The sequence below is a fragment of the Antennarius striatus genome, chromosome 10 (genome assembly GCF_040054535.1).
Source record: "Antennarius striatus isolate MH-2024 chromosome 10, ASM4005453v1, whole genome shotgun sequence".
Taxonomy (NCBI): domain Eukaryota; kingdom Metazoa; phylum Chordata; class Actinopteri; order Lophiiformes; family Antennariidae; genus Antennarius; species Antennarius striatus.
The window spans coordinates 15,694,082-15,808,604 of record NC_090785.1 but is presented as its reverse complement, the minus strand read 5'-3'; the positions used below and the strand labels follow the sequence as shown (position 1 = coordinate 15,808,604).

The following is a 114,523-nucleotide window of genomic DNA, read 5'->3' as shown; positions in this document are numbered from 1 at the left end:
TCACTTTTCATGTCTACGTGTCAGAGATAAGCGGAGGAGTCACTGGTTGTTGTTTTTATCAGATACACATAAATTACCTTACAGATGATACTGACGTGGAACGGGCAGCAAAACAAATCTGTGGATCCGGAGGAATGGATGGATCCATTCATTTTATGCACTTCCTTTAACTTTTTTTTTTTCAGCATTACTATCATTTAGAGATTAATTGATCCACAGATTTTCATGAAACTTAGCAGATGATCAGGCCATGAGTTAGAAATGGAATGTTGGAGTAGACTCTTTTGCAGAAATGTCAGGACAGTTGTTTAATGTGTTGTTCATATTTAGATTAGGTTTTAATTTAATTAAAATGACTATTTGGCCTTGGTATAGGTTTTGGCTTCATTGATTGACCTTATAGTTAACATATTTGATTTGCAGAAATCAAATATGAAATTCAGCATGAGAGGAGGACTGTCCATATTAATATAATAAGGTTTTGAAAAGTCCCAGTGATCAGAGATCTGGACCAGTGATCACTTGATCTACCTGACTTAATGTGACTGATATTTGTATTATTATTATTATTATTATTATTATTATTATTATTAGTAGTAGTAGTAGTAGTAGTAGTAGTAGTAGTAGTAGTAGTAGTAGTAATAGTAGGGGTAGTGGTACTGTAGTAATAGTAATAGTAGTAGTAGTAGAAATTCTGGATACTTTCCGTTATTTGTAAAATGAGTTGTGGCCTGGCTAAAGGTCCTGTTCTGGAAGAAATGACACATATACTGTACTGTACACCTTTCAGACATAACATTTTGTTCACATTCACATTTTGCACAATGACGTGTGCTGTTGCTTGTGATATAGTGTAAATATCTAATTACTCCTTTTTTTATTGGCATTACTACTACCCAAAATTATCCAGTAGTAACAGCATTTAATGATTAATATCCATAAATAAAAAAAATCTTAATAGATGTCATTAAAATATGTGCAAATCTGACTTAAATTTTACCTTATTTTTCATGTGGTTGTACACTTTGTCCAAGTTAATGGCTTTGTCTGCTTCTCGCTTTGAACTTTCTCAAAAAGAAAAAAATCTGCAAAATGGTACAGAAAACAGTACTATCTAAGTCTAATTAATTAGCTAAGATTAGATCTAATATTAGATATTACTGTATTTAATACTGTGACACCCCTGATGTCGTGTAATGTTGGCAAGGATGACAACCACAGACTTCTTTTGACGTGCTTAATTTCAGTGTCCAGGATAAACAAGCAACAACAGTAACAAGACACAGGATATCACAATACGTTTATATCGAATTTTATTTTATTCGCAGCATAGAATTTCTTGTGCGCTGAGACTGCAAGCAGTGCACACTGCAGTTTAGAGGGCACACTGTTCAAGACGCATGTCGGGCAGTGTGTGAACAGCCCAACATGGAGAGGTGCCAGTTCACCTCCTGAGCACTACCTACATATTACTACTATGCACGTTATTAACAACATAGACTATCAATAGAGTGGGCAAATAATTTCCCTTCAGGGATTAATAAAATTGATTTAATCTTAATTTCATCTAATATTTCTCAAAAGTCAATATGCTGTAAATATAGGTGGTTGTAACTTTATGAATAAATATATATGTTCAGACTTTGATATACAGCATTTGTAAATTTAAGTGGTGACTGGCCGAGGATAAATTTAATGTTGCTGCAGTGCTTTCATCAGTCAGAGGATTTGTTTCATTAGTTATGATAATCTCATTTGCTTCAGTCAACAATTTTTCAGAACAAATCAACAGAGTGACCGATCAATCAAATAACCATGAAGTAATGATTGCGCTCACCAAGGAACAGGAAGAAGCAATAATGAGGAAATACATCTGACCACCTCCAGCATCAGAGCGATCATGACACCCTAAAAGCCCATTTTATAACTCTGGACCCATCTGAACCCATCAGCCCAAAATGAACCTTAGTTTCCTTTCAGCTGTAACCCATCTTAATCTATATGTAGATAGATAGATAGATAGATAGATAGATAGATAGATAGATAGATAGATAGATAGATAGATAGATAGATAGATAGATAGATAGATAGATAGATAGATAGATAGATAGATAGATAGATAGATGGATAGATAGATAGATAGATAGATAGATAGATAGATAGATAGATAGATAGATAGATAGATAGATAGATAGATAGATAGATAGATAGATAGATAGATAGATAGATAGATAGATAGATAGATAGATAGATAGATAGATAGATATCTGATCAACCATGTGCTGACCTCGCCACCTCCCCCCCGCTCCTCCTGAGAGAGCACGAAGGAGGACTTTAGCCTCTCTGTGGAGGCGCTGTGTGACAGCAGTCTGTTGCTGAAGGTGCTTCTCTGCTGGGAGAAGGTGGTGTGCAGGGGACGGCTGGTGTTGTTCATGATTGCCTTAACTTTAGACATGGTCCTGCTCTCCAGAAGCATCTCCACAGAGTCCAGGCTCAGCCCACCCACTGAGCCCGCTCTGCGGATGAGTCTGTTAAGACGGTCCATATTTCTTTTCCTGGCCCCACCACCCCAACACACAATGAGAACATGAGAAGGAGCTTAGGACAGATGTTGAAGGAGGCCACCCTCCTCAGGAAGTACATCCTGCTCTGCCCCTTCTTGTACACACAGTCCGAGTTGAGTGACCAGTCCAGCCTGTTGTCTAGCTGCAGTCCCAGGTACTTATAGTTTTCTACCACCTCCACCTCACTGCCTTCGATGATCACTGGCTGTGGAGAGGGAGGTGCCCACCAGAAATCCAGCACCATCTCCTTTGTCTTGGAGACGTTGAGCTGGAGCTGGTTCTGTTGGCACCACTCCACAAAGTCAGCCACCAATGCCCTGTACTCCCCCTCATCACCCTCCCGGATACATGCCACAATCGCAGCGTCATTGGAGTACTTCTGTATGTGGCATGTATCCGAGTTGTGCTTGAAGTCCGATGTGTAGAGGGTGAAGAGAATGGGGTAGAGAACGGTCCCTTGTGGCATCCCCGTGCTGCTGGTCACCATAGAAGACAAACAGTCCCCCATACGGACGTACCGGGGCCTGTCCATTAGGTAGTCCGTGATCCAGCTCACGAGGTAGGGGTCCACAGCCATGGAGGTCAGTTTATCCTGCAGGAGCCTCGGCTGGATGGTGTTGAAGGCGCTCGAAAAGTCAAAGAAGAGCACCCTGACGGCACAGCCCCCGGTGTCCAGGTAGGAGAGTATGCAGTGGAGGAGGTACAAGACAACGTCGTCAGCCCCAACCTTGGCCTGATAGGCAAACTGGAGAGAGTCCATAGCACCCTGCACCTGTGGACGCATGAGCTCCAGGACCAGTCGCTCTAGGGTCTTCATTACGTGGGAGATAAGAGCGACCGGTCGGTGGTCGTTGAGCTCAGTAGGGCGTCCTTTCTTGGGTACAGGGACAATGCAGGAGGTTTTCCACAGTGACGGGACTCTCCCCAGCCACAGACTGACGTTGACCCCGTGCAGGGGTCAACGTCAGTTGACGTGCACGGGGTCCCCCAGTTCCAAAGCACAGGCTCGGAGGAGTCTTGGGGAGACCTTATCCGGTCCAGCTGCCTTGTAGGGATGGAGCCTCCTCAGTGTTGTCACCAGGTCTGCAGTGATGACGGTCTCGGTCGTGGTGGGAGCAGGAGGTCGTAGCGAAGTTTGAAGTCCAGTGGTTGAGGTGGGGCTGTTGAGCTTCGCAGTTCTTGGAGTGGGCTCGGGAGAAGTGGCAGGGGTGGAAGGAGAGTAAACACATGTAACACAACATCCTGACATTGTCATCTTGAAATATGCCCGTGCCTTTGGAGAAGAAATAATCCATTGATGGAATAACGTGTTCATTCAGTATATTCAGGTAGTCAGCTGATCTCATTCTTTGAACACACACTGTTGCTGAACCTAGACCTGACCTGAACGGGCATATTCCAAGATGACAATGTCAGGATTCATTGGGCTAAAATTGTGAGAGAGGGGTTCAGGGAGCATGAGACATCATTTTCATACATGGATCGGCCACCACAGAGTCCAGACCTTAAACTCTTTGAGATTCTTTGAAAGACAAATCTAAATGAGTGCTGGAGATGGCTTTACATAGTGGTCGGACCCCATCATCATAAATGTTAGATCTTGATGAAAAATATGCAAAAAATATTTGCATCACTGTATGGAAATAACTCTTGTGATATTGTATTAACTCATTAAAACAATATCCCAGTTAATGCATGCTGTAATCAAAGCTAAATGCAGTCCAACAAAATACGAGAGGGTGTGACTTTTTTGGATGGCGACTTTTTTTTTTGGCCAGGCAGTGTATTTTGAGAAACCATTATCATAAAATCAGAATAAATGACATCTGAAGAAAAATGACAATTTTTACAGTCTTATATTTTATGTGCTTGTGATTTAAAGAAAAATAACTACCAAGAATTGATTATAGTGGACTTTTTTCTATCCTTACCTCTAGCATTGAACACCCACAGCCAAACATCCCACTCATTGTTATCCTTAAACTTCATTTACAGCCTACTGGGTTTATAGAATTAAGATGCTAGATGGCTATTTTTACTGAGCAGTGGATTGCTGCTGATTTTCATTCCAATTGGTCAATTCTGTGAATTGTCTATATCCCTTAAGAAAATTTAAGGAAACATTAGGCACCTTATTTTTATTGTTGTCATTGAAAATGATCTTGTATACACTCAGTTTCACAATGTATTTTCCATAGACAACAGGAAAATTAAGTACAATTAGATTGTTTTTTCAAGGATTTACAACTAGATGAATCTGAACAGATAGAGACCAATGAGAATCAGCATTAAAAAAATTCACGGTAAGCATACTAGAAGAAACTAGAGAGGAAGGGAAATGCACAAGTCGGCAGAATTTGCTGCAAAGAGGAAGCTGTCAAACTAGAAGTTCCAACTGTGAACCGTAAATACTTTAAATATAAATAAAACCTATAGCCAGACAACAATTTTTAAAATTAAGAGAGAACAAGTGTAAATCATTCAGGAACAACTGACTGAATATGTTTTAAAAATGCAGTGTGCCCTCGTTCCTTGCGGTTAATGTGTTCTGGAAACCACACGCAATGAACAAATTCCGCAGTAGAGCGACCAATTATTTATCTTATTATTTACGGTAATTTAAATGTTTATGAACCCTCCCCATAATGATATTAAACCACCTTCTATCTGTATTACATTTTCCAACACTCTGATAGACTGTTTAAAACACTTTTTTGTCTCACAGAAGTTCGGGACTCATGGAACGTGGCGCATTTCCTGATGCTGTCAGCCAATAGAATGTGCGTACGGTATCACCTGACTGGCTACCAAAAATCCGCGATGAAGTGAAGTCGTTGATGTGCAAATGCGTGAGGGCGCACTGTAGTTAGTTTACTTTTCCATAAACATGTTGGCTTATTTTATAACTGAAAAGCTTCAACCCATCATTTGTTCACATTAATAGTTCAGCTGAAAACATCTTCCTTTTGTCATCCATGCTCTTGACATACACACACACACACACACACACGCACGCGCACGCACGCACGCACACACATACATGTCTGCGCTCTGTGTGAACCCATCTGTAGGAAGCACACTGCACTGACAGTGAGGCCCCATAATTGATTTGTGTGTTTACAAGACCGTGACCTCACACTTTGTGATCCCTTTGCTTCTCATGGAGAACTAATGATGTTGAGTCGGGGAGTCGAGCCCCTGATGACACCGTAATGCTGTTGATTATAGAGAGCACACAGATCACAGAGCTCTGGACACTCTGGTCACCTCACAGGAGGCCTTTGCCTGCGTGGGCATCTGTGTATGACACATACAGTAGAGCAGGAGACAGAACACATAATTAACAATAATGCATTGGCTGTTTTGTGTGTGTGTGTGTGTGTGTGTGTGTGTGTGTGTGTGTGTGTGTGTGTGTGTGTGTGTGTGTGTGTGTGTGTGTGTTTTTCTTTAGCTTGAAGGACACGGAATCACACTCGGAATGGAATTAAACTATTTCCTCCTTCATTCTTTCACATCAGTTTTACATCCACTCGGGTTTGTTTTATTGCATCAATGGGTAGTTAGAGGCTGTGTCATGGGAGGCTAGAGCTGGTGTACTTCTCTCTACAGTATTTCCTAATGCCTTAGAGCCCTACAGGTATGAGCTTCAAACACACATAAGACGTGTCTGTCTCCAGCAACAGAGCAGAGACTGGAACTAATCACAGCGGGCGCCACACACCTCAGGAAGGTAGCAATTTTCCATCATTACCGTTAAATCCTGCTTTAAAGCACCGGATTCCACAGGCCAAATTACAAGGTGTTAATAATAACAATGTAATGACAGTCATTTTAAGGACCATAATCCATCCACCGACTCTCACATTCAAGTGTGTGGCTGCTGTACAGCTATATTTGAGGCTTAACAGCACCATGATTCTTATTGATTACCACTGGAATTGCAGCCGTGAGTGGTGTGTCAGGCTAAACAAGTCAGAGCCTGAATTAGGAGCTCTGTCAGCTTAGGAAGTACTGTACAACTACTCCCCTGTCCCTCCTGCTGCTTGCAGACACAGCCAGGACAATCCACAAGCCTAATTGCAGGATGGAGTAGATTTTACACAGGGCTGATTTAGTCATATTAACAGAATACCAGATGTCAGTCTCTAAAAATCCCCTTTCATTTATCCCCCTGCTGTCAATGTAAGGGTTTGTAGTCTTCTAAGGGAATAAACAGTCCGTTATTGTCAGTAATTACGGTAAAACACTACGCGCTCTGCTCCGGAGCGACCGACAGGAACTCGTCCAATCACAGCTCTCCTCTCGGCATCAGGACCCATCATTGGCTGCCAGCACCTCGCAAAGTTTCTCCAACTTCATCAACAGATCGCTCAGGAGTCCTCAGTGCTTTTTGGGTCGCATCCCCGAGTCAGAGCGTTATGTATGTTGCCGTCGGTCCCGGTACCCGATAGGAACCATGACGGCCCCCGGAGGCTGGACGGACGAGGATGTCCGACCGCCGCTCATGAAAAAGCGCACGACGCAGGTGGCGCGTCTGCCCTTCAGCGTGGAAGCGCTCATGTCTGACAGGAGGCCCAGGAATGTGTCGGATAGAAGAAAGAACGATAACTTTAGAATTAATGATCAAGAGCAGAGACCGAAAGAGTTCATCCAACAGCGGGTATCCATCAAATCTGAGCCGAAGGAACGAGGAGAGTCCCCGCCGAACAGCCCCGTCCAGGGGCCAACACCGCCGCCCCGTAAGTTGAACTGTTAGGTTTTGACAATATAAATGGATAACATTGATAGATAATACAGAAAGAAAGATAATATAGAGTAATTGGTCGAGTATTTTACAACCTTAATTCACACTAAGCCCAACATGTTGAGATGAGAAGATCGGCGCTCAAGTTTGATAACTTATATAAAAACGACATGCACCAAAAATAGAGCAGTTCTTCAACGAACACGCACTCTTTAAGGGTCTTACGAGTTTTGATAACGTTTTAACTTTCTAAATACTTACAAAAAATACTTTTTGCTCATGCTGGTACATCAGGATCATTGTTTTTTGATAATAATATATGTTTTTAATCTGATTTTATTGAAAAATAATTTATCGTATCAGAAAAATAGCAATGAAATCCCCCCCCAAAAAAAATCATTGAAAAAAAAGATACACAAGCAAACAAGAGGTGAGGTCAGACATGTTTTTCCAAGAAAGAAAAAAAAAAACCCCTGTTATTAACCTGTTACTATTATTTTGAATGTGTTTGTCTCTCTGTGTGGCTCCTCGGTGCACTGGTGTCACGCCCGGAGCTTCCCCTGCCTCATGCCCTCAGTCAGGTGGGGGAGGCTCCAGCTCCCCCCGACAGCGGATGAAGCAGTAGACGATGATGAATGAATGAACATTTTGACTGACTGTTTGACTGACTTCTGACTGTATCATTTCAGCCATGTTCAGGTATTTTGATGTTACACTAGAAGCATTTAGATCATTCTCCCTCACGTTTTTCTCCTGTCCTCCAGGGAACCGCAGTCCAGCAGTCTGTCCCTTAAGAAAGCACAAAAACAACCGTAAGCCTCGTACTCCCTTCACCAGCATGCAGCTGCTGGCCTTGGAGAAAAAGTTTGTCCAGAAGCAGTACCTGTCGGTCGCTGAGCGGGCTGCCTTCTCCTCGTCCTTGCTGTTATCTGAGACGCAGGTGAAGATCTGGTTCCAAAATCGTCGTGCTAAAGCCAAGAGACTTCAGGAGGCAGAGGTGGAGAAACTCAAAGTGGCAGCAGGCATCGGGCCTAAAGCCGTGTTCCACTCGGGGTTCTCCTCGCTGGGATTCCCCTTCAGTGCCAACCTGCAGGTTCGATCGGCAGCGTTTCACGGGCTGGGCTGCTCCTACAGTCACAGCCTAATTCTCCCTCCTGCACAACTGGCCATGTACACATCTCCGGTTGGGCGCCACCTGTTCCATCTCTCCTGAACGGAGACAAGGTGATATGGACGAAGTGCTGTGGAGCTAAAAGCACACAAAAACCAAGCTAGAGGAGAGTGAATCATTAAGTCATTTGCCTTAAAACAGACTTGATTCAGGAGCTGCAAGCTTTGTGATCCTCGCTGGTCTTGATTTATAACATCCAACTTCCACAAAAAAACCTCGACAGGAGCCTCTCAAAGGTCTGTCTCGGTTATCTGCTGACTCAGCAGAGGCTTCTGATATTAAATAACTGGTATATTGCTCAAACCACAAGTGTCAGATGAGTGACCCAAACAGACTGAAGGTATTGCAGTTTTTGTTTTTCAACTCTCTTTACATTTCTTGAAATATCACAGAACTCAAAATATTATTTTCTACTTGTTCTTGAATACGCTGGGATGTTTTTATACTTTTACTTCCATTAAGTATTAAGCTGCGATACGACACACTTATCAAGTCAAGTGCATGCTTTACTAAAACCTAAAGCATATGGTACATATTTATTTTTGATAGACTTCAAATATTTGTTTTCATCATGGCTCACATTAGTTGATATTTTTCACCTGAAATATTTCCAGGTTTCTCCAGGTCCCTGGAAATTATTTACTGCAGATCGTACATTCAGAACTTTTATTTACTTTTATTTCACTCTTTATTGAATCTTTTTTAAATGCTTGTCTTTGTATTTTATTTTGCTGTCATTTATTTGTAATTTTTTTCTGCACCCTGTCTTGTTTGTCCTTGTCTCTCATGCTCTTAATGTGTTATTTCTGAATGTTCAATAATGTCTTATTTTTAATTAATTCTATGCATCTGTAAACAACTTGTGTCTGAATGGCACTATATAAATAAAGCTGACTTGCCATGCATAAATATATACATACTGGTTGGTCTACTAATTTGTTTGGTGAACTCACCCAGGCTTTGCTTGAATACAGTTGTTTAGTGATGCACAAACTTGAATGATTGTGACTTCCATCTGCTTCCTGTTGTGTGCTCCACATCCCTCAAGTTAAACTCCGGCTCTCCCCTGTTTTAAAATGATTTTCAAAAGTTTTGAGCATTGAGAAATTGTCATGCTTTTGATTGGATTGCTGCAGACATACTTGACGTCTGTTTTGTCTGCTGTCCTACAGGGGCTGATATTTTTTAAGACTTTTCACAGCATCTGTTTTCACAGCAGGGATTTTGACTTGTAGAAAATGCAGAAATGATGGTAATAACCTTAAATGTGGCTCCACACTAGTGAAGTATCCCAGCAAGCTACTTCATTAATTAGAATAGAATACTATCCTTTATTTTCAATGCACAGTGCAACAACAATGGCACCAGTAGAATAAAAGTGAGTTTGCAAGTCGGACGCTCAATGCTAATGTTATAAGCAAAGCAAAGAACTGATAGCAGGATGAGAGTCAATGTGACATTGAGGTTATAATTTAGAAGTACTAATATAACCACTGACAGATGAAGTGAATAGCATTAAAAATGTCATCACGATGCAGCAAATGATCTTTTTGTCCTTAGAGTTGATGACCAGGAAGTAGGAAAGATGGACAAGTGTTATATAGGGATATAGGGAACTTTTGCAAGGATCATAGTGTGGTGGCTACATTTGTTCAGAACATCTCTAAAACTGCAGGTGCTTTTGGTTGTCCCCGGTCTGCAGAGTTTAGTAGCTACCAAATGTTTTCTGAGATTTTTTACACAAAATAAGATACCCAACAAGAAGTATTTGTCATCAAAACATGACAACATATTTTCAACTGTGACGCGTTGAACAAAGTGATAGAAAAGTGTCATGAGGAATCCTAAAAAAAAGTTCCAAAATTACTGAAAAATTAGGATTTCGAGATAAAAAAATTCCTAAAAAATAATGATATTGGAAATTTGTTCTTTGGTCCAGCCATTCCTGGGACATTTAAGCCTTCCCTGTTGAAGGTACAGTCTGTAGGAAAAAGTGGGTGTTTGGATGGGAAAACACACACACTTTCACAAACAAGTGCTGAAGCTACACATGACCCACGTAAAAACATTTGCTCGGGTGAAAAACACGGAAAGCCAGGCACATGTGTGTCCCTTACCTGAGGAAGGGATGTCATCAGGATGAGCACATGGAGGCACCATGATGTTTTGGGTGTAGTTCTGCCTCGTGTCATTCAGGAACCTACCCCACCCTTCATGGAAGCAAGTTCCTAACAGCAGTGGCCTCTGTCAGAAGACTGATGTGGAATTTAGAAATGCAGAAATTAATTCAGAAATGTTTGAGGAACACAACAGGCGGTTTGAAACTTGGCCTCTGTATTCCACAGATCTCCGGTGGGGAATCTGGGATGCTCTGATCTGATCTGATCCACGGAGACCCTGCTTCACAGCACACAGGACTGCTAATATCTGAGATACCACAGCACACCTCCAGATGTCCTCCAGAGCCCAGGCCTCTATGTTGGTGTGTTGTTTAGTAACATGAATAAGCTGATAAGATATCCACATTTAAAAATGCTTTATCATGCAATATTAAACTGTACACATCTTGTAAATGCTGAAGTTGATGCTGTATTCTTAAGGAAAGAGGCTCCACACAAGCCTTGAATCATAGATCATCATTCACCTTGAGGCAGACGATCAACACGCCGCAGCTCAAATGACATTTCCTAACTGTTACGTCCGTGGCGTCCTCTTGAAATTTATCCTGAGTCTAAGTAGTCATTAATCAGGAAACAGTTGAAGTAAGGAGGCTGAGAGTCGCAAACAACAACAAATCAATCAAAGGTCTGGACTAATCAACTCACTCATCTGCTTTACAGCTCTCCCCTGTGAGTACGGTTTCTAATTAAACTGTGTAACACTGTATGGCGGTCTGCACCTCACTAAAAGGAGTACGTGAAGACACACGTCGTGTACGGGTGAAGGTTCATCTGGGTGGCCCATGTGGGGTGGTGTTCCCTTTAATGAATATTTATCCAGCAAATTTCCTTTAAAGATATGAAATTATATTTGTTTTTGACAAATTGCACATGTCACAGTGTCTAAACTGCAAACATGTGTTTCCATATTGCTCTTGGACATCACAGATTGGGATTGATTTGTTTGATGTGAGCTGTATTTTTAAATTGTAGTCTTTAAATCAACTCTCTTAAATGACGTTCACAAAGACGAAGTATCTCTGTGTGAGCTTTGCAACACAGCATTTTCCTGCAGGCTGTCTCTTTGCAGTCCCTGCTTTAATTGTCCTTGTCCTCCAATTCTAACTCTAACATTTAAATTGTGTAGACTAAGTAATAACAGCGCAAGCCATTATATTCTCTCTCTCTCTCTCTCTAAACTTAGGTAAAGCTTGTTGCCATTAACACATATTTCTCAGTCCATTTACTTCCTCCATTTGAAACTGACAGGCTGATCGTGAAGGCATTTAATGTTTTTGATTGCTTTATAACTCCAGTTTCAGGGGTCAGTTGATTTCAATGTTGATGAAGAAAAAAGATCACAGATAAAGACGATGCAGCTGATGATTATTTTTGCATGAAAATTAAATGTGTGAATATAAAATATAAATAAATATGCTGGTCAAAATCAGTACAAAATAGATATATACAGTATTCAACAACTAATCAAGTATATGGAAATGTCCTCACTGAGCTAAAATATGTTTGCAGACATTAGTTAAAGTCAATGAGGTGTCTTCGTTCTGTGCAAAAATGCATTTGAAAGTTCAGATAATAATTCTGTGGTGCTTCAGCATTCTGTAGTAGTACTCATAGATGGGCAGGAGGACTGTTTGAAACATATGGGACACTTATTAAAATGTCAAAATTGAATCTGCATTAAACAGTTTTCTGTAAACAAGTTTTAAAGAGATAGTCAAAATTATAACCTCAAGGTCTTGCAGTTCTGTCATCGATCCACTGGGTGTAGCAGCCTCCTGTCTGCCCTTCGCTGACTGAGGCCACAGCTGACTCTCATATTAACACACCCACACTTTTTTGAAACACTGGGAGTAACTACAGATTAACACACATGGAGATTTACATGTGATCTTACTTGCAAGTAAAAAGCTTTTAGATCATGTCTGTTTAATTCATCATGAGTGTTGTAGTGAATAAATGATACATCTCTATTCATTGTGTCGTTGCACCAGTGGGTTTGGGAATTTCTAGAGTCCACAGCTGCAGACAGAAACATTTTGGTCCTTTAACATTAATAACTTAAAGACAGCGTCACATCAGTTCTGCTTAAAATAAAACATAAATCTGACTCACATTGAAAAACAAAGTGCAATACAGTATTGCTCTTCTATTTTAATTTTATTTATCATGATAATTGCAGCCATTTAGTCCAAACATTTAATGAATCCATTGAATATGGTAAAATGTGTTGATTACAAGACAAAGCAGCCACACTCACTGAGTCAAAAACAGAAGAGCTGCAGATTCCTCCCTTCACTTCTCCTGTCCCCAGCATTTTAGGCATAACTGAGATTCACAAGAACATTTCATCAACTAACTGCATGCAGGGGCAACACTGAGATGAGCACACGTCTCGGTACGCTGCAGAAAACCACGTGAACCTGAGGATCACTTCTCTCAAGGCTGGCAGTAATGTGAGATATGACAAATAAAAGAGGGGTGAGTGAAAGTAGTGGCTTTTTCCACTCTACGTTACACACACATCGTGGAAGGAGGCATTGTTGTTTTGTGTGTGTGTGTGTGTTTGTCAAGGTGCTGTAATTAGAGGACACACTTTCATCCCCCTTCAAAGCTGGGGAGCAGGTGCGCTTGTCGGACTCTGTGTTCCGGCCGTCTTTGCTGTGTATTTCAAGGATCTGTATCACTGAATAAACTTTGTGTTTTTGTTTCACTTCTTCTCTGTGGCAGATTAACAGTCACGACTTAATCAGGCTCCCGATCGGCCGTCGTCACTGTGTGTCAGTCAGTGTGTGTCAGTCAGTGTGTGTCAGTCAGTGTGTGTCAGTCAGTGTGTGTGCTGATTATATACTAATAGAAGCAGGAGCCTGCAGAAGGCCTCACACCGGTCATCTGGACAGATCTCACGTTTGGAGAACATGATCTCTCATGCAGGCGCGCGCGCACGCGCACACACACACACACACACACACACACACACACACACACACACACAGAGAAAGAGAGGGAGCCCTATCGTCCTCTGTGTTCAGAGGAATCCTACCTCAAGCGGTTTCTGTCTCTTGCTTTGTTCTTTGACTGTTTTCATGAGACATTCCCTTCAATCGGGTTAGCCAAACAACATGACCTATTTAAAACATAAAGAAACACCTAAAAGCTCTGGCTTTGACTGCATGGACTAAACCTTATCTCTGGGGTTATGGCTTTTCTCCCTTTCTTTTCTTTCGAGCGTCTCTGATGACATCAGGAAGTCTTCACAAAAATGAGAGGAACGACATCTTCTGTTACACCTCTAAAAAAATCTTTTCTATATTTATTCTACAAATAGACAAATTCTGTCCCTCTCTCTCCACTTGAGTGTTGTTTAATACCTTTGCCAAACCCCAGCCTCTGAGGATTTTTCTTTTTCCCAGGGTGTTATTGTAGGAAAACTGTTCTCACCCCCCACAAGGCAGCCGCCTGGTTTTGAGCCCTTAAACCCTGAAGTGATTGTTCTAAGAACTGAGATAAACACATCTGGGCTCCATGCTGCTGCTGACCTATGAGATTACAGCACAGCATGTATTTATTATTCCTGGTTATATTACTCTACATTCAATATATGTGCTTCTCTTTTCTCAAGGTTCGGTTCCACATAAGCCTGCACGGTATCCTACCTCCAAGATTTGATATTTCTATTTCAGCTGAATCAGGTCTTTACTCAGCCATTCATAAACTGCCCTTTCTCAGGTTTATACGACCCGTTTTAATCTTTCCTTAGTGCCATGTGCACCCCTCTCTGTCGTCCATGTCCATTCTCAGAACGGTGGATCCGCTGTGTGTCCTGAGATCCTCTGAGTCATCAATTTCCCCCATGGCCTGGATTGTACTGCTGGAGAACTGGCCGTATAAGACTTTTTGGTAACTTAATATCACACCCGTTGAAGTGAGATATGCACCCAGATGCACTCAAATTCTCCGAGTCACATGCAAAGGGGATAGAATCACACCGAGAACTGAAAAATCGCTGTAACTTTGTCAGATGTACTTTTAAGCTGAGGCTTCCTTTTTTTTCTCTGTTTGAGACTAAATCAGATTGCACATCTTTGTCGGATGGATCGAAACTGAAATCTGATTACATTTCCCTCCTTCCATGTCATTTAAGGTTATCTGTTGGTGGATATATAAAAATTACAATATTCTTGTAAGGTGAAGTTTTGCACACTGGGGAGTGTGCAAAACTTAATCACCTTAAAATGTCATAACAAACGAGACTTGTGTCCTTTTTTTAAATTTACATCAATAATGTAAAAATGTACAGTATTTCCTGCACTATAAGGCACACCTAAAAGCCTCTAATTTTCTCATAAACCTACAGTGCGCCTTCTAATCTGGTGCGCCCTTTATATAAAATAAATTATAAAATTAACAGTTCATTAAAGGTCCGCCTTATAATCCAGTGCGCCTTAAAGTGTGGAAAATACTGTAAGTGTTTTAATACTGGTAAATATGACCAAGTTCACACACTTGTTCAGTAAAGCAGATTGGTTCCTGTGTCTGGTCACATATTGAATTATTCATAAACAGAGGGTGAGCTAAGCAGAGGAGTGCACTTCCACATGGAACAATTAAAGAATAACATCGCCATCAGGAAACCTACTCATCTCCTCTTCCTCTCCTGTACACCGTCACCTCATTGCCCATATAAATGCATTGCACTTGAAGGTGTACACATCTTATCATCCTTGCTAGCTATGCTCATCAATGTAGGTTAGTCATTAGTCATGCCATCACCTCCAGCCAGATTCTTAATAATCCACTTATCTGATCTACCATCTCTTCCATGTATGATTTTGAGCAAATTTTCATCAAACTTGGTCCAGTCTGTCCTTTTCCCTCCAGGACTGATTGTTGAAACTTTGGTGATACCTTACATTTTCCTCCATGTGTAAACAGTAAATTTTGTAGGGTGAATCAGATGCAGCTGGACTTGTCTTTGGGGTTTAAAGCTTTAAATTCTCATGAAGGTTTCATCATGGGGAGTTTCAGATCATTTGCTTTCCTTTATGCACGGATCCCTGCGCTCCTCTCTGCATTAGACGTCATAAACAGCATTGCTGAGTTTGCTTGTGGTTGTTTTGTCCTGAGGGTGACACAGTTTTGGTCTAAGGGACTGCTGGGTTTCAAGTTCAGACGCTGTGTGACTAAACCCTTGTAGAAACCCAGTACTCCACTCTATTTCCTCCACATGGACACTGGCCACAACAGCAGACAATGGAAGACCGGTGACACGGCTAAATTTCTGTTTGTAGAAACCAGGGATGTATTTAAATTACATGGAAAAATAGGTAGAGATCGAGGACGGCACACATCTGACGCAGAATAAAGTCTTTTCTATTGTACAGAGAGCAGTTTCATAGTGAGAGGACCCTGAATGACACCATGACTCCGTCCGGTACCATTGGTAGCATTTTGTTCAAAAAATCCACCGGAGTTGGACATAATGTGTTACGTTCTCCACCAAATGTGCAAACATGGTGGTTTGTTAATGCTGTGGATGCCCAAGTTAATGCATTCGAGTGGTGTTGCCTCTTTGTGTATATCAAGTATCCCATATATTCAAGGTGTGGATTCTCCAGGGAGAAGCTAATAATAGACTGGATGGTCAAGCCTTCCCCTTTTCTAACTTGTACGCAGTGAATGACCGCTTTGTGTTATCTGTAACTTGTGTTTGTGGGGTCTCATCTCAACCCCTCTGATGCTTTGGCTCAAGTTTTCCTCTGGCGACATCATCAGCTCCTGTTTACCCCAGATGTAACCTGTATTTTGTATGACTTGGAAAACATTTTCATGCTTACATACTAATAATTAAAAAAGATTAATGCAATGCCATGATTGAATAATGAGTAGAAAGACATGGGTTCAAATCTTAACTGCGCAGTGGTGTCCATGCTATCCAGTCATAGCCCAGATCTATGACCTCTGTGTGAAGCAGCAGGAGGCTAAAGCCAGTTTTCCTAAGGGAGTCCATGCCTGGTCAGAACTACATTGGCGTACAGTAAGTTATCCTGTCGGAGAAAAGCATTGACCTGTTTCTCTCTCTCAGGAAGGAATGATTTTTCAGATAGATGGAGTGTGACACTCAATTAAACGTCAAACTAGTGGAAACAGAGGGGATAAAATGTCTTGTCTACACTACACTACCAACAAAAGAAAATCCGGAATCCCTGTTACAAAAGTCACCCAGCTGCCTCTCTCTCTCTCTCTGTGTGTGTGTATGTATATGTGTGTGTGTGTGTGTGCCACTGCTTTCGTGGTCCCATCTGAACTTTCCAGAGGGTAAAAGAGGCTCCTTCTCTGCTCCTGTTTGACAAGCCCCTTCCTAAAATAGACCAAATTGTGTCTGCTGTCTGCTCTCCTCCTATGGAAGTGAAAAACCAGCAGAAATTCACAGCAGCAGCAACAACATCCTGCTACAGTAATGAATGTTTGTAATGTGTCCAGTCATCTGAGCGAAGCTGCTTGTCCTGACACATCTTCAATCATGTCTTCTTCTTTTTTTGTGCATCGTGATGACTGATGTCGTGATGCATTCATCTTATCAAATGAAAAATCATCTCGCATCAAACTGGTGTATGATCTGAATCTGAATTACAAAAGCTGTCCTGTTACAGTGCATCCATTTGACATGGCTTTGGATCTGTTACTTTTAAAATCATAATACTGCATCAACTCATTATTTGCCTGCAAAGGGAAAGGTGCAAGTACTGCAATCACAATTGCAATCACACACATGGTGGAGAAAAGCAACCAGGAGGTTTTGTTTTTGTTCAAGCGTGTCACCATTTTGTCGGCTAAAAAAAAAAAAAGGTGATTTCAGGTAAGCAGCTGTGATCTGTCAACCCTTCATCGTTCAACCTCTTTAGAGCAGTTCAAACGGCACTCCACATTTTTTCACATCATTTCAAAGAATGATGATAGGAGCTTTGTGTTACTTTGATATGTCTGTTTTAAACTGCAGTATATCTCTGCTTCATTCCTATCAAACTGTAGAGGAGTTACTTGTATTAATCCAAACGATTGGAGTCTTGAGATAGAAATGTCATTTTCAGCCTCATTTCTTGTTGACGTTCCACTTGGGCTCTCTCTTCTATCTTCCATCCATCTCTCACAAATTTCAAAAATCTTGAAGAGGTTGAAGAGGTGCATTAGAAAGAAAGCAGGGCTGTAGGTTTGCTGCATTTTTAGATTTCATAATACACCCTCCCAGGAGGATTTGCTCCCATCCAGCTGGACTATAGCAAACCATTCAGAAACGGTTGCATTTCCCAGCTTGAGTTAACCAGAAAACATTAGAGTATGTCTTAGTTTTCATACTGTGTTGTTTAGTGATTTATTGGAATATGTGTCACTGTATAATTTATGTTTTGATATTACATGTACAGAAAATTGAGGACATTCTTCAAATGTCTGCTATTTGAAATACATATTTCTGTTAGTGTATGATTTATGATTTGCTTGTCAAAATAACAGTGATTTTTTTAAATGCTTTTTGGGTTAATGAGTGTGTTGGTGAGTTGTGAATTTCCAAGTTTGGGATCAATAAAGTATGTTTATCTATCTATCTATTAGAAAAAACACTTAACCCCTTCTACAACAACACATTTCCTACTCTGTGACACCTTTGGTTTGTTCACCTGCTTAAATGTCACAATGCCACACAAAGAAACAGGCATGATGTATGTCTGATGCAACAGTGAGCAGAAATGCTGATTGTTTTTATCATCTCCCTTATTTGGGGGTCATCTTCCACACTTGCCGTTTGAATAACTGACTTCCTGTTGCTACTGCATCATGAGATCCCTGGGGTAGGTCACACACCAGAACATATGACACCAACACCACACCCACCCCACAGCACAGGGTATTTCATTCATACACACTCAATCGTTCCTATGTAAACATTAGTAAGAGAGTGGGTGTTGGTGGACATTTTGACGTTTTTATTTTAGTTCATTTTAATGTGTGTCCACAACAGAAAGGTTTAACCAAGGCGCTCAAGAGTACGAACACAAACCTGATTTTTGATCGACATGTTTGGTTAGCTTCTGAAAAATAACACAAAACAATTAAAATAAAAATATTCCTGGATCCAGTTCCTAAAATGAATCATCACCAAAACCAGTTTGGGGGTTTGGTGTCTTGCTCAAGGGCACCTCACCAACCACCAGTTCACACTGTCCACACTGGTCTTGTACCAGCAACTCTCTGGTCCCCAAACCAAGTCCCTGCACGGAGCTACTGCCTCTAAGAAACAAAACAAACCAATCACATGACCTCCTTGGTGGAGGTGATGAGCAGCTACAGTAATTGGAGTAAGCATCAAACTCAGAGAAGAAGAAAACCAGACATGTTGTTCAGGAACTCATTACCCTCTACGTAGAGGATGAGATCCGCCCTCATGTAACTGTAGAGCCAATGCATTGTTTTTGCCATGCTATTCTGTTCTGTACAAAATACTATGCGACGTAGATGTGAAATATCGTGCTCGACACAGATACTGGTACTGTTATACCTCACACCACTTATGTTTGCAGAATGTCGACTCAGCCTTTAAAATCCAGCGCTGGAGAAAAGGTCATGCTGTCACTGTTCTGCTCGTCGTCACCAATCTATTTTACTGAAGACACAGTGGTCGGAATCTTTTCAAATTGAACTTTTCATTTCAAAATACTGCAGGTACTATATATATATATATATATATATATATATATATATATATATATATATTGTATAATAATAACAACCATACAAAAATCTGTTTGGCCGGCAACACAATCTGTCTTGAATTTTGGCCCCTCGTGTGATCGAGTTGGAAGAAACATTCTTTGTCGGGAAGGTTGTGCTACAAAAAAGGGACGTAATCCTCCTGAGAATTTCACTTCTTTTATTCATTCATTTTTCAAAACTCTGGAATCCTGAGTGAAGTCATTAAAAAAAAAAAATCCCAAAAATAACCCTTTTTTTTTTTTTTAACAAAACATGACCAAATTTGTCCACTGGTACATTCTGCTCACATGCACTGGTACATCTATAGTAACTCATAGTTACTTCAGTCTACATCACATGCATGGATAATTGTCTCACTGGCACAAATAAACAAGGGCAGTCTTCAGAATATCACTGAGATTTGTAGTTAATCCCCTCAAGAGGAAAGAGGAACTGGTGAAGTTATTTTTTATCTTGTCACCACTCTACTCCCAGTTTCTTCCAAAACTCTCCAGCAGTCTTATTCTATTCTGCCACTCTTATCTCCCTCCACTCTCCCTCATCCTGCTCTCTCTCGCTCTGTTTGTTCAGCATGTCACTGTGCCATCACTTAACTCACTGCTGTTGCTGTTAATCCCCTTTCAGATGTGCAGAGAGAAACTCAAAAAAAAAAAAAAATTCCCCGGCTTTTAGCTTCTCCTGGGAGTTGTCAGATATGTTTTCTCTATTCTATTTTTATATTCTTTCCATGCATACCCTTATCGGAGGCATTTCAGTCATACATTAAGGAGGACGGCCGGGCCTGCATTTAATATGCATATTGACATTGTAAAACTAAACCTCGTCAATTAAAAGTGTGAAAAATAAACATTGAGTCCAGTATGAGCCACAGCTGGAGTCTGGAGAAATTAGACAGCTGTCACGGGATTGTGGTCACATGAGTTTAAAGTCAGACCCACAATGGGCTAGAATTCAAAACCATTCAAAAACATTGCATCATTACTTCATGTGGGTGTTCCTTTGACATGGGAATCTCTCAGAGTAACATATTGTTGTAAGGGCCAGGTTATATCATCTTTCTGTCCCTGGTGATGCATTGTGTTTCCTAAACAGCCTCTGGCAATAAACAACAACAAATGTCACTTTCTTTCTTTTTACTCCGGTAAAATCTATTTTAAAAAACTACAACTTCAAATTTGTGTTTTTAAGAGTCTGATTGTTGTACTGATATGTTTTAAAAATAAATCATTGTATGGCATCACCTGCAGTCGTCACATGACCTGCTCTGTTTCTGATGCACTCCACCCATCTTCAGACAACCGCCTCACCATTTTCCTGCATAGTTCTCGGTGTCATTGCGTAGCTCTGTCAGCTCCTGCTGTTGATGTTGTGCTCTTAAAAAGATAAGACACATCTGCTCTCCCCCACAAGCTAGCTGATTAGCATTTGCATCGTCACAAGTCACCCATGAGGCATCCTACCAGCGTGTGCATCATTAATAGACCGATCTCCCCTCAGAGCCGTCTCTGCCAGACAGCACCTCTCTAGCTGTGGATTGAGTGGACATCACTCCAGTGGAAGACAGTATTTATCAGCCAGCCTCATTTGCACCCATATTATTATTCACCACATAATTTGATGTGCTTTCACTCACATGGATTAGTGTCCATTAAACATGCCTCACTGATTATTATTTTCCACCCTGTAGTCTGTGATAGGCTCAAGATTATGCTGATACTGGCAGCTTAGGAGCCAATAACTTCAACCCGTCTTTATTCACTACTAGACCTTAGTATAAGTGAAACATTTCTGGAAACACAGGCAGGACGGCGCTCTCCACTTCCATCATGAAAGCATCCTATGTATTTTGAATATTTAGGTTATATTATAACTTGCAGAGAGCAGAACTTTCAAGTTTGTACTAAATCTCTTCACATCTAATTCACAAGATCAGACACATTTTTGTTGGAGAGTATCTGATGGAACAGGAAGTTGTTATAACTTGAGTGGACGTTGTGCTAATTACATGTATTTTCATACAATTGGTAACAACCATGTCCCGAGGATATTTCTATGTTAACTAGGAGTCGTATCTCCACTTTCTGCAGACAGGAATTCAGCCGTGCTTGACCGGAGTAATTAGATGTACATTTTTATCAACACTGCCCGGCCAAAAAAAAAAAAGGCACCGTTTGGGTTTCAATAAGCAAATTGTAGTGTTATGATCAGGGGTTGCTTTGGTTTGGTCAAGTCTAGGATCAGCAATATTATTCAGCAAGAAAATTAAGTCAGCTGAGTATCTGAATGTACTGAAAGACCAGGCAATCCCATAAATGGATTTTTTCTCCCGGATGGCACGATCGATTGGCCCCCAAAGTCCTGAACTTAACCCCATTCAAAGTCTATGGGATGTGCTGGAGAAGACCTTGAAGAGTGGTTTGACTCCTATCGTCAATACAAGAACTCGGCCAAAAATTTACGCAATTCTGGACAGAGATAAATGCTGTGACGTTGTACGAGGCTGTCGAAACAATGCCGCGGCAAATGTGCACCGCAATCAAAGCTACAGGCAGTCCCACGAAATATTAGAGTGTGTGACTTTTTTTTTGGCCGGGCAGTGTACATTCATTTATATTCCCAACAGATGCTCTCCAGCACCACATCCTGGATAGATTAACGGACATCAACCCCTTCCCAGAATGAATATAGAGCTCTGTTGTTGCTGTTCAACACTATATTTAATCAAATTTATATTTTGACTTATAGGGAAGGATTCCCTGAATGATGACCCCCCCCCCCACACACACACACACACACATACACTCATATATTTTCTTTTCTCTCATCTCTCTGTCTCTGAACAGCCATCTGTGATTCTCCCTCTGCTCTTGTTCTCTTGCTCCTTTCCCAGTGGTGAGGTCAGAGGGCCTGTCCTCTCCGCTGGAGCTGGTTGGAGTGACGAATGCAAACACGGCACCGCCAGCGGCCCGTAGCACAAACAGTAAACAGAGTGAGGGTGAAGGAAGAGAGAGGAGGGGTGTGATAAGAAAAAGAAATGAAGAGCACCAATAAACTGACAAAAGCAATAAGGGGATTTCCACTCAAGACAAGCAGGTCAAAAACGTGGGGGTGTTCTCTGGCACAAGATTGGATATCTATTTTTGAAGCATTGGATTGAAGAGGACCTTTTGCAGATTAGATATGTGCTTGTAAATTTTTTAAAAATGTATTCAAGGTTCATAAATGTCTATTCTTCCAAACCTGAAATCAACACCTTTCCCTGTATGCTGCGGTATGGTCTGATCATATCCTTTTAACCCCTTCCTGCTCCATCAGTTGAAAGATAAACACAAAACAACTGTTTATCTCACTATGTACAGTACACAGACAAAGCAACAGAATTCCCATCATGCAAAGTGCAGTCAGTGTCATCGTTGTCGGCACCCAACTGATTCACCAACAAGTTCGTTCTCAATTACACATTTGTTGGTGTCAGTTTAGGTATTAAAAATGCATTAGACTCAAGCACAATTATGATACTTTTGTCAGTGGTGAATAATACATATTTAATGGAGAGCAATACACATTATTGCAAATGGCTTGATTGCATTTTAATTCCCTAAGATCCAGTGTGAGGAGAGAGGGTGGCGAGGAATCATTAACTACATGAAAAATCTTTTCTCACATGGCTAGGTGCTTCCTTCCTGTAAGAAAACATCATGTGACCACAGTGGAGATGTGACAGCAGCCTGTTTTTATGACAACTTGTAGGTTACGTGATATTTTCAGAGCAACCTTCACATTTCTTTTTTGAAGTTGCCACTACTTGATACTTATATAAGGCTCCGTCTCCTTGCCCATTTCTTTCTGTCTCCCTGTCTCAGTAAAACATTTCCCCAGGGCTGGTCATTAGCATCATCTGAAGTCCTCACATCCAACATCACTTCTCACAAAGACAATACCGCTTTGAGAATCCCAGAAATACTGGGAGTAAAAAAAAAATAAATTAAATTACCAAAATACTCATGCATGCATGTTGTGCAATCCAGCGCTACATCACACACACAGTCAAGTCAGTCACACCCAATTCATACTTTACCTCAATACCTCAAATACCACCACACCCTGACCTTAACCACAACACAGAAATGATGTCTCGTCTCATAAAGACTAGTCTTCACACCCCATGGGGACTACCGGTCCATACAAGGTTGATGTTTGTATCACATGAGGTCTTCAAAAAGGTAACAAAAACACACGCATAAACACAGTTGCCCTTTAAAGCTCGCTTTCTCAGGGCCCTGGACTGTCCTTGTCTCTGCGAAACCTCCTCAAGCGTGCCACAGAAAGGGAACAGCAATTAATTTGACTGACATCATTCAGAGTGAAGGCTGAGGTGGCAACCAGACAGTGTGTGTGTGTGTGTGTGTGTGTGTGTGTGTGTGTGTGTGTGTGTGTGTGTGTGTGTGTGTGAGAGAGAGAGACATAGGGAAGAGACAGAATTATCATCACAAAATTTACACTTTTTCATTTTTCTAATGAGCATAAGCTTGATTAAAAATCTGTCATCACAAACTTTTGGGACCAACAAGAGTCTCTCAGAACTCTTAAATCACGTTTAAGTGTTTGCCGTGATAACACACTGCCACTCCAAAACTCATCTCATTCACAGTTTTATGATTATTGAAGAGTAGGCATATTTACACATATAAGATATTCATTATAATAAACAAACCGTCATTCCAAATTCATTATGGATTCAATTACATTTTTTATGCGAGGAATAGCGCGCAGATCGGGAAGGGAATCTGGGTCTCGCAAAATATAATTCATCCATTTCCTTGTTGTCGCTCCGCTCTACCTCCACACATGAACTGCATTAATTTGCCTCTCACTCCCATTCACACATCTGAATAGATAAAGGGAGCGCAAGTTCTTCTGACAGCTGCATTCATTATATAGCAAGTTAGTGAACCAGGGCAGATTTGAATTTACAATCACATCTGCCTGCTTATTTCAGTAGCACGTCAGCTGAGTTGAAATTGATGTCTAGCTTTCAGTTATAGTTTGAGTCGTTCAGTCAGTCCATTTAAAAACTACTTAACAGTAAGCATTAAAAAAACAAAACAAAACGTCAATAGAAAGTCTAACAAGGTGCTGAAGTTGTGGCTTTCCTTCATTTCCAGCTTTTCAGAACTCCAGATTGAGTTTTTCTTTTTGCTAATGATGGCAAACTGAACAAATTTTGAATGAGACACGTTTGAATGGTCCTGTTCAAATTTTACCCTCTTCAAATCTGGTGTGAAAGGTGCTTCAGGAACTTGGACTCATCGCGGTCAAAGAATTACCACACATACAACCCAATTTTCTCCTGCATCCATGACAAACACAAACTGGTGTGATGTGTTCACACAAACAGCCAAAATGCTGACGCTGTGGTTGGATGAATCTGCTCAGAACAAGATCTGTGGGGTCGTTTGAGTGACCAGGTCACAATTTCTGGAGAGCAATGTTATATTTAAGAATAACCAGACATTTTTAAATTGTGTTTCCCCAAACATTTGATCACGTATGAAGAGCTAATCCATCCATCTTCAACCGCTTATCCGGGGCCGGGTCGTCCCATAACTCTTCCGGGGTGATGTGGAGGCGTTCCCAGGACTACTGGGTGTGTGAGGCTTCCGTTAAAGTGCATGAGTGAATGTTGGTGCATGATATAAAAGGTATAAGCATGACAATGTCTAAATAGCAATATACAGTAGAACTATTTACACAAACGCCACTCAGTGAATTCCACAGAAATACCCTTTTATTATTCTGATCAAGTCACAATTGTAGCAGACACATTTGTCATCAATGGAACTCAATGTTTACATTTTTCTGTCAACTAGATTGTATTTTGATTTGACCAAAGTGTTTAATGACATCGATGTAATCTACAACTCATCCTGTTCATGTTTAAACACGTGTTGCTCTGTAGGAATACTCCTGGGTCTTATTTTCAAATTAAATACATGTTCCCAAAGGAAATTGTGGTATGGAGCACTGCTTATGTCGCTGAGCTGATCAACTTAGTTTTCAGTAAAGATATTTTTCTCAACAAGTTAAGGATTAGTTTAGGATTTTCCAAAAATGTTCATTTGCTTTCTTAGAGGAAACTAGACGTGACGATTGATACCATCTCATCTTCACACACAAAATATTAAATTAACGGGAGTTTGTTAGTTAAACATCAAGACTGGAGGCAGAGGAAACCCCTAATTTAGCTATGTAAAAAAATTGATTAAAAAGAAGAACCAAGAAATGGACCAGCACCTGGAAATATAATTTTTTTCCTTGTCACATTTTATTTGGTCAAGGCATAAAAAACAACAAAGAAGAAATCTTACACAGGGTTGTGTTTGGGGACTACTGACTCAAAAAAGTCAGATTAAAAAAAAAAAAAAAAGGTGAAAGAATTTCCCCATTGTTGAACTTTTTCTTTACATGTGAGCTAAAAGGGCATCCGAGGTGACAACCGGATAGTCAGACGTCCGGTTTCAAAGGAAACTTTAGCTGAGCCATGTGTGCCGTAGATTAAAAGACAAAATGGGCAAAAATTAATAAAAACGACTTGAACAGTCTTCTGTAAACACCCATCAGTTCAGAGACTCATTCCCCCATACAACCTTGGGCTGTCACTTCAACACGCACAACAGTCAAAGAGACCACAAGTAAACCAAAACTTTTGTTCCACTTTGTCTCTTTTCCTTAAGAGGTCATCAGCTGTTGTTCATAAAAAATACAAGACACACAAAGCAATATGAGACACTCATCCATAAAACACTTTCTAGCAGTAAAACAAATAATTTATGAGGTGTCTATTGAGTACATTTGGTTTCAAGTTATAATAATTTGACATCAGGATGAGATATAAATAATGATTCTGCACCAGCGTCAGATGCAAGATGTGACCTTCAGTTTGACAAGCTGCATTTTTCACCTCGATTTCCAAAAAGAAACTCTGATCAGACAACTTCTGGAATTTTAAAAATCAGAATTGAGACTAAAACTGGATTCATCTCATCTTGTTTTCATTTTAAGTCAGACGTGGATGTACTCCACCTCCATGTTTGAGGAGGCGGAGACGGGATTCGGTCTGACGCTGCTGGAACACTTGCAGAAAACAGGATGTTAACGCACTCAGCAACAGTATTTCTGTGTGATGTCATGTGATTTGCTGCCGTGTGCTTGCAGAGTTCTGCACTGTATGTGGAGGAGCGTGTTTTGACAGTGTTTGTGTTTGTGTACGTGTGTGTGATGGTAGTGAAGAGAGCAGTGTCTGACAGCATTAGGAAGGGAGATGCCCAGTCATGGGAACATCTATCCCGTGGGTGTGTCAGCACCGCTGTGCTCCCAGCTCCCTGGCACAACAGCAAAGGGTCGGAATTTCAATTCCCCAAATCCCCCCCCCCTCCCAGAAGTTTCTTCCATTTGAAGACAGTATTGCAACAATGGTGAATACAGCAAGATCATTCCTACAGTCACACAGTCGGGCCCCTGGCCCGATGTAAACACAGGTACATATGGGGTCACAATCAATCTCAGTCAGCACACAGAGCAGCATTCTTACTTGAAGTCAATCAGACTGGCTTGTACAGGAACACTTGGACTCTTAGCATTAAGGATGAGTCAGTGTTGTGAGAGTCATGAGTCATTTCTTGTTTAGACTGACTTCCTCCATGTTGTGGCCCCCTGGATATAGTCTGTGGCAGCCCAGCAGGATGGCAAAGGCCTTACGAAAATCTGCATTGAAGGCATAGATGATGGGGTTGAGGGAGGAATTAGCCCAGCCGAACCACACGAACACGTCAAATATGGTGGGGCTAATGCAGGGGAAAGCCGTGCCTCCACTCGGCTGCTCGCAAAAGGGCACCATGCAGTTGAGGATAAAGAAGGGGAGCCAGCAGCACACAAACACCCCCATGATCACAGACAGCGTCTTCAGCACCTTGGTCTCCCTCTTGAACGTCGCTTTGAAAGAGCTCTCCGACTCGTTCATCCTGCAGCCGGTGCTCATGCTGTCATGTCTGTTCTTGGCACTTTCACCCGCTCGCGCCAGCGAAGACATCATCCTGATCTGTCGGTGGGCGATGCGGTAGATCCGGGTGTAGGTAACCACCATGATAGCCACAGGGATGTAAAAGCTTATCATAGAGGTGGAGATGGCATAAGTTCTGTTCAGGCTCGAGTCGCAGTTCTCTGAGCTGTGCAAAGACGTGGCATTGGAACTTAAAAAGTCAGAGGATCCTGGGAGAGAAGTGTAAGATGTAGTCTGGGCCTTGTGCCAGTTGAGCTGCACCGGGATGAAGGAAATGAGTATAGACAGCGTCCAGGCTACACTGATCATCACAAAAGCCACTCTGGGTGTCATCTTCCTCTCATAGCGAAAGGGGCTGGAGATGGCCCAGTAGCGGTCCAAGCTTATCACACATAGGTTCAAAATGGATGCAGTGGAACACATTATATCAAACGCCACCCAAGTGTCACAGAATGACCCAAAGGGCCAGAACCCCACAATCTCCGTCACCGCCTTCCATGGCATCACCAGGATGGCAACCAATAGGTCTGACACGGCCAGCGAGATGACAAAAAAGTTGGTCACTTTCGAGCGCAGGTGTCGAAATCTTATGATTGTAGCACAAACAAGCGTATTTCCCAGCAAGGTGGAGAGGATGAGCAACGCCAGGAAACAACCAATTAGGATGCGGCTGGATGGAGCCTCATCCAAAAACCCAGTGTCAACGACAGTTGTGGCATTCGTGGCATCCATCCCTGAACTGGGTTGAGAAAAGTCAATTTAAGCCATACTGAAGAATCATGCTACAGTAGACATAGTTTACAGTCTGGAACATTCATGTGGTCCAGCTTTGAAACAAATCTATCAATGTATTTTCTGATAAAAAAACGTTTCAACCCTCTGTGCCAGGTATTGGTCTCCTGAATTTGTGAATTAGACTTAACATTATGTGGTTTAGATTGCTGAAGCCGGAGGGGTAACTTAATTCCTCAGTGGACAGACTGAGCTCTTCTTTCCCGAACTGACACAATATTAGGAATTTCTCTGGCTGCTTATGAAACTTATCAGCAGCCCTTTAGACTGAAAACAATTGGGTAAGATTATTATTTAAGTAGAGATAATTTAAAAAAAATAAAAAAGAATGCATTACGCGCACTTCGAAACCCACTCCTTCAACTACAACCATCAGAGCAGGAAAATCCCAGTGAGTAAAACAATCCAGAGTAACACCTTCCCTCTGACCAAACTGCCCTTGTGCTATTTTAATCCCACTAGTGGTACTCACCTCGTACTCGCAGACAAACGATCAGCTGTGGCTTCAAAATGTCTCATCGCTTCCAAAACAACTTCTCAGCGTCCGTCCATAACCCTTCATGTCCAACCGGGTAAAAACAAAACAAATAGGAAAAAAAATGTATGAATATATCCTCAAAGGGATCCGAGCCACTGATTCATCTTGGTCAAAGACCCCCCACCCCACCCCCACACACACACACACACACACATCTCAAGTCTTCAGATGTCAACCATCCATCACCACTCTCACCGCGTCCACGTGCAGCTCCAGCGTTTGCGCCCGAATCCCGCGGATCGTGCGCTCTCCCGCCCCGGCGCTCTGACGTCGTCTCATTCAAGAGAAAGTGAAGTGGGACTACAAGCGTGTCGCGACTGTGGCTGTTTGACCGCCAATAGCGACACACGGTCTTCTATACAGAATGACACTGCAGACGAACACCTGACTTCATGAGCGACCCCTCACGCGGAGCTTGATAGGTTTCATCCAGGTGTCCTTCAAACTCACCGGGGCGTTATGAGCGCGTTCTGCCGATTGACATTACGCGACTCAGTGCTGAGTTAATTAAATGAAAATGAGGGCTTTAAAACTAAATCAGGACAAAAGCCAAGACGTGCAGCGGCAGCGTGTCGCTGAGGACACCTAACGGAGAACGAGAACAACTGTGTCTGTCAGGACACCTGGACACAAACCCAACGGAAGAGGATTTGACTCTTGTGGAAGATTTTAATGAATGGGACGAGATGACACGCGGATTTGTGGCCAATCAGAGGCTGAGATTAGAAACCCGCGTTCATCAACCACCTTCCACCTGTGCCGGTTTTCCTGTGCACACCAGGGTCACCTCCAATAGAAGTGCGTCTTGACGCAGGGTTCACGCCCTGCTTGTGAAACTCCCGGCGTGATCAGCGTGGCCAAAGTTGTGTCATTATTCAGCTGGAGCTGCTGTTCGCACGCAGAGCGTGCCGGCTGTCACTTTACGGTGATGACAAGACGAGAAAAAGCGCGTCAACCTTTTCCCCTGACGGACACCCACAATGTGAGACGTTTAATCTGTGGGTTAGAGCAATGAGACTGATGTAAGGGAATATACGAGTAAAAACGAAAAACAAGTTTTCCTTTTGCCATATTTTATTCACCATCTCTGCCCTGAAACCTTTATTGAACATTTAACTGCTACAGGAAACACGTGTAATTATTACTATAATTATTGTAATATAATTATGGGAAATAATCTATCCAAAATCGATGACAAATGCCTGAATATGTTTTATTTTTGTGGTTTAAGATGTAAATGTCAGGTTTCAGGTTAGTTCTCTGATGTTCGTTTTCCATTATCAGCTAATTAAAAATGAAGCAGTAAAAAACATAATTCTGTCAGAAACAAACTAATGTCACTGTAACACGTGTGCTTCATTCTTTCACAAATTTTTCATGTGTTACCTATTACCTAGTTTCTTCTGACAATCAAACTTTTGAGTGCTGCCTTGCTTCGAGGACATCAAAGGGGGGTTGGGAATTCAGGAGGTCAAAGTTGAGTCCAGGGTGTGAAGGCAGCAGAGGTATAGTGCAGCAAACTTTTCCACCTGCCTGAGCTGATCCTTTATCTTGTGTCTCATACACGTTTGGGAGGATGCATTTCAAAGAATCTTCACTTTTTAGAGCACTGCAATTAGAATCAATTTGTTCTCTTCAACATTTAAGATGTGACTACAATCTTGATGTAAAAATAAAGTTGGTATATTCTGTATAATGAATACAATGACATTTGATAACTCTCTAATATTTTTATCTTCAATTCTGTTAAAAAATGGTAAAGACAATGTGTGTAATGTTTCGCAATTGAATATATGCATATCGCAATTTAAATACTGGTAAAAACACCTTGAAAAGTTTGGAACAGAGGCAACAAACACACATGATTGGACCATTCCATGGAGGTTAACTGGCAGCGGGTGATAACATGACTGGGTTTGGTGAAGGAATCCTACTAAAGGCTTTGTAAAAATATAATTTATTTAACAATCTGGTATTATTTTGACAATGTTGACCTTGGAGAGCAGCTCCTTCTTTTCACTCTTCATTCTACTCTCGACTCAAAAATGTTACCATATTTTCAAAGGAGGCTAAGCAGATGCGCAGATGCTGGATCACTGCAGGGGAAACTTGTAACTGGATGCTGTTGAGGGACCAGTGTTGCGTTTTCTGACTCAGATTTAGAAGTAAAAAGAACACATGAACATGTGAAAGTCAGCTTAGAAATTAGATTTGTTTTTAAGATAAGTAAATGTTATCTGAACTATTTCTTCAGTTTGCCCAAAGGTCTGAGCCATAGATTTATCCACAGACCGACACATAATCAGACGAACACTTTGCTATTCTTGCTGCTATATTCCTGATTAGTTTTGGAAAGATATGAAGGTTCTACAACAGAGCCATTATTTATTGTAATGAGAAATTCTTTTGAAGAGGTGGTCCTGACTTGATTTGTAAATAATCACTGAGGCAAAAATGACAGAAATAGCACAATATTTCTGAAGTGCTTTGTGCAGTTTCATGTAAAAAATAAATTGAAATAAATAAATACATATAAATACTGCAAATAAATAAATGTATTTCTTTCTTAAATTCAATTTAAATACAAACTCACTTCAAATCAATACCTAACACATTCAGTGGTCATTTAAGTAGGAACAAAGTAAAGCTAGTAAACAATGGAAGGTCAATTGAATTGAAAACCAACAAATTGTTCACGTGTATACTGTGTTACTTGTCAAGCAAGAATATTTGTTTTCCTGTTGAGCTTTCTGAAGAAATTAATATATAACCTAAACGGCCTCTGACTGATTCTTATCCGTGGCATTTGGCATTCTTGATCTCTCTAGAGGAGAAAAACAGAAGGATTGGGTTTACGTTGCATCATGACAGACATAACTAACTAGTTATCAAAATGAACTCAGTATCTGTGAAGAAATCTGATCCTGATTTTGTGGCCTAACCTCTTTATATGGTCCCATATCCTCCAGGTTCATCTGAATTTCTTGGAGACTATCCTCATAGTCTGTATGCACTGTGATGTTGTTGAGAATGTCCTTCAGCTCCCTGACGACGACCCCCACACACAAGAACTGCAAAGAATAAATGACAAGTTTGACAAATGCAAATAAAAATGTGTTTTTGTGAAATGAGCTCGGTTCAGATTATATGGTTTAGTGTTTGAGGTGAAATACTTACGGGATGTCTGCTCATTGGTCTGGATGGCACGAGTATCTGATTAGGCTAGAGGGACGTAAACGGTATTCATTCAGCGGAATATCTGACAGAAGACTTGAAGGTGCTGAAGACGTGAATGAAAAAAAATGGAAGTGCTATCACACCATTGTATCATACTTACAGATATTACAGATGTGTTGACTTTCAGTCTGTCCAGTCTGTTTATGGTCTCCTCGTTCAACAGAATGTTGGACATGATGCTGTAACCAAGATGCAGCAGAACAATAAAAGCAAACATGGGCTTCATCATCTTGGAGTGGTGTGTCCTTCTGTCGGCCCTCACTGCTTGTCTTTGTAGTCTTACGTGTGACTCTTGATGTGATCAGCGTCTGCAGATGTTTTTTTATACAATGTCAAGAAAAAGGAAGTCAATGATGTCATCGTCAATGTACACCTACATGGAAATGAAACAAATGACCACTGAATTGAATTAATTCAAGGTAATGTACTGCAAAGTTATCTCATCTACTGTAATAAGTGTTCAGTGTATAATATATATATATATATATATTTATATATATAAAAGGTTAACTATGTACTTTCATTTGGCACCTCTCTTCATACGTTAAATTATGATTATTTTATTAAGTACAATCATTTGCTTATCTGGACATAAAGAGAGCACAGCGTTAAGGAGCTGTGCTTAAAAAATCAAAAACAAGAGGACAGAGATATTAAACTGTTCATTTAAAATGTATTACCATATTCAAAGTATATTCCCTAATTTGTGTTTTTATTATTAGAATGGCATGTGCTTAAAGCAAGAGGAAGAATTTTCTTGAAGAATAGAATGAACAGATTTTTTTATATTGCTATCTTTACATTTTCCCACATCATGTTCAATGGTCATAAAATGATGATGCCCTGTGCAGTGACGTATTCATATTCATTCTTCTGACAGGTTTTGTGAAGGAGGAAGGAAGCCTCTGTGGAGATTCCCCCACCACAGTGTCACTACATGATACTATCATTTATGTTAAGAGCTGACTCATTGTCCACATTAAGTCAGTTTTATTGAAACTGACATTTTTTAAAAACAGCATACTGTAAGCATGTGTGGTGCCTGAAAACACATCTACATAATAGCATAATTGATAATTGTTTCAAGTTTCAATTTTATTTATTTTTATATAGCCCAGATTCACAAACAATGTCTCAAAGGGCTTTACAATCTGCACATGGACGGTATCCCTCTGACCTTTGTGCACTGTGAGCAGTACGACCCTCACATCGTATAAGGAACAACTCCCCCCAAAACCCTTTTAACAGGGGAGAAAATGGATGGGAGAAACCTCAGGAAGACGGCAGAGGAGGGACCCCTCTTCCAGGAGTGGACAGATGAAGCAATAGATATCGCATGTACAGATTAACAACACAATAATAACAACAATGACAATAACAATAATAGATGTATGACAAAGGCACGCTGATCCATCCAGTAGAGCGAGTCACCACCAGCCGATGAAGCACACATAGGTCACCGATTGCCGAGGATCCACCACTCTGAGGACAGACCACAGTGCCTAAGTCATTGTTCTCAAAAAAGTTATAGTTTAAGATTACTCTGCCAAAACCCCAAAACCACAGCAGAACCAAATGAGGCAGAACCAGCACTCCCCTAGTGGATGGTGAAACAGGACCATTGTGCAAGCTTGTGATATCGCCAGCCACGGAAGCAGACAGAGGTAGCCGATTGCCGATGATCCACCACATAAAGGCCTGAGAGAGAGAACAGGAGAAGGAGGGAGAGAGACAGAGAGAGCAGGGGCGAGAGTGCTGCTAGAGGGACCAGAATAGCAGAGGATTAATGGGAGGCAGGGGCCCAACTAAGAAATCCTATGGCTCGTCGGCAGGACAAGGCAGATATGTTTTGAGTCTAGATTTAAAGACATCTACGGATTCAGACTGTCTAATACCTATTATTATTATTCCACAAGAAAGGGGCACGATAGGAGAAGGCCCTCTGGTCAGCTGACTTCTTTTTAACTCTAGGAACACACAAGAGACCTGTATTCTGAGAGCGGAGATCCCTAATGGGCGTGTAAGGTTTAACAATATCAGACAGATAAGTTGGAGCAAGCCCATTAATGCTTTTGTATGTCAATAAGAGTACCTTAAAATCGGATCTAACATGAATCGGGAGCCAATGTAATGCAGCTAAAACTGGGGTGATATGGTCACATTTCCTAGTTTTAGTTAATATTCTTGCTGCTGTGTTCTGAACCATCTGAAGGCCCCTAGTACTAGACCGAGGCAACCCTGATAACAGAACATTACAAAAATCAAGTCTAGAGGACACAAAGGCATGAATCAAAATTTCTGCATCAGCCATGGCTAGAGAGGACCTAATTTTGGAAATATTACGTAGATGAAAGAAGGCGATCTTTGTAACCGCTTTAATATGCATGAGAGTTGAATCTAACGTTACTCCAAGATTCTTGACTGTTGAACTTTGGGTTATAGAACAGTTATCTACAGATATTGATAGTTGTTGAAATTGGTTTCTATGTCGCGCAGGGCCAATGATTAACATCTCTGTTTTGTCTGCGTTTAGGAGCAAGGAATTACTGGACATCCAACTATTCACGGCAGAAAGACAGGCCTCTAGTTTAATTAATTCAGATCGATCATCTGCTTTTATGGGCATGTAAAGTTGTGTGTCATCAGCATAACAATGGAAACTTATTCCAAAGCTGCGTATAATTTGACCAAGTGGTGCAACATACAGGGAGAACAACAGAGGACCAAGTACAGACCCCTGAGGTACGCCATATTTGACGTCAGAGAAGGCAGAAGTTTTATTATTGTAGGAGACGCATTGAGTCCTATCAGATAGATAAGATTTTAACCAAGCAAGAGCTAACTCACAGACACCAAACTGCCTCTCCAGTCGGTCAAGGAGTATACAGTGATCTATAGTATCAAACGCTGCACTAAGATCCAAAAGTAGGAGAACAGAAGTGGTATCAGAATCCATATTTAATAGGAGATCATTTACAACTTTGGTAAGTGCTGTTTCAGTGGAATGGCAGGCCCGAAAAGCCGATTGGAATGGTTCGAAAAGACCGCTTAATGATAAATCATCTAAGAGCTGTTGAGATACTACCCTTTCTAGTACTTTAGATAAGAATGGAAGGTTAGAAACTGATCTATAATTATTTAAAGACTCTTGGTCAAGATGTGGCTTTTTAAGCAGAGGTTTAACTACGGCTGACTTAAAGCTAATGGGAACAACACCAGTTGCAAGAGAAAGATTAACTACATTTAACATAGTAGGGCCCAGCAATGGCCATAATTCTTTAACTAGTTTAGCTGGGAGAAGGTTTAAGAGGCATGTAGTAGGTTTAGAGATTGAGACCAACTTCGATAATTCTTCCAGAGAGACAGTCTCAAAGTGTGTTTGTTAAAGGGAGAAGTTGGGTTTTAACACCCAGAGAAGGAAGCACATCAAATTTAGATCCAGATGAAGCTGAAGAAGTAATTTTATGTCTAATGTTATCAATTTTACAGCAGAAAAAATCTTGAAAATCATTAGCCGCAAATAACAAGCTGCTTGCCGTTGGCTGTTTCTGGTCAATTTGGCTACGGTATTAAACAGAAATCGAGGATTGTGTTTATTTTTGCTTATTAATCTGGAGAAATAGGCAGCTTTAGCGGTCGACAGAGCACGCTTGTAGTTTAAGACACACTCGTGCCAAGAGATGTAGCATAATTTAGATTTTGATTTATGCCACCTGCGCTCTAAACTCGTACAGGCCCGTCTGAGAGCGCATATCTCCTCATTAAACCATGGTGTAGACCTGCGCACCCCTATGGTTTAGTTGTCTATTAATATGATTTTAAAAAATCAGATAATAAAACTCTAACATTTATAGCATGTATTGTATGTAAGTGGCTCAGCAGTAGAGCAGATGTCTCGTAGAAGGATCGCCCCAGCCATTGGCAGATCGAATCCTGCTCCCGCCATGATGTCACCTGGAGTGTGAGCTGACGATGGGAGGTGTCAGCTCACCTCCCAGCCACTGCTGAGACGCCCTTGAGCAAGGTGCCTTCCACCCTACAAGCTGCTCAATTTGGGGGGCGTTCCTAAACCGCTGCCCGTCATTCTGCCTCCCAGTGTGTGTGTAGTTTAATGTGAATATATTAACTGCATGCTTACAGGCCCCCTTGTGTGCTGTGTTCAGGGGGCCTTGTATACTGTAAACTAACCTGAGTGACTATGTAATTTCCCCTTGCGGGAATCAATGAAGTATATTTCTTCTTCTTCTTCTTCTTCTTTGATTTTACCTGGTGTTAGAGAGAACATTCTTTTATCTGCCTATGCTGATGATGTTGTTGTTCTTATCAAAAACCAAAGGGATGTTAATGTTCTGGTGGGTTTGACAAACTCATTCAATGTTTTAACTGCTGCAAAAGTAAACTGGAACAAAAGTGAAGCCCTTGCTGTTGGTGAGTGGCATGGCAACCTCCCAGTTCTTCCTCAAAACTTGTGTTGGAAGACTGATGGTCTCAAATATCTCGGTGTGTACCTGGGAGATGAGACAACAACCAGGAAGAACTGGGAGGGCGTCATTGACAAAATAGAAGGGAAACTTAAAAAATGGAAATGGTTGCTCCCCAGAATGTCGTACAGAGGTCGAGTTTTAGTGATAAACAATCTGGTAGCCTCGCAGCTGTGGCACCGCTTGACCTGTATGGAACCTCCATCAGGGTTTCTAGCCCAAATCCAGACCAAACTTGTTAACTTTTTCTGGGATGGGCTGCATTGGGTACCTCAAGGAGTGTTGTTTTTATCAAGAGAGGAGGGGGGACAGGGCCTCATCCACCTGGCTAGCAGAACAGCCACGTTCAGATTACAGTTCATCCAGCGGTTTCTGACCGGACCAGCGGATCTGACGTGGAGAGAGGTGGCCGGCTGCATATTCAGACGAGTGAGCCACTTGGACCTGGATGCTGCACTGTTTTTAATGGACTCTAAGCTTCTAAAGTTGGAAGGTTTGCCTCCGTTTTATCATGGTGTTTTTAAGTCGTGGGCCCTTTTTAAAAGCAGCCCAGGAAAAAACTCTGACTCTTTGTTCTGGTTACTGAGGGAACCACTAGTGCATGGGGCCAGGCTGGACGTCTGCAGTGGAGCCACACCTGGTCTGTCTACAGCACTTTGCAGAACCAGGACCGTGACCCTCCAGCAACTGGTAGACAACGTCGGGCCTGCGCTGGCGGATGCCCAGGCTGTGAGCTCCCTGCTGAACATCCAGTCCACCAGGGTGGCTCAGAGGGTGCTACAACTGTGGAGGCAAAGACTTTCCTGGAAGGAGAAAAGCCTCCTCCTGGACTATAGTACAGGGACTGTACCAGACAGCAAAGATCCTTTCCCAGAGGTCCACATCAGTCCCCTGTTTGGAGAACTGGAGGGTCCTCTCCTCGGAGATGAACGACAGATCAGCCTGCACACGGCCAACAAAAAAATACTGTACAAATACTGTGTAAAAGTAATCAACAAGAAAAACCTGTGTAACAGAGCACCTACTACCTGGGCCAACAAGATGACGGGAAATGGACCTGACCCGCAGTGGAGACTTCTATACAAACCTCCCCTCAAGAAAAAAACAGCCGACCTCCAGTGGAGGATTTTGCATGGTGCCGTCGGTTCCAATGCTTTTGTCTCTGTTTTTGCCCCTGCGGTGTCCAGCCAGTGTCCCTTCTGTCCTCTTCAGGAGACAGTCTTTCATACTTTCAGTGAGTGTGGGAGACTTGCAGTACTCTTCACTCTTCTAACAAATGTTTTTAACTTGTTCAATGAAAACTTTAGTATCAGGAAATTCATCTACGGTGCTGGGTACAATAGATCGAATCAGAGAAAGTGGCAGCTTTTAAATTTTATTTCTGGGGAGGCAAAACTTGCAATTCATGTGACCAGGAAGAGGAAAATTGAAAACGATACCACTCAAGAAGCAGCTACTGTTTTTTGCTGTAACATCAGATGTCGCTTAAAACTAGAATTTGGTTTCTATAAATTGACAAAAGACCTGAATAACTTTAGGAACATCTGGTGTTACAAAAATGTCCTATGCACTTTAGTTGATGACCACCTCACTTTTGCAAACTTCCTGTTATAATGCACTAATTCTTATATTGTATTTCCCTTTGTTTCTTGGTGGTTAATGTTTTTGAGTGTTTCATATTTTTGAAATTTCATCTGATGAAAATTTGTAAAATGTTCTAAATGTTCTAAATGTTCTACATGTTAAATGTGATTGAAGTTTGTTTGGAAAAGATGTTTTGAGGCACTTAAATGCTTTCATCTAATGTAAAACTGCAAAATGTTTGAATGAGATTAAAGTGTTTTTGCAAAAATCAAAAAAAAAAAATCTTCTTCTTCTTCTTCTTCTTTTTCTTCTTCTTCTTGTCCACCAAGGTGGCTCAGAGGGTGCTACAACTGTGGAGGCAAAGACTCTCCGGGATGGAGAGGGGACTATAGTATAGTCCTGGACTATAATACAGGGACTGTGCCGGACAGCAAAGATCCTTTCCCTGAGGTCCACATCAGTCCCCTGTTTGGAGAACTGGAGGGTCCTCTCCTCGGAGATGAACGACAAACCAGCCTGCACATGGCCAAAAAACAATAACTGTACAAACAATGTGTAAAAGTGATCAACAAGAAAAGCCTTTGTGAAAGAGCACCCACTACCCGGGCCAACAGGATGACGGGAAATGGACCTGACCCACAGTGGAGACTTCTGTACAAACCTCCCCTCAAGAAAAAAACAGCCGACCTCCAGTGGAGGATTTTTCGTGGTGTCATCAGTTCCAATGCTTTTATCTCTGTTTCTACCCCTGCGGTGTCCAGCCAGTGTCCCTTCTGTCCCCTTCATGAAACAGTCTTTCATGCTCTCAGTGAGTGTGGGAGACTTGCAGTGCTCTTCACTCTTCTAACAAATGTTTTTAATTTGTTCGGTGAAAATTTTAGTATCAGGAAATTCATCTACGGTGCTGGGTACAATAAATCGAATCAGAGAAAGTGGCAGCTTTTAAATTTTATCTCTGGAGAGGCAAAACTCGCAATTTATGTGACCAGGAAGAGGAAAATGGAAAACAATACTGTTCAAGAAGCAGCTACTGTTTTTTGCTGTAACATCAGATGTCGCTTAAAACTAGAATTTGGTTTCTATAAAATGACAAAAGACCTGAATAACTTTAGGAACATCTGGTGTCACAAAAATGTCCTATGTACTTTAGTTGATGACCACCTCACTTTTGCAAACTTCCTGTTATAATGTACTAATTTTTATATTGTATTTCCTTTTATCTATTGGTGTTTAGTGTTTCTGAAGTTTCATCTAATGAAAAATTGTAAAATGTTCTGAATGTGATTGAAGATTTTTTGCCCAAAATCAAAAATCTTCTTCTAATATATGTTATAAAGAAACTCTAGGAAGCAGTTGAAGTTCAGCATTGTTACACACACACACACACACACACACACACACACACACACACACACACACACACACACACACACACACACACACACACACACACACACACACACACACACACACAGGCGGATAGATAGATAGATATTTTAATGATACCAAAAGATATTTGAGATAAATATAAATACATTTGAGTGTGTTTTAGCACATGCTGTAATCTACTGTGTACTCTAAATAGAATGAGAAGCTTTTTTAAAGTTTAAAAAAAAAAAGTCCAACAATTAATTATTAATGCTGGACAATCTAATGCTTTTCACCTAAACATTGGTATATATTTTTAGATCTTAGTGCAGGTGCAGCTTGTTGACTCATGCTGAATCCACTGTGGGAATATGAAATTACGGCACTCATGGTGGAAGGTAGTGTGGCACGTTTGTCTAACACCATCAAGGACCAGTGAGTCAGATGAGTGTGCAGGTGTCAATCTGTGGGGGATTGAGCGTTACATCTGTGTTCCTCTGTGCATGATGGGGGAATTCTATAAAGGAGAATGGTTATGGCTAGTAATGCGTGTGGAAGAACTTGAGACTGCTGACTTTCAGTGTGGCGACACTCACGAAAGATCGTGTGCTGATAAAAATTATGAATCGATGTGATCGTGGAGCATTCACATGTAGATTTACCCTCATCACTACTGAATTTTAAGAAAGTGTGGGCAGTAAATGAGTTGAAGGGAAACAGGCTTCCTGTGAAGTCTACTTCACCCTGATTGTATGTGTGAAACAGTAAGTAAAGACCCAAAGTCAGCATTTGTTGATACCTGTACCTTTGTCTGAAGCCCATTACTAGTTAGCACCAGCATCAACAAAAAAACCTAACCTGCTATTTTATTAACCTAGATGTAAGAATAAGGCAAACAGTAAAACAGCCAACTTGAAACACAGTCAGAAACAATCTAAAATTCAAAATCTAAATAATAAATGTCCATTAATTAGAATGAATCAAATCAGATATCCACAGAATTTGTAGTCTTACAGGTGAAATGGTGGGCATGTCAGTGGGTAGATCATAGCAAGGCAAAAGATGATGTTGAATTTTATTATTTTCAAGTATTTAATCATTATGGATGGAATCCTTAGTCCTGTCGCTGTGGTACAACAGGTTCTATGTAGGTTTCAGCGTGAGATGGACGTGATTCCCTCATTTTCAGTGATGCCACGTAGGCTAGTTGCAATAATTGAATAACACCATTGTCAATTATTTTCAATATTGATATTAATGTTAGTTTAAATCTTCTTTTATAAACAACGTATTCAATAAAGATAACAGATGTTACTTTAAAACTATTTCACGTCAGACTGTTTAACCCACAATCATCTTTTTAGCATAATTACTCATTTTTGGGCAGCAAAATGTATGAGTCAAATGTATTTGTCATGTTGTTCTGGGGACTTTACCCACTCCAAATAGTTATCACCAGTCACCAGTAGGGTTGAGTAAATGTACACTGATACACCAAACTCCCAAACTGTCAGTTTCAACAACTGTGTGAAACACTGAATAAGGCACATGCAGACACTTTAGAATCCCAGCTGCACAGGTTGCTTCAATTTTACATTGAGCCTCAATCCAAAATAAATACTTTCAGCTTTTGTCCTTCAGTGCTTTTAGGATGACGGTCAGTCCTCCGACATTGTGAAGCTGAAACTCCTCCTGCTCCTCTTCCTCCTCCTCCCCCGCATCATCACATGGCTGCTGGTAGTTCTTCGTGTGACACAAGTCAGCTTCATCTTCACATTCTTCTTCTTCTTCTTCTTCTTCATCCTCAGCTTCCTCAAAGTCATCAGTGTACTCATCTTGTCCGGAGATATCAGGAGATTCTGGAAGTAATGCAAGAGAAGTAATGTTGATCAATTTGCCACTCAGTGAATAAAAATTATATAAGAACTGAAAGATTTTGTTTTGTTCTGTGTAAATACTGTACGTCACAGAAAAATTTATAAGCAAGCTAAAACTGATAATTTTTTTTAAAGGATAACCTCTAATTATTAAAAGAAGCTATAGCAAAACATTTAAATCTGTGCCTTATGTATGATAAAGCCCCCCCCCATACTACATAAATATATATAGTATATAGCATCATGGTACATGATTTTATAAATAAGACCAATCATTCTTCTTTATTTGACAGAATGCCTTAAATGCATGATGAACTACAAAGGTGACTTATCTTGCCTTGACTGTGACTGGAGAGAATGTTCTGGTTCTGAAGCTTGCTTCTCTCTTTTTTTTTTAATTTCTTTTTTTTCTTTTAGGAAGGGAAAAGGATTTCAAAATAAAAGTTCAGCTTTTTTGCCTGCATACCTCCCTGACGGTGTTGTGTATGTCATTATTGAGTTTGACAGTGCAACTCACCTTACCACGCTAGTCAAAAAGACTGTTTGATGCTCAAGCTATTCAATAAATCACACAAAAAGCAATTAATACAAGAAAAATGTCCTAAAATTGGCAGGACTTTGCTGTTCTTCTTTCTGCTCACATTATTTTGCTTGGTATTTCAAAGTTGGGACGGATTTTATATTTAAATAGGCTTTGTAATGAAGTACCACTCACTGTTTATGAGCTCTAACATTTTTGTCACTTATATAGTTTGCCGATAATGCCTGCATCAGTTTTTTGAAATGAGCATTTTTAGACTGAGGTTTGATTATTTTTTCTTTGGATGGTTCACTCTACGTCTCCACCTGTACATTACCAACAGACTCAGCAGAGCTGCTCTTCACTGAGGACCTGGATGACTCCCTGTGCTCCTCTGACGAAGTCAAGCTTTCATCCTCATCAAAATCATCGGCGTAGTCGCAGTCGATCTGCCCTACGCTACACAAAACATTACAGACTTCCTCCAGTTCAGTGGAGCCGGACTCCACACTGTATTCTTCCTCTTCCCACGAAGAGGACTGACAGACACCATCTGTCTGTAATGTGAGGTCTGTTATATCAGTGTCACCGCTCTGCTCTTTGGATTCAGTCACAGAAACACAGTCAGTCTGTTGGAGAAACTTTAAATGATCTTGCACAAAAGTTCCATTAAGTATGTGTTCAGCACTTGGCCTTTTTTCTGGGTCAAGGCAGAGCATTTTTTGGATCAAAGAAGAGATGTGTTCTGAGTAGAAGTTCCCCACAGGGTCGTACTCTCCCTTGGTGATCTTGTAGAACAGACTCAGGATGTTTGTGGCTGTAAACGGAGGTCTGAGGGCACACAGCTCATACACCAGACATCCAAGAGCCCAGATATCAGACTTGGAGCTGTATGGAACATCTTGACAAAGCTCTGGACTGAGGTAGCTGGGCGTCCCGACACACGTTGAGGCCATGTCAGCTGTGCTGTTCATCACTCTGGATATCCCAAAGTCCCCCAACTTCACCACGCCTTGCCTTGTCAACAGTACATTTGAGGGTTTGATGTCCCTGTGTAGTACTTTAGCATTATGTATATAATCCACAGCCAACACGACCTGCACAAACCACCTCATCACTGTGTCTTCTGTGAAAAAGTCCTTTGGTTTCCTTTCTTTAACTTTGTCGTCTAACGTCCCACCGTCACAGTAGTTCATCACAATATAAATCAGCCCATCGTCGTAGCTCACGAAGGCGTTGCTGCACTCCACTATGTGAGGGTGCTGCAACCTCCTGATGATGTCAGCCTCTTGGAGAATTGCCCTCTGTGTTTTTGCTGTCCTTGTGAAATCTGCTTTTATCCTCTTGACTGCATGCAGGCTCTTGTGCTCCAAGTGTCTCATCAGGAACACGTCTGCTGCTCCTCCTCTGCCCACACACAGGATCTGCTCGTACGCGTCCATGTTCTGTCTGGAAAGAGGCTTCTGTCGAGGAGAAAAAGCTCCGCAGCGTCAGACCGTTGCCAACGCGCTCCAAAGATCGTTTGTGTACAGCTCCGTTGCCATGGTTACCGCCTGGCACAGGACAGCCTTCTCGCGCGGCGACGCGTTCAAGTTCACGCACTGGACAGAATAGAATAGAATAGTGTATATATATATATATATATATATATATATATATATATATATATATATATATATATATATATATATATATATATATATATATATATATATATATATATATGAAGACGTGCTCATATTATGATCTGGACTTTTCCAGATTTCATGTGTTTCCTGTATTTTGCTTGTCTAATTAAAACTATGAATGAGAAGTTCTTCTCCCCACACATGACAGTCACCTGTCTCTGTGGACATTATTTACTTTTTTACTACTAATGCAACTTTGGCACTTGTATGAAAGTGAGAACTTCATCAGTTGAAAACTCACATACTTTATGTAAAATGGAGTCTGAAGTGTGTAAACAGAAAACCAGCAACGCTGAAAAAATACTGACGGTGTAAAAAATTATCAAAATAGAAGGAAAAATTGGAATTATAGATTGTAGTTAGTTAGTTTGGATCAGCAGTTTTTACTACTGAAATGATTATATAGAATTCAATCTGAGGCTTTGCGGTTTTGTTGTGGGCAGTGAAGTCATGCACCTCTGTCAGCACTTCAGGTAAGAAGGAAATAATTAGCATCCAAATATTGTGCAATTCTGCAGAGCCATAACAATTTACAGCCCACAATGAAATTAAATGTGTTGGCAAAGCAATAAAATCAAATCAAAAGGTAGTGCTTTTGCAGTGTGTTTGATATAACGAAGTAAAAGTTGTATGATATAATGCTCCCACTATCTTTACATCTTCAAACTGCAATAGCTATACGTGTATTGGAGCATTTATGTTAAAACAAAAATATCTTCTTTTTGCATGTTTAAGCGAATGATAATGTGGCATGAGTTTTGGGTACAAATATTTATCAATTGGTGTAAAAATCCAGAGAATGGAAAAACTAGGTGAGCATTTTATAGACAGAGCTGAACTTCATTGTGCCAAGATAGCATTAATTTATCCAATCAGAAATGGAACCAGTGCAATTAAACAAGGTTGAAATGAACAGTTTAATATAAAAAAAAAGGACATGTGGTGATGGAATAAGATATAGGTGAAGGATATCAGAAAAGTCATCTCGTATCAGATCCAGCAAGCAGATAACCCCGGAAGGAGTTTGGGTAAAAATAGAACAGAGTGAATGAGCAGAATGGACACACTGAAGTAGGTGAATCCCTACATCTCTTCGTGAAGCATCTGATTCCATCAATCAAATGGACAGTACATTACTCTCTGTCCTAAATATGTAAGCAAAACTCATTGTAGAATGTATTTCTAAAGTCAGTTTTAAATGTGCTTTCACCTTTCTACAAAACTGTAAATCTGGATCAAGAGGGATATGTAAGTTAAAGATCACAAACAATGGGAGTTGGAATATAATAAGTATGAGGCAACACCATTATTACAGTGCAGCAAGAAGCGGACACATGAGCACAAAAGAAGAAAATATATACTCTGCACTTAATAATCCAACATCCTTAAGAATTACGTGAACATTGACAAATAGGGGTAGTAGTGGATTATTGTCTGTCAAAAGCATTCTCAAGTATAATGAGGATTAAAGAAGGAATTAGGAAGTTTGGAAAGGAAGAACCCCTCCAATTCTAAAGAATATACACCTCATGAATTTAAACACACTCCACATTTTTGGATCCACAGACAACCCTTTCTCTATTTTAGAATTGATTTCACATATAAGCAGGCTCTCAAAAATTACTGCCGTAATCAATACTGATGGGGGACATACTACTGATTGTGAAAATGTTATTGCTTTGGCCTTTGGTGTTATTCTTTTACTGCTAATTTGTTTGCTATTAATTTATTGTAATATTTTAAAGTCAGTTAGATACACTGTACTGGTTGTTTTGATATGACATAAACACATAAAGTCAGTGATACATATCATAAAATTGAGTTAGGGAATCTATTACATTACTTAACTGTAAATGTGGCTATGTAAAAAAAATTTTAATTGAAATACAATGAGCAAAGGGAACATACTGCAGTATACAGTGACTCCACAAAAAATAAAAGAGAAAATACCCTTATTCCCTTGTCCATAAATCAATCTCCACTTCAAATTAAAAATCGTGGCTAGATAGAATAGAAACATTTTGTCTAACCAAAGACCAGGCAAAGTCACTTCATTATGAGAGATACAATATGAAGGAATTCACCTCCTTCAGTCAGACAGGAAGTACAGACACCAGACAATTCATTACTAGGGCTATTGAAGAAAACAGCAGAAAACATATTCATTCATTCATTCATTCATCATTCATTCATCGTCTTTTTTTTTTTTAAATGTTTTTAAAAGTGAACGGGTTTCCCTGAAAAAACTCTTCTGTCTTTATTCCAAGCAGAGTGGCGCTTCCACTCCGGTCCAGCTTGTGGCGCTAGACCTCAGATGCAAGTCTTGTTCCAACCACCAACAAACATGACGGAGCTGCGCTGTCTGCGCAGGTAACTGCGCGTGTTGTGGTTGGCGCGTGTTGTCCTGCTCAATTTCAGTGGTGTCTTTTATTTTATTACACTTCAGTGCAAAATGCCACCAAAGGGAAAAGGTGGTAAAGGCGGTAAAGGTTAGTCTCCCATTGTTTATCCGCTGTTAATGGCGTGTAATTAACTGTGAGCTTCAGTAGACGTGTGGGTTAACATTCTCTACGTCCACAGGAGCTGCTTCAGGAAGCGCAGACTCTGACAAGAAAGAGAAAGCAGCAAAGGGAGGAACGTCTGTGAAGGTAAATATTAGTCCTTCTCAGGCGTGAAGGAAGCGGTGTGTGGTGTTCTTTCAAGACTATTTTTATAAAGCTACAAACGCAAAATGGCTTCTTAATCATCAGTTCTGGCTCACATAAAACAAAAAAAAATCAACTGTGATAGCTTGCATTGGCTTGTTTGTTCACAATATCAATGAGTGAGGACTATTTTTGAAGGATTGCCTTAAAGAGGTGAATACTTCTTAATGTGGTTTTGGATATGGAGTCAGGTTCTGGATCAGTTTTTCCACTTCCACATTGTCGGATAGGGCCTTTTTTTTTCTTTCTCATTTTGGCAATAAAAGAAAGATAAAAATGATTCTGTCCTGCTGTTTGCATGTGATTGTGATCCATCTCATGATCTGGAATCAGCATCAAATGTTGGGGTGGGGGTCCAGTATCTGTTGAAACACATAAGGGTAACCCAGACGAGTGGAGACAAGGCAGAGTCAGTCACTCAGGAGGATTTCATATGTGTCAAAAAGGTGAAAAGCTGCCTTAATGGGGAATTATGTGTATGGATAATTCACAAACTCCTGATGATAAACATGTTAGTAAACATGGTAGTAATCCGTTACCAGCATGAAGGAAATGGCGCAAACTAATGTGATTTAATACAAATAGGGTTTTAGCAATGTCATCAAGATGACATCACCATAGGTTTTGATGTGCACTTTGTGCCATGATGAATTATTGTCCTTAAAAGGTCAGACAAGACAAATTACCATACGGTCTGGTTGAGAAAACAGTCTTAATTCCTTTTGTTCAGGTTGTAACAGTGACACTGGTGTGGGTGGAAGTATGAGCTCTCTGAGTACCTTCTACCTGCATGTATGAGACACCGTTGGAATCCTTTACTGTTATAAAAATTAGCTTTTCTTGCATTCTAACAATCACTCCAAAATGTTTAAATGGCTATAATGATCTGTTCTTTGTCCCCAGGTTCGACATATCCTCTGTGAAAAACATGGTAAATGCATGGAGGCCATGGAAAAGCTGAAGGCTGGTGTTCGTTTTAGTGAAGTGGCATCGCAATATAGTGAAGATAAAGCCAGACAAGGAGTAAGAACGGCCTTTTGTTTATTCAGTGATGTAATATAGAATCAATACTTGCGTGATGGCGCACAAACACGAAACTCATCATGATCTGTCACTGGAGGTGAATTCCAGACTGATGATTAAAGCAGTTCTTTACTCCTCTATTGCACACACTATTGCTCCATCTTTGTTTTTATTTCACATTGTCATGTGTGAGCTAATTATAGTGATCAAACTGGTTAAAAATACAAGTTTTAAGTTCCTGTTTTGTCACAGCTTTTCGGTACGGTTCGCCCTTTTAACCCGCTTAATGTTTTCTTTCATTATCATTTACGTATTTATTGCATCAGCATCCATATCATCTTCACTGTGTTTTTTAAATCTGGATTTTTGTGTTAATGACAGGGTGATCTTGGGTGGATGACAAGAGGGTCGATGGTCGGACCTTTCCAGGATGCAGCGTTTGCCCTTCCTGTCAGCTCCATGGATAAACCTGTTTACACAGATCCTCCTGTTAAGACAAAGTTTGGGTACCACATTATTATGGTAGAGGGAAAGAAGTGAGGTTGGATGGCTCAATGCCTCACACACTGAAGACAAACTCTACGGTGTACTTTATTGTGAAACTGATCACTTCCTGATCTCACTGTTTCAATGCAGTTTTTGGTTTTCAGTGTGTGGAGTGTTTAAGAAGAAGATCATTAAATAACCCTTCTGTGTCTGCTTTGACTTTCTCCAAAAGTTAATACACCAGTTTTGGCTGACTGTAGATTTTTACTACACGAACATTGTGGCCAAACAAATTCACATGAACAACAGTGTGCCTGTTGGAAAGTAAAAAAAATATGTCTGGGAAATTCATGTATGACTGTTTATTTCTATCTTGTCTTTTTTAAAATATATTCATCACATACAGGTGAACTGAGGAGCTAACTACAAAGGCATGTGAAAAGACCAAAATAAACTTGAAAAACATTTCAAGCCAAAACATTTCAAATTGAGTGCTTACAGCATAGTATTTAACTATATATTAACACATTATCAATACCGGATTTTTCTATGTCCTAGTTCTTGTCAGTAACGTCAATCCTGTACTCGATCCTAATGACAACTGAATGAGAGAAATTATCACACAAATCGCTGAATTTTCTTCTATTGAGAAAAGTTGTCGGGAGGAAAATACAAATCTCTGCATAATATCATTTCATGTTCAACATGTTTAGTTTTGCATTGCAAAAAAAAATGGCCAGAACACCTTTTTGTAAAGGTTTTTTCTTTTTTTGTTTATTTCCCAAGGAGATTTTTTTCTTCTGCATAGGTTTGTTGGAAAGATTACATAAACACATGACAGATTTTCATGAAGTGTGGTGGAATGTTTGACCATATGATGACAGTGAACCCATAAAATTTATATCTGGGGCCTTTAATGAAAACGTCTTTCTTCAGTAACAACGTGATGTTGACGTTGACGTCATTCTAAATTCTAGGGGTTGGTTGTCTTGAAAGAGTCACTAAAGGAGTTTCAGTTCTTCTCAGACTCGCTTGATTGCTTCTTGACCTTTGATTTTCTTATTTTGAACAATGAATCAGCTATTTACTGTCAACGTTTTAGTTATGAACTTTTATTAGTCATTGTGTTAAAATATGAGTCATCATTCTCTGTTATTTTAATATTCATGTGTGTTGTACTTATTTCTTATTCTGGTTTTAAATTGTAGATTCTTTTAATTCACCCAAACATGGGAAGCAGCCGAGCCATAACAACGGACACATAGTTGACCACTCTAAAGAAGAAGAATGGTGTGAACTTGGCTGATTGTTGTGTCTGCTCAACTCCTGTCTTGTGACCCCAAACCTTCCATACTGATCTATACTGAAAGGTAGAGAGAAGATAGAAAAAGTACAACATGACAAAGAGTGTATCAGCTGTGTTCCCTAAAATGTTGAATACAGTATCTTCCTATCAGAGCACAATCAAGATAGAACACACACGCACACACATACGCACATTTGTCTGATCTTATTGCTAAACAGGGTCACAATCCCAGAATTTAATAAAGCATTAAACCCTGAGATTGGATCCCTGCTGAAAGGTCCACTGAGAAATGTGAGGAATTTTTAAAGTCTTTTTCTAACAAAGTTACAGAGGTTTGGCTAGCTGTCATTTGTCACCTATGGCCTCTGTTGTGGTTGGAGATTCCTGCTCTTCCCAGTGATTGAGACGACCACCCAGAGCCAGGTCCTTCCTCACGTCCTCTGAGTGAGTGAAGGTCATCCATGATTTAATTTTGTCTAGATTAGTTGACTGCAATGGACTTTATTCTGGTATCAGCAGACTAACATTCAACAACTGCAGCTGATCTAAAACACTGCTGATAGACTTCAAACCTATGATGACAAGGGACCATAATATTGAGATATTTTTATTACAGATGTTTAGTACAGATTTTTCAAAATTGCTAGTGTTTCGTGAAATGTTTGGATTGTGAGATGATAAAAAAGGAAGTTCCGCCGGTTATCATCCAGAACGCTAGGGGGCAGCATTCAGTGGAGGTTGTGACGTCACACCTCGCATCAGGAAGAGACAGTTTACGTTGTTACGCCTTGCTAGATTATTGGCGAGGTAAGATGGCGGCGCCAGAGGAGCCAGAATTATCTCAGGCGCAGACTGAAAAACTCCTTCAATTTCAGGTAACGAACCTAAATCTGATACAAAAACACGTCTGTTTGAATTATACAACAGTAATAAGCTGTTGTTGAAAGTGGATCCTCGTAAATAGATGTTACCGTGTGTGTTTAAACGTTTTATGCACAGCCAACTTCGTCAGCGTTACCCCTTAGCCCCATAACGTTTAGCCATCAACTTGAGCCAGAGCTAACGACAACGTAACTAGCTAACATTAGCTAAGATATCTGGTAAGTTAGCAGACTTTAAAGGCCGTGGTTGCACTTAAATTTCTTTGTTTGTGATATTAAGAAGAAATACGTATATATCAAGTATTTGATTGTCTGTTAAACTAATTTTGCATCATTTTTAGAGTACATTTTCACTCCAGGCTAACATAAACCTGGGTAACTTGATGTTTTTGAAGCTTTTAACCAAAGACTTCCAGAGGTAACATTAACACAGCAGTCACGATCGAGGTGTCTCTGAAATTTATCAGCGAAGCAGTTATTTTTATTTGAACGTAATAAAATATTTGGTATTGTGACGAACCCGTGAGTGTATTCCCCCCCATAATTTGTTTTCTGTTCGACCGTTGTTAGAACAGAGCTGTAAGCTAACTACAAAAACGACTTGTTTTTGAGCCAACCTGGCTAACTCCTTTGGTCACCCGGTCAGGGCGTGGATGTTGTTTCTGTGTAAACGTTGGCATTAATTTCGAGTTTGAGTGGTATGTGCTTTATTTATTCTTCTTTTTTACTGTTTGACAGTCATTTAACTAACGTTTATTTTCATTACAACTCTTGTATAGGATCTGTGCTGAAATCTAATAGCACGTAATATGCTAACTAAAACATTTTCAAACGTCATTTTCTGTATTCTTTTGATCATTTTCATCCATGGCTTTGTTTAAATGTCTAACAGGACCTAACAGGTTTGGAATCAATGGACCAATGTCGTCGGACGCTAGAACAGCACAATTGGAACATAGAGGTAATGTCATAGTACAAATTGATTCCTTTACAGATTCTGTAACATGTACTGGATTGCTCTGGTCCGGACGTCATTGTTTTCTTGTGGGTTGACCACAGAATGGACCCAGTTATAACAGATTCAAATGCAAATGTTTCAGGCTGCAGTACAAGACAGACTTAATGAGCAAGAAGGCGTTCCCAGTGTGTTTAACCCTCCACCATCCAGACCATTGCAGGTCAATACAGCAGACCATAGAGTATACAGTTACATCGTCTCGAGGCCACAGCCCAGGGTAGGTGTACAGTTCCTTTCCCCCATTTGTTCTTTAGATTACAATCTCTGTTCAACTTTTGCATATGCTTGACTTTACTAGACTTCCTTTGGTTTACATCTCAGATACATTTCTAACTTAAAATTGTGTACTACGTTAGTTGACCAATGGAGCAGACAATCTAACTGATGTCTTCAATACATCCCGCTTCAAAGCGGTGATGTATTGTAATTGTCAGTGTCCGTCCGTTTGTCCATCCACCAAATATCTTCGCAACTGCTGCAGATAGAAAGATGAAACAAAAGCCCATTACAAAAGGGATGAAAATGAGATGACCTTGACCTTTAGAAAGCTAGGTCAAGGTCAAATTTCAACTTTTTGTACACACAGGAACCGGATAATATAGAAAGACGAGGGAGAAGGTCAGTGTGAGTACGACCATAGATCAAAGCTAGTGCTCTGATATATGGAAGTAGGCTAGAGCACTAGCTTTGATCTTTGACTTATGCAAGTAGGTCAGGGTAAAATTTTGAATTCAGGGGTGTTGCGGGATGTTGCAGTCTCTGACTGCCTTGGTTCTAGTTTTCAGTTGCATTTAAATTTTCTAAAAAGTCACAGTATATCACAGATAATTATCTATCGTTTCATATTTGATTGGTACTACTAAATTGTTTCCTCTTTCCAGGGATTACTAGGATGGAGTTACTACTTGATAATGCTACCTTTCAGATTTACGTATTACACACTCCTGGATATATTCAGGTACATCATGCAATGTGATTACAATTTTAACTCTTGAAGGTAACAGTGACAGCAGAAAAGTATTTGATCTCAATATTTTTTTCCCACTCAAGGTTTGCCCTGAGGTTCGTCAGGCCAGATCCTCGTGGTCGGGTCACAGACCCTGTTGGAGATGTTGTGTCCTTCATTCATAGTTTTGAAGAGAAATATGGTAGATCACACCCTGTTTTTTACCAGGGAACATACAGCCAGGTGGGTTAAGATGTATGGAGTGACAATGAGAAACTATACTTATTTTTACTCTGTCAATTATAACATTGCTTTGCTGACCCTGATACCTATAGGCACTAAATGATGCCAAACAGGAACTCCGCTTCTTATTAGTGTACCTTCATGGGGAGGATCATCAAGACACTGATGAGTTTTGCCGGTATGATACTTTGTACCTCATTGACCTACATCATTTAGAGACAGTCAGATACAGATACTCTCAATGAAGACACAGTATGATTACTGTAGAGTTTGTCACTTGAAATCACATGAACTTAGCATATTTTTAGATCATTTGTGTTTATATTCACATCCACATGAAAAATGAGTTAAATGTGGTTTGCTTTAATTTTGTCATTTCATAGCTCTACATTATGTACAGAAGAGGTTGCAACCTTCCTGAACACACGGATGCTGTTTTGGGCATGCTCAACCAGCAAGCCTGAAGGCTACAGAGGTACACAAATGTATTGTTATTTTAGGTCAGTTGTTGGCATATGGCAAATTTTGGCATACTGTAACTTAATGTTTATGCGAACGAGATTTGAGACAAAGTCAGACTGATTTGAAAATGGAAAGAGAATCCTCTTTTATCTTTGCTGATTGTCCACTATTGTATTTGTCCTCCCCCCACAAACAGCTTTGAATTCGCTGTTTGTGAGGGTGACACTGTCCCAAGACAAGAATCAGAAAGATATGTGTGTTGTGAAAATAATCTAATCATTGAAGCTTTCTTTCCTGGAACAATATGAATGCTGATTTTGTCACATGTGTGTGTTTTTGCTTTGACTACATTTTGCCCCTTCTGTATGTTGGCTTTGTAATCAAGAATGTGACACTAGCTTATTGCCATATGAGTGCTAAATGGAATACGACTTGTTTTGCTTGTGTTTGAAATGTGAACATGCCGACCATGCAGTTTAAATTACTGAGATACATACTGGCAGTACATTTAACATTATAATGCTTGGATGGTGTTTCAGTGTCCCAAGCATTGCGGGAGAACACATATCCATTCCTTGCCATGATAATGCTGAAGGACCATAAGATGACAGTCGTGGGCCGACTGGAGGGGCTCATTCAGCCAGAGGACCTCATCAATCAGCTCACATTCATCATGGATGCCAACCAAACACATCTGATGTCAGAACGCCTTCAACGGTAATCAATCCATCTATGGTAGACTGCTTCACCTGAGTGACATCAGGTGAAGCAGTCACAAGTTTGCATAAAACTTCCTGTATTTTGTGATAAACATTCAGGCTGAAATTGTGACGTGTTAATCAAGTATTTTCATCGTGTAGCAGTTTGTTTCATGTTGTCGTCTTTTATACCAGCTATAGAGTTTTGTAATTTAAAAGAACACATGTTTCAGGGAGGAGAGGAACCAGGTCAACGAGCTAAGGAAGCAGCAGGATGAGGCCTATCGGGCCTCCCTCCGAGCAGACCAGGAGAAGGACCGAAAGAAAAGAGAAGAGGAGGAGCAACTAAGGCAGGAGGAGGAGAAAATACGACAGACTGCCCTCGCCGAGGAGCGAAGGCGGCGAGTGAGTCTGATTTTACTTTAAATCTGTATAAAACACTGAACATGGAAACTTTTTGTAATAGGGTGTACAAAATATTAGTTTAACGTCTCAGCTGTGCTGTGATAACTGCTGTGATGTTTCAGAACAATGTAACTATCTCAGAACACTTGAATTACAGTATTTACAGTATAAAGCGCATTGGATTATAAGGCACACCTCTAATGAATTGTTCATTTTATAATTTATTTCATATATAAGGCGCACCGGATTGTAAGGCGCATAAAAAAATAAAAAATAAAATAGATTTAAAAAACTAGTGGCTGTAGTTGCGCTATCCGTCCACTAGATAGAGCATTCATGACCTTTAATCAACTATGAACAGCCCCTATTATGTCAATGAGGCCATTCTGAGCCTCATCAATGAAACCTGATCACTTGATCACGTTGCCATCTTTGAGAGAAGTCAACACGGATATTAAAAAACCTGACATCAAAAACTGGTTAAATTCAGACCACTTAGTTCAAACAGGGTGGATTATTTCCTGATCTGAAGTTCGAAGCAGATATTTAAGCTCTGACGTTCGTCTTCGTTTATTAATTAAATATTGTTTCGATCGATTGGTAGTCCAGTCGGAGGTGAGGTGCAGCTATTTGCTGCTGTGTGTCCTAAACAATTTTTTAACTAGTTTTTAATATCAGGCTGCTAATTTACTCGCAAATGCAATGCTCTGTTTTCAACTACATTTACAAATCAATTGCAGCACACCAGACACCTTTGTCTAGCTGTGACTCTGCTCTTGAAATTTCAGGAAAGGCTGGAAGTTCAGCTTTAAGGGTCTTATATTCGCCTCCTGTTGCAGCATGCACCAGGAGGCACCCTACTAATGTTAATATTAATCCATATGCAAGGCGCATCGGATTATAAAGCGCACTACGGGATTATGAGAAAATTTTAGGATTTTCGGTGCACCTTATAGTACAGAAAATAGTGTACATTGCTTTAAGTTTTATTCTTGTCTTATTGAACTTGCACTAATCCACTGCAAGATCTTCTCTTGTGCTGATATTGAGAATCAGGTGATGTTGTTGTTCTATATGATGATTTTCCCTGTGAGCTCTTTGATAAATACCCTTAAAGCCTTTACTTGAACACGTGTACAATGTCCAGACAAGGATTTATGCTCCAGTTATCTCTGCCTGGAGGCGGAGAAGCACGGGATGGCAATTCTTGCTGATTAATATTTCAAATTTTTTTGTTGTGCCCAGACACTGGAAGAGGCGAAGGAGCGAAAATCAGAATGTCTTCCCCCAGAACCACCTTCAGATGATCCAGAAAGTGTCAAAATAGTATTTAAGATGCCCAATGATACACGAGTAGAGAGACGATTCCTCTTCGGACAGTCGCTGACGGTGAGTTATGACGTCTGTTCACAGGATGTTGACCTGGTGGATTTAACGGATTTCAGTACTAATTTCACTATGACATGTGCCCATAGTTAAACACCTGTGGGTAATTTTGGACAGGATGTATAACCAATGCATATACAGTACAGTATTGTCCACACTATAAGACGCACTGGACTATAAGGCGCACCCTCAATAATTTGTTTTGTTTTATAATTAATTTCATATATAAAGCGCACTGGATTATAAGGCGCACACAATAAAAAATAAATAAAATTTATTTGATAAACTGCAGTGCTGTAGTTGCGCAATCCGTCCACTAGATAGAGCAGCACTGCTCAGGCAGTCATGATTGCAGTCATGACTTCCTGACTACCTTTGAATGGCTCCTATTGTTATGTCAATAAGCCATTCTGAGCCTCATCAAGGAAACCTGATCACTTGATCACTTTGCCATCTTAGAAAGAAGTCAACACGCATATTAAAAAACCTGACATTAAAAACTGGTTAAATTCATTACGAGTCAGTGCGAACAGAGCGGATTATTTCCTGATCTGAAGTTCGAAGCAGATATTTAAGCTCCGACGTTCGTCTTCGTTTATTAATTAAATATTGTTTCGATCGATTGGTAGTCCAGTCGGAGGTGAGGTGCAGCTATTTGCTGCTGTGTGTCCTAAACAACTTTTTACTAGTTTTTAATGTCAGGCTGATAATTTACTGGCAAATATGATGCTGTTTTACTCCTAGAACTGACTTTAACATCGGTGTCTCACCGCCGTGAATCTCACAGCACGTCGCTTCAGACAGAATACACAAGCCAGAATGCGCCCCTCCGCCCCCCCCAGAGCTATCAACTACATTTGTAAATCAATGCAACAGCAGCACAACAGACACCTTTGTCTAGCAGTGACTCTGCTCTTGAAATTTCAGAAAAGGCTGGTAGTTCAACTTTGAGGGTCTTTCATTCACCTTTATGCCAGTTTCTCCGTGTGTTTCCACAGACTGATAGAATGGACCGTCACTAGATTCCAGATGACAGCACAATGACATTTTTAAGACCAATTAAGTTTAAAGTGGGTTATTTCCGACGCCAAATAGTTAGGAAATACTGAGATCAGTCAGTAAGTCAAACTTTATTAATAGAATTGTTGAAAGTTCCTTATGTATCCCTACGTAATCACCGGTGCTCCTACAGTCTGCTCTACCATCTGAGAGCAGCTCAGTCAGAGCCGGGACTCTGGTGACACCCCTTGACTACCGTTGTTAGGGGGCGTGGGCCCGAGTGCCTTGAGAAGGGGCTCCTCTGGTGGCGGAGTGCGGCATGACTGGCGGCCAGACTGCCGGCTCTTTTTCAGGGATCATGTTTTTAACCAATATTAATATGAATATTAATCCATATACAAGGCGCACCAGATTATAAGGCGCACTACAGGTTTCTGAGAAAATTGTAGGCTTTTAGGTGCGCCTTATAGTCCGGAAAATACTGTAATCCCTCGTTACTCGCGGTTAATGCGTTCCAAGAACAATCAGCGAATAGCATGCGCGTACGGTATCATGTGACTACCTACTAAAAATCAGCGATGTAGTGAAGCCTGAACACGTGAGGGATTACTGTAGTGTTAGTTTCCATACTTTGAGTATGGGGAAAATGAGTAGATAGTAAATGTTCATAATAGACCAAATTTGAGCATTAATAATTCCAATCTGATAAATATTTCATAAGGATTATACAACATAAATGACAAAATCAGTATGTTTGAGCCAAACATTTTTTTCCTCAGATACTGTCATAAATAAACTCACCAAATGTCTCATTGCTGTCGAACATGTTAAAATGGGCTATTATTGCAAAGCATTTGTCTTTCTTCTTCATCTCCAGAGTATTCACTTTCTATTTTCTTTTCTTTTGCAGGTAATATACGACTTCATTTTCTCATTGAAAGAGTCCCCAGAGAAGTTTCAGATAGTAACAAACTTCCCTCGCCGAGTCTTGCCCTGCCTTCCAACTGAAGAGCAGCCCAACCCTCCCACACTGAAAGAGGCTGGACTGAGTCGCTCCGAGGTCCTTTTTGTTCAGGACCTCACGGACGATTAATAGATGACATACAACCTCTAAGTGGAAATACATTTTCCTCCATCCCACTTTTTTTTTTTTTTTTTAAAATGGCCATCATACACAAGGGATCATTGAGTCAAAAAAAAACAAACCCTAACCTGGAAAAAAAATATTAACCTCCTTGCATCTAGTCCTTGTTTGGTTGTGTTTACAGGGTTCCCAATAGCCTGGAAAGTCTTGAATTTTATCAAATAAATATTTCTTGAAGTCCTTCCTTGAACTCATCTTTATGTCATGTGGACAAAGAAGTTTGATTTCCATTGTCTGTGCAAGATACCAATTCATTGTTGTCCATCGTCGTCAGTGTTGGAGCAAAGGATTAAGCAACTTCTGAAATGTACTGAGACTGTAGCGTAGCTTTGTACAAACCAGGATCATATCCCAGGTCACTTGATACCTGGGCAACGTGTTTTAATAACCTGCTGACATACACGACGCAGCATGTAGCAGGTTTATACAATGGTGTGAATGCCTTTGCTATGTTTTGTCAAATATTTTGTCATCCATTTTTCCTGATTCCATTTCTCCTGACAACTCCAGAACTGGTTTTAGTGGTGGACGTTCATGTATAAAATGTGGAAAGCAGTGAGCTTGTGGGAACAGATCGAAGTTGGACAGAAGTCATGGGAACCCTGTTTCAAATAGGCCATAATCTGTACATAAGTTGGATATTTAAAAACACAGAATTTACCTTTGCTTTGTTTTGACTTATCTGTGTCATAAAATGACCAAATGCAGGTTGACTATTATATAAAGCAGACGGCCTCAAGTTAAAAAAAAAAAATTAACAGATGCCACAGCTTTTATATGTGGCCTAATCTAGGAAAGAGTCTGCCCATAGTGTGCCTGTGGTTACTCATAGATGCCTGTAACATCAAAATGGGCTCATGTAAAATGTAATTTTCCAGCTATAAATTAAAAACGTTTTAAAAATGTGGTTTTATTGGCAATGTACAACACTTGTGCATCACATGACGCGAGTGCATCACACTAGTTCTTCACAGGGCCAACACCAACAAAAATGACATTTTGCATGTTATTGAAAAGCGAGTCAAAGCCCTGAAAACCGCAGACATGTCCACAAGAACTCGGGTGGATTTGAATTCAGGACCCTCTTTTCACACAACAGTGCTTCTCACCCGCACCATAAAACATCCACATGAATGTTGGATGGAGCACACTGATGGATTAGCGTTCTTTTTAAAGTCAAAAGAGACCATTGTCATATTGGTATACGTCATACATTTATTAGTGAACAACCCTTTCAAATCAGCCACAACAATTGGAAAAAAAATATGATTGCACTACTTAGTAAAGCATAACTAGCAACTTTCATTTAAAAAAAGTACAAATCTTAAAAATTTCAAACAGTATACAGATGTATATATAATACACTAACTAGTTATGTTAAATGCTACAAACAATATGATTCCAATGGAATGAAAAATTATAACAAGAACCATTTCCTATATATAATATATATTAGTTATTTTCTCCCCCCACCCGCCAATACAAACATGGAAAAAAATGAGGTAACTGTAAATGTGCAAGTACCAAAGCAAAATATCTGCCTAACACAGAACACATGCCCCTGGCTCTGTTGGTGGGTGGGTAGTCTGGTGTTCAGGCAAGGACCCCTAGAGGCCAGGGAGAAGAAGAACAGTAAACCACTATCCCACCACAGCAAAATTCATTGGTAAACAATAAATGGCATCTACGGAGCAATCAATCACAAATCCTAAATAAATTTTAGCTTCTTATTGGAACACGGTTTTTTTTTTTTTGCACCACACAAGCTGTGAGATTATTCAATAACTTTTTAACAGAAAGACTACAAGACTCTATTCTCAGTTGTTGTTAAAAATGACCTCATTACCTACACCTTAATGGAAGGTTCTCTTTTTAATAGGGTAGCTGAATATTGTCAAGTAAATACTTAATCGAAAAATAATAGTGCTAACATGTAACACGAATTAAGGTATCTATATGTGAACAATACATTTTAAGATATTGATACACTCAGAGCAAGAGCCTGATAGGCAGGTACAGTACTACACTGAAAAAAGTATGACAACACTATTTTTTTAAACCCCTTAAACTATATAGAATTCTTTGACATTGTTTGGGGGTATTAGTATAACATGCTGTAAGAATACATGGGATTCATGACAAAACTATTGCATTCACGCAAGTGAGTTTTCATACCTAAAAGCAGAACATCTAGCACCTTTTCACTATGGCTTTTGATAAACTACAGCAGTTTCAGAGCATGTAATTTTCAGTCGTTAGGGCAATAACAGTAACACAATGTAAGAATTTCTGGATTCAAGACCATTTTTTTCCCTATAAAATGAAGTAAGCGCAATAAAATCTTGTAGTCATTCAGTTCTATTACAAATGTGTGCAGTACAATGCATGGCAGTTATCAGCTGAGCGTAAAGATCCAAACCCCCTGAACCCAAAGCCAACTAGAGCTAAAAATCAGTTGGGATCTGGTTGACAAGCATGCATATTGTGCACCATTAAATAGGTCTCCATCAGATTATGAGATATCCTCCACCATAATACACTTGTTTAACGTTTTTATTTTTAAGTCATGCAAACACCTCTGAAGTAGATTTGGGAGTGAATTAGGTAGAATAGTGTGCACAATGGCACATTTAGAAATGGGATCACAACCGCTATGTTGAACATATGGTTAGAGTAAAACAACAAAAGTCAAACAGGTTTGAAGCCAAACACTTGTAATGAGTTTCAGTGTACATTGCCTCTTTTCAGTGAATACTAATAACATATTTACCAATATTTTTTTCTTACATGCCTGTCTTAAAATGAAGTAATATCTACTATTTCCGACAAAACAGAATATTATAATTGATTACATTAAATTATTTATGGTCTGAGGAAAAGGACCAAACTAAATGCAGATATACCCTTTACATGGCATCCTTTCCATATGAAATGGACTGTACTCCTTTCTTATTATTTTTATATGCTGAGAGGCCCTGAGTGAATTTTTTTTTTACTTACAATATATGCCAGCGAATAGATATGTACACATAGGTTAATTCTCAAAGCTGTGGGTTTAACTCATTAAATGGCTTCTTTTTTCTGTTGAGGGCGGCACACACATCAAAACTCACATTCACTTAAGAAAGGAAAGAAAAAGGCAAGATCCCTTTACACATAATAGCAAAGGTTACAACTGCCAGTTAGTGCTTAATGGGGCAGTTAAGAGACAAGAGTGAAACCAAAGCAAAGTCTATTTGTTGCTCTTTTCCCTTGAACCCCAATGCATCATTTTTTTTAAGTGTGAACACAAGCAGGGGAATAAGAAGTCAAACAGTGTTTCTACACCACCGAACACTCAAGCTTTGTGTCATTTGTATATCGATCACCGTGGGATACAGACGCTTGGCGTGTTGCTGAGTGTCACCAGTGACTTCTACAAGGGTTTTCAACATTCTTCTGTCTTCAAACGTTTATCTAAAAGCATTCAAAATGAAGCTATACATACAGTTGCTCTTTTACAACACCATTACCGTGGCCTAAGACAAGGACTTGACCAAGTTACCGGAATATAACACATACCCTACACAAACATTGTAAGTGCGCCGACCATTTCCTTCAATGTATTTTCTCTAGAAGACAAAACCAATAAATAAACCTTTAAAAAAAGACATACTTTTAAAACAAGTGTAACTGACAAAGTATTTTCAGGATTAGTAATAGGTTTGTGCTTGTCAAGGTCATAAGAAGGCAGATCTGAAATATTGAACAGTATAGGTTATATCTGTGTATTGGATTTGGCTCACAAACAAAGAAATAAAAAGCCCACTCTTCCTAAAAAGGGGAAGAAAGTTCATTTGAAACTTGCCACTCTGCACATATTGCTTTCTGCACAGGCTTCCAAAGCTCTATGGCATCAGCAAAGCCTTCAGACGAGGACTCCTTAAATGCAGCCGAGGTGGAACCACATGCCAGTCTTTGCTTGTGGCGCTCTGAATAAGCAAGCAGTTCTTTTAGTTTTTCGTCTTTGTCTCTTCTTTTTCTTCAAATTTGATAATTTTGGTGCCAATGTTTGATTAAAATATTGCTAATCTGAATCAACAGTTCATGCAAGTCCTATCATGCTGCCCTGTATCCAGTGGTTACACAATGCATTGGCTCTGTGAACAGGACAAACATACACATTCACACACACATACACACGCACACACACACAAAGTTGCCAGAGGAACAATGCTGACATGGAGTGAATGTAGCACTTGTGCAGTTATGCCAGATTACCTCAAAAGGATGCAGTCCTTGACTGCTTTTGTACAGATCTGTTCTGAAGAGGATAATCTGGTTTAGATGTCTCATCACTTGAGTCCATAACCTCAGGCTTAACAGAGTCTGCATTTTACCACAGCAAGTCACACGTTCACAATAGCATTGGTTAATCTAAATCAAATAAGATGTTAAACTGTTGAAATGATCGATACATTATTGCAGAACATATATTATTAACAAGTCACTTTTGCCCAACACCTACACAAACATGCATCTATGATGGTCAGGCATCGCCTCCAACCACAGACGCACTTGTCGAAGTATCTGTATTATTTTTCTGCTAATTGCACGAGGTGTTCAGCCCAACATCCTGCAAGCTCACAGCTCCCCTCTTCCAATGCAGGACTCCCATGATTCATGAACACCAAAACCACATCCACGGAGAAAAAAAAATAATCAAATCGTGTAAACAAAAGCAGCAAATAATGCATTGTTGGGAAAATCTTTGGAATCTGCAAAGAAGGGGCAGAGAAAGATCTGGCTGGCGACCCCAGAGCTCTGGCTATAGGTTGCGATAGGCAGTGGGTTTCATGTTTCATGAGACTTGGACAATGAAGCACAGCAGAGGTACAACAGGCTCCAGAAACAATCCTGGATTGCTTATTATTCAGGGAAGGGCAGGAGTGGTGGGTCGGTAAGCAATATTTACTGGAGGACACGGGTTGGGTGGCAGGTGTCCCCAGTTCATAGACATACTCTGGTGTGTGCAGCTTTCCAGTTCAGCACTCAGAGAAAGACAACTCTCACTCCACCTCTCGGTGTACGTCTGAGGCATCGGCTCGGCAGATAGGACAAGTGCGATTGGTCTGGAAGTCAAACAGTGACAGGAAGCAGAAAGACTTTAGTCATCATCTATCAAGATGTTTATACAGAGACAATGAGATGACTTTAGTCAAGTTGGCGTCGCCTTACCTTTAACCATTTATCCACACACTTTGCATGGAATTCGTGGTTACAAGGTAATACCCGAAGTAGCTGCCTACACTCAAAGTCACTAAAGCACACAACACACCTGACAGGAGGAGAGAGAGTATTTTATTGAGATACAGATCAATCTATATTAATAAATTTTACGTGTCGTGCAAATTTAAAAGGTGAGGACGGCTTACAGCGTTTGTTCAGATAGATGATTCTCGGTGTTGAATCTGTAGGATGGAAGTTGCTCTATATCAGCTTTAGTGAGTCCACGGGGTTTGGCTTCACCCAACCTCTCAGCCAGATTGAGCAATGCCTATCAGAGAGAGGGAGGAAGCAGAGAGGAGGCGTTAGGATCGATCAAACTGAGAGACACGCCACCAGAGCTTTCTGTCAATCATCTAGTCGTCTCTAGAGTAAAGGCATAAAAAGAGCTTTGTCAAGTAAGACCACGTCTATATCATACATGTGGATGTCATATTTCACATGAATACTGTAAGGTCATACATAATGAGTAAAAATAGTTTCCCCAATTATCACACTGACCTCATAGTTCTCCATCTCAACATCATCCACATCCAGGTCTAGACTAATGGCTGGGCCCACTGCTGTAGGAGGCACAGGAAGCATTGACCTGGAAGGGAGGAGAAGCATATAATAAGAAACAATACGATCATCTCCATTATGAGTGTAAACAGTGGTCTGCAAACAGCATCTCTGAGCTGCAAAGAGAACAAACAGCTGTTTCTGTCCTCTCTTCATTCCTTTCATTTCTTTAAACCAGAGAGAGAGAACTTGGTGTAACTTTTTTTCGGTACTTTTTGATACCTTTGATTTGGTACTCACAGGAAGTAAGGGAGGAAGCCTGGGTAGTAAGATGGAGGGGGAGGTGGAGGGGGGAGGGGTTGCTGCAGCCGGTATCTCTGTCCACTCACTCGCCGTGGTAGCATGTGGGGATATGGCTGTGCGGAAACACATGACAGCAGACTGAAGCAAACTTGTTGGAGCAACTAAGGCAGAGCAACTGAATGAAGACAAGCCATTGCAATGTGAAAGTGATGTCATTGCTTTATTTTAAGGGAGTGGTAACTAAAGTAACATACCACAGTTTAACATGGCATTTAATGTCATCTCTAGCCATCTCTACCAATAAGCGGTTAAGTTGAATTATACCAGCATCAAGAACATGTTTTAACCAAAGTACTTTTTAATCTACGATTGTGGTATGGATCTGAACAGAAACACAGAGGCTGTTACAACTTCAGATATAAAACATCAGAAGGGCTGTTTTTTTATCGTTCTAGAATTAATTTATGAGTGATGCCAAACTTAAAAAAAGACAATTCCACCTGTCATAAAATGGAAAAGCAGGAGAGGAACTACTCATTAAAAAATTATTTATCTTAGGCAGCAGTTCTCAAATAGTGGGGCGTGGCCCCCTCATTTTTATAAAAAAAAAAAAAAAGAGAAAAAAAAATCAGCACAAATTGTTTTATTCGTTTTTGTTTTGTGGGTTAAGGTGTTTTATATATTGTGCTCCTAAGTTAATGTTATGGTACTGAATTTGAATTTTTTATTATTTATTGATTTTAATTTTATTTTTCGGTAACAAATGGTGCAATAAGTTGGTCAAAAATGTTTACAGTTTAAACAAGGTTTTTTTTTAATTTCAGGCAAATTGATGCACTTAAAACGTTTCTGTTATAGACTAAAAAATAATGTTAATAAAATTATTCTTTGGTATAAATTGAACCATGTTTCTTATTTGTTTGTTTTCTTTAATGTTAATAAGGATACAGTGTTATGCGGAGGTGTAATAACAATTTAATATACAACTAATATTTATAGTCGTGGCAGAGAATGGGGAGTGGGGGTGCAAATAGTTTTCTTTTTGCTGGGAGGACGTAACAGGAAATAATTGAGAAGCACTGCCCTACGGGATCATTACAGGACTGACGATTATTATTATTACAATAACACTAATTTCAAGCAACGAAATACAGCAGTCAATGCTACCGTTTAGACCTTTGATAGGTAAAAATATCTTGTGTGAATAACGGTAATCAAACTCTAGCTTTACTCATCCAGTTTTATCCATTTATTTGCAACTTCTTGGGTAAGAATTATTTCTTTTTTGACTTTGCGTAAGTCAGACGGGTGGAAGCAGTGGTGCTGTTCAGCGTCGGCAGGATAAGAAGGCAGTTGTTCTCTGGACTTCTTTGTGGCCCGACAAGTTAAATTAAGACCTTCATAACATTTCATAGGACGCAATTTCATAAGCCTTTTTTAAAACTGTATCAGCAACTTTTTGGCAAGAGTTATTAACATTTCTTATAATTAATTACATTCCTGCAACACAAATACTGTAATTATGTTTCTACCAACTTTCCTGTGATATGTCTCAGAGACTAACTTACCACTCCAAAGGGAAGCTCCTGATGAAGAGGCTCTTGAGGAAGATACTGTAATGGCAAAGAAGGAGGCAGCGCTGGTGGGTGATGAGAGGGAGGGTAGGAGAAGGTCCCTAATGGGTGCTGGTCACCTCTTAGGTCAACTTCATTTTCTACCCTCTGTAGAGGCTGAAAGGACAGTGCAGAAAAAAGCAGCTGGTAGATCGGACATAAATATCCATGCCAACATTCAATGCAAGTTATGACGTGACAGCCCTGGGGCCTTGGTCATTCTCAGGTACTGTGTGTTTGCTCTGTGTCTTGGAAGTTTTCAGTTGGGCGGAGCTTGAGATGGGGTCAAGTAGCCTGGGAGCACCTGGTCAGTGCTCCCAGGCTACTTAACCCCTCCTACCCAGTCACCACGTGTTGGCAATCGCAGTAGCAGTTGTTGCGAACTTGGCCGCTGCTGCATTCCTGTCGGTCTTGACAATTTGGACCCTCACACACCACTGATACTGACCACACCCCATTGCAGTCTTTATTGTCTAATATGTTTCATAATATCATACACCCCATCATTTATTGTGAACTAAAAGGCTGGCCGTATCACGGACTACTCACCATGCGTGGGTGTTGAGGTTGTAAAGGGACAAACTGGTTCAGGGGAGCAAGGTGCGGTGGCTGGTGGGGAGGAACAGATGGAGTCGGGTGCAATACAAAATGTTCGCTGGAGATCAGGGGTGGAAAGGCTTGATAAGACACTGGCATATGCTGCATGGTACATGCCTGTATGAGCTGAGGAGATAAAAAAAAAACCACAACAAAACAAATGGATGCTAATCAATGTCTTCAGAAAAAAAAGTAGTCATCAAAAATCAATCTTCCACCTAACCTAGGAAACAGTTTCTTATATCTGCATTACGGCAGTTCTAATGAGCATGTTGTAAGCATGTGAACAAAAGCAATGCGGTACATATAATCATAGCACTGACACGACACACTAGACATCATTCTGAGGTCTGCTTCCACACGTCAACAGAAGACACAACAGAGTCACACTTGGTGTTGCTAAACTGTTCTTCTGATTTGTGCTAACATCAACCACAGATCTTACACAGTAACAGCAGCAGTTTATTTATTACTCATGGACAGTGACGAATTGCATGGCTGGTATGGTGTGCTACATGGATGCCACTGACATTTGGGGCTCTTCCTTTTCAAACTCACAGGAGGAGGAAGGCAGCAGAGCAGAGAGAGCTGTCCGCTGAACATTACCGAGCATGCTGGGAGCTGCTGAGTGTTGCACCCTGGAAGGGGCTGCCCGGTGTGAATGGGAAATCCGTGGGTCGTCACCGTTGTAACAGTGTATGATATTGGAACCGATCCCTGGTGCATCTTTTAGGAAAGAAGAAAGGAACAGAAAAAAGGGAGAGATGGGGGTAACAGTCTGCATAAAACTGGAAGCTGTCTGCCATAAACAGCAATCACAAATATTCTCCTTTGAAATGAATGAAAGGTACAACTACATAACATCCTCCAGGTTTCATGCTAAATGTGCATTCCTGGGAATAAATGTGAAACTTTGTTCACCCATCAGGCTGCTCTTTTTCAGTTACCTGGTCGTGTAGATCCACCATGATGGGGTTCTGCTGGGGCAGGTGAGCAGCAGGGTGAAGCATGCGTGGTGGTGTGCTGGTGTGGCTGTATTGTCTGGACTCATCTAAAGGAACCTGTTGGTGATGCTGGGAGAAAAGCAGACGATGGAAGTTCTCATCCTGGACCAAGGAACTGTGCAGTACAGTTCTATCTTGTCTCCCCCACTGTCGTCTCACTGACGGGCTGTAACAAACAGAAACACAATGATAATTACCACAGATAGTTTCTATGTCTACATACAGACTCCGACAGAATAATTGCTCATAATTCCCTCAAAAAGAGACTCTTTGATAAGTCAGGGAGATGTTTCAATAAATAATGCCTATATTACAGGAAGATATATCAAAGATTTAAAACATGTTGCCTTCAGATTGCAATGTAGATTCATAATAGCATTATACATAATAAATGACGACAAAATAAATGCACAATGAAACAATATTACTTTTCTTTGAACTTTTATATATGTTGTGGGACAACCAGTCATTCTCTGTATTTGTGTGGGGTCAGGTAAGTGTGCGATTATGGTACTTAAAATCACTTATTTTACAGAGCTATTGTGTATTTTGTCTGCAGAAGGAAATGTGTGTGTGATCATAAGGTTGATCTTCTAATAACATCATGGAGGAAATTCTGCTGAAATCTCTCTTGTATTCACTCAACAAAAATCCAGGCCCACAAATCTTAACTTTAAGGACAAAAAATTATCACCATGGCCAAATCAAACAGAGTAATTACATGTAAAATGGTTTCTAATGCTGACTTTGATATGTAGTTACTGCCTACCAAATATGAAGTGGTGTGTTTTTTTTCACATTTTATGAAATACTTTAAATCAGCTAAAATAATGACACTTAGAGTAACCACACATTACCTTCTCCTGAGATGCACTGGGGCGTTACAGGGCTCTCCAAGGAACCTCCTTGGGTTTAAGGGGGCTGTTGGTGGCAGCCTATTTACTGCTATTTCCCATGGTCGCATTGGTGACGTCGTGCAGACGAGTCACACTCTGGGAAAGGAAACTACAGTGGAGGCACTTGTTTGCGGCCTCTGATTGTCTTAACCCTGCAAAAACAAATCAAATGTCAAATTCAGAAGATAGCTTCTAATGTGAACTCTTCACTAGCACTTGAGCACAACGGCTAGACATCATGACTGGTCATGAGGGAAAAAAGCCATTTGGCAACTAACCAAACTCATTCTTCCAAGTACCAAAGTACCAGATATCAAAAGAAATGTGAACCATTCTAGTCGTATTTTATAACAAGATATACAGGAGCAATGATACAAGGTATGATGCTGTAAACTGAGTTATACATTTATAGCCCCTTTTCCAAACAAGTTGGGATGTCTAAAATGTACATAAATATAATATTTGCATCACTGAAACCCCATGAGTGGTTCAAAACATCAAAAACACATAATTTCAAATACTGAAAAGGAAAAATATAAGTGTTTTCAAAAACTGAATGTTTTCCCATTGCATGACATAGGATTTTAGATGCTCACAAGGTCTCCTTTGTAATATTTTACATTCCACATTATTTCAAGCTTTTTTTTTAATTGGTGATGGGTGATGTGCAACATAAGTAATTTTTACAAACAGTTTTAACATTTAGTAAGTTGTATTTCTGCTATACTTGAATATGGGGTTTAAATTTGTCAATCCTAGTTTGATATGGGTTTATATATGCTGGTAAAATTGAGACTGAACAATGCTAAATGTAAATATATGATAATTTCTACTAGTACCACTCAAACTGCTTTTTTTTCAGTCTGCATTTTTACACTAAATCTCGTGCAATGCATATCTTCAATCTACTATATTGAAAAATGTTGTGCTTTTACAATTAAATGTTTGAGCATTGTTGTACAGGACGTTAAAGGTGCAAAGACAAATGTTCGTTTAAAACTCTTCTCTAACTTTCCTGTAATTAGGGAACAGGCCTAAAATCATGACATGTGACATCAGAAAACCAACCAAATTAATCAGAATATTTTTAGGTTTTTCTCAAATATGTTTGAGAAAAATATGGTGACCTTTAACTGTATACAGTATATTCCCTAAAATTAGGAATACCAGGTTGTGAATTCATGATTCAGGGAAACAAAAATGAAGGATATGTTCCTGTTTTGTTCCAGTGCCATTATATTTTACAACACAATTAATTTAATATCCTGCAACATGATTAATGATTTCTGTTGTCCTTTTTTGTTCCATCTGCTATTCCATACGGACAGTATTTTCAACTTTAATACATTTTAAGCAAATACTTTTTTTCTGAATCGACATATAAGGCGACCCGAAAACATGGTGGTCTTTGTTTGCCACTTAATTAAAAGGGAGGGCACACTTTAAAACGTCCGTACACACAAGGAATTAATCACAATCATACGAATATCAGGTAAATAAAGTAAATATGTATGTTACTGGTATTTCATTCGGATCTCCACACTAGACCACTGACAACAACATTCATGCCACATCCAACTGCGAAGAAAAGGTTCTAAACTTATCTCGGTTCACTTATACACATGTCCTAAGTAATATTCGTTAAGTAGACGAACAAATGTCAGTACACGTGTAGAGTTAATCTGAAGTTACAGCAATTCCATTAGATTGAATAAATAGGGGTCGCTGTAGCCTGCAGGAACAAAAACATAGAGAGCCATGTGCTCATAGGACAAAGCAACAACAAAAGGGATAAGCGGGATCCTCAGCTACCACACAATCAGAGACAACAGTGCCCCATTGCATGGTGTCCTATATATTATCGTTACCGATGCACACAACACCATAAACACAACACGTATATTGTTACAGAGCCATTAGAGTCTACTTGTTAATTCGACGTCCCCTGTTGAAGGGGAGCAGCTAACTTTAGCCAAGCTAGGCTAATGCTTTGTCCCAGCCTAGCAGCACATACATACATACATACATACATACATACATAACTGTGGTTATGCTAGGGAGCCAGGATGCTAGTTCTTAATTCAGACACATTACTCGCTGTTTCTTATACACGTTACACCATTAAAAGGGTTCGACAGGTCTGGGTGTGTGAATTAGCCAACAACAGACACCATATCTTACTTTCTGAGCGAGTTTCCTTTTTCTCGGTGAGAAGGTGAGAATGAGACGGCAGGTGTTTCAGCCTCCAAAACGCTGTATCCCCATCAAGTTAGTCTCGCCAGTAACTCCTCTGACCGACCACCATCAGCGTTTGGAGGGTAACGTTTGCGCAGCGGCAGCTGAATACCAATCGACACCCGCTTCCTCCGGTGGGTTTGTGACAATGTCGGACGGAGCTATTAGCCTGCTAACGCTAGCCAGCTAACGCACGCTTCAAACTGCCGTGTAGCGTATCCGCTTTTGCAGGACCACAATAGGACCTGTTTGCTAAATGCAGCGTTTGCTTGACCAGGAAATACCCTTAAACGCGTGGAAAGATTCCGTTTACTACGTAACACTGAAAAACATTCCTTGGCGCGTGTGTATTCCTTGACATGCATTGTTATGATGAAACCACGCCCTCTTGAGTGAGCGACCAATGAGAGCGAAGCAAAACACAGACAGTAGACGGTCCTGTCTCTGCTACCATATAGCAAAACAAGGACTCCTGATGCTGAATGTAGGTTCATCAGGGGAAACAGTAGCAAACACATTATGTACATACAATACAGTGTTAATGCGTCAGTTTTATAAAGGTTTTAAAATATTTCAAGCTAGTAGAACACACCTCGATGGAATAAATAAAGAGCGCATTATGATCTATTTTTTGTGGCCCGACCCTAATTTTTAATATTGACCTCTACAACACAAATTATTTTTTAGATGATAGCCACAATGGTGGAAATGCAATACGCAATTTGTATGAGGTACTGTCCTGACTTGTACTCAGGTCAGTATTTCTGTATCCGTCCACTGTCACATTTCTCATGTAAATGCTGTTTTGTTATAGTATTAATGTGACAACTAGTTCAGTGTCAAGTGACTTTCTTTACGTTAATCATTTTATGTAACATGAAAAACGATGCTTATATACTAATATCGCACTGAGACAACATCGAATAAATCAGTCAAAAGTCCACCTCAACCGACACCACAATTATATGGCTACTATTCCATAAAATGAATATAGCTAGTCACCAAAGTGATGATAAAAGATTGGAAATCTGACCTAAAATTTAACTATTTAAGCATCACTCATTTTTTTGTAAGAATTTCGCAATTAAAGCATGTTGAATGCATGCATACGCTTAAAATATACCATAAAATATATTGTATTGGAAAAATTAAATCAATTTTCCAAAAGAGTTGTCTTTTAATCATGGTTTGATACAGGCTGTACCTGTATTGTGGCCCTGCATGTTTAGACTGTCACTTAAGGCCACACGACCCTACTGTAAGACTAACCAGCTAACCAGTTATGTAATACTGCACTTGCATGGTCAAGTGAGAAACATCATCACAAGCGCATGTAAGACATTTCTTAGCTTTGTTTTTGTAGGCCAGTGAATACAGCTGCGTGAGTGTATACGTATGTGATGCTGCATGTGAGAAAGAAAAATGCTTTTTAAGGCAAACCAACCTCTCAGGCCTAATCTGTCCAATATGATTTAATAAATAATGCCTTTGTTATGAATGCTTCACTGCAAATCAGTTGCACTCATCTTGTCTAGTGCATGCATCCAGAAGTGTGCACCTGATGAAAAGATGAAAAGCAGGTACCGAGGAGAGCGGTGGAGGTTTGCAACTAAACGGACTAAATGTAAACATTACAACATCGCTGTCGGTAGCAGCAAAACAAGGAGGGGCTGGAGGTTGAGGATGACAGCCATAATAATCCGTCGAATCGTCTGTTGTGAACACGCACCGTTCCTCTCCACAACACGATGACAACACAAAACAATAAAATAAGTATTACCTGATTGTTAATGCACAAACATCCGATAACTGATATTTTTCTTGTAATGGTCACATCTCGTTTGGCTAAGTGCGGCATCCTCTAGTCAGCTGTTCCCGTGTGGAACATTCCGTGGATTTCACCACTACCGTAAAAGAGAAAGGTGTTAAATATGAGACTGTGTTATTTTCACGGCAGTCTGTGTGCATGTCCATCGATTAATATTGTTGTAAGTCCAAAAAAAGTTTAAATTATTTCTAATTATTTGTATTTTTAAAGGGCACCAAACCCCACGAGTGTTTGGGGCTTCAGCAGCTTCCACTTGCACCCCCATTTCTGTCCGTGTCCAGAGCGGTGAGCGCACGACAGACCGCCATGTTTACCGTAATGCACGGAGGAGACGCGCCGGTCTAAGGCGAAAGTTCAGGGCCGCTGATTGGAAGCAGGGATTTTGGTAGGTTGGTGAAAAATAACAACGAGATATGCATAACCTCAAAAAATAGATTGTATGCATCGCTCCTTGAAATTTTGAAGTAGTTATTCCTCAATTGGTTCGTTTGATTTAAAAAAATTAATTAATTCTAAAAGTTCAAAATGTAAACGTATTGTCTATTCTGTTTGTCAGCGAAGAGCTTGACAAACTAAAATCTAGGGTAATTTGAGAAACATCACAATATGATTATTTTTTTGCTGTGAATTCTTCAATTCCAAAGTATTTATGAGGACTCAGTTACCAGATGAGGGCACCAGATACCGAGGAACTGGAAGCTGAACAAGTTTATAGCAAAAATGAACGGATTACCGATTTAAACTTCTTGAGCATGTTTTTATTTGATTAATTGAGATAAATTAGACTTCTCCTTGCAAATCCGTACACATGTACTCAGTAAAAGTAGCATCTCACAACTATGAAGGTAATTTGAGAATGTAAACAGAAGAGTCCTCGATACTGATTGTTATTCATGGCAGTTGAACAAGTTATAATGACAGACAAAAAAAACCCCTAAATCATTGTACAGGAATAGGACAGAAGTGCCACTGCCTCTGTGATGATGGCAATATAAATATGTATCACTGCACTGTGGTGTGATGGTGCAGTAGGGAGCACTCACAACAAGAAGGTTTTATGTTTGAATCCAGATCAGTGGGCTTTCGGTGTTGCATTATCATCCTTGGCTTGTGACAGTGTGGAATTCTATCTTGGTGGTGTGACTTCCTCCCTTAGGAAAAAGAATAGACACAGCATATGGGTGAATTATTGGGTCTTGCCCATTGGTTTACATGAGCACACAAACAGATGTTTTGTTTCTGTATATATCAGTCCTGAGATGATGTATGAATGAAAAATAAATCTGTTCATAAAAGTCTGTGTAGGCTCTCAGGCAATCAGGTCGAGGTAAATCAAGAGGAGCAAGGAAACAAAGAACTGGACAAAGAAATGACAAACAACCTTAAGCAAGTCCCACTGATTCTTTTTTGTTGTTTTTGATCTACTGCTCATAAAACATCTTCTTCCCACAGTATTATCTCAAATTAAACAGTATTGCTGGTTTATTAGTAAAAATATTTAACATTTAATATAATTTAATATACAGTATCTATATTAATATTCTCTACTATTTCATGCAAAATCTTATCTGAAAGGGATAAGTGGCGTACACTATATCCCTCAGAAACAAAAAAATCAGACGGGATAAGTAAAGTTAAGCATCCATACACTTAAGGTGATGAAAAAGAACCAAATAGGACCACACTGCCTATATTCCCTTTCAAATTTTATAAATGATACTTGACATAATTTATGAGATTTTCTGGTCAGAATGAGTTTGCTGTTTTGTTGCATATTATGGCCTAATCATTCTAATTCTTGCCGTCATTCATTTGATCCACGTGAGTTACAAGCCAGTGTGCTTCATGCATGATTACGATAAAGATATTTTTATTGTTTCTACGTGGTGAAAGTCAACCTAGCTCAATGCTGGGGTCATTCAGCCACTTAAATAGATTATTTTTTAACTTGTGTTCCTTATGTTTACGGGAAGCCTGTTGACAATTGTTTCATAGTATCTCCACCCATTTACACGTGTTTATTGTTGGGTTGTGTGGAACTTTTGTACTGTACTGCACTTTACTGTTAAGCATAATGTAATTGGATTAAATTATAGGAACAGATTTCCATCTTGAGAATATGAATAATGAGATCAATACTAACAATTATTCCCATGCACCTTTGTTGATGGTAACCCTTTAAAAATAACATTCTGTAAATCTTAAAAATCATTTTCATCATAATGCTATTTTAACCTCTTCAAGTAATATTGAAGGCTCACTATCTACTAGTATGATCCACTTTGATATGTGATGTCTGACAATTTAATTGAATCATGTAAAGCCACCCAGGACCATAGTTCTCTGTACAGCAATGTTATGCTGCAAGTTGATTAGTTGGTTAGTACACCACTTGAAACATGTGGCAACTATTAGCTGGACTGACATGTTTCAAGTGCAACCATACAAAATGTGCAGAAGACGAATCGCACTGATGATATGTGTTTTCTTTCCTTCTATTAAAATTCTTGGCACTAAAATATTCACTATTGTATTTGGATCATTGCTTACACACACATTGGGTTTGGGTAAATGCATGCCCTCCTTGTCTACCTCTATATTAAACATGTTAAATAGAAACTAAAAGTTTTTGCGTGATGTTTAATGTCAGGATAAAGAGCTGTGGAACAGTGAGGCAAACGTCTTACTATTAGTGAATCAAACAGGCACAGAAAATAATCCTTTGTCTGCCTTTTAATCAGGGGAAAAGGCAGAGGTGGGAGTAAATGGGGGCTGATTGGGAAGAGCTCATTAAGGAGGTACACAGATTTGTGCTTTCTGATAAAAAAACACAACAACATTGGTCCACTGATTGGCTGTGATGAGATTCACAGACTCGTTTTGGCAACTAAAGCAGAGAACCTCCTGCTGTTGTCATGACAACAAAAGCACCCCATTTAAACAAAAGACCATTTCATATGCTCCCTGGTTTTGGTATGTCTGTGGTGACCCTGTATGGCAAGATGCCATGTAATACTGCTGGCAACCAATGATGGGGGAGGAGGAGTTTCTCATCACTATCCAGGCTTAACGCGCCTACTGTCAGCCATGTGTGAGAGCAAACAACAGGCAGATATTTTCAATTTTTCAAAGCTGGCCCTTTTCACATTAGTAAGATACATTTTGGTGTTTCTTAAAGAAACAGACAAAAGCAGGATGTTCAGTGCTACACTTCCAGTACTTGTTAATCATTAATGTTTATAGGACCCTAAACATAGGAGAAACAAGAGCCAAAGGTCTCATCTAACATCAGTATCAAAAGGATCCTCTGTGAATGTCATGTGGTAAGTTTGATCGCTGCAATTCAACTTATATTTAATGTGCTAGAGTTATGTTTTTAGTCACTATGTCAACCACAGAAAGAGCACAAACAGTTTTTTAAATATATTTGTATTGAAACATCCTGATGTTGAATAAAAAATGTTTGTTTTTCTCTTATATGCTCTGTGGTGAAAAATGTTGTATTGAACATTTTTGATAAGTAAATATTAGAAGCAAACAATCTTATGAAACGATCTTATCAAAACTTGAGGTCATTGCATCACATTCAAAATTTAGCAAAATGTTCAAATCAGAATATTCTTTTGTCTTTACTGAGGTACATAGAGGAACTCACGACAAAACCTCTTAGAAGATTAAGATTGTTTTAATCTCAGACTCGATCTCAGTGTCTTAAAATCGTCGAAGGGAGCATTTTCCTAAATATTTAAGTTATGAATGCAAGATCAGCCTCAGGGATATAATAAAGTTCTCTTGATTTTATGAAAACTAATTTTGACTTATTTAAACAAAAGTCTGTGTTCCCAAGTTACAGTAAAGAAAACTTGTTGGTGATATAATACTATCTTTTATATATTTTTCCAATGTTTGTTATACACTAGACAATATGATGCAGCACATTTTTCAGTTCAAAATCAGGTCATATAATGCAGATATCAGTGTACTTCCTCAAACGTAATGAAATCTCACCAGGCAGAAAGCATCACTCAGCTCTCTATAAATAACATTTACAACATGTTATAGCCCTGCTTTGATTACAGCTAGTGTTCACAACACCTTCTGTCATGTTGTTAATTGGGTGTGGTGAATAGGTGTGGCAACTTGGAAATCATTATTATACACATTTTAATTTGTAATTATTATTTGAATTATTTTCACTGATCCTTAAGTTTTGTTTTCTTGTTAACGTCTTTCTACGCTAACAGATTCAGACTGTCTCCCCTCAACTTGCAATTAGGTGTAAATCAGTTGCCAAAAAAAAAATACACAAAATAACTAGAAAATTATTTTACACTACTATTTCTTTCAAGCATTCAAAATTATTTTGATATTATTATTAAAATTATTTATTTATTTATTTTCTTTTCAATTTTCAATTTTAGCAAGTACAAGAACAATAACAAATGGGGGAGAGAAAAATAAATAAATAAATAAAACAAAACAAAAAAACCCCCCCGAGCGTCTGAACCCTGAGGTTGAGTGAATCAGCAGGAATATTCTCTATCAAATGCTTTATTCATTTCAGTGCTTGCCAGTCAGAATACCTGCTAAACAACTATAATGGGACAGGTTACTATCTCGGTGTATATGGCAAGGGAAACGGAATTAAATTTAAAACTCTTTAAAAAGGCTTTTCCCTTCAGGGGTCGCCACAGCGAATCAATTGCCTCCATCTAATCAATTGTCTCCATCTAATTACATTTAAAACTCTGCAATTAAGAAAAGATCGGGGTGAAATAGGACGTCCCTGTCTGCAGGAATATTGTTTGGCAGCTCAGCTGAGACCATCAGTCTGTTTATGCTCCCCAACATACACTGCAGGGTGGAAGAGAATTGAAAATACAGTTATTGAAGGAATACCTATTGTAGCTTTAATAGCAGAAAAGACATTACAGGATGAACTGATGGTCTCAGAGGAACTTTTCTTGGACGTTCTATTAAAATCTTGGCATTTGGTGTGCATTTGACTCTGACTTTGCACCAAACAAAAGTGATATCGGATTTAAAAGATGGATTTCTAAGGATTTAAGTTTCTATTATTCATTTGTCCACAAGGGGGTGCTCCAGAGATTTGAGGTCTTACAAGAACAAAATGGGTTGGGGAAAAATAATTTCTATAGATACTGTATTTGCAAGTTAGATACCATTTCATTCAAAATTTGAAAAAGACCTGGGGGGAAACTCGTTACAGGACTCCTACTGTCATTCTTAGCATTAACTCAGTCCCAAACTTGTAAAAAATTAATTTCTGTGTTATAGTGCAATATCTATCTATCTATCTATCTATCTATCTATCTATCTATCTATCTATCTATCTATCTATCTATCTATCTATCTATCTATCTATCTATCTATCTATCTATCTATCTATCTATCTATCTATCTATCTATCTATCTATCTATCTATCTATCTATCTATCTATCTATCATCCATCCATCCATCCATCCATCCATCCATCCATCCATCCATCCATCCATCCATCCATCCATCCATCCATGATGGTGTCCAACAGTCAAAAACTGAGAATACAGAGTACATAAAAAAGGAAATGGGGAAAAATAATTAAATACAGAATATGCAGTTTGCAGTGGACCGCAAGAGGATCAAATACTTGAAGTGAATTTTGGTGGAAGAATGTTGTGAGGTTTTTTTTATTGCACCAACTCAAAAACGGTATCAGGGCACTGGAGATGCCTGTTAGAGACTTTGCAGGACAAATGAAGCTAATCACTCTCACATCTTCTGGAAGTGTACCATTGTACAACCTTACTGGATATTTGGGAAATGTATCAACTGAAAATGTCTGTAATAACAATAACACGTTGCTTGGTATTTTGCTTGCAGCAAGTGAAAAAACTGTTATAAGAAAATGGCTAAGGGTTGAACCACTGACTGTTGATGAATGGCTGGACATTATATATGATATTTACATTATGGAAAATTGTCATTTACTCTTAAAGTACAAAAAGATACATTTTATCAGATTTGGTCCAAATGGACAGAATATGTGAAACCTGTAAGATCTGACTTCACCTGAATGTTCTGAAACACTGTGGCCTGATTAATTACCTCTTCCAATTTGTACGTGTGTGTATGAAGGACTGCTGAAGACCCCGAAGGGAGACTCCCCCTATAATAATTTATGTCATCCAAGAAAATGAAATTTTGGCTGAACTTTCAATATTTTCTAAATAAAATTTTGCATTATAGAAATATCTCAAAGCTTTCTAGAGTCTCAACAAGTTTTTCAGTTTGAGGGTTTTTAAAAAAAAATGTTTTGAAACTGTGTAACATGAATTATAACACAAAAATTAGAACGTTAGATTCTTGACATCTTGTCATGAGAATTTATCTCCAATTAAAATTTAGTATAACCTCATACTGTGGCAACAGGTTTCTACTTCATCACTAATCAGTTACTGCTTCTGCCAAAGAGACCCATGGAAAATTATATGTGATTGCAAGGTTTATTGCAAGATATGTCCAAAGGTTCTTCAGAGATTAAAGTATAATAAAATTCAATGACGCCTGTTGGTTAAACAAGGGAGGTGGTCAAATCTTGAGGTGGACCTGGGTACAGAAGGTGATTATGGATCACTTACTCACCTTTTGCAGCATATAATGCAACTAGACAGCAGAAGAAAGACAGCTACCTCTGTGAACCTCACCATCACCAAAACCTGTATAGCTGGAAATAGTTCAATCTATGTCAAGATTAAACCCAGGATGAATTTCCTTTGTCCTGAAATTGTTTTGGGGTTCTCCTCTTTTTAGACTTCTTACTAACAAAATTTCTGTTGATTAACTGATCAGTGAATCAATGAATTATATCAGTTTGCCTGACTTCTATGGGTTTTTTTTTCCATTCACAGACATGGAGGGGATTGCACGAAATTTGCTGTTGCTAAGTATGGTATGTCTCATTAGTTTAACTAATGGTGAGTACTCATTTTACTTTTTACTTTAGTACTTTTTGGATCAGGCTTTCAGTTTCACATGAACTCTTCACATGAAACTGGGTGGACGGATTTGGGCAGGTTGTCATTTCTTAAATTTTCAAGCTCATTTTGAGGTATTATCAAACTTATAATGACACTATCATGATTCATTATTTTTGGTTTCCATATTGAAGGAGTAATAGAGTAATATTATGATGGTCTACACGAATACTAAACATTCTTTTTATAATGTGTTTTTTTTTACAGCAAATACTGGTCCTTATATCTACAATACTATTGAAGAGGTGTGTGAAGACGTCCCCATAGGTATGTCTGTGTGTGAAGTATTGAAATCGGTTCTATTTGACGTGACGTGATACCTCAATAAATGTTGCACAAGACTGCACACATTTATGCATGCTGATTTCGTAGGTGGCTATGCATTTGCTATCAATGCAACAGACAGAGACAATGACACAATGACGTATTCACTCCATGGCCCGAATGCTACGTACTTTAAGGTTAATGAAAACACAGGAGTGGTATTTGTCGAAAAGGAACTGGATAGAGAGGTATGGTGCAGAGACCCCTCTGTTGTTAATAGTTTTGTTTCCATTTTGTTGTTGTGTTGATAACATTTCTCATTTCTCATTTAGTTTTTGTTTTTATTTTAGACATATGATATATTCGAGATCATTGTTCATGTATCTGATGGTCCCAATACTGTAAGTGACATTTATTTTTAATTATGTGTTCCTTATCAATATGTTGATTGAATTTACAAACAAAAACATGAAATCTCTTCCAGACACCACAGAAAGTGAAGATAGTATTGAAAGAGGCCAACGATAACCGACCCGTATTTCAGGAAGCTACATATGACGTTGACATCCCAGAAGTAAGTCAAACATATTTAAGTTACTGATTATCTTACCAAGGCAACAGAATGCTAATTGACCACGTACTTAATGTGTCTGTGAGAACAACACATCAATTTGCCAATCCTTTAATGTTTACTGCACCAGTCATCAATGCTGTACCAGTTGTAAGTTTGGCTTCTACACTGTTCTTTTCCCCATCCATTGTGTCAGGACATCCCTGTGGGTACGACTCTGTTTACGGTGCACGCCACTGATGCTGACAGTTTGAATGCTGGTGTTGTTCGCTACAACATTGATACTGTAAGCTTCCTCTCTAAATCATGAAATTTATCAATAATGTATTTTGATGTTCCAAAAATCTTATTGAATAAATTTTTTTTTTTAGGTTATTCCAGAAGCTGGAGAAAATCTGTTCAGCATTTCAAGTGTAAAAGGTATAGTCACATTAAAGGGACCTCTGAATTACACTTCAATGAACCAGTTCTATCAACTAAAGATTAATGCAACGGTAAGTATCATGCAACTCGATAAGTACAGGTTTGTTTCTTTTTTTTCTTTTTACCTGAATTATTTAAGGGGAAGTTGCAGTGGCCATGCATCCTTTAAATCTCATGTGCCTTGATCAACATACAACACACAAATTTTTGTAAAATGTGTCTTGTTGCTGTTTTTTTTGTAATTGCTTGCATTTTCTGCATCATTCTCATGTTCGCTTAATCTTAAACTACAGACAACAACTTGCTCACTTTGCTTGGCAGAGCAATTGTGCACAGAGGGAAATTTTTATGCTGGCTCCTCATGGCCAAGAGCCCAACCTTATGAAATAAGCCCGTTATACTTTAATGAGTATATTTCAGCCTGAGAGGTGCTGCTTGTTGGATGTGTTACCTAGGACTAACTTTTCCCCTCTGTTCCAGTCTTTATGCTACGATGATTCATCTGCTTCATACAAACAACATGGTAAATGGTAATCAGTAGAGTATCATCCTTGAATTTCAATATCCTTGTGTTTCCCGGGACAGGATGGTGGAGGCAAATGTCATTATAATGAAACCAAATTCTTGTCAAGTATTGCTTTTTCCTTCATTACGGTGAATGATGTCCCGGACCTTGATCCAAGGTTTATTGGTCTTCCCTATGAAGAAAGCGTTGTAGAGAATTCTGTTGTGGTGAGTACTGGTGGATTTTATTTGGACGAAAATTGAATGAAAAGGAATTAAAATGTTTACTCTCAATTGTTCGCTCAGTTAATTCCATTTGTGTTTGTTCTTGCCAGGGCAAGACTGTTTTGAAAGTGACTGCCATGGACCAGGACACAGGAATTAATGATGATATCATCTATAGCATTGAAAGTAAGACACAGAATGAAAATTAGAATAATTTAATTTGTTTTGCACTGAGCGAATTAGTAAACAATGTTTTAACCACGGTTGACAGATTCCTCAGCAGATGGCCTGTTTAACATCTCCAGAGAGGATGGAGTCATATGTATATTATCAAATATTGACAGAGAAATTATTGGTGACGTTGTTGAACTGATTGTAAAGGTACATTTATGTTTTATATTCTACTTAATAAGAAGTAATAATGAATGAACAATTTTAGTTTTTCATTTTATTTTATTTTAAATGCCACTTACAGGAAAGACTCAACTATGTAAGATATGAATATCGACACCACTCCACTCACATCTTTTTCTTTTGTAGGGTACTGAGTCGCAACGAAACATCCACGGGGTCTTCGCCAGTGTCACAGCACTTGTGCGAATCAACATTCTTGATATCAATGACAACGAACCGGAGTTTTTCAAGTGTAATGAAACAGGAGATGAGCACTCCTGTGTCAAGTGGAGTCACTTCACCGGAGAGGTCTTTGAGCACTCCTTAGGCCCCATTTCCTTCAACATGAAGGTCAAAGATCAGGATAAGGCAAGAGGAAAAGGAGTTTTATTGTTTGAAAAAAAATACATCTCTCTCTCTCTCTCTCTCTCTCTCTCTCTCTCTTTCTCTCTCTCTCTCTCTCTTTCTCTCTCTCTTTAAAAGGGAAAAAGGAAAGTTCCTGTAATGTATGACCACATTCATCTTGTTACAGGGTTCCAAAAGTCGCCTAATCTTGGAGGGAGCTGATAAAGAGGTGTTTTCTGTGGAACCTGAACTTACCATGTCAGATAACTTTGTCCAGCTTGTGGTCAAGCAGACCCCAAACCTGGATTTTGAAGACAAACAGCAAATGGTTCTACAAGTAAGGCACTTCTGATAATGGCACAAACAGCTTTAAAGTTACGTTTGTTTTCTGAAGCACATTTCCAGTTTGTGATCTTTGTTATACTTGTGATATGGTGGTTTGTAGGTGATTGCCATAGATGATGACAAACCAAGCTTCAGGTCCAGTGCTACAGTCACTATTAATATCAAGGACATCAATGACATGACCCCAACGTTCCCACAGAGCACCTATAGGTTGAATGTGTCTGAGCACTCTCCTGTTGGCATGACGATAGCAAACATTACTGTAAGGTTTCAAATAAGCTCGACATTTGCTGGGATGTTGTTTTAGAAAGCAGAGGAGAACACTTTTTTTCTTCTTCTCCCAGGCAGAGGACCCGGACACAATGGACAAAGACAGACTTATCTACAAGCTACTTCCAGCAAGCATGTATGTCTGTGATTGTTTCAATACAATGATGCTTACCTTTTTTTTTTTTTTTGCTGTGGCCTCACCACTGAACATTCGCCATCTCTGTTTCAGATTACAGTATTTTGACGTGGATCAGAATTCAGGCAGAATATATGTAAAAAGTCAAACTCTCTTGGATCGTGAGGCCAGATCTCTGTATACAGCGACTCTGCAGGCCATGGACACGGGAGGGAAGGTCGGCACCACAATGCTGGAGATCACCCTGACTGACATTAACGACCAGTATCCAGTCATGAACCGAGACTCTTACCTGGTGTTTGTCGAAGAGGGTGGAGCTTTTGAAGTTAGGATAGAGGTAATTACAATTGAACTGTTGGTATTTCCATTTCACAGGTATTCTCAGGTCTCTGGTTACTTTGATTCTTCGTGTTAATAAATGCTGAATTCTAATGAAAAATGCTCACGACATACACAAAATAATTCTAACATTTTAGTTTCATTCGAATTTTTAGTCCCTGGAGGATACTGACATCTTTGTGTACGTGTTTTTGTTTTCTCTTAGCCTGAGGCTATTTTTCATAATTTATGTTATGGGAATCTCCTTTTACTAAATCTGTGCACTGCTGTTGAATAACAATTTCAAAGCCATGAGGAACAAATAAGTGAAGATAAATGAAAACGCTAATCGGACACAAAATTTGTGAAGACAAATGTGGCAAAAGACAGATTCATACAGAAATACCTTTTTTAATTTGGTGTGGACGGATTTATTTTAGCCTGACCAAAGTCCTGATGTCAACCCTCTTCAACTCGTTTTGGATAATTTCTAAAACATTCTTAGCTGGGATTTAAGATTTATCACTGAGTGTCAGTGTTAAGATTCAGTCATACTGCTGCAGCTGAATGGGAACCTTGTAGCCAGGTTCCAAACTCTCTGCCCAGGCAAGTGGAAGCTATCCTAACATCATATTCATAGACTGTAACTTCATAACTGTTTTGAGTGATCACACACTTTTGATACAGTAGAATAATTACACTATTAAACAACAAATCTTTTAATGTTTCTCGTTTGGACAGGCAACTGATGCAGATGACCCCGATACAGTAAACAGCCAGATAGTATATGATATTGTACCAAGCCGGTACAGTGATAACTTTACCATCAACCCTGACACCGGTCTGTTGACAAACAGCGGTATACTTAATCGAGAGGCCATTGACCCAAACCTGGAAGGAAAGATCGAGCTGAATGTAACCGCTACAGACAAGGGCAGTCCCCCATTGTCCACCATGGTCACAGTTATCATCAATGTTGAGGTAGGCATTCAGCCGTTGGGAGAACATTATCGACACTCTGTTGCTACTGATCCGGCCACATCTGATGATGATGACAACTATTTCCTTTTGATGCATTTCAGGATGTCAACGACAACAAACCAGTATTTAATGCTTCCTCTTATACGTTCCAAGTTAGGGAAGGAGACAAAGGTCAGATTTTTCCTCCAACCCTTCAAAGTGTCCATAACTGCATGCCTTAATATTGATAGTATTTTTGCATCCAATCAGGGGCTTATGCTGGTTCTGTTTATGCCGAGGATTTGGACCAAACGAAAGACTTCAACCGCATTTCTTTCAGCATCATTGATGGAAGCTTTGGCAGCTTCATCATCCGCACCTTTTTAGACAAACAGGGTTACAGAGGGGACATCACTGTAGATCCAGATATTGAACTGGACTATGAGAGTACTCGCAAGAACTACATCCTGCAAGTGGAGGCAACAGATCTGGGGCAGCTTAAAGCTATAGTAAGGGTGGAGGTGAATGTCCTGGACGTGAATGATGAGAGGCCAGAGTTCAGGCCGACAGGTCCTTTCAAGGTGAAGGAAAACACCACCATCACTGAGCCTGTTGGGAATTTTTTAGCTTACGACAAAGATGGAAACCATTCCCTGGTCTATGAACTGGAATCCATCAAATGCAGATGCAATGGCTCTTTTACGCCCTGCAATAGTTTTATCGTGGATCCTAATGGGGAAATCAGAGTGAACCCAGAGTTGACCCTGGATTATGAACAATGTGTCCAGGCAGTGATCGAGGCCCAGGTGATGGATGTGTTCACAGAGAAGGGAGAAAACAGCAGCGTCTCAACAGGTCAGCAAAAGACGATATAGAAAAGTATAAAACAAAAACAATTATAACATGAAATTACTTACCAACACATCTCACATCTTTTTCTGTAATATTGTTTTTAGGCAAAGTCGTAATCGACATAGTGGACATCAATGATAATGCACCGCAGTTCATTTTCTCAGATTCTGTTTTTGGTGAGTTTTAATCTGACTGTGAGTTTTAATCTGACTTTATTTGTATTTATAGAAAGCTACTGGTAGACCAGAGCAACAACCAGAGCACCACACTCCTTTGATTAAAAAGTAAATCAATTTTAAATCAGTAAATACATGTTTTGCAGTTCTACTAATGCTTTGATCAATATGAATATTTGCTTAGATTGTAAATGTAGAGAACAGACATTCTGTACTCAGTGGAAGGCTTCAGTTTCAAATAAGGAAGGACTGCGTTTCTCAAAAGAGCGTGATGTTTTGCTGAGACAATAACAGGATAGTACAGCGTCAGTGTCATGTGGGTTTAGAGTTGAAATATGCAAATTAGGGAATGTCTGGAATGGTGAAAATCTCCAAACACACATTGAGTTATATATTCATTTGGAGTTTGTGAGTTTTTAAGTATTTAAAACTCACTGATTTTAACATTTTGCATTGCAGTTGTGGTGTCAGAAAGTGCCAGTAAAGGCACATCGGTTGGAGAAGTTACTGTGAGTATGACATGACGTGGTTTCATTCTGTCAGCACAGGATTTGATGTGTGAGCATTCCTCATTCCATCCATTGCCTTTTTCAGGCTACAGATCGTGACAGTGGAGAATTCAAAGAGATAGAATTTAAAGTGGTGCATACTGAGTTTAAAGACACCGACGATATCATCACTGAGATGGGGAATCTGTTTGATGTCGTCACAACACAACAAAAGGACATTTACATTGGAATTATTCAGTGAGTGCAAGGTCATCCATTGACATCATGGTACTGTATGCAATGCTCTTCGGCTCATAACAAATGAGCCCAAAAAGAGTCTAAACAATGGAGGAACAAGGCAATGACAAGGATACACAAAGACTGTCACGAAGACTCAGAAAATAAGCAAAAAGTTGACTGCAGAGAGTCATTAAACCACCCAAAAGAGAGACATAAAATATCCGTAATGTCTCTGTCAATTTGTATGAGGCCTGTGGAGCAGTGGGTTATTTCATGCCCAGGTGCTCATGATGTCATAATGTCTTGTGTCTACACTCTGCACACCAATGTTTTTTTCCACTTTCCACAGAACCATGAAGGCACTTGATATAACACTGAAAGGAAAGTATTTGGTTAAAGTGAGTGCAACTGACCCTGGCGGCCTCTCCACCAGCACTGATCTAGAGGCGAGTGAGGGAAATCACATTTCTAGATTTTCATTCACGACCCAAAGTGTTATCCTGACTTCAATCCTAATGCTTCGTTTGTTTTCATTTTTCAGATTTTTAATGTTGATGGACGCTACAAAGTTGATCTCGGTTTCAAATTGTCTGAGGCAGAAGTTCAGGACAAACTCAAAGAAATTGTTAGGTATTTTTATGCAATATTATGTTTTATAAAATTTTGGATTGCACAATAAAGACATTTCTTTCACTTGATACTTGATATACTTAAAACTAACTTTACTCCCTGCACTTCAAGGGCTCTTACTGATGCCACCAAGGCCACTGTTGTAATTGTTGACATCAGGCCTAACTCTGATTCCAACAGTCCAGATTCCAGGCAAGTGACTTTTCTCCTCACCTCTAGCTGTAAATTGGCACACATTGAAACAAATCAGGGTGGCATGGTGCAGTGGGTAGCGCTGTTGCCGCACAGCAAGGCGGTTCTGGGTTTGCGCCTCACTCTGTGCAGAGTTTGCATGTTCTCCCCATGTCTGCGTGGGTTCTTTTAGAGGTTCCTCCCACCTCCAAAAACATGCATTCAGGTTAATTGGCCAGTCCCAAATTGACCATAGGTATGAGTGTGAGCATGTATGCTTGTCTGTCTCCTTGTGGCTCTGCGGTGCACTGGCATTACGTCGGGAGTTTGCCCCGCCTCACTCCCTAAGCCAGCTGGAATAGGCTTTAGCTCCCTGCAACCCGTCACAGCGGATAAAAAGTGGTGTAAAGAAAATGAATGGATGGATGAAACAAACCATACAGCTTCTGATAGGGTTGAGCTGGGTACTCATTTCAGATGAGTATCCGGTATGGATAACACATTTTTGATGATACGAGCACAATATGAGTAAAACTCGTCAAAACTCGTGCTCGTAAAATCCTCATAACTAACTGTCTTCACGCTCTGCGATTGTCCAGTCACACACAGCGCCTGTCCCTCCCTACGGAGACACTACAGAGACTCTCTGCCCCACTCTCGCACACACATAGACATTGCATGATCTCTCTGTTCGTGGCTTCACTGTAGCCTACGTTTGAAGCGGGATGTAACAAGGCAGTCAGAGACTGCAACATCCCATGACTTACCCTGACCTACTTTCAGGGTAGATCAGGGTCAAAGCTTCAGGGTAGATCATAGATCAAAGCTAGTGCATAGATAAATCAAGACACTAACCTTGATCTATGGTCTTACTCACAATGGCCATCTCCCTTGTCTTTCTATCTTATGTGGTTCCTGAGTGTAAAACTTTGAAATTTGACCTCGACCTAGTTTTTTCAAAGTCAAGGTCGTCATCTTATTTCTGTCCTCTTTGCCGCCTGAGTAATGTGCCTTTTGTTTCATCTGTCTATCTGCAACGGTTGCGAAGATATTTGGTGGACTAACGAACAGACGAACGGATAAATGGACAAACGGACGAACACACGGAGATTTACAATTACAATACATCATCGCTTTGAAGCAGGATGTAATGTAGTGATTTGAGCCACACCCATTTCCGGTCAAACCACAACCACTTCCGGTTTAAGCCCCGCCCATTCTGAGTACAGATACGGATACAGATAATCTAGATGGTTGAACAGACACAGACACAAATACAGATATAGATAGTGGTGTACTCGCTCATCCCTAGCTTCTGAAGACAGGTCAGAAAGTATTGGCTGGTGCTAGAATAGATTTTTGTTCACTAGGTGGTGTCAGTGTTCCAGTATGCAGGACTGTACTTCCTATTAGACGATAATAGTAGTAATACATAAGGATTTTAGACATAGAGCATTTGAAATGTTCATTTTGCATCATTATTTTTATATGTAACAAGATATATTATCTCAGGTCTTCATCTCTCACCATCATCGATGCATATTTCATCTACTCCAATGGGACGGCCCTCATCGAAGAAGAAGTGGTAGAGAAGTGCTCTGATGACGACAATTATCCAATACTGGTAGACCTTGGTCTTGTAAATATTGTAAGTAGCCTTAGTGGTGGACTGCATTTTTTTTTTGCCCAAAGTGTCTCTTTTCTGTCTTCAGGATAAATTGCCAACCCAGTGATCTGGTGAAATTCTTTTGTATTAATACTTTCAGCTCAGAAGAAATAAATACATGTTTAGTTTAATTGTGACAGTGAGTTCACTTAAAAAACCAGACCAGTGCCAACTCTGTCAAGAGGAAGCTTTTGGGGGTTTGATCTGATTTATAACAACGATGAGTTAAATGTACACATCACAAATCTGAATGATTTCACATATATGACAATACTGTATAAATAACCCGCATCTACTGTATGATCAATAGTGTGTTATTGATTGGGATATCATTTGGCTGAAGCAGTAATGACCATGATTTAGAAAAAATACAACATATTGAACTTAGAAGCTATAATTCATTACTGTTTATCCATGCAATTAAGACTATTGATGTTAGTGTAAATGTATATACAGTACGTATTGGTTCTAATGTAGTCACGTGGGTGGACTGTCAGTTTGAGTCATTACTACAATTAAACTAAAAAAAATCTTAATATATTACACTGTAATTTAATTCAAAAATGAGAATTCAGTGGCAGAGGAGATTATTAATTTTTTTATTCTGTTATCATCTCTGTTTGTTTACTACCTCAAAACAGATTTTATGTTAACCAGAGCTGGACTAGGTATTTGTAAGTTGCAAGTGTGGGTTTTTGTAAGCGAACAATAACAGAGAGGACTTGGCATTGCCTTTATAATCTCTGACAATACAGATTTATCATCAGCAGGATTTCGTATTGTTGAAAAGTAATTTATGTCCACACGATTTTATTTGATAACTCATTAAAGTCCAGTGATTACCACAGAATTCTAAATTGTGGGATTGTGTTTCTAGCAACAAAGAATTTCGTGCTTTGACTACGTTTGAGGGTGCAAAGCATGTGCTTTGACCTCATCGAAGCACATGCTTCAGCTCTGGTGATATAAGAAATGATGAGATCTTGAGCACAAAAAGTTTGTCTTTCAGAACCCCAAAAATAAAATTTTATAACAACGAAAACATTAACAATGATTGTAATACGAATTATTATTCCCACACGGTTTATACACAATGATTTAAATGACACAAACACGAAAAACATCATATTTAAAATAGACTTCTTGTGTTTCTTTCAGGGGGAATCAACTGTGGAGCCTCCATACACTGACCCTTTGAGGTATATCATGCTGGGAATGATGGCAGGCCTTATCATCTTGCTGGCTGTCCTCACCACTTCACTCATGTGCACCCGCAGAAAGTAAGAAAAGAGATATGGAATTAAGTGAGAGACAGGATTGAACAGGACAATATGTAACTGACCATGTTATTTGCCCCAGTAAAACCAATAAGCTTTCAAACTATCACTGATCATGTTAAAAGATCCCAGAGAGGTATGGGGCTCTTTTGATTGATTGTTTTCACACTGCAGCTATAAGCGGAAGCTGAAGGCGGCTAAAGCCATGAACTCTGCATCCATGGTGACGTCTGACAAGGAGAAAAGTGGACCTGTAGTGCCTGGAACCAACAAATACACTACGGAGGGGTCAGGAGACATCAGCTTTCACAACATACTGTATATGAGTGAGCAAAATATTTTAATATATAACATTTCTCTGATTGTGTGTCATTATTTGCTGACAGAGCAAATCCCGTCCTGAATCTCAATATTGACACAGCCATGGCGTTGAACATGGATGAGGGGAGTTCAGAAACAGACAAAATCAGGTAAGGAGACCTTTTCTAATTTTTCCTTGCTGACAGCAGTTTGACACAGTAGTTCAGAGTCACGGGGCCTCACTGTCTGTTCTGTAGCTGTACGGGTTCATAAAATGCTTCCAGGACTTGATGTTCACTACCACATTTTCTTTTGGAAAAACCTCAAAATTCTCTTTCTGAAAAGATGAACAGTGCACATGAAGATTCTTTTGTCCTTTTTCCTTTTTCCCTCCAGCCTTAACTCCCTGGACGACAGCGATTACATGACCAACCCCGAAAGTGAAACAAAGTCTGGCTCAGTGAGTTTAGCTTTCAAAGGCCATTCTCATTTGTATTTATGAATATGTTCTCATTTTACATTTTTTCCCCTCATTATTGTAAAAAGCAATTGTACGACGTCATCCCACCGGAGTACATTGAGCCCTTGGATGCAGCACTAGCTCAGCGGGACCAGAAAAAAATCAATCCTCTCATGGCTTATAACAACCCTGGGTTTAGCACGACAGACCTGTGATTCAAAGTCCAGAAGAGAAGCTGACCAGATGGACACAAGCTGCTTTTCTGTGGTCACACACTTTGTCAGTCAAACACAATGAAGCCTGTGTTTCTTCTGTTCTAACTGATATTATTATTATTATTATTATTATTATTATTATTATTATTATTATTATTATTATTATTATTATTATTAAGATGCATTGATTTAACTTGAAGTTGTGATAGGTTAGCTTTAGGAAACAGCTGGCTGACTTCATTCAAACAACAAACTTTTGACCTGATGGGATGTCGTATCCAATCCAAGTCTTTATGCTTCAGTCAGAAAAAACCCTGCAGCTGCTGGTTGTGGCCTCATCTTTTGTCCAGACATGAGAGTGATATAAATTTGATCACAAATCTCATCAGGAAATCATCTTTCTCAAACTCTTCAAATCTTCATCTGAAATTGACTCTACATAAACCTTTTCTAGAAAAAGATAATAAAAAGAATACAAGCAACATTTTTCACACATGAATCACTTTATTTTGTTTAATAGAGTCAATAACATAAAAAAAAACTGTTTGGTTTGCTTTGAAATGAATTGTAGCATAATTTACATCAACACATCATATTAATTATTGTTGCGGACAGTACTACTGGGACGGAAATCCAAAAATAGGAAACAGTGATATTGCATATTGTCAATGTATGAATGAAATCCTCACATCAGACAAAAGTGTCAATCTCAGGTGTTCAGTATGTCAGTGTTTTGGTTTTGGTTTCAGATACTGGTTGAAATAAAACCTCATGCAGAATGAGTTCCTACAAGCGGTGGACTGAAGGAATTATTTCATTTATTTTGACTGACATCTATATACCAATGTATTACAAGTGCAATATGTGAATAAAATCAATTTCTTCCAATCTGGATCTGATCCCGCTCTTGTGTAGATAATGCCTTAACATCAAAAAATCACTTGACACGGTAACATCTACTTAATAAAAACACATTTAAAATAAGTTCCATCACATAATTTACAACTGAATTACTAATAATGGCATTAAATACACTGATCAGCAATGATTAAAAAGACCCATATTCCGGGAGTTATTACTTTTCTCAAATGATCATGATTGTGCTCGTCGTCAGAACATTTGTACACTTTTCACAAAACACACAGGTTAAAACATTGTGCCGAGTCTAAAAACAGGATAAAAGACAGAAAAGCCTGAACTCATGATTCGAGGCAACACTCGTAAGTTTCATTTCCACACATCCAGAACGACTTGACCACCAGGTTGTCAAGGCTATGACTCACAAAGGGAAAAAATATGTCACTCATTTCTGTCAGCTGGAGCTGTCCTCATCCAACAAGAGAAGGATTGCCATGGCTTCGAATTGTCTGAGGTGCATTAGAAAAAGAATCAACAGCTAGCATGACTCATGGACTCATTGAATGGCTGACACTAAAAAAGATCTAACAATGGCAATGATATATAAGATATCTTATTTTTCCATACATGGAAACATATTTTAGAATCGATTCTCAATGCTCCATGATAGAAGTTACATTTTAAATGCTCTTGTGCTTTTTTTTTATCATTGTGATTTGTCACGTTGAAGCAAACGAATGAATGCTCTGTATCACCGCCACCACCACCACCACCACATACAATGTTGGTTGTCATGTGATTTTTCTAGCTCAGGTTTTTCTTTCCAACAAATTCTTATGTCACTCGGTGGTGTGAGCTTTGGAGCAACAGTGTGGCTGCTGGATGTTTTCCATCATCTGACGGAAGGGATTTCTTCTGCGTCGGCTCGCCTCTCCGTCCTGCTCATTCCTTTTTCCCGGCCGGCCCTTGGTTGATCCTTGGAGGGACTCTGCAGTGAGGGGTGTGGCCGAGGGGCTGAGCGGAGGTGGCGGAGGCATGGAAGGCTGCCTCTTCTTCACCTGTTTCTCCAGGTGTTTCTGGATGGCTGAGCCCAGCACAGTCACTTCCACCACCGCTCCGTACACCTCCCATGTCATCCCTTTTTCATCCCAGCTCACATCCTGCACCGGTTCCTCAACTTTATCCTTACAATTTCTTGCCTCCGTTGTTTCCTCCTCAGTTTTTGCCACCTTATTTTCTTCAGGGACCTTCTCCTCATTTTTAACAGCTCCTACTTTGTACTCCTCGGCTCCCTCAACCTTTTTCTCTTCAAGCACCTTTCCCTCCTCTTGAAACATTCTTTCTTTGTCCTCTCCATCTACTGTAACCTTCATCTCTCCAGGCACCTTCTCTTCCTGATTAGAAACTTCTACTTTGACCGTCTCAATTTTTGCAACATCTTTCTCTTCAGGTATTTTCTTCTCCTCTTGAACCATATCTTTCTCCACCACAGTCTTTTGATCTTGGCTGGCTTCCCTCTTGATCTCGGGAAAAACTGTGGCGGTGGGTGTTCTGGGTGTCATTGGTGCTGTAGCTACGGAGCGAAACTGCACCTGTTGACCAACCTGCAGCTCAGCATCTTTAGTTTCTGTGCCCACGGATGTGCACTTCCCAAAAGAGGAGGGGAAGTTGAAGGCATGGTCCCCCTCAGGAGGGGTCATGGGGCTGGTAGCTGCAGACTGACACTGCACCACCTCCAGGCTCACCTGGGTGCGGATGTTGTGACAGCCGAAGGGAGCTGGAGATTCAGGGACAGGACGCATCCTCACGGAGAAATCACTCGTTTCTTCACAAGAAGTCTTGCTTTCGGTCATTTCTGAATTTTGACATTCCATGTCTGCTTCTGCCTTGTCGCGAGCAGAATCAGAGCCATCTTCAGTTCGATTTTGAGGGAGAGTTGCAGCCGAGGTGTCTTGTATGTAATCAGGAGCAACAGTTTCTGCGAGGTTTCCTTTTCCATCCTTCCTCTTCTCCTCACCGTGGCTTCCTTCAAGCTCCTTGGGTGCATCTATTTTTACCATCTCTGTCTCCGTTGGATACAAATGTGACTCCTCCTCCTCCTCCTCGTTGTTATAGTGTGTCACCATGATTGTAATGTCTTGATCCATACTTGCCATCTTCTGCTGCTTGCATTGTTGATTACTATCCTTCAGAGTTCCGTGTGAGTCTGTTAGCTTCTCAGCATGGCAGCTGGCGAAACTCACTTCTGTTGATGTAAATTTCAGATCCTTTTTTTTCTCTGATTCAGCCTCTGCTGGACTTTGTTTCACAGAGAAACTGCCCTTCTCCTCAGTCTTTTTTATTTTTCCCTCCTGCACCATCTCACTTCCAGTAAGCACTGGGAAAGCTGTGGTGGATGGCGTCCTTGGGGTCATGGGGGATGTGGCGACGGAGCAGAACTCCACATGCTTATCCACCTGTAGATCAGCACCCACAGTTCCAGATCTCACAAAAGTGCCTGGAAAGAAGAAGGAGTGGCCATCCTCAGGAGGCGTCATGGGGCTGGTGGCTGCAGACCGACACTGGACCACCTCGAGGCTGACCTGCGTGCGCATGTGGTGCTGACCAGGAGGAGCTGGGGACCAGGGATCAGAAAGACCTGGAGTTGAAGGTAGAGGAACCAAGATGTTCTCAATATGTGCCCCTTTTCCTCTGTCATGATCCGTGTTTTCATCCTCATGTCCTTGATTTTCCTCTCCATCACTCAGGACCTTATTAGAAATGATCTTGGGGTTCTGTGTGACCGAGGTCGTTTTATAAGCTTCAGGTTGTTGAATCAGAGGGGATATAACAGCCTGTGTTGAACGCTTGACTCCTACACAGTCTGATTGGTCAGTGTCGTCATACATCCCAGCTGAAAGCTCTTGCTCTTTGGAAATCTTATTCTCATCTCTTTCTCTGTTGTGGCCGATGTTGATGTGAACTCCCAACTCATAGTCCCCTTGACTTGGTGACTCTTGACTCGTGCTAATGTGAGCCTCCCCAGGCGCTGTGCTGCCATCTGAGCCACCCGGACGCCCTCCATCATCTGCTTTCTCACAAGGCTTGTGGTCCTCTTCCAGACCTCTCATTTCATCCTTCAGACTTCCCATTTTGTCCCTGCATTAAAGTCATGAAATACCTGCAGAGCATAACAAAGCACTGAAAGAACGCTTGTGCAAATTGTGATCACAAACTATAACAACAAGCACAAGTGCAGGTAAAAAAGAAATTTGTGTTTTTTGAGAAAATACTTCCTCATAAGACGTATTGATGTCAGTAATCCAAACATTGACAAGTAACTCAATTACATCATAGGTACTATTTGATCAAATTATTGACATGGTTTTTTTTTATCACTATAGAACACTGGAATGAGGAAAATGTTTACCATAAATCACATTATAAACTAAATGAGAAATAGTATATAAACATTTGCTGCTTAAATGTATTATAGCTCAGCTTATGCCTCACATAGCCGAATGTAGTTCACAGTCATGTTCTATTTTAATCCATCATCATAAAAAAACAAAATCAGGCAGGAATTAGGAGTAACTGTTCAAATCCAGCAGGGTAAAACAAAGAGCAGAAATTAAAAAAAAAACCCAAAGAGCAGAAATCAACAATAACAGACATACCTCTGCACTTTAAGTCAGACTGACGTCTTTCCATAACTCTCTCCAAAATTTGTGTCAGACATGGCCAATCTCACCGTCGATCTGGACCCACAGCTGTCCGCATTTCTTCCCGGTTGATTGATAGTGATTGCAGTGCCTACAGGTTTGTCTCTAGAAGAATCTATCTTAAGCAAACCTCTCTCTTTAAGCTGTGGCTGTGTCTATTGAAAAGCTTCACATTTCCAGTTTCCCTGGAAACCACGGTGGGGTGCTGGTAGTGTGCGGTAATGTAACTACAAAATATCTACTCAGCTCTTTAATTATCACCAAATCACAGTAATTAACACCAGGTTCTCATAGCAACACAACTGCTGACCGTCTGCAGAAAGAGAATAAACATGTGAATTGGTGAAATGCATGGCTTTGCCGAAGAAGAGGAATAAATTGGAACCAAAAGCTTTTATGTTTCTCCAGATGATCAGTGTGGGTGCTTCTGGAGGGAGGGTGAAGTGAGCAGAGAAGAGATTTCTCTTTTTAATAATGCATCACTGCTTTTACATAAGGCATCAATGTGCGTCTCTGTGAAGGCCACATTTTTTTGACCAGAGTGAAGAACAAATTTGCATTCGTAGTAAAAACAGTAGGTTGATCCATGAGACATTTATATGTGTGTCATTTGTTTTAACGGGGAAAAATCACCACAGGCTCTTCAACAGGACTTTAATGTCAACTCGGGTTTGGTTGAGCAAACTATGGGTAATATTAATGAAAAGTGAATTTTGCTGCAGTTGTGAAAGTATGTGGAAGAGAAAAAGGGGATGTGAGCTGAAGGATCCCGGAGTGTGCAGAGCTGTGCCTCCCACGCAAACAAGCATCCATTGCATCTTTGATGCTCTTCCTCCCCTAAAGCCTCTCTGAGATGCGTTTGGCCTTGGGTAGTAACATTTCCTACACATTTCACTCATTTTGAGAGTGTTTTTTTTTTTTTTTTGGTTTCACTGTGGCGGTGGTCTGCAGCCTGGCCAGAACGCTGTGTGCTGACAGAAGTATTCTCAGCAGCAATTCAAAAGGTTCCACCAATCACAGAGTGCCACAGAGATCTGTTGCCGAGCAACCGCATAGCGTAACGAAGGGAGGTGTGCTACTGAGGGCCAAGGTAGACAGGGCTGATGGCATCCTCATGGGGAGCTATCAGTCCGCCAAAGGCTATCTTCACAGAGGTGTCCAGGCAATACTGACTGATGATGAGTGCTCTCCACAGCGCACAATAAAGAAGGATGAAGGAGCAACGGCTGACAGCTGCAGTGTGTGTATCAGAATATCACAATTTTTAAAACCCAAGCAACAAGTTCAAATGTGTTTTTATTTCCCAAAATAAGCACATATTGTGAAATCTACAATCCAGCAAGAAACACAGTCACAAAGGTTAGAGAATTAAAAAAAGAAAACAACTTGTAAGGATTTCCTTTCGATTATTAGCTTTATAGACACCTACACATATACTGTCATATCATGTTTGTGTGATGGCAACACATGTTCATGCCAACAGTTTTACTCGTCTGAAGCGTGGATGATGAAGTCGAGTTGCTTCAGTGTTTCAGTTAGAATCATTTGGTGTCCAGTTTCGTTCCAAACTCCTTAATGGTGTTCGTAGCCTTGTCCGCTGCTTTTCCTATGGCTGCTTGAGTCTGTCTTCCAGCTTCTTGAGCAGCTTCAGTGAGTCAAAGCAAAACAGGATACAAAACACTTAGTGCTCCAATAAAACACAGCTGTTAAGGTGAAGGTGCAACTTTATGACTCCTAGCCAACATTTACTGGTTTTATAGTAGTTCACTAAATTATTCTTCATAGTGTTTTTCAGGTCTGAGAGATAAAAACAATATTTAAAAAGTGCAATTTAATGTCAGTTCAGCACTTATATTCCATCCACTATTAGTGTTTTTAACCCTTGAGACTGTTGCCCTCTTGCTCATACCCTATCTGTTCAGAGTGACATTTTTACTGTCACGTCATGAAACTTCATTGCGCAAGCCGCAGTTTACCTGAGTTTGCAGTTTCTTTGGAAGAGTCTGCCACCTGCTGCACGGCCTCTTGAGCTGCCTGCACTAAAACACACCACAGGGACTCACAATGACGGAGCTCAGGAGGAAAATAAACCAGTTATCACTGTTAGTTTTTAAAGTTTCATCACATAAACTCTCAGTAAATGATTTTAACTAAAAAAAAAGCATTTTAAACCTTTGCCAAAGATAGAAAAGTATTGTTTCCCCCCCCAGGAAAGACAAAGCCATTGTGAAAATACGACCTTTTCCCCATCTGCCAAACATCTTAAATATGTGTACCTGCCGTGTCTGTGACTCCTTTCACAGCTGTGTGGCTCGTGCCTTTCAGGCCATCGAGGGACTTCTTGAATGAGGCCATAGCTCCTGTTCCTGTACGTACTGTGTCCACAGATCCAACTGTGGAGAAAGCAGCCAGAGCAGCAATTTAATACCCTGTTTGAGCCAGACACCACCGACCCTGCACTTTCCAGCCGGATTAACTCAAACAAAACTCACCCAAAGAGGCCCAATCAGGCTGGCATCCCAGCTATGGCGTTGTCCTGCCAAGGGCCAACGCTCGCTCAGCAGATTTAACTCATCCTCAATTAAAACTCCCAGACAACAGTGAGCAAAAAAGGACACATGTGAGTACGACTCATAATGGATCATCATGTAGACCAACAGAAACAGAACACTGACTTACAAGAGGTTCACGCTCTGAAGAGTCATCAATGCCGAATGTTACTTTAAACAGGATGAAACAACACTAAAGGCCTCTTTTGTTTTTGCTTTTTTTAACTTTTTATTTACAGAGGAATGTATGTTTGGCTTAACACATAAACCTTTATATTGACAAGTCCTGCAATTTAAAGCACATATTGATATGACAACCATTATGATTTCAAGACATAATATATTGACTTTAACTTGTTAAAATCTTCAGCACACACAAACACGCGCACACACACACAAACATGTATACTCTGTTCATGTCTAACAGATACCTTACTGGAATGATTCACAAGCAACTATAAAGATACAATGTAAAAAAACTCTCACTTCAAAAAATGTTCAAAAGAAATTTCCAAAGAAATGCAAAAATAAAGTACCCACAAACAGGCATTGTCAACACATAAGAGGATATCACTGTTTTTCATATCTGCTTGCAACCGGACATGTAAATTTTTTCCACTCCCAATGTCTCATTGGAAGATGATGAACATCTATTGCACATTTCTAAATACAGATACACACAAGTACAAATTCACAGGCCCAGGCTCTGGTCTCATTTCATTGGGAGGGAGTCAAGGAAATGAGACAGAGGGCGAATCCTACATCTCAATAATACCTACACCCAACACATTACATTAATAACATGACATTTACAATATATAATAGTAAAAGATTTGTCTTGAAGGAAGAACATTTTTCATTGGGAATGCTTTTTGTTGTTTTGATTTTTTTGCATGGGAGTATAATTGTAATAGTTTGGGCATTTGTCCTTTTTGTCGTTAGAAAGATTATTGTGCTGCTGGTTGGATGGTGTCTTGGGCTGATGCTTTTAGGCTTCTGGCTCGTAGTCTTGGCTCTCCTGAAAAAATAAAAAGGGAATTGGAGGGACGAACAGATCAAATATTAAAATCAGAGAACCCCAAGGTTCAAGTCAACAGTCACATCAAACCAAATCCTGCTGAAATTGGCTGACAGACAACATATTTCTCAAGGCCATATGATTTCACAAGGTTTCTCCTAATGGCATGGCGTGATGACGTCACTCCGTTACAGCTGTAGGATCTTCTGATGGGCCAGTATCTGTTTCTGGCCTGCAGAGGGCAGCACACACCCACACCAGACTCAAGGACGTGTCGTGAACGCACCCCCTGCACATAACTCAACACATGCCCCCCCCCCGCAGGAAAAATTAATAAAAACAATATCCAGCTCCAATAATAGCCGATTTTCATCTACATATACTATCTGAAAGGTTTGTCTTTACTCTGCAGCATTCAAATGTCATATCTACAGCAATGCAGGGAGACCCTGACATTACCCACAATGCACGGCAGCTGAGAGCGTCATCACCACACCCATTCAGATAGAGCTTGCACATCACTGGTGTCGCAAAAGATGGGGGAGGGGAGAGAGATGCGGAGGAGAGCAGGGAAAGATGGAGGAGTACTTGGATGGTACAAGAAGCTGCCTTAGCCACTCCGGGGATTTATTCATTTTACTTGAACTAATACAAATCATTAAAGGAGGAAAACAAAAGAAAATCATACAAAATTGACAAAATCATGCTTAACTTCACTTGAATTCTTCCTTCACCTGGGGATGATTCTGAATTTGAAAATTTTCTAAATTTAAAAACTCGTTTATTGATAATGGGGTAAAGCTCGTATATTTTTTCAAAACTCGTGGGTGATTTTGTTAGTGACTGTTATTCATATTTACTTTTATCTAATCAAAATCTGCTTTCATGGCTCTCAGTTTGTCTCGCTCACGTTTGCCAGATTCCAAAAATAACCATTTGCGTTCGACTCACGTTTCTTCCACGCGTGCGCACGCACACACACACACACACACACACACACACACACACACACACACACACATACACACACACACATATGGGTAGGTCGTACTGTATTCACTGTTCTCACTATGTGGCATTTGGCTTGTTAGGGATAATTCATTTCATTTTCAGTGAAAACACACACACACACACACACACACACACACACACACACACACACACACACACACACACACACACACACACACACACGCACACATACAAAACCGTACTGTTTGTGTAGATAAGAGGTGGAGGGTAAATGTGGAGTGCTATTGAAATGCAATACAGCTGAAGTGTGTAACCGACCCGATGAATACTGATGAGGCTCAGTGAATGAGCTCATCGATGGCTCTACAGATTTTTCTCTATAGTTATGTGTGAACAACAGTCAACCAGTACACAAATTTGAGTGTGTATTGTGTCGTGTGGGTTGGTTACCTGCTGGGTCTCATCATATGCCTCTCCTTCTGGGTCCAGCATTGCTTCTCCCTGGCCCTCCATAGCCTCCTGGCCGTACTCCTCCGGCTGCAGTGACAGAGAGAGCAGAGCTAAGGCAACAGAAGACACAATACATATTTGTATTGATGAAATGAAATACTAAGGTTAAGCTCTATACTCTATATTTTTTAACTAAATCCCATCTTATATCTCTAGTGCACCGTTATTAAAGTCAGAGAGCTAAGCGCTTATTTTCAAGAAAAAGAAATACCTTCGGTGGTTTGACAAACACTTAAGTCTGTTTGGAAGGTGTTTCCATTATACCTCGAGAGTGTCAAATATTTAGAATGTGAATGAAAAAAATCTGCCTGCACCACCATCAAATATTGATTTGAATTTCTTCAGCTGCAGTCATAGTCCAAATGTCTTTCCGCTTTTTCCACAATAAAACAAAAATAGTTATATACTAATACTTTCTGTTTGAAAATGAAAAAAGATTAACACAAATTCACATCAGCTACTGGAATCCTTGAAGATATCTACCCTATAACCATCTAGAAAACATGATGAAAAGAATTTGACATAATACAGAATATTATTTGATTCTTGTAAAAGTAACTGAATGTTCTCTAGGAGTGAGACTGCATCAGCATATATACTATAACCTCAACTATGTATTTTAATTAACTATAATCACTAATGTACTAGCATTCTACACCTACTGGTTTAGTAAGTTAGCCTGTGCACAGTGATGATGTTTAACTCAAACACACACAGCTGTGCCTGAGTACAGAGATCCACAAAAGACAAATCAAATTAGCCTTGTTTGCAAGATGCTAATTGTTCAGTAATGGAATATTGAGCTCTGTAATGCATCAGGTAAAGGTAACAGATGAGAGGAAAACCCCAGGGCTAGGAAGGGAAACCAAAAGCAACAAAGAATTTGTCTCTCAGAGCTTCTTTTCCACTTTCTCAAAGCCTTATAATGGACTTTTTGCCAGACATTAGAATTAAAAATCAAGTAGCTTGACATATTGATTCTGTTTAACTACATCAAGTGTAAAGAAATTCCATCTAAGACCTTCCTTCCGCTCCATCATTGTTGCACCGGCCATAACGAACCCTGAAAACAAAGCTAGTGGGTCACAACATATTTATTTTTAAACCCAGCACTAATTAAGTCAATTAGGTCAGAGAAGAACACACCATAATCCTGTGTACTGCATTAAGCTGGTGTGATTGCTTTAAGTCCACCAGCATGATTAGCTTGGCCTTAAAATGCTGCACAATGGAAAACCACAACAAAGACACACCTAATCCAACGGATCATCACCAGAGAATAAGTGAAGAAGAAGATAAGAGTGTGTCTGCCGGATGGCCTGTCTGAATTCTCTCCAGACTCAAACACAAGAGAAGCATTAGCTTCAGACCACATATAAAATGTGATTTTAAATATCATGCTTGAAATTTAAAGTGAAATATTTTACAGCATGAAAGAATGTGTACACGCAGGCTGTTGTTTTTCAAACACATTCAGGATGCAGTTGAACAGAGTAGATGTACAGCATGAGCTACGATTGCACAAAGTGTGTCAGAGTGTGTAAAAAGTTTGACAATCTGTTGTCAAGGTGCTGAAATGAGTAGTTTATCTCTCAGACGGTGCCTTCCGGAAGCCTATTAGAGCAGGCTGTCAGATTTACTAGATTAGTGAGTCAGTGGAGAGGGTCCAGCTATGACGGATGAAGGCTTTGGAAGGATGGGGACGTCCCTGTCTCACTAACACTCTGACAGAGTTAGACCAGATGCTGACATCTGAGGGCAAAAAATCAGTCTATGGGTAAAATGTGTACCCTTCAAATTTCAAAGCCTGGCTGCGTGTTAATTTTTTTACATTCTATGTTTGTGGAAAATCAACTATGTTGTGTCTCTCTCCTCATCTCCGACATGACAGAGTGGACACAAACCCCCCGCCGAGCAGCATCACTGCATTTGTGCATCTCCAACACTCGTCTCCCCCTATTATTCTCATTTGTTCTTGTGTTGTGGTTCTGATTCTGCGTTGTGTAGTTTGTTTGTTTTTTTAGAAATCCGGACATCGTCTGGTTTAAGCAAGGAGACTTTATCTCATCCTGTGCACATCTTCTCCAGGCTTACCCCGTGGGCAGCTCCTTCTTCATCACCCACCACAGAAGTTCAATTTTTTCTCTTCAAAATAAAAGCATATATGCTTCTTCTACCCAAAACTTCAAAATACACACAGACGTGTTCATCATACAGCGCATCGACACGTCACAGCCACAGTTGTCTCTGAGCACCTCAGTGTGTCAGGCTTCAAACCTTGGATACTTTACTATTGATAAAGCAAATGCTAGTGAAAATAGTGTTAGTGGTGACAATCTCTCTGATGACACCGCTGACTCTCACCAACAATAATTCCTCCTCCTCCTTTGCTCTAAAGATAAGCTACACGCTACATGCTATAGTACCGTACGGTGGATTATCATCAACAGCTGATTTAAGTATAAAAAGCAAAAGCTCAGCGTGCATAAACAAATCTGAAATCAAAACATTGTGTGAATTCTATTGATGCTTATCAGTAGATACTGTAAATACACCTATGTATTTAATTGATATAACATGAACGTGCTTTTGTTGATTTTCTAGTGATTTTAAGAGTCCAATATTTGTGGCAGACAGACGTAAGTCGAGTAAAATGATATAAACTTAATTTTTATTTTTCTGCGTATTTTTTCTTGAAAACCAAAATATAATCAAGAACAACTTAACTCGAAACAACCTGTACCTGTATTATATTATGGCTCCAGCTCCCCACGACAGCTGAGAAAGGGGTAGAAGATGAATGAACGTTTTCTTTTTATGTCCTGTAATTCTTTCTGATGAGTGTTAGGGAATTTTATTCCATAAAATTAAATAAATAAATAAAAACCTGAGCTTGCACTTTACTTCTTTCGCATCATGTCGACCACCTCTAATGTGACTGTGTAACTAAGGTCAACTGATTTCCTGAAGTTGTGACTGAACACGACTCAAAGATCTGCTAACAGGAACACAGTGAGGATACTAAGCCAGTGTGTTATCCTTCACTGTAGGTGCCAACAGGGAGATAATGATAATGATGGTGAGAATGATGAGGATGCTCTACGTACATTCATGTCAGTTGGGAACTCGTCCTTTTTCACCAGGCCGGTGGCTGCAACGATGTTTCCGACGGCTCCGGTGGTCTTCTCAGCCACTGCAGGAACACAAACATCCAAAACACACATGATCAAAATCCTGTGTGTCATGTTAAACCCACATTATTTCTCAATTGACTGCTGCACACGAGGACCACTAACACCCTCCTATCAACGTCATGAATTTTCCATTTCCCAGTGTCTTGTCAGTGTAAAAAAATTACAATTTTTACCACTGTAGAAATCACATTCAGGAAAACTCACCTGTGCCCACGCTGTCTTTGGCCTTGTTACCTATAAGAACAAAGAAAGACATTGTTAGAAAAGCTTTGGCTACTTTGAGATTGACATTTTGGACTTCAAAATAAAGTCCTTTTATTTTGGATATTTGACATTTTCCTGACCACAATTGAAGCACCACTATCATTCAGTTTGAAACAATTCAATGATTCTATGCTGTGTGAATGTTATCCTGCTTTAAAGTTTGTTAAAAAATGTATTCTGTCTGAGCGATCTGCTCTTTTCCTACTAGGGCAAATGTCATCTACCTGGCAGCATGATTCATTAAGCATTAATGCTGCAGTAGCCCAACAGGGTGAAGAGCTGCTGCCTCCTGTTCATGTCTGCTCATTTGATAAAATATTAAAATAAAATATAATTAACTGCCTGAAAAACCAACATCCAATTAGTTTTCATGATATTAATGAAATATTAATTTGTTTTTACTCATAGTAAGCCACAGCTTCAGAGACACTGCAGATCAATCATGGCTGCAGTGTTTTAGTTTCTCTGTTCTGCGACTCTAAGGATACAGACGAACTGGACTGTTCAATTATACCACCTCTGGCAGATATCATCAATCTGCGCTCTGCTTCAATGAACCATTTGGCCAATGTCCTGCTTCTAATCACTCAAACCATGTCATCATCTCTACTGTGTACCAGTAACATGGTGCATTGGTCCTCGAGGGCCTTTAAAAGCCAGACGGAGGAGATACATCATGACAAAGTCGAAAACAACCATGACAAAAGGACAGCCTGAAAGCAGAACATGCATTGAAGTGATGTAAGAGTTTAAGCAAAAGCAGCTGGCACGTTGTTCAATAACGCCAAAAGATAAATGCTGTGGGTAAGAACCCAGCAATCAATAATTACAAGTTGTTGCTGTGCTATTTAAGTGCTGCTGCTTTAAGCTTGTTGTTGTCCAGTAGCAAAGAAAAGCTTAGCTCTGGTAAAATAATGTTCCTTTCAGTATTTTTGAGAATGTTTATTATATTGAAAAAAAAAATTTTTGTTATTAAAAAAAAGATTTTTTTTTTAAAACTTTACTTTGGAAGTAAAAAAATAAAAAAATACCAGAAGGAGATGAATGGGATGTGACTTCATTCATATCAAGTACCGAAAACTTTTTACATGCAGTCATATCAACTTTTGAAAATGGTCAAAAGGACATATAAAATAAACACATTTTACAAATAAATTCCTTAAATATATAAAAGTATCATGAAATAAATTAAAACTAAACATGAGAGCTATCTGATTTGTAGTGCATTTTCACGAACAGCTAAATACACTTTGACTGCTACAGTATTCCGCTGTATCACAGTATTGTACGTATGCTGCAGAACAGACGTTAATGACTTCCCTGTGACATTAAATGGCATCTAATACATTAGAGTTTTTGCATCTTTATCTCTTCCCTCTGCTTCATGCAGAATGTCTGCTCATCTCTGGTGGGTGGGCGGTCTGCAGCTGCAGCAGCTGTCAAAAGGTGGGCCACAGGCCTATCAGATCACTCTCACCCCTCCTCCAAGAGGGGTCTTCAAACAAATCATATCCAGCTTTCTAGGGCACCGCCATGCTCAACAAGCAGCGAGCATAAGCACGGAGATGCCACAGAAAAGCTCCTTTGCCTCTCTGACCGTCACAGTCAAATGATTGTAACTTGACGTGTTTGACTCTGGGATACGGCATTAACAACAGTAGGAGTCTATACACCAATTTTGGACGAATTAAGGACTACGTCAAGACTGAAGAAAGAATGAATGATGTTTACACTGCTGAGGATGTTAACACTGCATATGACTATCTCACTGATAAAATAGAATTGTACATAAATAAATAAATAAATAAAATAAAAAGAAAATAAAAATAAAAAGAATTGTACAATTTGCATTGTCCAACGACGAGAAAATGTATCTAAACGAAAAAGGTGCTAAGAAACCATGGATGACGTCGTCATTGATCAATGCCTGTCGGAAAAAGATTACATTATATAAAAAGTTTGTTAAACAAAGAACAGAACAAGCAGAAGCTAAATACAAAAAATATAGAAATAAGTTAAATGTTATAATACGAACATGTAAGAAAGAATATTGAAATTGATTTGTGACATGCAATGTATGAATTGGCTGACAATGTGCTGTAAAGAGAGAGATGTTGACGATTTAGGGGATGGGAACCTTACAAGCCAATGGCTTCTACCCGTCAACCCTTTTTTTTTCCTTTCGGATGTTGTTGCTGATGTCTCAACACTGATGAAAGTGAAGTCTGTTATAATAACATGTCTGGAAAGAAGAAAATAAACTGAATAAACATAAATAGATAAACTTTATAAATACAGACATGCAGTAGTTTCCGCCCAAAACATACCGCCTCCAGATCAATGGTCTGAGCTGGCGACTTCAGCTCTGCTAGAGCTAATGCTGAAAATTCTGAACCTCTGACAACAGCTCAGCAACTAACACAATGAATGTTGGTAGTAGATGACAGGTTCCAGGTACCAAGTCCAGCTCGGGGTCTCCTGAGTCATTCAGCCTCCACCCACTCACCCCCAACACACCAATGAGGCTGACATAACAGCTGTCTACTGTGAAAACTATACTAAGAAAATGTGTGGATATACAGTCAGTAAAAACATACGAAAACTTAATAAAAAAATGCTACTTATGTTATGCTACTACTGATGACAGTAACATATTGATTGTTTGTGATCTAATGGAGCTGGATATAAGCAAACAGTCTGACTACAACCACAGGAACTATTTAAACCACAAGATTAACAGCACAACAATAAGTGCAATTAATTTAATAATCATGAATAAAAATAAAATTATTAGCAGCCCTAGACACATTAAAACCCAACAATGGGACTCAGATTATGTTCTCTAAAATAGAGTCACCATCCGTTTTTATGGACCATGTAATAATTGTTTAGGTGATAAACTTGTTAACATTAGCTAGTATACAATCAAACAATACAATTTTATTAATGATTCTGCTGAAAAATAATCAATTACTGGCCAGTAGCACAGATGGTTAATTCATGCACATCACACTCCTCAGAAATGAGGCATAAAAGAGACTAATATGACAATGGGACCAGTACTAACCGTGATCTCATCCACAACATTATTTTAACACACGACATCGCCAAACTTGAGGTAAGATTGCATTTCTTTTGTACTTTTAACACACTGTTTGTTAACCTTCAGGACTCCATCATGTGTATTACCTTCACCAAGGCTGTTTGTTTGTTTGTCTGTTAGCAGGATTACACAAACACTATTAGACGGATTTTAATGGCAGTTGGCAGACGGGCCAGGCCTGTAGCAGGAAACAACCCATTAGGGGTTTGGACTGGATCCAGATAAAGCGGCGAAGCCGGGACTTCTTGTTCCACTTTATCACCATTTTCAAAATGACTCATAAACCAGGATTACAGAGTGGAAGGGAGGTGATGCATGTTCCATCAAATTTCGGAGGGAATCTGGTAAAGGAATGGATCCATATTTTTTTAAAGATCTCTTCAGCATTTCTTAATCATCCATGAACTACACATTCAATTTCTGTGACTTGCAAATACTTATTGGTATTTGCATTAGGGTTTAATGTAATTAATGGGACCTGTTGGACCTGGACATGTACTGTATGTGATCTGTTGAGTGTCCTACTTTGAATAAAGCATGATAGAGACAGAAATGTGTGCGCTTGTCTGAGATGGTGTCCATTGCTAATTAGACTGCGTTGTCGGCCTTCTGTCTGTTTGTCACCAGGGGCTGATTCTAGATGGAGACTGTTTTGCAATCTGGTGCTCTCCAATGCTTGGCCATGTGGCGAGAGTCGTTCCCACCATCCTGCTGCCCCACCCCCACCCCTACTCCTGCCTGTAACCCAGTCAAGCCAGGCATGAGGCCGAAAGGACATTCAGAGCCATGAAGTGCAGTATCATCATCTAAAGGACCCCTTATACTGGGCTATTCCTTATGAAGCTATTGGTAGCTAGCAGCTATTATTGGGTAGTGTTGGTGTACAGGGGAAAATATTTCTACTGCATATTTCAAATACTAAATGATTTTTCATGAGAAAAACACCTATGTAGATCAAATCAGGATGACTGAAACATGTAGTTACAGCTACTATGTTTCATTTTGTATCTATTCTGTTGCACATTTGTTGTAATGTATGTCATAAATATATTTAGATTAGTAAAGCGTAATTCATAAAGGTGAAGTGCTGTCATCTATATTACAATGACAGATAAACACCTTTAAAGTTACACAATGAATTCAAACTGCTGGTTTATTTTATGTCTATAGGGAACTATATTATTGTCCTACTAAAGAAATTGATGATGTGGTTTTACCACTTCTTCCAGGTCAGACAGGAATGCTGCATTAACGTATCTCTGTAGGTTTTAGCCAAAGAGCGATCATATCCCCGGTGGACCTGTGTATGAGGTGCATGTCAATGAATCTGATCATCTTACCTACAAACATAACTCCTTCTTTAGTCTTCTCAGCTGCCACTGCAACTCCTTCCTTGGTCTTCTCTGCGGCCACAGCCATCCCTTCTTTCGCTTTGGACAAACCCTTCATAAACACATCCATCTTGGCCAAGCTACTGGGGAGAAACAAACCACAGTTGCTGTCAGACAAAGAACAGACGAACTGTAATACCTCACGTTATCACCGAGCACCTATGAGTAGTAAATGCTCATATATTACAACCAACCTTTTTGAATGGAAGTACGTAATGTGCTTGCATTCAAAAAAGGACTTGAGGGTGAAGAAGGTAGCAGCGCCCCTTGTGGTGGATTTTGTGAACTGCAGCCCAGCTATCAGGCTGTAGTAAAAACCCTGTTCATTCACGCGTTCATACCAACCCTTTTTTTCCCTTTTTTTTGCAACCCGTCAAAACATGAAATATTTAAAAATCCCAATATTTCAATGAGATAGTTAATTGTGGAAGCGCTCATTAATTATTGCGCGCTTGTAACGCGCCTGTCGGTGATGGCTGCGCCTGGGAAGAGGCGCAGGGCCCGTTTAGAACAGCACATTCGGCTACTGGAAGGTGGCATCTACTGCAAGAGCTACACAACGTTGCTGGGGGAAGGGAGGCACGATGCACGCCGTGATTTCTGCGCCCGTCACGGTTTGAACCGAGAATCTTGTAGATATGGTCCGATTTTGTTCGGTCACACGCAGAAAAGGAAAATAAATAAATAATCAAAACGCAGCAGCCAGCTTACAAGATTACAAGCTAAAAGCTTCAATTTCATCCTTGCATTAAACACCATTCCTTCTGAATTCTCATCCTGGATGCTGCAGGTCATGCTTTCTATTACTGTAGGTACCATTACTGACGGTGTCTAGTCATTTCTCACGTTTGCATCCGCGCCTTAATGAACATCTCACCTTAGCTTTTTCTTAAACACAACTTGAACGATCGGATCGGCTGGTAAAAAAAAAAGAAAAAAGCGCACTGATATGTTTGGAAACAAGAGTCTTCATCTGACGACGCTCTAATGCTTGACCATCTCATGGTGGTGACCTCTACATAATAATAATAAAAAATAAAAATAAAGCATCGGGAGGAACACAGGAGGACTCACCTATGTGCAGACAGCCTTCAACCTGTCCCCTGATGGTTCCGGCGCACAGTCGAGACAAACTAACGTCTAAACGGAACGTATTTTCAAATGATCACTATAGGTGGGCCTTCCTCGGGCTGATCTCCACTAACAGGGACGTCCCCCTTTACAGTGCGGCTGAGAATATCACGCCCCCCCCTCCTCCTCCTCCTCCTCATCCTCTTCCTCCCTGCCGCCCCCACTACCATCACTACCTCCCTCCCCACCACTCTTGATCACCCCAGGATGTAAACTGGTTCAAGGAGATTCACAGAATCACCTTTCCCACGCGTTCACCACGAACAATGACATCATTTATTCAAGATGAGAATATGAAATCTGGTATAATCAATGAATCCTGCTGAAAACAGTTTTTCTTCTTCTTAACCCACTTGACTCACTTGGAGTCCATTTTGGATATACTTTCCTGCTTCCAGTCTCTATCCCACTGAAAACTTGTTTTAATGGCTGCCATAAAGTTACATAAGTGGTTTCCCATTTAAGTGAGGAGCGTTTAATTTATTTGAGGTGACCCAATTAGAGAAATAGCTCTTAAACTGTTGAGATGCTCCAACCTCTGAAATATCAACAAGTTTATCGTATTGGAGATTCGTTTCCACATTCCAATCTTTTTTTTCTTGTTCCTGGGAAGAATTATTTTAAATTTCCATGTCAAAAACTAAACGACACTAAAGAAAAGAAGGAGCTTTTGTTGTTGAAGCTCATCTGACATATGGTAAATGTATAGGACATTAATGATAAATCAATCAGCTTCTAATTATGGATAAGTATTTTGTTTGTGTCTCATGAAATAATGTCAAGAATCAGTTTTTGGTTTGAGAAGCAGATCCACTGTATTTTTTATTTTTTATTTAATCTTTACAACGTGCAATATTCTTTTTTCTTCTTTATTTGCATGAAAAGCACAAAGAAAATGAGTCGGTGTGAATATCTTACTGACCTTAAATGACAAAAGTACAGATTCTATGTTCTCCCTTCAAAAAGTAACTAAAATAGGATCTGCTTTGCTTATTCCCCCCCCCCCCCCAGCCAATCAGTGGAGACCTCAGATCTAATCACGATTTGAGGCGAGTAGGAACGGTCCCGCCGGGGCCAAATGCGCGCCACGCGTTCTGCTGTGGGTTCGTCCTGCGTGGCGCTCACACCTTCACGATCGTCTTCTCGTTTCCCCTCGATCCACGGAGAGGATCTGAGGGTTACCTACAACCCTCCGTCTTTTACCCCTCGACGTGTAGTGACGTCATCGTCGTTGTAGTGGGCGAGTGATTGCGAAATCTTCCTCCACCCGTGACGCACACCCTCCCACTTTGAGGAAACCCCAGATACCAAATCCCACCCCCCCCTTGACTTAGCGAGTTTCATCTGGTCTGTGTCAACGCGAGTGGGAAAACTGGGACACACGCAGGGGAAGTGATGCTGCGCCCCCCCCTCCCCCAATTAAAACATCAAATATAAAGGAATCAAAACTATACCGATCACACCCCCACGCATCCCGCATTACGGGGAGGAAATACACTTTGATTTTTTTTTCTCTCCTACGGATTTGAATGGAAACGGAATCAACAGCAAGCCTATCCATGTCATTCATTCACCAACTCCACACAGTTCGGTCTGATTCGTGACACACATCAAACTCATCTAATCCACGCTTTAGTGCTGACAGACACGTCACAATGTCAGACTATGTACAGCAATTCAGATTAACTACATAAAATTGATCAGGCAAATACACACAGGAAATGAAAACAAAACAAAACCCCCCCCCAATAAACACAAGGTACTGTGTGCATCACTTAAGGGGAAAGAAACTGTGATGTGAAAATGTATGCTGCCCACTGGTGTTCGGTGTGGAGCAGGTGTCTCTGTCCACGGTGCTGATCTGTTTCAGCAGGCATCACGCAGGGCTGTAGGAGGAGGCGCAGGAGCACAGTGGTTTTATTTGTTTCCTTTTGACAGGAAACCTCTACCGTTAGTTTAGTTTTAATTAAATGCTCTATTTTCCAAATAAATTCGACTCACAGGTGCAAAAAAACCCCGCTTGACCGTTCCTGTGAGCCAATGCCTCCCTCTGGTGGCCTTTTTGAGTATAGCAGCCAAATGTTTTACATTCTCATCATCCTCACCTATAAATCTTATGAAAAATGTTATGAAATGAATCAATCCTCATTAATTAGCGCAACAACATCAAGGACGGAAAAACATTCTAGACAGATTTCCTGGTCAAAAACAGGAAATGTGTTATTTATGTACTGATCTATATTCATAGAGAAAACAGAAATAGAGAAAACAGAAAGGTCAGCGTGCAGATGTGGTTGGCATTAAAGTTTTTTAAAACTGCAGGGCAATATTATGCTGACTATTATGCTCTGTTAAAAGCATAAAATATTGTTGCTTTTTAAATATTCCTGTAGCTTTTATAGCAGTCCATTATCATGGATGTTTTTTTAATTAAAATAAAGTGGTATGATTTTAGAGCTCAGAGGTTTGAAAAATATTATTAGCAATGATTTGTAGTATTCAGTTATCATTATTAAAGAAATATCAATAATAATACAAGCAATGGAACTAGGCAACTAACCTTACCCTAACCAACTATCTGATATTTAAAATATAATGCAAATTTGAAATATACTGATAGCTTCACCTTTTGGACCAATTCAACATGGAGCTATCCTGATTTAAATCTCACATTTAGAATCACATGATGCTGCTGAAATGAATCCACAGAAAACAGGCTGTTTACAGACTCATTGAGCAGCAGGATATCCTCCTCCTCAAAGGAAAATTCAAACATTCATTGGCCAAGTTCTAGATTTGTTGCCAAGCTCAATTCTTTAAGTCCCCAAAGGGGAAAAGGTGCCAAATCTAGTGACACAGTTGTAAAACTAGGGTGGATCTCAGGCAGCTCCTTTCGTCACACATGCTTGTTACAACAATTTATGTCAGGCAAGTCAGTAGGTAACAGACATATTTCTCAGAGACTTTAAGAATGACTCACAAAGTCAGTTTATTAATTTCAAAGCACTTTATATGTATTATCTACAGCCCACAAATGTAATTTCACACTGATATCAGATTGGTTTCCAGCTATAATCATTCACTCAAGACAGATTTTGTGGTTTATCTTATTGTATAACACACACCCTAACAGGCATGAGAACAGTTCTAGTTTGATAGGTTCACATCGGTGCCTGTGGTGCCAACGATAATGCTACAGTAAGCTTAAATACATACATGATAAGGCACACAGGTCTCCTCTGTGTAATGTCATGCACACTAGCAGTAGAGATATCCACCAATGTTTGCAAAAATATTGTGATTTAATGTAAAGACTATAAATATGTTTGTGGAATATGGTCGTAGGTGTAGTTTTGTGATGTGAAAATGAAATTATTCTATGTAAAATTAAAGAAATTCTTAGTCAGGTGGTCAACACTAAATACATGTCTGTCAGTAATAGACTGATTTTTTTTCGTTTCGTTTACTTTGAGTTATTTGGAAATATTTGATCATTTTAATGATGTTTGCTATGATGATCATAAGTTATTGCTATTTCACATCTATCAAATCAAATACTGAGCTGAATTAATGCTGAGCAGATGCTTCATTTAAAGATCAAACAATAAGTTTAGACACTGCTGAACATCACACAATTTTCTTTAGAAATGATTGGTTAAATTGCACGAATTAATAGTAGTCTGACTCTTGAAAACTTCCATTATTGTCCCGATACCTCACAGAAAAGATGCTCAGTCTTCATCATGTTACCAAGTTGAGCCTTTTGAAAATAACCTTTTACAGATTTAACTAAAGATTCGCTTTTGCTATTTGCAATTACCCTCCCAGGAAAAACAGTGGAAGGAGGGAAGGAGTGTGACCAATAGTCTTGAGTGATTAACACGCAGCATGTACGGTTGCAAAATGTTCTGTCATTGCCAACTATTAACATTTGAATTCAAAGTGACACATAAGTTATCTGCACCCAGACCAGCAGAGGGGGGGAGGGGGGTGGAATTGTAGAGCCTAAATACCCAGCTCCACTAAACCCCAATAATAAAAAGATAATTGTAGCTGCACTGAGGCAAAGCAGCAGCGGGTGGGAGGAAGTGCAGCAGGTAGAGGTCCATTAGCAGGAGGAATGACAGCAGCCACAGGGAAGCTAAATCAGACCCAGTTAAACATCAGAGCAGGATGCACCTCTGTCTGGTGATATCAGTGTCCTGACATCTGACCAGGGGACACGGCAGGAGCCAGAGGGGAGATCAACAAGGTGAGTAATGGACTCTGATTAGGGAATGTGTCAAACCACTGCCACTACAGAGAGATCATTGCTGAGTGAGCGTTTTCTACCATATAACAGTTTAGTGCTGAGCCTCTAATGGGTTGTGTTTCTATATAACAATCAGCGTTTGAGCTGTGTGATATTTGAAAGGCTTCTCAGCCTCTCAGAATACGAGCTCGATGGACTGCTGCAAAAGAGGATAGTTTTACAAGTTGTTGGCCAGTTCTTAAAATGGTAATGAGTATGGGTATATCTGAAGGCGCAACGTTCACAGCCCCAGAGAGCCAAAAATAAAGATGATTCACAGTGCGTTATACTCCGGGAAATAAATTGTGACGTAAAATGTGTTCTGCTCTAAAATCGCTAGCGCAGTCAGATTTCTCTGGGCTGTGGTCCCATCAGCCCCCAGTGAGCCCTTCCATTATCTATCATGGTTTCTTTACAACCCAAACCCCTTTTCCTTTCATAGATCCATTGAGTGGAGTCAGTCAGCCACGGCAAGTATTATATAATCACCATCAATCTGAGTTATAAAATCTTGACAAGGACCAAGGCCTTACTACAGTTGAAATTTAGAGCTGTTGAGATTACAAGTCGCCTCCCAGTGGCATGTATACCATTTGCCTGCTGCAGCTCAGAGAAAATAAAAAACTGCTTGTGAGGGACTTTAGATCTAACTTTTACTCCTTCTTTCCCAGCGCTCACTGACTGCTACATTTACTGCAATGAGATTGCATTACTATTTTGTAATCTGTAGTAATCCGTGAGAAAAAAGAGAGACCTCCTGTCTTCAGGTCTGTGAATATTCCTGACATTCTAAAGACTGATAAACAAAACGGTGAAATACCTCTGTGTGCCAGTAGCAGGCAGCAGAGACCGTGTTTCTTCTTCAAGGGTGTAATTACCATTCACAGCACAAACGGGGTGTGTATGAGCCGCAGGCATGCGCAAATCCACACAGCTGAATGCATACACACTCAGAAATACATACCTGAGTACCTGAGTGTGGCTGTGAGTCATCAGTAATCAGACATACAATCTCTGTCTCCATGCATAGTTGCCAAACTCACAGTTTATTATCCGCAGCCAAAATGGCTCAGGATGAACTCTCACCTCACATTTCAGATGGGTGTGTGTTTTCACAAGAAACACCCAAACATCACTGAATATCACAATGTGTACAAAGTTGGATTTGTGTGTTGTGTTTGTATTTGTCAAAAATAGTGCAGAATGATGTATTGTCTCTGAAGAACACCCAGTCTCTAGATGATGTGAGTTAATCTATGTAAATTCCTTGTTAACATATTTGTTTTAGCGATCCTTTATCCACTGTATACATTATAAACACTGGGAGCATACATACAGTCTATCGTCTGCTAATGGAACTCTCCTGTGGGTATAATAATGGATGCAACAAAGTTAAAGGCATTATGTTAATTGTACGTACAAAGTGCTCAAAGCTATTCTCCATCTTCTTTATGCATGAAGGCTTGATTCACTGACTCTGTGAGAAAACACGTTCACCAGCGGTTCAATTTGATATACAGCAACTGAATGTCAGCCAAGATGTACAGATTAACAACAAGACATACTGGAAGCAATCTGACAATTACGCCATAGCACTTTGTTAAACTGTCTCAAGGCTGACTGCGTGAACAAATCCTTGTGGTTTTTGCATGGCTGCAATTGTAATTTCCTCAAAATGTCATCCTCACAGAAAAAGGGAGCCCATTTTTCTGTTATCTGTGCAATTTTTTTTTTTTGGCAGTCATATAAAACCTTCAGCTG

At 39.9% G+C, this 114,523-nt stretch overlaps 9 protein-coding genes across 13 annotated transcripts; 4 read left to right on the top strand and 5 right to left on the bottom strand.

The window, feature by feature from the left end:
• The first annotated feature begins 6,971 nt into the window (after positions 1 to 6,971).
• Positions 6,972 to 9,317, top strand: LOC137603008 (homeobox protein MSX-2-like). Its single transcript, XM_068326177.1, has 2 exons — positions 6,972 to 7,303; positions 8,073 to 9,317. Exons 1-2 carry the CDS (start codon positions 7,021 to 7,023, stop codon positions 8,519 to 8,521), a joined length of 732 nt encoding a protein of 243 aa, XP_068182278.1. The 5' UTR covers positions 6,972 to 7,020; the 3' UTR covers positions 8,522 to 9,317.
• Positions 9,318 to 25,266: 15,949 nt separating this feature from the next.
• Positions 25,267 to 28,838, bottom strand: drd1a (dopamine receptor D1a). Its single transcript, XM_068325843.1, has 2 exons — positions 28,749 to 28,838; positions 25,267 to 28,223 (listed from the first exon to the last, which is right to left on the bottom strand). The coding sequence occupies exons 1-2, from the start codon at positions 28,793 to 28,795 to the stop codon at positions 27,098 to 27,100; spliced, it is 1,173 nt and encodes a 390-aa protein (XP_068181944.1). The 5' UTR covers positions 28,796 to 28,838; the 3' UTR covers positions 25,267 to 27,097.
• Positions 28,839 to 40,567: 11,729 nt separating this feature from the next.
• Positions 40,568 to 43,323, bottom strand: nek12 (NIMA-related kinase 12). Its single transcript, XM_068326156.1, has 2 exons — positions 42,219 to 43,323; positions 40,568 to 41,343 (listed from the first exon to the last, which is right to left on the bottom strand). The coding sequence occupies exons 1-2, from the start codon at positions 43,321 to 43,323 to the stop codon at positions 41,108 to 41,110; spliced, it is 1,341 nt and encodes a 446-aa protein (XP_068182257.1). The 3' UTR covers positions 40,568 to 41,107.
• Positions 43,324 to 45,907: 2,584 nt separating this feature from the next.
• Positions 45,908 to 48,136, top strand: pin4 (protein (peptidylprolyl cis/trans isomerase) NIMA-interacting, 4 (parvulin)). The gene is made up of 4 exons (XM_068325094.1): positions 45,908 to 46,058; positions 46,150 to 46,217; positions 47,178 to 47,297; positions 47,679 to 48,136. The coding sequence occupies exons 1-4, from the start codon at positions 46,022 to 46,024 to the stop codon at positions 47,835 to 47,837; spliced, it is 384 nt and encodes a 127-aa protein (XP_068181195.1). The 5' UTR covers positions 45,908 to 46,021; the 3' UTR covers positions 47,838 to 48,136.
• Positions 48,137 to 48,986: 850 nt separating this feature from the next.
• faf2 (Fas associated factor family member 2) lies at positions 48,987 to 58,329 on the top strand. Of its 2 annotated transcripts, XM_068325090.1 has the most exons (12): positions 48,987 to 49,153; positions 49,414 to 49,533; positions 50,863 to 50,931; positions 51,071 to 51,205; positions 51,870 to 51,946; positions 52,039 to 52,177; positions 52,270 to 52,355; positions 52,561 to 52,652; positions 53,179 to 53,356; positions 53,571 to 53,742; positions 54,988 to 55,131; positions 57,038 to 58,329. In XM_068325090.1, exons 3-12 carry the CDS (start codon positions 50,884 to 50,886, stop codon positions 57,218 to 57,220), a joined length of 1,254 nt encoding a protein of 417 aa, XP_068181191.1. In that variant the 5' UTR covers positions 48,987 to 49,153; positions 49,414 to 49,533; positions 50,863 to 50,883; the 3' UTR covers positions 57,221 to 58,329. The 2 variants fall into 2 exon arrangements, with proteins under 2 accessions (XP_068181191.1, XP_068181190.1); XM_068325089.1 differs by lacking the exons at positions 48,987 to 49,153; positions 49,414 to 49,533 and adding an exon at positions 49,870 to 49,964.
• A 137-nt stretch (positions 58,330 to 58,466) lies between these two features.
• On the bottom strand, positions 58,467 to 71,642 carry rnf44 (ring finger protein 44). 3 transcript variants are annotated; one of them, XM_068325091.1, is made up of 11 exons: positions 71,466 to 71,642; positions 67,412 to 67,602; positions 66,498 to 66,720; positions 66,109 to 66,276; positions 65,503 to 65,676; positions 64,909 to 65,070; positions 63,338 to 63,453; positions 63,038 to 63,125; positions 62,686 to 62,807; positions 62,489 to 62,588; positions 58,467 to 62,382 (listed from the first exon to the last, which is right to left on the bottom strand). In XM_068325091.1, the coding sequence occupies exons 2-11, from the start codon at positions 67,516 to 67,518 to the stop codon at positions 62,320 to 62,322; spliced, it is 1,323 nt and encodes a 440-aa protein (XP_068181192.1). In that variant the 5' UTR covers positions 67,519 to 67,602; positions 71,466 to 71,642; the 3' UTR covers positions 58,467 to 62,319. The 3 variants fall into 3 exon arrangements, with proteins under 3 accessions (XP_068181192.1, XP_068181194.1, XP_068181193.1); XM_068325093.1 differs by having other exon boundaries at positions 66,157 to 66,276; positions 71,466 to 71,638; XM_068325092.1 differs by lacking the exon at positions 71,466 to 71,642 and adding an exon at positions 69,632 to 70,057.
• A 2,978-nt stretch (positions 71,643 to 74,620) lies between these two features.
• Positions 74,621 to 90,658, top strand: cdhr2 (cadherin related family member 2). The gene is made up of 31 exons (XM_068325900.1): positions 74,621 to 74,836; positions 78,426 to 78,491; positions 78,759 to 78,818; positions 78,924 to 79,063; positions 79,166 to 79,216; positions 79,300 to 79,389; positions 79,583 to 79,672; positions 79,758 to 79,880; positions 80,395 to 80,541; positions 80,649 to 80,724; positions 80,810 to 80,919; positions 81,079 to 81,300; positions 81,464 to 81,613; positions 81,722 to 81,883; positions 81,966 to 82,027; positions 82,121 to 82,364; positions 83,087 to 83,326; positions 83,428 to 83,497; positions 83,576 to 84,160; positions 84,262 to 84,333; positions 84,793 to 84,842; positions 84,928 to 85,079; positions 85,411 to 85,507; positions 85,603 to 85,691; positions 85,803 to 85,883; positions 87,375 to 87,510; positions 88,687 to 88,808; positions 88,980 to 89,093; positions 89,192 to 89,275; positions 89,502 to 89,565; positions 89,652 to 90,658. The coding sequence occupies exons 1-31, from the start codon at positions 74,827 to 74,829 to the stop codon at positions 89,778 to 89,780; spliced, it is 3,888 nt and encodes a 1,295-aa protein (XP_068182001.1). The 5' UTR covers positions 74,621 to 74,826; the 3' UTR covers positions 89,781 to 90,658.
• A 4,958-nt stretch (positions 90,659 to 95,616) lies between these two features.
• Positions 95,617 to 96,774, bottom strand: adirf (adipogenesis regulatory factor). The gene is made up of 3 exons (XM_068325859.1): positions 96,616 to 96,774; positions 96,316 to 96,378; positions 95,617 to 95,984 (listed from the first exon to the last, which is right to left on the bottom strand). Exons 1-3 carry the CDS (start codon positions 96,692 to 96,694, stop codon positions 95,881 to 95,883), a joined length of 246 nt encoding a protein of 81 aa, XP_068181960.1. The 5' UTR covers positions 96,695 to 96,774; the 3' UTR covers positions 95,617 to 95,880.
• Positions 96,775 to 96,918: 144 nt separating this feature from the next.
• sncb (synuclein, beta) lies at positions 96,919 to 108,564 on the bottom strand. Of its 2 annotated transcripts, none has more exons than XM_068325857.1 (6): positions 108,415 to 108,564; positions 107,290 to 107,423; positions 102,787 to 102,816; positions 102,496 to 102,581; positions 99,329 to 99,415; positions 96,919 to 97,906 (listed from the first exon to the last, which is right to left on the bottom strand). In XM_068325857.1, the coding sequence occupies exons 2-6, from the start codon at positions 107,408 to 107,410 to the stop codon at positions 97,877 to 97,879; spliced, it is 354 nt and encodes a 117-aa protein (XP_068181958.1). In that variant the 5' UTR covers positions 107,411 to 107,423; positions 108,415 to 108,564; the 3' UTR covers positions 96,919 to 97,876. The 2 variants fall into 2 exon arrangements, with proteins under 2 accessions (XP_068181958.1, XP_068181959.1); XM_068325858.1 differs by having other exon boundaries at positions 107,290 to 107,420.
• Between the last annotated feature and the right edge of the window lie 5,959 nt (positions 108,565 to 114,523).

Excerpts from the sequence above, each read along its gene's own strand:
- adirf (XM_068325859.1), bottom strand. The coding sequence starts at position 96,694 with ATGGCCTCATTCAAGAAGTCCCTCGATGGCCTGAAAGGCACGAGCCAC. Across the intron at positions 96,379-96,615 it reads AGGAGTCACAGACACGGCAG|TGCAGGCAGCTCAAGAGGCC; the intron begins GTACACATATTT and ends GGTGTGTTTTAG. Across the intron at positions 95,985-96,315 it reads CAAAGAAACTGCAAACTCAG|CTGCTCAAGAAGCTGGAAGA; the intron begins GTAAACTGCGGC and ends GACTCACTGAAG.
- faf2 (XM_068325089.1), top strand. The coding sequence starts at position 49,902 with ATGGCGGCGCCAGAGGAGCCAGAATTATCTCAGGCGCAGACTGAAAAA. Across the intron at positions 51,947-52,038 it reads ACACTCCTGGATATATTCAG|GTTTGCCCTGAGGTTCGTCA; the intron begins GTACATCATGCA and ends TTCCCACTCAAG. Across the intron at positions 52,356-52,560 it reads GACACTGATGAGTTTTGCCG|CTCTACATTATGTACAGAAG; the intron begins GTATGATACTTT and ends GTCATTTCATAG.
- sncb (XM_068325857.1), bottom strand. The coding sequence starts at position 107,410 with ATGGATGTGTTTATGAAGGGTTTGTCCAAAGCGAAAGAAGGGATGGCT. Across the intron at positions 102,817-107,289 it reads AGAAGGAGTTATGTTTGTAG|GTAACAAGGCCAAAGACAGC; the intron begins GTAAGATGATCA and ends TTGTTCTTATAG. Across the intron at positions 102,582-102,786 it reads CAAAGACAGCGTGGGCACAG|TGGCTGAGAAGACCACCGGA; the intron begins GTGAGTTTTCCT and ends GTGTTCCTGCAG.
- nek12 (XM_068326156.1), bottom strand. The coding sequence starts at position 43,323 with ATGGACGCGTACGAGCAGATCCTGTGTGTGGGCAGAGGAGGAGCAGCA. Across the intron at positions 41,344-42,218 it reads CAGCTCTGCTGAGTCTGTTG|AATCTCCTGATATCTCCGGA; the intron begins GTAATGTACAGG and ends CATTACTTCCAG.
- drd1a (XM_068325843.1), bottom strand. The coding sequence starts at position 28,795 with ATGAGACATTTTGAAGCCACAGCTGATCGTTTGTCTGCGAGTACGAG. Across the intron at positions 28,224-28,748 it reads CGTTTGTCTGCGAGTACGAG|TTCAGGGATGGATGCCACGA; the intron begins GTGAGTACCACT and ends TTCTCAACCCAG.
- cdhr2 (XM_068325900.1), top strand. Across the intron at positions 84,161-84,261 it reads AAACAGCAGCGTCTCAACAG|GCAAAGTCGTAATCGACATA; the intron begins GTCAGCAAAAGA and ends TATTGTTTTTAG. Across the intron at positions 84,843-84,927 it reads CATCGGTTGGAGAAGTTACT|GCTACAGATCGTGACAGTGG; the intron begins GTGAGTATGACA and ends TGCCTTTTTCAG.
- rnf44 (XM_068325091.1), bottom strand. The coding sequence starts at position 67,518 with ATGCGACCATGGGAAATAGCAGTAAATAGGCTGCCACCAACAGCCCCC. Across the intron at positions 63,126-63,337 it reads GGCTTCCTCCCTTACTTCCT|GTCAATGCTTCCTGTGCCTC; the intron begins GTGAGTACCAAA and ends CCTCCCTTCCAG. Across the intron at positions 62,383-62,488 it reads GTGTGGATAAATGGTTAAAG|ACCAATCGCACTTGTCCTAT; the intron begins GTAAGGCGACGC and ends TTTGACTTCCAG.
- LOC137603008 (XM_068326177.1), top strand. The coding sequence starts at position 7,021 with ATGACGGCCCCCGGAGGCTGGACGGACGAGGATGTCCGACCGCCGCTC. Across the intron at positions 7,304-8,072 it reads GGGGCCAACACCGCCGCCCC|GGAACCGCAGTCCAGCAGTC; the intron begins GTAAGTTGAACT and ends CCTGTCCTCCAG.
- pin4 (XM_068325094.1), top strand. The coding sequence starts at position 46,022 with ATGCCACCAAAGGGAAAAGGTGGTAAAGGCGGTAAAG. Across the intron at positions 46,059-46,149 it reads AGGTGGTAAAGGCGGTAAAG|GAGCTGCTTCAGGAAGCGCA; the intron begins GTTAGTCTCCCA and ends CTACGTCCACAG. Across the intron at positions 47,298-47,678 it reads AAGATAAAGCCAGACAAGGA|GGTGATCTTGGGTGGATGAC; the intron begins GTAAGAACGGCC and ends TGTTAATGACAG.